The sequence below is a fragment of the Equus przewalskii genome, chromosome 1 (assembly GCF_037783145.1).
Source record: "Equus przewalskii isolate Varuska chromosome 1, EquPr2, whole genome shotgun sequence".
NCBI lineage: Eukaryota > Metazoa > Chordata > Mammalia > Perissodactyla > Equidae > Equus > Equus przewalskii.
The window spans coordinates 75,594,789-75,738,967 of NC_091831.1; the positions used below are offsets into that span (position 1 = coordinate 75,594,789).

Here is a 144,179-nt window from a genome sequence, read left to right on the forward strand (position 1 = left end):
GTAGGAGGAAAACTAGAGGTGTGGATTTCTGGAAATCAAGTGAACAAAGTGTTTCAAGGAGAGAGTGATCAGCGGTGCCAAATCAGGCTTTAAGTCAAGTAAATGAGAACTGAGAATCGGCCTTTGGACACAGCAATATAGGGATCAGTGGTGAGCTTTGCTATGAGCCGTCCTGGTGGAGTAGTGAGAGCAAAAACTTAATTGAAGTGCGTTAATGAGAAAACAGGAGGAACAGAGCCGGATACAGCAAATATAGATAACTATTTCAAGGAGTGTTCTATAAAAAGAAAGGGAGGGCAGAAATAGGGTCAAGAAAGCGTTTTTAAAAGATGGATTAATTACATGTTTTTATATATTGATAGAGTAAGCCTGTAGAGTGGGAAATGGATCACGCGGGAAAGAGATGAGAGAATTGTTAGAGCGATGGCCTTAAGTTGGCAAAGGGAATAGGGCTAGTGTGTGAGGGGAGGGGTTGGCAATAAGAGGAGAGGCAGAGCTTGAGGCATCTGATCTGCATGTCGGTGGGTAGATGCGGTAGTGGGAGACACATGGCTATACTTGGTTTCCACGTGCTTTTTGCAAATGAAATAAAATTTTTGGTTAATATACTTTATTTAAAATATGATAGTGAGGGGTGAGATACTTTGGGATGAAAAGATTATCTTTAAAATCTGAAAAGTCCCAGTGTCACTAGTGCTGCTGCTGTGAACATTGAGAGAAATGATGTACTAATATTCCAAGACAGTCTGGTGACTTTTCTCCCAAGCAGTTCTTTCTGACACTGCTGTCTGGATGTTTTAAAGTGTTTCCTTAATAATCAACTCTATTAAACTAACCCCACAATAATTAGTTCCCTTCCTCTAGACATCAGCTCTTTGTTAGTTTGGATCTTTGAATCATAAAGTTTTTCTTGCTATTTTTTTCTCAAAGTGTACCACATTCCTGTTTCCTGGGCGTTTTATATGCAGTCTAGTTTATTTCAAAAATTGGTAAAATATTTTTTACCAATTGCTGCTGATTGCTCCATTCACTCAATTTGCAATTTATAGCTACTTTCCAGTTCAAATTATTAAATGTGGGAACACGGGATAATGGACCATTTATTGAGTTGCTGGCATTGATGCTCAGACTGAAAATGAGAAGGGATAATTCTAAAATGTTTAAAATATATTAGAAAAACAGCTTTTTGTTTGTTGGTTGGTTGAAAAAAGGCTTGGTACAGCTCTCTGTTTTTGGGGTGTAATCACTGAAAGTCAGGATTGAAAAACTCTTAAAAACCATCTGACCCAATCATTCATTTGATGCTTAAACGCCCCTATAACATCCCTGGTAAGCGTTTGTCCACTTTTACTCAGCTGTAGCGTAAGAAAAGTACTTTACTCCTCCACGTCATAGAAATTAACAAACAAGAACACATTAGAAGGCTTCTACTTAAAATTATTATGAATTGTGTGTAACTTTTCAGGACAGTCAAGATATTTTTCAGTTGTTACTCAAAATATACAAATCAGAATTATGCTTTTTACATAGATACAAAATGGGAAACGCAGGTTACATAAAAACCTTGTGCAGCAGGCTGAGGTGCAAAGAATTCCAAGCTAATTCTGGTCCGAAGCACTAGTCACTTTATAGGTGAAGACACAGAATGATCTGGAAAATCTGAGCTGTATGGTGCTGTCCCAAAGCCACCCAAGGAAGGTCCTGTATATTAATTTTCTTCCATAACCTTGACAGTGCTACAGACACTTTTCTTGTCTCTGATTTAGCTCAAGGTAACCGGATTGCTGCAAGATTTAAAATCCCACCTTCCTGGTTCATAATTTTGGTCAGAAGATTGAGTTGATAATCATTAATGTTTAATAAGATAACTGGACACAACCATTCATCAATTTTTTTCTCTTGAAAGCATATTATGCAGAGTGGAGAGAAGCCATTTCAGGTTAATGAATTTGTTGTTTCATTTTGTTTTCATCTACATGGTTAGAATTAATTCCAGCTGATATGGACTTTTTCCATTTGTGACATAAGCCTCAGGGTAGGAAGTTTACTAAAAAATAATTTCACTGGGGAGAGAGGAATAATTAGGTGGGTCACAGGGGATTTTCAGGGCAGTGAAATTATTCTGTATGATACTATAATGGTGGATACGTATCATTATGCCTTTGTCAAAACTCACAGAATGTATAACATGAAGAATGACCCTTAAAATAAACTGTGGATTCCGGGTGATAATGATGTGTTGACATTGGTTCATTGATTGTAACAAATGTACCACACTGGTGGAGGACATTGGCATATGGGAGGCTGTGTGTGTTGGGGGTAGGTGTATATGGGAACTGTATTTTCTGCTTAATTTTACATGAACCTAAAAATGCTCTAAAAAATAAAGTCTATTAAAACATGATTTCACAAAGGTTTCATATATAAACACAAATTTTTGAATAAGCATAACTACTAATTTCCAAAATCTTCTTTTGTCGTTAAAAAATTTAGAGCCATTTTTGATAAATTTTTACACATGGTGATTAAAAAACTACATAGAAGGCGTTTGATAAGGGATCTTTGCTAACTTATGTTGTACAGTGAAGAATCACTCTAATTTAGTTGTATGATAAATCCACGGATGCCTGATAAAAGCACCACAGACTAGAAGCATCAGATTTTAAGACATTTTTAGAACAGAACCTGATAATGAGGGGGAAGATTCTCTCAAGTAATCATAAAGTAATTTCTAAAATAACTGGATATTTTCTCTGGGTTTTCTGATTGCTTTATAACCTAGTGGCAATTGCAGACTGGTGAAAATAGGCAGTATTTTCTAAGAAATAGCTACTTGGTTTTATTGTGTAGCAGAATAGAAAGTGAATTCCTGGAATCATGGAAGAAAGGAGAGGTTTAAACAACCTGTTCGTCCTTGGGGTACTAGAAGAGTTCCAAGAACGTAGTTTAGTATGGTGCCTCATCCTGCTTCTGTGGGTGATTGTGGACAGTCACAAACAAGGAGAATTCCACTGGGATTCCAACCCTAAGAAGTATTAGGTAGAGGTGTGTGCCTTGCAGAGTATGTCTTATGCTTGTCTTTTTTCCAGAAAAGAGCACAGGGTTTTTATGTAACATTCTAACTGCAAGATGGTCATCCTTCTCAAGTAGAAAGAGAAGATTCTTGAAGAATGTGTATCTAGGAGGGATAATCAAAAGTCACTAAATAGAGCAAAGGAAATAATACAAAATGGAAACTAGCAAGTATGTGATTCTGTTGAGGCCAAATGGAATCCAAATCTGAGTCAAGATGTTGGCAAGTGAGAGAGAATGATGCACAGGAGGTTGATGCCCAACTGAGACCACACAATAAAAACCAGACTCTACTGGGGGTGGGGGGTGAGTGAAAGGGACAGTAGGGCAGTAGAGGGAGGAAGTGTGAAAGTGAGCCTTGGACATGAAGCAGTAGCACAAAGCAAGGATGCAGCAAATGACTGGACTAAATACACGTACTCGATTGAACTCAGAAAAACGCAACTGAATTTGGAGAAACTAAACTTCTTGAGGTTTCCATGACTTGGGGTACAGATTGAGAGGAGGGAAGAACTCAGTCAGTGACAACACAAAAACCCCTCCAGCAGCTGCTTTTGACCATATATGACCTTCTCTGCCTTTCCCCATCTGCAGTCACCATCTCCATGACCTTGTCACTCTCTACTTGCCGTGATGTTTGTTTTTACGTTGTGGAAACATTCTCAGTGTTAGCCCTCACTGTGATGTGTCCTGGGCCCTACGTGGAATGGAGTAGGACAGTAGATAGAAGTCAGATAATCCCAAAGTGTAGGTAGTTACATATAACTGTGTGATTATGTGAAGTCTCTTGCATTATAGAAATTAGGTGGGAGAATGAAATTGGCAGAATTATGATTCTGTTCTCCCAATTATTTGTATTTATAGATTTTCTCCTGATCACATTATATATTAACTTCTGGTATAATACCATAATATGCTTGTTATATAAAAGAAGGTGTTATCCAAACTGCACGTATCACCATGTAAACTCCTTTAGAAATGGAAATAATTCTAACTTACTTGTTTATCAGCTTTAATGCTGTTAAGTGAAAATACTTGAGAGTGTCACAGCTGAGTAAATATTAAAGAAAAACCAGGAATGCTTTAAGTAGGGAACTAATAACAAGTCACGGGTCAGCCAAGTTCTTTCATTTTGATTACTTTTAATCCCTATTACTTGTCAAAAGAAAAGGGGAAGAAAGTCCCTTAGTAAAATCAGAAATCCTATCATCAAGCAAAAATTCCCTTTATAACTAAGGTACAGGTGGAAATCCAGTTTTAAAAAAATTGCTGTGGCCAGTTGTTAACACACCAGTACTATCTACAAATACAGTTGTTTAAACACAGCAGATTGCCATTACTCAGCAGCTTCATTAATCACAATTCAGCTTGCTATCAGGAGTGAAAATTACCGGTGTTATTAAATTTCCACCCCATTACCTTGACTTTTATTTAGAACCATTCATCAATGATTTCCTCCTTCATTAGAAGTCACAAGTTAACCAAGCCAAAAAATCATCAAAGAAACACAATACATTTGATGATATCTTGAAAATGTAAATACTTAGTGCAATTTTGTCGATTCACAAAGTCTCTTAACCATTCCCGTAATCTACTCAAGACAATTCTCAAGCCTTTGCTTCAACAACCATTAGCTATAGATATATCAATAGTGCTTGAGAAAAAAAGTAATGGATTTCCAGTAATTGGTCTCAACCAGTCCTCTGACAAGTCTTTTGGATAGTCCCCAAATGCACCTCTGTTTAAGGAACTGTAATCCCTTGCCTTAATAAAAGGCCACCAGTTTCATCTTATTGTCTTTTCCAGCCACGTTCCTGGCCAACGAAGTCAGTTCCCAGCTGTCCACAGGAAACATTCAGGGGCACCACATCCAGAACTGGTTCTGAGACAGATGTCTTCTAAGATGAATTGAGATCCCAAATAGTATTAATCAGTCAATCAACAAATACTTATAGACTACTGTTCCCAGGACCTGAGATAGCCACTAAGAGAATGCAGTATAAGAAGATAGGGTCCTCTAAACTTTACACTCCAGATGTCTATAATACACGTATACACAGGAAAAGCTAACTCCTATACAGAGCAGCAGAGTGGTAGTGCTGAATGAAGGTCTTGGGTGAGAAGTGCCCTTGGACTCTGGATGACTCACTCCAGACTATGAGGATGAGGTAATTAGGCCATGCTCTCAGAGAAGAGGGACATATAGAGTGGAAAGGAGGGGAAGGGAAACAAAGAGATGAGAGGAATGGGGGAATCACTTGTATCTGAGAACAAAATGGAGTGAAACTGCAGTAAACATATATCTGTTTTTGTGCATGATGACAGTGTAACTACATTTCAAACATGAATAAGATTAATCTTGACTTAAGCATATTTTGACACTCTTCATTTGAAAAAGTGAAGTACACTGAGGTCATCCATTGCTGATTCTGTTTGGCTCCATTAAGAAACACGGGAAATATAGTCATGGCTGGCCCTAGTGGAATTACCCCTATGCTAAGATTGTTGCTCCACATTAATCCCCTCCCATAATCTGTCCCGACCAAATCAGTTACAAATTGTCATTGCTTGCAAGGAGGGAGTGGTACTGATTGACTTCACAGCTGGCCCTGACCTTTTTCAGGTTAACAGATCTGGGAGGCCCAAAAATTCTTCCATTCGAAAAATGTGGTCACTTATTCTATACCTTAGTTCCAGAGAATTAGGTTCCTCTATTCCAGGTGGTGTTAGTAAATTACAAATTATATTAGCTACAATAGGCATATTGTTGCTATTTCTGGGCTGCTAGTGTCCTGATGGGTCCTTTTTGGTGTTCCACACTCAGGACATCCATGACGATTTAATGAATGTGTAAATTACAAGCCGAAGAAAAAAAAAGTAAGTGCAAGTGGAGAACCTGAATAAAAACACGATCCCCCAAAGAGGACATCTGTTGCTTTTGTCTGATCAGCAGCCCTTCCGCTTCAATAAATAATTGAAAGGAGTAGCACTCACTGTTCACACACTCACTGGGTAATTACCTCGTGCTCATTCCCTGTAGTCTTGCAGGGTCATCGATCAAGATGTTTGCTCCCTCCCTGCAAGCTAAATTCTAGAAGGAATTTGAATTTTAATAGGAGGGACGAAGGACTAAAAGTGATTAGAATTCATCAGTCCAATGGTAATGCCCTGGAATTAGAGCCCCTGAATGCTGTCCTGATGGACTTACCTTTCCAGAGGCAGGAGAGGTGAAGCCTTCCTGGTATGTAAACTAATCCACATTTTTCTCATTTGCTATTTAAAAAAAAATTGCCTAGAGCCGATTTTTGTGGGTTGCAAACAAAGGGGATTAGTGTGTGCACTTTCCTTCGACTGTTACCGCTTCCAACTATAGTGTTAGGGATGGCAAGATTCCAACTGCACATCCCCGTGGAACTCTGCAGGAAGCAGGGGTGACATCATAGATCCATCTCACAGCGCTGGTTTCAGTGTGGTTGATTTTAGGGAAAGCAAAGGTAAACCAGGAGCCAGGGTGAGAGAACAAAGAGGAGAGCAGTCTGCTCAGGAAGGAACAGTCCTCTCATAACACATTAACAGTGAAACAGATCCCGACAGCCATCACTCTAAATGAACTCGGGTACATCGTATCTCATGGCAAACACCTGCGATTTCCAATTTCGTTCACCAAGGGAAAAAACACAGTCATCCCCAGAAATTGTATGTCGGGCTTCTGAGCTAGAAACAAATAGGGGGTGTTGTTGCTGTTACTTTCTGGGGTAGGTAACAAAGAGAACAAAAGCTATCTGACCCCTGCATTGGAGTCCTGCTTTCCTCTTTCCATCAACTGATCACTCAAATTGTTTTTTCAGCAACAAACCTAGAAGGGCTCTAACTAGAGGCCGTGGATTCTGCACTTGATGTTACAAGCACTGGAGGGACTGAGATTAAAAGTGCATCCAAGGACCTGAAATTTTATAATAAGAAAATTTAAAATCCACTCTATTTTTAACAACAATAAAAAATTCCCAGGAGTTTTTATAACATAATCCCAGGAAGTATGTGTTACCAATAACATCAAATGCAGTACGGAAACAAGGAATCTTGAGAAAAGTCCACTGGATTTGATAAGTGAAAAAGCTTTAGTAGAATGATGGGGACAGAGCACATTTACATGAGGGGAAGAAGGGAATGAGAGGACAGAAAATAGAGGTTTGGCAAAGAAGAGGAGAGATGGAAAAGTAGTTGGAAGAATCAAGCAAAAATTCTCTTTGTTTTTAAGCTGGGGAAAAGCTGGACCCTTTTGGAGGCGGAAGAGGAAGAGTTGCTGAAGAGGAAAAGGACTGACAGGGCTGGCTTCTGGGCAGTCACACAGCGCTCTGTGCTTAGAAGGGCCCTGCACTTGGTTTAATGCTGTGTTATCACTGTCTTGAAATTCTTAATATTTTTCGAACCAAGAACTTGCATTTTCATTTTACACTAGACCCCACAAACTATGAATGTGCTCCAAAAGGTGTAAAGCACTATGTGTAGGTTGATTAGTGCCCCCCCCCCAAAGATGTCCATGCCCTAAACCCCAGAACCTGCATGTTACCCTATATGGCAAAAAGGACTTCACAGACATAATTAAGTTAATGGCCTCTAGAATCTGGAAAAGGCAAGGAAGCATATTGTCCCCGAAAGCCTCTAGAAGGAACACAGCCCTGCTGATGCAATTTGGATTTCTGATCTCCAGAACTGTAAGGTAATAAATTTGTTTTGTTTTAAGCCAATAAATTTGTGGTAACTTGTTATAGAAGCAATAGGAACCTGATACACACTACATATGTAAGGTGATGTATTACCAGTTTTCTAGAAATCAAGGATATTACTAAAACCAATAGCAGCTATCATTCATTGAACACTTCCTTTATGCCAGGCCCTTTACATGTAATCTTAGGCAGTCCCAGAACAATGTTTGAGGAGGATATTACTGTATTTACTTTATAGATGGACAAACTGAGCCTTATAGAGGTTAAGTGTCTAAGGCCACATAAACTACAGTGTTTTAGAAGTGGCAGCTGAACCCAGTCTATCACTCCATGCTTTTCTGTTCGTTTATCCCCATTCCCATATTTTATTATAAACTTTTGTGTTCGTTGCCATTCTTCAGGGTGCATTGTTTGTATGTGTCAATACAGGAGTGGGAGGGGCACGAGGCAGAGGAGGACATCCACGTCTGGGGCATACAAACGGAAAGAGTAGCCAAAGCCACCTTCACAAGTCGCAGGTGGCTTATCTACGTGCAGTAGATGTGAGGCTACAGAAAAGTCCAAAGAAAACGCTTCACGCGGAAAGTGGACGATCCCGCGCCCTTCGTTTCTAATTCGCGTAGGTCCTGGGCGAATCCTGGAGCCTAGCGGAGTGCGGGACCAAGAAACGACGACAGCGGGACGTCCCCCGCCGCCTCGTTTCCAGGAGCAACTGCCTGGGTAGGGGATGCCGCGATCGCGGCCGGCCGGAGGGGAGGGCGCACTGCCCCACCCGCCCGCACCTCCTCTTGTTTTGGAGGCCCGCGTGGTCCCACCTCATTGGCCACCGAGGAGCCCGAGGCCCCGGGGAGGCGGAGCGGTCTCTGCAGTTGTAGTTCCCGGGTTCGCTCGGCCGCAAACCCCGCCTTCCGACCGGAGGCGCCCTCACACTCGTGCGGGACCACAGCTCCCACAAGGCCCCGCGCTCGGAGGGGGCGTGGCCAGGGCGAAGGGGAAGCCGGGGGCGGGGCCGCCTAGGGGATGAAGTGGGGGCGCTCGGCGCTCCGGCCTCACTTGCCGCTGCCGGGCGCCTGGCAGAGCGAACCCCGCCTCTGTACGGGCGTGCAGACCTCTGACCCTGGAGTCTCTCAGCCGCCGGGAGCAGTCCCCTTGGGTCGTCGCCCGGACCGCCCGCCGTTCCCCGGCCCCGAGGGGACCGGCCGGCCGCGGTGGGGGGAGAGGTCAGCATGAGCCGGGGGGTCCGGCGGGCCGGCGCAGGGCAGGGGGCGGCGGCCGCAGTGCAGCTGCTGGTTACCCTGAGCTTCCTCCCGAGCGTCGTCGAGGCCCAGGTAAGCCCGAGTGATGGCGGCCGGGGACCCCCGGCGAACGGGTCGCGGCTGTGGCGTGAGGAGGGCCGGGGCCGGACCCTGAGGTGGCTTGTGGCGAGCGGAAAGGACTGGGGGCTAAAAACCTGACAATCAAGTCCAGGAAACGCCTGCGAACCGCTTACGGTGTGCGGGCATGGCGACACTCATGGGGTAATGGCAGTCAAAAGAGGAAGATGGTGACGGTCCCCGAGATGTTTTCGTTTGTATCTTTCTGATTTTTGAAGCGGCTGGGAGTGTGGCGGGAGATGGGACGGCAATGAAAGCATCCTCGGCTGTTTTGCGAAGAGAGCACGCAGAGAGATGGTGAAGCTCGCCCCTTCAGGGCTTGGCGGGGCGGCGGGCGGTTGATGGAGAGTAGGTGACAGACCCTGCAGCCCTCAAAAGCGGACTGATGGGAGGGAGACAAGACTTAACTTCCTTGAACTTCTGGACTCGAGAGCCCCTGGGCTTTTACCCTTGCTCAAGTATCTTCCCTTGCTCAGGACTGCTATATGTTTATCCAACTTGTACCTTGTCTGCTAAGTGGCATCACCAGGTGAGCCCAAGTAGGAGACTGGGGGTCTGTGTCTGGCCTCGTGGCTCTCTCAGTAGTGAGATGATGGCTGGAGGGTAAATTAGGGTTTGAGGGTTGTCTTCGTGAAGCTTATGTTTCAGAAGTGTTCTCAATATGCTGGAAGTCGGAGGGTTAGGTGACCAGAGCCTTTAGCCTTCGGAGAGGTGTTTACTTCTTTTTTCTACAGTAGAATTTGAATAGACTGCTGCCAGGTGCTGCTGTGTCTTGTCTGCACCTGCTGCAAAGTGGCAAAACTACTAAGAGGGAAGAGAAAAAAAAAAACGTGTCTCAGGTGGCCCGATAACGAGGGGAGATGTCATTTGAAGCAATTAAATGCTAATTGCTAAGAAAAATTAAAGGTAACTGAATGTCACTGTGTAAACATGTTTTTCTGACTTTGTTCAAACACTTTTTCACGGTGTTATGGTGTTCTAAATCCAAGAATGTCTGAATATTCAATTTGTGTCCATGTTTGAGTATTTTAAAAATGAATGGTTTGATGAAAATGGGCAAACTTTCGGTTTTGGTATTGGGGAAAGTGTTAAAAATGGAGATTCTCTGGCCCCACTTGCCAGATGTTCTGATTTAGTGGATCTGGATGTAACCCAGAAATCAGCATTTTAAACAGTTCTTGCAAGTAACTGTCATGTGTTTATGTTTTGAACTATCTTTTAACCCCACTTGGAAAACACTGAAATAGTGGAAATCTGGGCGCATCTACCAGACTTATGAATAGTACATTTTTCATATTGTCTTTGGCAAAATTATTTTTGAGTTACTTGTTTGGTGTTTTTGAGTGGAAATTGCATATAGGTATTTTTCTAAAATGAGATTTTTCTCATTGTCTCTTTTTCCTTTTATATAGCGTACATTAATTGTGTACTTTGTCACCAATCTAGAAGCCTCATTTTAAGTTTCTTCACCTACCACTAATTATGTGTACTTTAAATTTTATTATGTGCAAATAATATACGTAACTTTAACTTCATTATGTCCAAATGAATATATGGAGTTCAACAGTTAAAGGTTTGTGCATAGCATTGAGCCAAACAGTCCTCAAAAGTGAATACTCTGGTTTTTGTTACCAGTGGTACTTTCTAATATAGTATTTGATCATATTTTAGATAGTGTTTGAATCTGTAACATGTTTCAATATACATTATCCCATTCTATTTGATATATCTCTCAGAAGTGGGGCTATTGAGGTAACAAGTTCAGAGAGCTTACATGACTAATATCGCACTTTTAAGTAAGTGAACGAGATTAAAGTGGAGCCTAGTATGCTCCTTTCTGGTCTCTACAGTTGATCTCAGTCTGCTTGCTTCTTGGTGGTATAGAAATAAAGCAGGAGACCCAGGAAAATAAAAAAGTGGAATTTGGCCAGTTCTTTCACTTCTCTTCCATATACTAAATTGCAAGATGAACAGTAAAGCATAAAGGGAAGGCTTAGATTTTTTTTTTTTAAACATTGGCACTTGAGCTAACATCTGTTGCTGATCTTTTTTTTTCTTTTCTTCTTCTCCTCCCCAAAGCCCCTCAGTACACAGTTGTACATACTAGTTGCAGGTCCCTCTAGTTGTGGCATGTGGGACGTCACCTCAGCCTGGCCTGATGCGTGGTGCCATGTCCGCGCCCAGAACTCGAACCATCGAAACACTCATCAGGCCAGGCTGAGGTGTTGTCCCACATGCCACAACTAGAGGGACCTGAAACTTGCTAGGGGAAGGAAAAAAACTCCCTTGGGAATTTGTAACCATGAACCAGCTCTTATGGAGAGTTGCAGCCCATATTCATGCCACCTGTGCTGGGAAAAGCTTCACGTGGAAAATTTATAGCAGTCCCAGGTTGGTATGCCCCAAGTTACTAGTAAAAGCGAATATCCATCCCCTCTGGAGGAATTGATTTTCAATGCAGGCCCTAAAGAATTCTTGAAGATAAAGTGCCAAGCGGAATAACCTTCTAACAGTCAAAAAATCACAGAACACACAAGGCATCCTGAATGAGGTATGAGAATATAGACTATAGAAATAAACCTGTAATGACTTCAGATTCTAAAAATATCAGGCAATTTAAATCACTATATTTAATGTGTTTAAATAAAAAAAAGAGACACAGAGAGACTTGGAAGCATGAAAAGGGAACAAGAAATTTTAAAGAATGACCAAAAAGATTAAAACATATTGAAATAGAATTTCTGGAAGTAAAATTAAAAACTCAGTGGGTGGATTAAATAGCTAATTATACTCAGCAGAAGAAATGATTATTAGACAAACATTTTATGTCTTTTTCTTTCTACTTAATCTTCCAACACCTTCTTTTCCATCCTCACTTGACTAGCAAAATTGAAGTAATCAGAGAAATCCACATTATCCACTTACTACTGTGTGTACCCACATGTTTTGACTTCCTGTCAGTTACCGTAGATGAACTGTACTCTTACAAAGGCCAGTCCCTCCACTCGTACATTAGTCCCCATGCCTGCTTTCCCATTTGAGGCCGTGGTTGAGCAAATCTTCCCTTTCTCTCCTGGATCGTTAATCTTTCCTTCTCTAATAGACTGTTACCTCTCATCATAAAACATGCTGTTTAATTCTGCTATTTTAAAGTTCTCTCTTGACCCACACATCTCCTCCAGCTCTGCTCCATTTTCCTGTTCCCCTCTAGAAAAACTCCTCAAAAGAATTATCTTTATCCCTCCTACTCTGGTCCTTTCTTCAGCCCATTCCACTCAGACTTTTGCCCCTACCATTCCTCCAAAACTGGTCATGTCATGGTCATTGATGTCTTTCTTTTTGCTAAAGCCAGTAGTTAGTTTTTAAACTTTGGCTTTACCTATGGGCAGGCAGCATTTTTCACAATCAGCACCCACTCTCGTTGAAATAGTTTTCTTTGGGCTTCCAGGATACTACTTTTCTGATTTTCCTCCTATCTTGCAGGCCAGTCTTTCTTATTATCCTCTGCTTCTTCTTCCTCTGCCGCTCTCTCTTGCTTATCTTATTTAGTCTCTTGGCTTTAAATATCACCTGTTTGACCGACTCAAAATCTTCACACTAGGCTTCTTAGCTCTAGATCTGTGTAGCCAACTACCTTTTCAATGTCTCCACTTGGATGTCTAATAGGTATCTCAAACTTGATGTATCAGGAACCAGATTCCTCATCTTTTCCCTCAAATCTGTTCTTCCCACAGTCTTCTGCCCCTTAAACATATGCTGTAGCCAAACCTACCTCCCTGTTGTTCCTTAAATGTGGCAAATATGCTCTTGCCTTGAGGACATTGGACTAGCAGTTTCCTTTGCCAGCACACTCTTCTCATGTATTCATATGGTTTACTTGCTCACTTAGGTTTCTGCTAAAGTGTCACCTTATCTCACATGTCCACTTGTCTAAATTGTCACCTTCTCTGATCATACACTATAAAAGAGGAACCTTCCATTCTCACCTTGTGTTCCATATTCCTTCTGCTTAAAGCTCTCCAGTGGCTTCCTATCTTACTCAGTGTGCTATAATACAAAAATATATTTGATCTTTGTCCCCTGTTCCTGTCACAGAACTCCTAAAACCCTTGGAATTTCCTGAGAAAAGAGTGCCTTTTGTTATTCATAATGAGCCGCTTTCAATCACACCTCAGTTTATACTAATGCAGTGACTTAGGTGGGAACCCCTACATAGCCTCAGGAGGGGCTGGTCGCTGGAAAGAGCAAGTGATCAGAGGACTGGAACTTTCAGCCCCACCCACTGATCTCCAGGATGGGTAGAGGGGTGCTGGAGACTGAGCTCTGTAAAAGCTCTTAAGACAATGAGAACTGATGGGCTTCCAGGTTGGTGAACACCTGGACTTGCTGGGAGCATGGCTCAGAGTCACGGAAGCTCTGCACTTGCACCTTCCAATACCTTGTCCTATGCATCTCTTCTATTTGGCTACTCGTGAGTTGTATCCTTTACAATAAACTAGTCAACATAAGTAAAGTGTTTTCCTGAGTTCTATAAGCCGTGCTAGCTAATTATCAAACCTGAGAAGGGGGTCAATGGGAACCCCTGATTTATAGCCAGTGACAAGTACAGGTGGCCTGAGGCTTGGGACTGGTGTCTAACGTGGAGGCAGAGCCATGTGACTGAGCCCTTAATCTATGGGGTCTGCCCTAACTCCAGATGGTGTCAGAATTGCATTGAGTACCCAATTGCTGTTGGAGAATTAGAGAGTTGGTTGGTGTGAGAAAACACCAGACTAAGTAAAAGCCAAAATCTTACAATGGTCTCTTAATTCTCCTTTTTATCTACCACATAGTCCTCCTTATTGTTCCTCAAACACCTTGGGCAAGCTTATTGCCTCAGGGCCTTTACATTTAGTATTCCCAATTCCTGGAACGCTCCCCCACATCCCTCCCCCCAAAATGTTAGCTTGCTCCTTTCCCTCCTTCAAGTTTTGCTAAAATTTCAGCAAGACCTTCCATAACTCTCCCTTTTTAAATAGTAGCAGACCCAATTCTGCAAACCTGTCTCCATTTTCTAGTTTTCCTCCATGTCACTTTATTACCATCTGACAGAGTATGCCTCGCTCATTCATTTTTTTTTTTCCTTTGCTCTTATGAGAATGTAGGCTCCTGGAGGGCAGAGATTTTTGTCTGGGTTTTTTTTCCTTCCTTGCTTTCTTCTAATTCTGTCTTCCTAGCATTTCGAACAGTGCAAGGCTTATGTTAGGCCTTCAATAAATATGTTGAATGAGTGAATAAATGAATGGAAAATAAATGCAAATTAATTATTCAGAATGAAGCCCAGAGAGATAATGGGATAGTAGACATTAAAGAGAGCTTAGGAGACATGGAGAATAGAGTAAGAAGGTCTAAAATGTCTGATTGGAGTCCCAGAGGAATATAATAGATTCCATTGATATTAAAGTTCAAAATTAGAAAAAACCCAGCCCTCTAAGTATATTGTTTAGGGATACATCATATGTTATGAAATTACAAAGAAAAGTAAAGAAATTAACAAATAAAATTTTTTTACCTACGGGGGAGGGAGATGGGTGTAATTAAGGAGAGACTTAAAAGATACTGGCAGTAGTCCATGTCTGTTTTTTTAAAGTTTGGTGACACACTTTTTGTCTTAGTAGTAGTCTTTAAGACTTAGAAGTATGTACATGCTAATTTTGTATACTTTACCCTAGCCCCTACCACAATTAAACATTTTAAAAATATAAAACAAAATATGGTGGTCTACTAACTAAAAGTCAACAATTTAAGAAAAATTCGTAAGAAAGAGCAATCACTGGATAAAATATTTTTAAAACCTAGAAAGTTTTTTGGTTTGTATTGGTTTTTGGTTTTTTCCCCCTATTATTGAGGGGGCTAGAATTTGTAGTTTTGTAAGTAGTAAGCTAGAGCCATGGAATGAAATTCGGCAGAGTTAGTGACAGGATCTTAGTAAGTGGGATAGCAAAGCATATAGAATTCCAGAGCCAAAATTCTCCATAATGATCCCTTGTTCTTTATCTCAAGGTAATATAGCTCTAACTCTTTATGTGCTAGGGAGTTTGGCGACGCATTTGCACTCCTAGGGAGACAGCATGAGAAAGAACCCACTGGGAAGGACTGATTTCCATTTTCTGATCATTCTTTGCATACGTTCCTTTTATGGATCACATGAATAACCTTTAACAGGTTGAGTCCCATTTTTGTTTTTAAATTTTAATTAGCAAATACTAGTCAATTTGAGTGAATAAATTATCTTTTTATATAATACAGGTTTGTTAAGGCTGAAACATCAGTAATTTACATATTTTAAGTTATATATGTGTATTTTTTCCTAGGTCACCGGAGTCCTGGATGATTGCTTGTGTGATATTGATAGCATCGATAACTTCAACACCTTCAAAATCTTCCCCAAAATAAAAAAATTGCAAGAGCGAGACTATTTCCGTTATTACAAGGTATATAATATAATTTTTTATTCCATTGGTACCAAAGATTTTTATATAGCTGTCTACAAATGTGACTTTTAGCACCCATTTGAAAACCCATTTTGACTCTTCTAGGCGTCCTCTGCATATCTTTTATCATTGGAATGCATGAAGTATTGTAGTGAAAACTTGTTAGTCTTTTTGAACACTGAGAAGCTGGACCCTCTTCCTATGTTTGGGGAGTTCTTCATCTTTCAGTTTTGGTTTTGAGGCAGACACTGCTGCCTCTCCAGAAACTGACAATGCCAGGGACTTATTACGTCAGCCTCCCTTGTAACTTAGGTTCTGCCATCGAGACACACCTGTCCAGGTTTTGAGTTGTGCTGATGGCAGGGTCGCGTGCTAGCATGGTTAGCCGTGCAAAGTCCCACAGCTGCAGACATTCACTGGGTAACTCACATGGAGGGCTTGCAAACCAGCCTGAGGATACAAGGAGAATACCATCCGTGGTCATACTGCAGAACTAGTTCTTAAATCTAACAGTAGTCTACTCTAGACCTCTACAAACTAACCGATGGTAGTTGAAAGGCAGCAACAATAAGGCAATATTCAAAAGAACAGTATTTTAAATTTAAGAACAGTATTTTAATAGCTGCTGTTGTACCTTGCCCGTGCTCTTGCTTTCAGTATTCAATTGGGTTTATAATTTCTTTGATTTTCATTTTTAGTTTATTATAAAAATTGAGCGTGACTTTTTTTTTTAATCCTGATTCTGTATAGGTTATCATAGTCCTTTAAATATTTTTCAGGGTAAACAAATCCAGTATTTTGGTAGATTTAAGTTGTGCAGAAAGATAAAGTATAAAATTAAAGATTTCAGAATCCATCCCCTTTTCCTGTCAGCACCAAGAAGATCCCCAAAAAGTGAATGTTTCCCCTGTACACAAAATCCTTTAGGAATGCAGATTCCATAAACTTATTTCAAGAACTAGTCTATGCCTAAATAAACTATTGAGTGTCTGTTATTCTAGGCATTTTACATACAAATAAGACAAATTAGAGTAGCTTCTTCTAATTCCCACCCCTAAATCTACAAATCTATCTGCGTTTGTAGCTGCTTTCTCCTGCTTCCTTTCTTCTACTAGGTTTAACCATATGAAATTGTTGCTTTTATAGGTCAAAATGGTTGAATATTGCCGATTTCATATGGTTCAGGCTAATATAGTTGAGTAAGTGTTCCTTCTATCAAAGATCATCCCTTCACGGAACACCCAGATCACATTTCCATCAATGTGTCATGGCCCTCACTTTTCACTCCTCCCTTTTCAAACTGTATCTTCTATTTCTGTATCCCCACATGCCTGGTTAATATAATATTAGGCACTCAAATATTTGAATAAATGAGTGAATATCTTGTTTAGTCTTTACACTGAAATGCTGTCAGGTCAGTATTATCCACATTTTACAAATGAAGAAACCATGGTTTAGGTATACTAGGTAGGGTACTTTTGTTGGCTGACAAACAAAACAGAAGTTTTATTAAGAAAAGATGTGGAGTAGCTCCGAAACTTGAAAGATAAGCTGAAGAAACATATTTCAGAAAAGAGATATTAGAGCAGGAACTAATGGCCATTCTCTTTATGGTGCCACCAAAATTTTGGATCCAATACACCATTTTCCCATATTTTTATAACGCTTTATACAAGAGTCAGATTTCTGGGAGAAGGGGGTCTCATTGGCCTAGGTAGAGTCATATGACCCCCTTGACAGAAAGAGGGATAGACACTTCGGTTAACAGTCCTGTTTGCATAAATATAAGGGAAGTCATTGTTTCTCAAAAGGAGATTAGGGGATGTGACAGAAGAAGGAAAAATTAAAATTGGATAGACAAACATACAATTCATCCTTCTTGTACATGCAGTTTAAAAAATGTTCTAACCAACATAATGAAATTACTCTGTCTGTGTGTAACCAGAACATACTCATATTCCCTCCCAGAGGAGGGTAATGCAATGATCTAGTTAACGCATTTAGCTCCAAGTCTAGGATATTTGGGTGATATATACTCGCCTCTAGTTCTGTCAACCTATGAATTAAACCAAATGGAAATTTAACCACCACCAGTATACTCTACATACAGTAGTGGCAGAAAAGGAAAGCTAAGAGAAGAGGTTAATTTTAAACACACACATACGTAGTTATGTTTCAGCAAGCAAGTAAATTTAGGTAGAAGCAACAGTCTACCTCCTCAACTGGTCAGTTGGCTGCTAAAGCTGGTATTTATAATTTCTCTCTTGTGCCATCCATTCCATGTCTTTGTTTACCAAATATTTATTGAATGATTACTTTGCAGCAGGCTGTAGTCTAAGTGCTGTGGATATAGTAGTGAATAAGACAAAGATTTTGACCTCATAAAGCTTTTATTCTTATTAGAGAGACAAATAGTAAACAAGTAAATGATAAAATATAATTTCATATGGTTATAAGATAAAAGATATGGAGAAAAATAAAGCAGAGTAGGAGATGGTAATCTGGGTGGGGAAGGTAGGTAACCCTATTTTAAGGAAGTTGGTCAGGAAAGGAGGGTACTCATGCTGTGCCATTGGAGCAAAGACCCATCTAATGTGAAAACGTAAGCCGTGAGGAGAGCTGGGGAAAGAACATTCCAGGGAAGCGGGGTAGAACTGCAGGTACAGAGGTCTTGACTGCAGGTATAAAGGTTTAGTGTGTTTGAGGAATAATAAGATCAGTATAGCTGGAGGGAAGTGAATGAGAGGGAGAGTTGGAGAGATAGATAAAAAAAATCCTAACCACATAAGAATGTTGGATTTTATTCTAGATTTGATCAGAAGCTGTTGGAGAGATGTGTACAAAATAGACTGTAAAGGGGTGAGACAGGAAGTAGCGAAAGCATTTAGGAGGCTATTGCAGTGGTCCAGGTGAAAGAGGATATTGATTTGGAATAGGGTAGTAGAGTTGGAAGAGGAAAAGAATGATCAAATGGGTAACAACAGCAAGCTTTTCTGTTCAGGTGAATGTAAGGTGTGAGGGTAGAAGTGAAATCAAAGATGATGCCTAAGTTTTCAGCATATTACAAAAAATATATCATGACCAGGTAGATTTTATTCCGAGAATGCAAAGATGAGGCTTTTAGGTCCTCAACAAAATTCAACACACTTTCCTGATTCTGAAAAAATTCAGTAAAGTAAGAATGATGGATACTTCCTTAACGTAATCTCAATCCTAATGTTAGCATTGCCAGCAACCTTCTTATGGGGAAACACTAGAGGAATTCTCATTTAGGTCAGGAACTCAGATGAAGGTACCCACTATCTCCTTCAGTGTTGGAGGTATTAGTACAGTCAAACAAGAAAAAACAACTAAAGGCATAAAAATTTTCAAAGAATAAGTAAAACTATATTTATAAATGACAAAAGTATACGTGGAAAACTCAAATAATAAAATGAACATAATAAAAATTGCATTAGGATAGCAGGCTATAAACTTAAAAATCAATATTTTCATAATTATAAACAACACCTTAGGAGATGTAAAAGAAATCCCCATTTACATTAGCAATGGAAAAAGATAAAATATATAAGAATAAATGTATCAACAAATGTACATAACCTAAAGGAAGACACCTTTAAAACACTCCAAAAGGACATGAAAGTAGGCTTGAACAAACAGACGAACGTCTGTTGTAGCATAAAGATGTTAATCCTCCCTGAGTTAGTATATATATTTAATATGATCCTAATAAAAATAATGATACTTTTTTTTTTAAGATTTTATCTTTTCCTTTTTCTCCCCAAAGCCCCCTGGTACATAGTTGTATATTCTTAGTTGTGGGTCCTTCTAGTTGTGGCGTGTGGGATGCTGCCTCCACATGGCTTGATGAGCGGTGCCATGTCTGCACCCAGGATTCGAACCAGTGAAACACTGGGCCACCGCAGTGGAGCGAGCAACTTAACCATTTGGCCATGGAGCCAGCCCCACCCATAGTTTTTTTTTTTCCTGGAGCTGGACAAGTTGTCACAACTCAAGTTCCCTGGGAAGCCGACTCTGAGACAGTCATTAGTGTGTAAGAGGTTAATTGGGGACTGTTCTTGGAACCAACAACTTAGGAAAGGAAAAGGAAGGGAGGAAATCAGGACTGGGCAAAGGGAGAAGTAAAGCTGTGATGCAGCCTCAGGGGCAACCTCAGGTGACCCTTTGGAGAGTTAAGATGGGATGACCCTCCAGAACTGTTCCCACTGAAGGGAGAGGTCTAGGCCTTTATATCCCTATACCAGTCATTGGATGGCGGCCATCATAGGAGGGCATGGTATGACCTTGGGCAAAGTGGCTCTCTGCAGCTGAGGTTCGCTGCCTGCAACATTTCAAGAAGCTTGGGTAATGAACCCTTTATTCCTGAAGGGTGATCTGAGCAGCCTGTTACAGTGTCTACCACAGTCGACTCCTTGCACTGTGTATTCGTTATATATTGCAGCATAACAGATTAGCCTAGAATTTAGCAACTTAAAACAACAAACTGAGAATGTGGCATTTGATGAAGACCTAAAGGGATTGAGAAAGCAAGCCATGTGGCTATCTGGAGAAAGAGCATTCTAGGCAGCGGGAACAGCAAGAGCAAAGGCCCTGAGACCACAGGGTACCTCATGTATTTGAGGAACAAGGAGGCCAGGGAACAAGGGGCAGAGAGCAGGGGAACCAGACCATATAAGGCATTCTTGGCCATTTTAGGGACTTGGATTTTGAACTGGTCTGATTTTCAGAGGAATTGTACATGGGGTGAGGAAGAGAAGAGTCAAGGATGATATCCAGATTTTGGCCTGAAGAACTAGAATAATGGAGTTGCTGTTTATGGAGATGGCAAGAATTACTAGAGGGAAGAGCAGAGTTTTGGATGTGTTAACAAGTTTGAGGTGCCCATGAATGTCCCGTGGAGATGTTGGGGAGGCCATTGGATATACAAGCCAGGAGCTCAAGGGAACCTGCAGTTCCCAAACGTGCCATGCTTTTTGATGCTTGTCTTTAGACATCCTAATCCCACTACCTAGAAATCTCTGTCTCTAGGAAACTTCTTGTCATACCTATTTTGCATGTTACTAAAGGGGGCCTTCCCTGACCACTCCACAGTCAGAGTTGACCACTCTCTCCTCGTGTTCCCAGTCGCTACCTATTTTTGCCTCTTCCTCTCTAATGTAGATATTGTTTACTTCTAACATGTCATTATTGAGGTGTCTATTATGTGTTCTAGGCACTGTTCATAGATAAAATGATGAACAAGGCAAATCCTGGTCTTTACCGCAGGAGGTGCAGACAGTAAATAAATAATCAAGTTATGATAAGTGCTGTGAAAGAATACGAAACAGGGTGTGGGGGCTGCATATCGAAGAGCACTGCTTTAGAGATTCTGCTCAGGGAAGCTCTCTCTGCTGAGGTGATACTGGAGAGTCCTGAAGGAGGTGAAGGGGAGTGAGCCATAAAAAGAGCTGAGGAGCAACAGTACAGGCAAAGAGAACAGCCGCTGTAAAGGCCCTGAGACGGAAAGGAGCTTGTGTCCCAGCGAGAAGGCCGGTGTGGCTGCAGGAGTGTGGTAGGAGATGAGGTCAGAGAGGTGGGCGAGAGCTAGATGACAGAGGGCCTTGCCGAGCTTGCTGCAGAGTTTGGGTTTACTCTAAAGGTGGTGGGAAGTCACAGGAAGGTTTTGGGCAGGGATTAACATGATCCTAACTATGTTTCAAAGAGAGAATTATGGCTGCCATGTGGAGAGTAGATGGCGGTGGAAGCGGGGACACTTGGAATAGTCTAGGCAAGAAATAAGTGCTGACAGTGGAGGCGATGAGAAGTCAATAATGAGTTATTTGAAAGGGATAGAAAGGGGAAGAAACAAGAACACTGATTTTTGGCTTGGGCAATCCATGTGGAAGTCCTATTGAATTACTGTGTTCCCATTATGTTTATAATATGAAAATCCAGAGTTTTTACAACGGTTAAAACGTCCTGCATGATCCGTCCCTTGCCTATCTCTACCCTCAGTCCCTGCCACCCTCGCCCTTCCCCCCAAAAAGTCAGCTAAACCAGTGTGAAAACAGTTCCCAGAACCTTCCAAGCTCTGTCACCTTATCCAAATCATGCTTCCTCCAGCTTTCACCCCTCCTAAAATGTTACCTCCTCAGAGGCCTCCATCCTCCAGCCCCATTATTTTCCATCACAGAACTCTGGGTTTTACTTTGTAGCATGTACCACAATTTGTAGTTAAATAAACATGTAAATATGTAATGTCCGTTCTCTCCGGTATGTTCCAGGGGAAAGAGCCTTTTCTGCTATTTCTCCCTAGAGCTTGTGTGCGCCTGATAGATAGTGCTTGGTACACGTTTGTTAAGTGAATGTGCATGACAGAACCCTGGTCAGGGAGGTGGCAGTAAGGGGCTGAAAGACACTGAAGTAGTCCTAAAATGCTTTCCAGGCTCTTTTGATGAGCTGTGTACTTGGACTTTATTCCTTTTTTGAAGTGTCAGAGAACTAATAGCAGTCATTTATTTTTAAAAATTCATGTTACATCAGGGTTCTGAGAAACTGCAGTCATTTTAGATTCTGAGCTATGGAGGTCCCACAGGGTGGGAAGCTTTTCTTTCTAATGCACCATCATGTCACTGGGCCCAGCACAGTGACATTTCGAGAGCGCTGCAGAACTGTGATACACACTTACTAATGTTAATTCATTTTTTCTCTCAAGGTTAATCTGAAGCGACCATGTCCTTTCTGGGCAGAAGATGGCCATTGTTCAATAAAAGACTGTCATGTTGAGCCCTGTCCAGAGGTAAAATAAATTTTAAAAAAATAGGGAAAAAATTGCTTTGTCTTAGACTTTTAGATAAGCATGTACTCTGTATTTTAGCCTAATGTCGATGGATTTGGACTTTCCATCAAATTTATGTGCTCTCAAGCTCTCTCCTTTTTAACTGGATTATTGAAGATTTCTTCTATACTTGCCACCAAAACGGATTTGAAGACACTCTTGTATCCAGTGGTGTTGGTGATTGGATGTGGAAGTATAGTTTGATTGTGAAATGGATGGAAAATCAGAGGCCTGTTCTAGTATTGGACCTATAATTGACTACATGTTATTTCATGCTTTATTGAATCTGCATCTTGCTTCCTAGGCAAAGAAGATGCTACTGGACCTTATATTTCAAATTTAGAGTGGGAATTAGTGCATTAAGTGGGGAAATTTCAGGTTTGGAATTAGGTCTTTACTTGGTCTTGTTACAATAAAAAAAAAAAGGCTATACTTATTGGTAAGGGAGTGCTACATTTTAGACTTTGCTTTTTGACATCTAGCATGATTAATTATATTCTTCTTCAATAGTAATTAATTGTAAGTTATATTTCAATTTTACTTTTTTATATTTTTAATATATTTATATATATTATATATAATTTATATAAAATATAAATATATATTTATAAATAAATATATATTTATTAGTAGTATTATTTCCTGAACCATTTAGGTATAAGTTACCAACATGATGATCCTTTATCCCTAAATACTTTAGTATGCATTTTTTAAAAACAAGATTATTCTCTTATCTAACCACAGCAGAATTAATACAATCAGGAAATTAACATTAATTATAATACTAATGTCTGATGTCTAGACCTTAATCACATATTGCCAGCTGACTTAATAGTGTGCTTTCTATAGCAACAAAAAAAAGTTCCTGATCCAGAGTCATGCATTGCATTTGGATGTCATGTCTCTTTAGACCTTTTTTAATCTGGAGTAGTCCCTCTGTATTTCTTTGTCTTTCGTTGTCTTGACATTTTTTCTTTTTTCTTCCTCCCTTCCTTCCTTCCCACCAGTTATTTTGTAGAATATCCCTCATTTGGCATTTTTCTGATGTTTCCTAATTATTAGATTCAGATTATGCACTTTTGGCAGGTGTACCATAGAAATTGTGTCCTCAACGTGTCATAATAGGAGGCACATGATGTCATCTTGATCTCTTGGTTGAGGTAGTGTTTGTCAGATTTCTTTTTTAAAAAGAAAATTACAGATTTCACTGTGAAGTAGGAAAAATCTTTGAGACTATGAAAATATCCCATTTTTCATCATACTTTTACCATTTAGCTTTAGCGTGCATTGATGATTTTTGCCTGAATTAATTATTTACATGATATTTGCCAAATAGTTATTTTCTGATTCCATTTCTTCTACATTTATTGGTTGACGTTCTATTGTAAGAAAGAGATTTTTCTTTCCTTTTTTAATTGTATGTTTAAGTATGAACTTGAATTATTATTTTATTTAATATTTTATTGTTTCTATCATTATGTTTTTGTTTTGTTTTTTTTGCTGAGGAAGATTGGCCCTGAGCTAACATCTGTGCCCATCTTCCTCTGTTTTGTATGTGGGATGCTGCCACAGCATGGCTTGATGAGCAGTGTGTGTGTAGGTCCACGCTGGGATCCAAACCTGCGAACCCTGGGCCGCCAAAGTGCAGCATGCAAACTTAACCACTACACCACTGGGCCATCCCCATTATGTTTTTTTATAACAGCTTTATTGAGACATAATTCACATACCATAAAATTGGCTCTTTCTAAAGTGTACAATTCAGTGTTTTTTAGTATATTCACAGAATTGTGCACCCATCACTACTATCTAGTTGTAAAACGTTTTCATCACCCTAAAAAGAAACCCCTGCCCATTTTCAGTCACTCCCTGTTTCCAGCCCCTCCTCCTGCCAGAAACTACTAATCCACTTTCTGTCTCTATGGATTTGACTATGATGGACATTTCATGTAAATAAAATCATACAAGATGTCATCTTTTGTGACTGGCTTATTTTGCTTAGCATAATGTTGTCAAGGTTCATCCATATTGTAGCATATGTAGTTTATGGAAAAAGTACTCTAGTCAGGTTTTTTCTTTTAACCTAAAAATTATATAAACTATTAAATACTGCATTGAGAGTTTAAATTAGAGCTGATTTTGATGCTCTGATTTTGTATATGGCATTAAGTTATCTGTACTATGATTTACAAGTCTGTAAATTGGTAAAACTCTTTACCTTTTACCTCAAAGGGTAGTATGAAAACAGAATTTGAATGAATGTATATTTTCTCCTCATAGAATAAAACAGTCTTTGTACCACAGCAATAGCATTACTGATTTGTGAAGAAATCTCAAAACAAAACAAAATATGAAGATCACTTTTAACATTTTTGTTGTTCTTTTAAGAGTAAAATTCCAGTTGGAATTAAAGCTGGGAGTTCTAATAAGGTGAGTCACTCTTCTTTGAATATTTCTGCTTTACCTAGTGAATCTTACCATTTACCGCTTGACAGTGGTTGCAGAAGAGACCCATAATGTGGTTTGTTAGAAATAGATGTGTTTTGCCTCAGAATACCAAATCCTTAATTCTTGCAGCGAGTGGAGAGGGTGTATATTCTTACAGTTAGGTTATATATTCTCTTATGAAATATTTCAGTTCTGTTTTTGGAACCTCTAGAAGAACTATAAAGTGTAACTACAGTGTCAGATGGCCTACACAACAGGTGTTTTATCATGCGTGTATTTTTAGTCTTCTATTTTAACTAGTCAACTTGTCATATCCAGGATTATATTGTATAGAGTAAACAATTATCAAGGTATTTTCAGCGTAGTACTTGTAAATGGCATTAAAATATGCCTTTATTAAAGATTACTCCTTTCCTTTTATGAGCATGCCATCGTTTACTTTGCCATTCATATGTTTTTAGATAACAGTTTACTTCTAGTTTTTTACTGTTGTACATACATAATAAAGATCATTATACCCTCTCTCTCTGCTTCCATATGCATCCTCGCTCCATTTTCTTTTTGTGCTCTCTCCCCTGTGTGGTCTTTTGTTTGTACTCACTCTCTTTTATTTATTTTTCTTTCAGATATAAAGTAAATAAATAAACACTGTAAAGACTGTCAAAGTCTTTCTGGACTCCTTCCCAATCCCCTTCTATTTCCTCTCTTCCCAGAGCTGGCCACTTCTCTTAAGTTGATGTGTGTCCTTCTGTGACACATTTATTTTATACTTTTATTCTGCAAGTAATATACAAATCTTTTAATATGAAATTGTAAAACATTTAAAATAGTATTATATTTTTGTATTTCTTCGAGTTAAAGACTTTTTTCAGTTTTAGTTTTTACTCAGTATTATACTTTTGAAATTTTGTCTCTGTTGATATATGGTAGATTTTATTAATTTTAACTGCTGCATAGTATTCAGTTGTATGACTATATCATGGGTTAGCCATTCCTCTATTGATGAACATCTCAGTTGTTTTCAGTTTTTTGCTATTACAAACAGTGATGCAATAGCATCTTTGTCCTTTGTCTCGTTGTGCACACATGTAAGAGTTTTCCCAGGTCTGTATTTAGAAGTAACATTGCTGGGCCATAGGGAATGCCCATCTCAACATTACAAGATAGTGCCAAATAAGTTTCGAAAGTGGTTGTACCTCTTTTGTTGTCTTTGTTTTTCAATGTGGTTCTGGATGTGGTTTCAGTTGTGGGAGTGCTGGTTCAAGAGTTGGTGCATTTTTATGGCTCCAGATCAATATTGTCAAATTATTTCCTAAGAAGATTTTCTCAGTTTACATCATCACCAACATTCCAATGCTTATTGTTATATTTTTAAGGTCTTAACTTTTTCAGTTGGTGGAAATTTGTGACTCATTTTCATTTGTATTTCCTACCTCTGTTAGAGATTTGATAATAGAATGCATCTGTGTTTAGTGTGTATCATCATTGACAGATTGGCTATTTTGCCAGTGGAACCTGGAATAAAGAGAAAGATAATAATTACTAAACTTACTTATTATAAACTTCCTTTCAGTACTTGAAAGTGGCAAACAATACCAAAGAATTAGAAGATTGCGAGCAAGCTAATAAACTGGGAGCAATTAACAGCACCTTAAGGCAAGTTTTATTTTAGTAGTATTAAGAAAATATGCTCTTACTTAGCTTATTTATATCAGAAATCTTCTGTTTTTTGTGATTTTGATAAAAAATAAAGTTTCAACTAATTTTAAAAGGAAGAAGTAGTTATTCTTTATTCTAAGTTCCATAATAGCTTTGCTTCCTCTTCTTGGCTGATTTGTTCTATTTCTAGAATGTATCATCAACAGTGACTCTATTAAAAAGTCAAAATTGAGAAGATTGCTCAGCTAGCAGGGCTTATGGATCCATTCTTCCTGATTATTATGGGAAAAGGAATTTGAACTTCTAAGTCTTTTATAAATAGTAATTCAATCTATATGTTACATTTTGAATGATGAAAGTTACTGTTAACGTAACTGTTAAGTATCATAGTTTTTTTTTCTGTTGACTTTCCCTTATTTGCTCTAAGTATAAACCTACTTTTGAAGGCCAACATAATTTGTAAGTGGTCTCAGATTGTGCAGTATAAAATGACTGAACATATCTATAGTTGGGAGTGGGGAATGGAATATTACTGAAATTTTAAAAATTTCCCTGTTTGTTTAGATTTGTATTTATGTACTATACTTGTTAAAGACTTAGTAAAGATAGAGTCTTATTTATTATCTATTGAAGAAAAATTTTAATATAGAAAAGTAGAAAAGATAATAAACACTCATTAATGAATAAATGTTAACATTTTCTACCATGTTTTTAAGAAAAGAGAAATATCAAAGATAAATTTAAAATCCCCTGTATTCTATTCCCCAATCCTGTTTTCCTCTCTTCTTTCTTAGAGGTATCTTCTATCATGAATTTGGTGTAGGTTCCGTCCATGTTTTTTGTTTTTATTTTCTATATGTAGTCTTGTGTATATGATTTTATTTGTCCTTTGTGTAAAGGTAATCCAGATAAGATCTGATGGTGGTTTAGTTCTGACCATGGTGATAGCAGTAGACATGATGAGAAGTGATCAGAAACCAAGTAGATTTTGAAGGTAGAGCTGACAGGATTTGCTGAAGAATTGGATGTAGGGAATGAAAAAAGACAGGAGCTATGAATGACTACAAGATTTGGAACTAGAAAAATGTAGTTGCTGTTTACTGAACTGGGGACACCTGCAGGAGGAGCAAGTTTGATGGAAAATTATAGTTCAACCTTGGATGGGTTAAGTTTGAGCTGCCTATGAGATATCCAATTGGAGAGGTGAGCAGGCAATTGGATATACAACTCTCAATTTCATGGGAGAAATGTGGGAGGCATTCAACAAATATATGGTATTTAGAAACGATAAACCTGAATGAGATTACCAAGGAGAAAATATAAATAGAGAAGTGATTCAGGAACTGGGCCTTAAGTCATTACTTTTGATGTAAATTGCCTGTTCATATTCTTTGCTATTGTTTCTCCATTGAGGGGTTGCATTTTAAAATTACTATTAATTTGTAGCATTCTTCGTAGAATCTGATAATTCTTTTTTGGCTATATGAGTTGTTAGGGCTTGTCTTAATTTTGCTTATAGTTTTTTTGTTGAACAGAAGTTATTTTTTTAACCTTTTAAATTAAACTATAACACACATATAATAAAGTATACAAACCTTAAGTGCAAAGGTCCGTTTAATTTTAAAAAGTGAGCCCAACTCTATAACCTCCATCCAGAACAATATATTTACTACCAGGAAGATTACTATGTGTTCTTCGCATGTCATTACCACCCTCCAAAGTTAATCATGATTTTGGGTTATATTAGCAGAGATTTAGTTTTGCCTGTTTATATAAATAGAATATACAGAATGTATTCAATTGTATCTGACTTCTTTTATTCAATATTATGTCTGTAAGATTCATTCATGTTCTTGAGCATAGTAGAATTTAATTCTTTTTCATTGGTATATAGTATTCCCTAGTAAGAATGCACCATAATGTTTCTATCCTACTGTTGATAGCTGGGTGTTTTACACATTGAGGCCATTTCAAAAACTATTTTGGTGGTGCATTTGGTATGCATTTCTATGAAGAATATACCTACAAATAGAATTAAATACTGCCAAATGGTTTTCTAAAATGACTGTATTGCATTGCCATTAGTAGTGTACTAGAGTTCTTCATTCCACAACTTCTCCAAAAATTAGTAATTTTTAAACAGCTTTACTGAGATATAATTGACATACAATACACCCCATATATTCAAAATGTATAATTTGGAATGCATACTCATGAAAGTCAGCACATTCAAGATAGTTACCATATCTGTCATCCTCCAAAGTGTTCTCATGCCCCTTTGTAACCCCTACATCCCGTCCCTTCCTGTGCCTGTGTTTCCCGCTTTGAACGCTGCTACTTAACTCACAGCACCAACTTGACATCCTGAGTTAAGCCCAAGAAATTCTTACGTTAAGTAGCTTGGCATTCATCTTCACACTGACTTTTGGAAAGTCTGGACTAGACAGCCTCGAAGGTTCCTTCCAACTTATTTATCAGCTAAATGGGGCTGGCCCTATTAGCATTAGATTAGCATTCCCTGTCTTTTCTGGTGCCATGGCCTTAGATGAAATAATCAGCAAAGCCTCATCAAGTAAGGATGCTCGATGCCAAAAGTTCCTCTAAGTTAGTCATATTGCTAACAAGAAAATAGGAATTTATGTCACAATTGCTTTGTTCTTTCCTATTTTCAACAGAAGACATACCTGATTAAACATAACTGTAGTTATCATTTTAGCTGCAACTAGAACTTAGGCATTCTTGTTTTATGGTATCGTATATTTCAACTGAGTCACCTATGATACAGATTTTCCTGTTAACTCTTATTAGTAAGCTAATTATATGTTCCTATAGGAGAAAAAAATCCCACAGTAAATTGCATTGGAAAAATTTATTGATAAAGTTGATGTAGTGCAACCAGCCTTATACGCTTCTTGTAGTGGTTGTGTTATGCAGCAATTTCTCAAATACAAAATAAATTTTTGGTTGTGACAGTATTGCATTTGGAAATTACCCGATTTATACTTAGTACGCAATTTTTTTACCTTTTTTTCCCTTTTGTGTAGTGAATAAAGAAGAGTAATAATACTTCTCTTATAGATGCTGCTATCATGTGTTCAAGACAGATCAAGAAGGTCTGAATATAGGTTAAAGAGAATGCAGGTCAAAGTTTGAGTGAACGTTGTTGTTTCTTTATCAGTCCTCCAAACCAGAAATCTTGATCAGAGATTTTGTTAAATAGGAGGTAGTATGTAAAATGAATGAGATATCATGATAAAAGTGACATTGCTATTACATAACAGTGACATGCAGTTTTTAGTATTTTGGATCCTATAAGTACAGAAGCAATTTAAATTAAAAGAATTATGAAAGTAAATTTAATAACTGCTGTAGGAAAAAATAATAAATATTTACTACAGTTTCTAAGTCAGTTGAAAAGGCCAGCTTGAATTTTGTATATAACTACATCTTATATGTATTTGTAAGTTAATTTTCTAGTCAAAGTAATTATTATTGAACTGGGGCTAATAATAATTTTAATATAGTTAAGAAATGTGAATCACTCATGGACGTTAATATCTATGTTTTTCATATAACTTGTTTTCTGCACTTCTTCATAGATTCACTAATAACTGAATTTGTGACACCATCTCATTAATAATGAAGTGACCTCGGATTATCTATTTTTAATTACACTAGAATACATTGTTAACATTTTCAATTTCGAGGTTAATCATCTTTCTTTTTTATTCCTCCTTCCCATAGTAACCAAAGCAAAGAAGCTTTCATTGACTGGGCAAGATATGATGATTCACAGGATCACTTTTGTGAACTTGATGGTAATAAAACAAACTATTGTAATTAAATTGTCTTAACTGTAACCCTTTTATAAGATGTGGAAATCAATGAAAACATAATCAGAGTTAAACTTTAATACACTGGATTTTGCTATGTGGATCTTATTATTCATAACAGCATCTATTGAGAACCTGTGTTCCAGGCCCTGTGCTAAGTGCCTTAGTACATTATTTCTAATCTTTACAGCTACTTTAATAGGTGTGTATTATTTCATATCTCAGGAAACTGAGTCTCAAAAAGACTAAAGAATTTGCCTAAGATCACACAGTAGCAAGAAGCTGGACAGGATTCAGGCCCAGGTCTGACTGAATCTAAAACCTGTGTTCTTTCCTTTATGACACATCATCTCCTACGGACCTTCAGTTCAAGCCACTTAGTGATAGGTCTGTAAACATGTTATAAAAATGTTTACATTAGAATTTGCAGGAGACCTCAACAAACTAACATAAAGACACCTTCCAATATTGGGGAAGACTGTAATTTGACTTCTCCTCAGCCCTCTTTTCAAGAGTCTCCTGGAATGGTACAAAGATAGGGCACTGTTCAACAGTAATTACCTCTTCTCTTCACAGAAGATAATTGAAGTGAATCAAAATTTTTTATCTATAGGAGGATATTCCCAAGAGTTGTGCATTTGGTCCCTCTTCGCTTTTTACCTTGTTATTGTTACATTTTTTGGTGGTGGAAAAGAATTTGAGGTTCAAGCATGCATAGTTGGAGACAGGCATCTAGAGTGGGCATACTGGTTTCTAAAGGTTTTAAAAGGATTCATATATAGAATTGTGCTGTTAATCCAGTCTATAATGGAATAAGTTACAGTGAGCTTCTACGCTAGTATGGTAAATTGAGAAGAATGCTGAGAGATGGAATGTTATTACCATGGTTTATATGGTTTCAACAAGGAAAGTTTTAAGAAATCTGAGCAAAGATTTTTTTGGTATCTGATTATAATAATGGGCAATTAATAAAATAGCCCTATTACGATACTTAGAATGGGCAAAGGTCTTATCAAAGCAAGCCGTGGTACCCAGGTTAAGTGGTCACATCACTGCTTATGCTTACATTTGGGCTCTGGTTGTCATTCGAATTATATCTGAGTGTTTAACACTCATAGACTTTCCAGCTTCTCATTTTACCTATTCTTTGATTAAAATCAACAATTTTTAGTAGGGCTTGTTTAACAGGTTTTCAGATTTAAAAATCATTTCTGTGAATATATATTTCTCTTACAGTAAATAGGTATTTAATTAAAAAAATACTATTCAATTGTAGTGCTATGATTAAATTGATAGGCTCAATTATCTGTCATCAATATAAATAGTATTAACTACTTTTTTTAACATTAGCTTCTTAAATTGTAAAAGTGGAAGAGGTCTCACCATTCAGCAAAATAAACTCAAAAGGGATCAAAGACCTAAAGGTGAGACCTGAAACCATAAGGCTTCTAGAAGAAAACGTAGGCAGTACACTCTGACATCAGTATTAAAAGGATCTTTTCGGACACCATGTCTTCTCAGAGAAGGGAAACAATAGAAAAATAAACAAATGGGACTTCATCAGACTAAAGGGCTTCTTCAAAGCAAATGAAAACAGGATTGAAACAAAAAAAAAAAACCCACTAACTGGGAAAAAATATTTGCAAGTCATATATCTGACAAAGGCTTAATATCCATTATATATAAAGAACTCACACAACTCAACAACAAAAAAATCAAGCAACCTGATCAAAAAATGGGCTGGAGACATGAACAGACATTTCTCCAAAGAAGGTATACGGATGGCCAACAGACACATGAAAAGATGTTCATCATTACTGATCATCAGGGAAATGCAAATCAAAACTACACTAAGATATCACCTTACACCCATTAGAATGACAAAAATATCTAAAACTAATAGTAACAAATGTTGGAGAGGTTGTGGAGAGAAAGGAACCCTCATACACTGCTGGTGGGAATGCAAACTGGTGCAGCCACTATGGAAAATAGTATGGAGATTCCTCAAAAAATTAAAAATAGAACTACCATACGACCCAGCTATTCCACTACTGGGTATCTATCCAAAGAGCTTAAAGTCAGCAATTCCAAAAGTCCTGTGCATCCCAATGTTTATTGCAGCAGCATTTACAATAGCCAAGACATGGAAGCAACCTAAGTGCCCATCAACAGATGAATGGATAAAGAAGATGTGGTATATATATACAATGGAGTACAACTCAGCTGTAAAACAGAACAAAATCATTCTATTTGCAATAACATGGATGGACCTTGAGGGAATTATGTTAAGTGAAATAAGCCAGTTAGAGAAGGACAATCTCTGTATGACTCTACTCATATGAGGAATTTAAAAATGTAGACAAAGAGAACAGATTAGTGGCTACCAGGGGAAAGGTGGGATGGGGGGTGGGCACAAAGGGTGAAGTGGTGCACCTACAACACGACTGACAAACATTAATGTACAACTGAAATGTCACAAGATTGTAACCTATCATTAACTCAATAAAAAAAAAGATAAAACATACTTGGCAAAAATTAAAAAAAAAAGTGGAAGAGGTGTCCTATAAGAATTTACATAAAATCATCCTTTAAGATTTTTAGGATTACATAATTGAAATAATTAGTAATTTTTATATTTTATGTAATTTATAAACCATGCATAAAACCATGCTACTAGTTGGGTTACAGCTACTCTTCTGGGTAGTAATGTTCATGTGTATCCCTGTGATTTATATCTACAGTTTTTTTAATACTGTCAGAGTAGCTTTAGAGTGATTTACTTATTTCAGTTATCTAAAATTATTGGATTAAAACAAAAATCTAAAGAGTATTCACCCCAGCTTATTGGAATATATCCATGCATCCCTGCTCTCTGCTGTTTTGTTCTTGGTACTGTCTTGTTTGGAAGGAAGATGATCCCTATAGATCAAATAGTAGGTTTTTAAATAATTTAGCAGTTTAAGGCAAGCTGCTCCCACTATCCCTCTCTTTTTGTTATTGTCTTTATGCTTGGCTTGCTTCTTCCTTTGCTTCAGGTTTCTGCTCAGATGTCAGCTCATCAGAGAAGCCTGCTGTCGCCTCCCTGTATAAAATAGTACCCACTATTGCTGTCTGTCTTGCACTGCTGCCTGCTCCCAGAGCACTAAGAACTCCATGAGAGTGCATCACATGTTATTTAGTTTATCTGTTTGTCGTCTGTCTTCTCCAACTAGATTGTGAGCTACTCGAGGGCAGGGGCCTGTCTTTTGGATTCACTACTGTATTCCTAGTGCCTAGAACAGTGCCTGGACATGGTACATGCTCAATAAATATTTGCTGAATGAAGTAGTTCGTTCATAAATGATCTAAATAGTATGATAGAGTTTTACTTTTATCTTTTCCTGTAAAACATGTTCATTAATAAGTTAAAAATATTGTTTAAATCAGTTCTATCTAAATCTAGCTGTATATGAAAATTACTTGGGAGCTATATAAACTATCGATTCTACTTAACTGAGTAAATCATGTTTTAACAGTGAGTTAGTAGCACTTTGGGGTAGAGTTGGTGATGGAGTGTTGTAGGCTTAATCCTGAGTCCATAACTTAATATTTTTGATCTGTGTGCATAAGCAAAAAGCCTGCACAGTAAGTTGGCTTATGCTACCATTATGTTTCAAGAGCTATTTGGGTGTTAGGAGGTGGGAAGGAGTGTTTAGCATCCTAGAAAATGCACTGTGGCCTCATAACACTAATATTAGTGCAGGGAAAAGAAAATTCAGTTGGGAAAAAAGGTATACTTGAGGGGAAGGAAAAAACATTAATTCAAGTTGATGAATTCCAAGAATTAGGTATTTTGATTCAGTGGAACTTCTTTGACTCTTTAGGTAATAGTTAGCATGATCAACTAGAAAGAACAGCTTTGGAGCAGCTTTGTAGACAGAGGAAGAAGAGAAAACTTTTTTGGGAGAGGACATAGTAGGGATCCAAAGAGAATTATCTGAACGAATGATACAGCTGTAAAAATGAAAAGTTATAGTTTAGGAACAAATTAATTAAAGTCATGTCACAGCTTGCCCTTGGGGGTAAGGATGGCACCAGTACCGGTGTGTTTATAGGGAGATCTCAACCTGTGTATGCTTCTCCCGCATACATTGCTCACTCTGGATGTCATGAAATTCTTGTCAGTATGGGTCAAGGGTTGACCAACTTTTCCCTCTGTAAATGGACAGATAGTAACTATTTTAGGCTTTATGGACCATATGGTCTCTGTTGCAACTACTCAGCTCCGTCATAGTAGTGTAAAAGCAACACATAAGCAAATGAACATGACTTGTGTTCCCATAAAACTTTCTCTACAAAAATACACAGCAGACCAGATTTGGGCCATGTGGGTTAACAAAACCCACCTTTTTCATGATTCGAAAAAGTATTAGACATTTTTAAACAACTTTTGATTGAATTAAGGGTCTATGCCTTAAGAACATTGAGAATGTTAGTTTTACTTAAGAAAGTAATTAAAAGAACTGATATAATTGGTTTTGCTCTTATGATTTTCTACTCCCTTAAAACATTTAATGATACTTTAATATCTGAATCTAGTGGCTTTTTTCTTCATTGATTATGTAGTTGGTTTTATTGGGAGACGAGGTTGATAGTAGTCCAGTCCTCACATTCATAGATGACCCTACGAATGTGTAGGCTTACGTGCACACGCGCACTCTTGTATACAAATATATATATATGTCAGTGAAGATATATTTATGTTTAATAATATTTGTAAATCTTACGTACATAATTAAATCAGTTTTACAAATGAATTTAATCAAGAACAGCTCAAAGCAATTAAAAATATATAACAAATTAGTGAATTGTAAAACTTCTGTTTGAGTTTTACTATAAAAGCAATACTTTTATTAATTTCATAATTTGAATGTTTATTTTTGAAATTAAATTATTGTTTTTAAGTCTTGAATCAGTCTGTGTCCTGGGACAATTTCTGTACATCCCTCTGTAAATTACCTATTTTCTGTGCCTTAACTTCTATAGTGGAATATTTATATAATGTTAGGGCTAGAAATAGAGCCAATATTCTTCAAAATTATATTTCCATTGTCTATAAGTTAGGTACAACTCATTTAGTAGTAAGTTGTAATTATCTTTGTACATCTCAAAAGTCCCAGGTATTTCTTGGAAGGCATGGATCAGGATGCCATTTTTCTCTTGTTATTATGGATAATCTCAGTCTGTGATCATTGAATGGCCAATGAATATTGTTGACTGGCAGGAAAATATACTATCAGGTAATGAAACAAGAGGGACTATATTTTAATGACCATATTTGACCCCTGTTTTAGGTCAGGTGCCTATATTCTATTGATTTAATCTCAGGACACTAACAGGTACGAAGCATATAAATAAAGGAACAATTCTGTGCCAACATATGTAGCACTTCCGCTTATCTGTATTATGATCATACATTTGTGAAGCATAGTCATCATAGTTTTTCTGTGGGTATGAACGCTTGTGTTACCCTTTTCTACCTAGAATGTGAGCCTTAACAATTAAGACCATTTTCTTTATGTTTTGTATCCCTCAGAGATTTCTGTGAAAATATTGTCCCAAAGTGGAGATGTAGTAAATACTCGTTTGGGTTTCAACATGGAAAATGGTTATTTTAACAAGTTTTAACAAATTCTTGAAGTACTTACTATATATTGGTTTGAGAGGAGGGAAAAGCACTTCAATATGTTAACATTGGTAAAAATAAATTAGTAATATGTATTTTTTTAGCTAGAGCATTGTGTGACTCTGAATGATCAGATTTGATCACAAAGTTATTGAGCTATTTACTTCATAAGCCCAAGTAGAGAGTAGCGAGGAAATCTCTATTTTTAATACAATATGCACCAACAAAATTAATGTTTCTAAGCGTGTGTTTAGGTATATACATAGGGAAGAAATCACGTAAACTTTTGAAACAGGTTATGATTTTGTTAGGTCTTTTCAGCCCTGGGTGGTTAAAACTTAAGAAATTTTTTAATGCTTCTACTAAAGTGAGGGATGTTACGTTCCTTGGGAGAGCGCTGAGTATCCACAGGAAAGGGAGGCGCTGTTATTCCTCTCTCTTAAGTCCAAGTTGTTATAAATCCTGGGTCGACTACAGTCACGAGTTTGCTGACCACTCTACCATTGAAGTTGGAGATTACTTGAAAAGTGTAGCATTTCTCTAAGCTTTGGGTAGTCCTGTTTGCTTTGTGATGCTGAATTTTGGGTAAATGATGAAATACGGGTGGTTTTTCTGACTTGTTTCTTGTTTAGATGAGAGATCTCCAGCTGCTCAGTACGTAGACCTGTTGCTGAACCCAGAGCGCTACACCGGCTATAAAGGGCCCTCGGCATGGAGAGTCTGGAACAGCATCTACGAAGAAAACTGTTTCAAGTAACTGGAGGGGGTAGGGGAAGGAGGAGGGATGACTATAGGGAGGGTGGAGGAAGGGGATCATTTGCTTCTGTTGGAAAAAAATAATAGAAACAGGTCAAACCATTTTGAGTTTTGTGCTTTCTTTTTCAGGCCTCGATCTGTTTATCGTCCTTTAAATCCTCTGGCACCCAGCAGAGGTGTGTTTTTCATACATCTTCGTGCTTTTAGAGATTGTTTACAAAATGTCTTTGTAACTGAACTTGAGAAAATTTTCATCTATTTTATATTTTGCTTAATTTGAATGAGCAAAAGTATAATATCAGTTCATAGTTAATTCTCAAGATTTTTACATTTTATATAATTACTGTCATTTATTGAGTGCTTGATATGTGCCAGGCCCTAAACTAAGAGCTTTGTGTAAAATAAATTACAACATATGAGTAATATATATCAGAGGTTTCCTGGGGAACTCTTAAAAATCTGATGTTCAGGCCCTATCCTGTACCAATTAAGTCAGAATCTTTGGGATTAGACCCAGGCGTTGGTATTTTTAAACTCTTTGGGTGACTCCAGTGTGCAGCCAAGTTTGAGAACCAGTGGCTCCTAGAGTGCTTCTCAGACTTCAGTGTGTGTACACAGCACCTAGGAGCCTTGTTAAAACACAGGTTCTGATTCCGTGGGTCTGAAGTGAGACCTGAGTTTCTAACAAGCCCCCAGGTGATGGCCGGGGTGCTGATCCCTGTAACCACACCTAGAGTCATGAGGATGTCGAGGAGTTTTGGAAGGTTAGGTTGCCTGCAGCACTGCTCTAAACCTGCACTGCCTGAGAAAGGAGTCGCTTGCCACATTGGTCTGTTGAGCACATGAAATGTGGCTAGTGGCAAACTAAATTTTACATTTTATTTAATTTTAGTTCATTTAAATTTAAAAACTGAAGCAGTGTAAAATATATTTGCCGTTAAACAGGACCTTATTGTTTTGGTAGGACTACTTTAACTCTTGTATCACAGTACATATTATTGTAGTATATGTATACCTTTTACTTGTTAAAATGTAGATATTAGAAAAAACTTATTAGAAAAAAATTTTAAGTTACATATGTGACTGACCTAATATCTCTATGGGATAGCATTGCTGTAGACAGTTGGAGGTTATTCAGTATAAAATGACTGGGCACATCCTCAGTCTGTTCTCAACGAGGAGCCAGACCCTGGGAGCAGCCCTGTAATTGATTTGCCATTCTGATGTTGTCTTTAGACCAGGATTGACTTAAGAACTTGAGTTTCCTGGTCAGATTTGTATCTTTAGGCATTTCTGAGAGCCAGAGAGACTTAGAAAGGTTGAATGAATGGACTGCTCTTAGATGCTCACTTTATCTCAATGTGGCAGATATTCTTCCCCAAATTCATTCTGACACTGCCTGGAGAAGGAATTGGAGTATGAAAAAGCATGCATGGCTTCTTATCCTCAGTCTCTTTTACTACTTTTATGTTATAACTTTTCTATTGTCAACTTAAATATTTTTATTACACAAGACTTTATAAAAATTGAAGCAGTACGAAATTTATCTAAAGTAAGAAAGGAAAGCTCCTTCTGCCTCTACACACTTTCTGTTCCATAGTACAGAGTTTGGAAGATATTCTTCCAGGCTTTTCAATGAGCACTTTTGTGTGTGTGTGTGTGTGTGTGTGTGTGTGAGTAAGATTGGTCCTGAGCTAATATTTGGTGCCAATCTTCCTCTCTTTTGCTTGAGGAAGATTGTTACTGAGCTAACGTCTGTGCCAGTCTTCCTGTATTTTGTATGTAGGACACTGTCACAGTATGGCTTGATGAGCGGTGTGTAGGTCTATGCCCAGGATCTGAAACCACAAACCCCAGGCTGCTGAAGTGGAGTGTGTGATCTTAACCATTACGCCAGCAGGCCGGGCCCTATGATCACTTTTTAAAGCAGAAAATATAATTGTTCATTTAATAAAACCATCAAGTCCTAAGAAATACTTCACTTCCATGTTATGGTAAATTAGAGACATGAGACTGCTGGAGAGATGAGGAGAGGAGGGAGAGCACTATACAGAAAAAGAGAGGGAGGAGAGGGAGAAAAGAAGAAAAAATATGAAAGCGGGAGTCAGAAGATGAGGTAAGGGGAGAGAATGGGTCCCCGCTGACAGGTGGGTGCTCTGTGAAGTAATTAAATAGCTGTTCCTGATGCTGGCTGTCTGCCATCTCCGTGGAAACTGCTAGTTGTTGACTAACAGCTCTTTATTGTTCTTTACTTAATGTTCCTTCCACACTGTCCTGAGCCATAACAGTTAGGCTTTTACTCCTAGCTTTCCAGCAGCATTTGAGCAACAGAACCTTTTTTCCAAAAATGAAATCATATCAGAATTCCACATATAAAGCTAATAAAGGCAGAGCAGCTGTGGAGCCCTAGAACCCAACCTTCTGGCCTCGTCCCCACGTCCAGGCAGTCCTGTAGCCCCTGCAGGGAGGCCTTCGCTAGTTACAGTTTGGGACGTACTTTTAGTAAAGTGTGTATGTGCTGAGGAGCAGTGATTTAAAAGAGAAAAGTGTTCCAGCATGGAAACAATAATATTCAGGGAGGGTTGGACATAATGATTGAAGAAGTGACTGTATATTTGTTAGTTAATTATTGAGACTTGTGGCCTTTATGAAGTATTTTTAGTTGCTTTCTGATCATTTATTGTGTAAAACAATCTGAAAGTCTTGTATTCTTTGGCCAATGTTCTTTTTAAGAAGTCTCATTTGCAGGGTGATTACACACTGACCAAGGTTCATGGTATAATTATTAGTTTAACACATAGTAAATTTTAATCCTATATTAAAATAAATAAAATTGGAATCTGAACTCTAAGACATTTTCTAAAATCCTGTCTATTATTCTCTCTTTCAGGAGAAGATGATGGTGAGTTAAAACTCTTGTGTTTGTATTTGCTTCAAGTATAGAGAAAATGTTTTTAACTATCAAAATTTGATTTCACCTCTATTTAATTCAAAAGAAAGCATTTATCCTACTTTTTCAGAAAATAGCTACCAATGAATAGTGACAAAAAGAATAAGAGTATATTTTATAATATGAAGTTATCGTAAGTGGAAAAAGAAAATATAAGGACATTTTACCTAAGTGGTTAGTTTAGAAACCAGGATCACATTCCAAGTTCCCCATTTTCGGGTTATCATAATCTACTTGAATATGTTCTGAAGAAACAGAAGTTAAGATTTACCAGATTCTTCTTCTTAAGAAGTTACGTTTTACCAGATAATTTGTCTTGTGATGTCTTTATTTCCGTCTTGACTTTGATATTTATAACCTCAGTTATCATTGTAACACTTAATCTGATGAATAGTAATTTATGAACAATTGGTTACTCCAGGTTACTGAATGAATATCAGTCATAAGGTGCCCCAATACAGCCAAAATAATTATTTCACATGGATATTTACTTATCTGTGTTCAGGGGCACTGTGATAGGCATTGTGCAGGATAGAAAGATAGATAAGACATGATACCTTCCCTCTAGGAGCTAAGAACATAGCAGGCATGATAAGCACCATACAGAAACAATGATAAAGAAGTATCACATACATAGTACAGACAGGTGATATAGGTCTTTAGAGGTGGAACAAAGCGTAACTCACTGGACTGACGTTAGGAAAGCTTACTGGAAGAGGTGGCATTTGAGATGAATTTTAAATAATGGGGCAGATTTAGGCCAGTAGAATTGGATAGTATGTGCTATTTGGAGAAAATAGCATGGACTAAGGAGTTAAGGAAAAATCAAGCATGTTTGGGGATACCCTGTTAGCAGTAGGAAAGACTTTATATAGGGGTGGTTTAAATTAGAAAGATAAGTAGAGGCCAGGTTATTGGGGACCTTGAGAACTAGACTTTTCCTGTTAGCATTCGGGTTTTTTGAATAAACAAGTGAGATGATGATGAATGATCCTTAGTAAGAGTATGTTGAATGAATGACTCTGTAGGAAGATGTTTGTGTTGTTTTGCAAAGCGTGAAGACCCTCAAGAGGCAAAGTACTTCCCCACCATCTAACTTATCACCTAGACTCCTTGCTCAGCTCATCTGTTAAGTTTCTGTTATCATGCTTTGCTTTTCTCAGTTGAAATAAGGATAGGTAACTTAAGAAGTGCATTAACTATTTTGATCTTTATTGATTGCCACTTTCCCCCCCACTCAGAAGAACAGTATTGGGCTAGAAATAATTCTTTTAGCCTTACTATACACAGATAAATCAGGCCTCCCCAAATTCTAGTCATTAACTTTTCTGAAGAATTGTCTTAAAAATTAAAGGATTTTTTATTATCCCTTGAAACTTAGCAGTCTTAGACAATTGAAGCAATATACCAAGCTTTACTGGCTCAGGAAAAATGGAATAGTTAATAATTTGATTTTTTGAATTCACTGTTGTTCCTGGGGTTTTTTAACAGGGCTATGGTTATCATCAAAAGCAAATTTAAGATTATTAAACTCTTTCTGCCCATACTTATGGATGTTTAAGCCTTCTGGTGAATAAGATTTACATAATATTTTGACTGAAATGTTTTCCCAGAAATTTTACTAGTCAAAATATCATTTATAAGAACATTCTCCCAAAGTTAAATTACTTTTGGGCTGTATTTTCTGGAACCATTTGCCTGTTTCTCCATTTCACATGAAGCAGTGGACATTTTTAGAGCTATTCCTTAATCTGCCATAAGAAATATTTGATATGCTTCATTTATTCTAATTTATAAATGACTGTTTAAAATATTTTAACCTAATTCTATGTGTGTGTGTTTTTTTAAGGAGAATCATTCTACACATGGCTGGAAGGTAAACTTCTATGTCTGCTTTTTAAATTTATTGGCTTCTTATAAAAAACATATTGATTTATTTAATAAATTTTTGTAAGTTTTAGGGTTCATTACCCAGACAACTAATTTTGACAGTGTTTGAAAGAAAATAACATTTTAGGTTATTATAGTTTGGGATAAAATTATTTGAAAAATTTGAGGCTATTGGTCAGCCGAAACCCAGCACTATGGAAATATACAGGGCAGATACTGTCAAGGTTTTCATAACTGGTTCCCCAGTCTTGTTTCCATTCTATATGTAAGGTTCATCCAAACTAGTAACCGTTATGCAAATCTGTTTTTTTAAGTAGAGACGTTCCTTTTGGAAGAAAGTACTTGTTTATTTGTGAAATTGAGGCAAGGTAAATTTGAATTCAGAAGGATTTTTAAAAGCATATTTACATATACTAAGATCGTCTAAATTTGATTAAAGGATAAAGCAATATAGATCCCAAAATATTCGATATTCTTGCAATCATATATTTTCTAGTGTTGAAAATATAAAATATTATTAATGGAAAGCTGAAACATTCTAGGATTTTAACAACCTTGGTTAATAACTGGATATTTGATGCTTTTAAAAATTTTACCAAGTTGCCATTAACTTATGGGACCAAAAGTTAAAATATATTAATGAAAGATAAGCAAGTTGAATGATATAGGAAAATTGATATTTCATAGCCATAACCTTATAGGAACTCTAGAGAGTTAAACTAAGTAGTTAATTCTATTTTATGTTTGTTAATTGGTCATGTTATCTTGAGAACATGATTTTTTTTGTTTTTAATGAACTATGTGCATATATTGGCCATTACCAAGGTGAACATTAATGATGTGCAAATACTACTGGGAATTATATTGATGAGTGGCCTATGTGGTGGAAGATGCTTAGATTTGTTTAATTAGCTTTATCCTAAAGATAGCAATTGTGAAAAGTAGTATGTAGGTTAAAAGAGGTGGTCAGGGGGAGCTGGCCCTGTGGCCGAGTGGTTAAGTTCGTGCGCTCCGCTGCAGGCGGCCCAGTGTTTCGTTAGTTCGAATCCTGGGCGTGGACATGGCACTGCTCATCAGACCACGCTGAGGCAGCGTCCCACATGCCACAACTAGAAGAACCCACAATGAAGAATACACAACTATGTACCGGGGGGCTTTGGGGAGAAAAAGGAAAAAAATAAAATCTTTAAAAAAAAAAAAAAAGAGGTGGTTAGGGACTCTCAAAATTGATAACAGAAGATAAGATGCGAATGAAACTGATGGGCAATATTGGATTCTAGGATATACTGTATCAACCACTCTTCTAGTAGCCTACTGATAGGAGTCCCTCAGTATTGACACATGGTTCCAGAGAGCACTCCTATTGATAGGCAACTGACTGAACTTTTCTGAGATTCAGTTTCCTCATCTGGGGCTTGAGAGTGGCAGTAGCCATCCAGCTTACCTACACCGTGAGTGTAGATGAAGCCTGTAAAAATTCCTTTGAAAATCACTCAACAACATCCAAATGCCAAATCATACTGTTACAGTAAATCTACAGCTCTTTTGTAAGAGAAAACATATATATCGACCTCCCATAATTCAGTTGCTGAAAATGCATGTGAATGAAATTAAATCCAAAAGAGAAAGAGGGGAACCATTTTCTGAATTGGGTAGTTGAATTTGCTCTGTATTGTTAGAAATAGGAGTTGGTGGATTTTGCCTTTGTAGATCAGCTTTTGCAGATGTTACTTTTGAGTGTGACTGAAAGGTTTTGCTCGGACCTCAGTAATCAGAGACAGCATCGGGCTTGGCATCAGACTGTAGGTGGGGAGAAGCTCTCCTGCTTTTTCTGCTAAGTGTGTTGTGGGTCTTGTTGGTGCCCTCAGTTGGCACGTCTCATTACCATTTTGCTTGAAGTTACCTAATTTTCACAGTTTATGGAGGTACATTTCCACTCCTTCCTCCACACTTATCACACATCCCCGTTTCAGGTAAGGGGCTTTTTGGGCTTTGTAAATTGGAATTGCTTCTTAGTTTTTCATGTTTGCATTCTTAGGCGTATGAATTTTACAAGCTTTGCTTTACTTTGCCTATTTACCCTTCTCTAGTCTTTAGACATTCTACTGGGTGTAAGAGCTCGATTGGAAGGAAAAGAAAGTAAACTTCAAATCTGGTCATTTTGCTACTTGGTAACAGGTTTCATTAAGTTTTACTAGAGACGAAGTTAGTACCTAATGTTTTATCAAATTTATTCATATTGTTTGTATCCCTTGTTACCATAAACATTCAAAATTGACCATATCCTTTGATGAGGAAGCTACAAGATAGAATTTAATTTCTACCTTTTGCTCTCTGTCCATGACAATGAGCATATTCTAGCAAGAATTCCAAATCATGGGATGAGATCTTAGAATAATTATTTGTTCTTATTAGAAGGTAAGTGCTTCAGAGCTATCTGTGGTACAACACAGAGAGGAAATTAAAGATCTAAAAGATCTTGAAAAGATGCAAAGTAAACCACATGTGTACTTTTGCATTTTAAAAATCCCTCAGCATATAAATGAGGTTATTTCTTAGTTTCCACTATTGAAGCCCATTTTTCCCCATGGAGAGAGTGTAAAAAAAAAAAAAACCCACAAACCCCCTTGGGTGGTAAGAGAGGGAAAAAGCTAATTGTTTTGCATCCAGTGGGTTTTTAAAACTAACCTTTTTGTGTATTTATTTATTTTTAAATTTTCTATAAAGATTATTTTAAAATTTTGTTTTATTTTGGTAAAATATGCATAACATAAAATTTACTATCCTAACCATTTTTAAACTTAGTATTTAGTGGCATTAGGTACATTCTCAGTGCATATTACTCTTATAGTAAGACAAAATCTTTTAAAATGGAGCCAGGGGTAGGATAGGATGGTGGAATTATCTTGACCTTTATTTTGAGCAAAAGCCTATGTGGCTTAAGATGGCTACATAAGACAATTTTCCCCATATTCCTAAACTCCTTCTGATGTGATTGTATTCACATAGTAAATGGTCATACATTTTTTTATTGGTGAAATTCCCGCATGTCTGTTTTCCAAGTATGGGCTCCTTACTGGTACATAGCAGAACATATAGTTAAGTAGAATTAGAGAATTCCAGGGTGGAGAATTAAAAAAGACAACTAAAGGATCTGGGGAAGGAGAGAAACGGATTTCAGTCTCTTCTCTCACTATCACGTAGGTTCAAAGAAAGAACATCTATAGGGAAGGGAAAAGGAGAAACAGCTATTGTTAAACCAAAGTGGCGACTTTTTATAATTGTTTGCTTTAATAAATTATTAGCCTAAACCATGGAAAATCTGTGCTGTTGCCTCTGGGTAACATGGGAACTTGCCAAGTGTTTGCCCTCCAGTAGCCCAAACCTTTTCTGTCATATTCTCCATCAGGTTATATTCAGTTAACTCCCTTCTGAAGTTAGAATCTTATTTTACCTTCTGCTGAGAGAATCTTGATCTAATTATTTTATATTATCCCTTAATTCATTATAGTGTCCTTGAATCTCAACTTTAAAAATAAGCCCGTGTACTCAGTCTTCTTGATTCAGTATTTCTGTCATCAAAATGTGTGTGATTTCTTTTTCAATATTTTTCTGAATAGGTTTGTGTCTGGAGAAAAGAGTCTTCTATAAGCTTATATCGGGACTTCATGCTAGTATCAATTTACATCTATGTGCAAATTATCTCTTGGAAGGTAATCAGATTTTTACATAGAAGTTTTGCCTTCTATTAGTGTAAAAATTGTTGGGGGGAAATGCATATTCCCTATAGAGAAAAAAATCCTATTTATTAAAAGTCTATAACGTATTTCTCTCTCTCTTTAGAAACCTGGGGTAAACCTAGCTGGGGACCTAATATGAAAGAATTTAAACGCCGTTTTGACCCTGTGGAAACCAAAGGAGAAGGTCCAAGAAGGCTAAAGAATCTATACTTTTTATACTTAATTGAGCTCCGAGCTTTATCAAAGGTGGCCCCATATTTTGAGCGCTCAATTGTTGATCTTTACACTGGAAATGTAGAAGAGGATGCTGACACAAAAACCCTTCTACTGAATATCTTTCAAGACACAAAGTAAGAATTGAGTATCAGTGACCTGAGAAAATGAGGTAGTGCTTGAAGTACAACAAAAAATGACTCCTAAAGTTAGTTAGGAAAAGGGAGAATTAGAACTGAGAAGGACAAAGCTCAATAAGAATAGCGGCAAAATTTAAAAATTTTTCTAAAAATGTTGACCAAGAAGCTTTGTTGCAGAAACTTTCACACATGAAAGTAGGCTGTTTTTAAATATAACTTGAAATTTTAGGTAGTATCAAAATGTAATGCTACAGTCATGCACCACATAACACTGTTTCAGTCAACAATGGACTGCGTGTACCACGGTGGTCCCCTAAGGCTAGTACCATATCGCCCAGGTGTGTGGCAGGCTGTCCCATCTAGGTTTGTGTGAGTACATGCTATCATGTTCGCATGACAATGAAATTGCCTAATGATGCATTTCTCAGAACATATCCCCATCATTAAGAGACGCCTAAGTGTTCTTTGATGCTCTTTCTGCCAATTTTGTATTCTTCCAGTTACTATTTAAATTCAGATGGTTTTGTGTTAGCATAAAGATAGCTACCTAAGGGAACATTAGCCTTACCTTCTAGAATATAACCTTTTAAAATTCTTGGTCTATAAAACCCGAGTGTACTGTTTGTTAAGATGAGCATGGAAGAAAGTTGGATTAAGAAGTGTTTAAAGTACAAATTATGCATTACATTTATAAAGATGTTTTAAAATGTTGAGAGTGTTGCATATTTTTCACATAAATTGTTTTTAATTTTTTAATTATGTAATTTCTTTAAAACATTACAATCTCATAAATTACAAAGCCATCTGTATCTAGCTTTAGTCTTTCATTGAATAGTTTATATGTGAACTGTTGCTACCTTCGTACATTACTAAACCTTACACGTGAGTAAATAATGAATTTTAAATATTTGTAGGGATGGACAGTTGTACCAGAGCTCTAATACACAGTACTTGAAGTTTTCGTGTGTAACTTATTGTAACATTGTCATTTTGTCAGGTCCTTTCCCATGCACTTTGATGAGAAATCCATGTTTGCGGGTGACAAAAAGGGGGCCAAGTCATTAAAGGTAAAGAGTTCTTGATTAGGGGGCAGAGTGGGGAGCAATATACTGGTTGTGTTTCAATCCTATTCATCCAAGCTCTTCTTTCCCAGTTCTCCAACTTGTTGAAGTTAGTCTGATGGGATTTTACCATAAGTGATACGAAAAGCCCTTTCTCCAGACTTCCTTCTCATTGACTTTCTCCTTTCTAGTGTGATCAACTGCTTAGGGTTGTCGTCAGTCATTACTATGACCAATGAGTATGGCACCTTTATAAATGTCTTTCTAAAAGGTCTTATTTTGAGAGAAAGTTTTCTTACTTTAAAATCACAGTGTGTATTGTTTGATATGTCTTTCAAAAAATCATGAACTGTTAGTCACTTTGAAGGCAATAGTATATTTTTCTAAAGTTTCTTTTATGGAATATTACAGTTTTTGCACCTATGTCTTTTTCTTATAGACTAACATAAAAGGCAAAAATTACTTGTTAACCTGTGATATCAGAAAGAGAATATATTTTAGGAACATTAGGAAACTTCGTGTTAGGAGCTCTTTGTTTTCCTCTGTTGACAGTACATTAAGGAAGACACCGTACCTTCAAATCTTCATAAAAGTATTTGAAATTGACTGGCAAATAATTTTCTAGGACACCTCCACAATCTTCTGTGCAGTTGCAAAATGCAAAAAGTTCCAAAAACTGAAACATTTTTCTTACCTTTGGTGCAAATTAATTTGTTAGCAAAACCTGACCTGAACTGATGAAAGAACGTTTATAGTATTTTTTGTAAATTCTGGTTTTTATGAATATTCTTACATTTTGTTGCAAAAACATGAATGTATTTGATTACAGCAGTTGCCACACACACTGGTGGGGTGTTTCATAATAGTATATGTTCTGTATTTCTAAAATCTGAAACATTCTGAGTTCTGAAACACATCTGGCCCCAAGATATTTAAATGTGGATATATTACAAGAACTAATAAATTAGTACTGAGTGATTCTCCATTGGTAAGACTTTCTTGGTATTTCTGAAATGAAGTAAGTAATTTAGCCACAACTATATTTTAGTTTTGGAAGGTGGTTTTGTTATATGGTTGTTTTAGAGTTATATTGTTATTATGGTATTTAAGATAATGTTAATTCATTTTTGCAATGCTTGCTATTTTCTAAATATTTATACAAATATTATACTTTTGATCTTAAGAATGCATAATAGATAGGACAACTATAATTATGTATCTTTTTGTAGATGAGGAAGGTAAGACTGAGAAAGGCCTAAGGTTTTACAACTAGCTTTCACCTACAAAATGCTGGAAATTTTGTTTGCTGTTTTTCAAAGGTGTATAAAGGAGAACCTAAGTCTATTTTTCATCTGCTCCAAAGAACATGAATTACGTGAGAATAAAGAGGAAAGAAGTTTTTGTGTTCTATTTATGTTGTCTTTCTTATGGCCGAGTTACTGATTCCTCGCAACTCTCTGGGCAGTTGGGCAGGGCTTGTGGTGGCCAGAGTTTTCAGACTTCTTGCCTCTAGCTTCATGCAGTAAAATGTCTACCTTAGTACAATAAAATGATTTTCATGTTTTGTGTTTGCCATGTAAAGTTGAGGAAACTTTCTCTCAACTAGCGTTAACCTCAGATAAGGTCAGACTGACCTGAGAGTCATGGAAACCATGTACAGGTGCTCACAGGCAGAAGTCTCCCCTCTATAAGAAACTATTACAGCAAAATACAAGGATCCATTGAGCAAGTATCCCGAGAGAAGCTGCATTAGCAAAAGTGGGGTCTGTGAGACCAGACACCTTGTCTGGCCCCATGCTCAGCGATGCTGATGGAGCACCTGTTACAAACTGAGTATGGCACTTAGGAGAGCGATGAAAATTGATCACTGTTCCAGGACTAGCTTTCTGATTTAGACTCACACAAAACAAAGCAATACATCGAAAATAAATAAAACAGGCCAGCTTAGTGGCGCAACAGTTAAGTTTGCATGTTCTGCTTCAGCGGCCCGGGGTTTGCTGGTTCGGATCCCAGGTGTGGACCTACGCACTGCTGTCAAGCCATGCTGTGGCAGGCGTCCCACATATAAAGTAGAGGAAGATGGGCACGATGTTAGCTCAGGGCCTGTCTTCCTCAGCAAAAAGAGGAGGCTTGGCGGTGGATGTTAGCTCAGGGCTAATCTTCCTCAATAAATAAAGAGAGGAAGGACGAAAGAAAGAAAACATAAAATAGATCTGTTTACCACTGGTTGTATGCAGATATCAAATGGAAGCAGCAGTTAAATTTCTTAAAAGTAAAAACCACATATTATTTACTTTTATGGCCCCCATAGTGCATATCTTGGTGCTTTGCATAGAGTAGCCCCTCAATAAAAAGTTTGTTGAATTAATGTGTGGAATGAATTTTATAAATTTCCATTAATATTAGTTGGTTTATGTGCCATGTGATGCTATACAAATTCAAATATTTTTCTTCTTCTGTTGAAAAACACAACTCATTTATTAATAAACTTCAAAACTTTATTTCTTATAATTCAGACAAATGCAGTTTAATTTTAAAAGTCTAATTAGAATTAAAATATTTTCTGCATGTTAGGAGGAATTCCGGTTACATTTCAAGAATATCTCCCGTATAATGGACTGTGTTGGATGTGACAAATGCAGATTATGGGGGAAATTACAGGTTCGTGTGTTGTCTTCCGTTTTGAAACTATTACCTTTAATTTTTCCACTGAGGAGTTGAAAGTTTTTATTAAAATGTCCTCAGTGTTCATTGAATTAGAGCTTAGAAATAGACAAATCCAAAGTGTGGTTTTTCAGTTTTATTGATGAAAAAAAATTAATATTAAAGTCTCTGTGTTACATGTGTATGTGTAGGGATGTTTTTCCTATTCTATGTTAATGGTTTTGGTTTTATTTGTTTCTATTGGTACAATCTCAGATTCATTTGTGAAGTTCTTGGTTATAAATAGAGTATGTTAGTATTTTATATACCTATATAAAAGGTAAAATATAATTATATAAAAAGACTTAATTATCAAATTTTGGTCACTGAATTTGTTTCAGTGATTAAAATAAGGCCACATAATCATAAAATAGGAAATTTCTGCCAAGCAGGCCCATTTCCCTATGTATTCAGTATAAAAAGGACTGTTTGATATTTTATGTCTTATTCATCATAGAAAATCAAGAGAGAATTATTTTAAGGAAGGCTACACTGAAATCAGATTTTTCATTTTCTCTAGTGCTAATAATTGAGAAATTAAGTGTAGCTATCATTAATAATCTCTGAGTTTTGAATTGCTAGGGGCTATAAAGAACACTTTCAAGGTTACAAATTGAACATTGTAATCCTAATATAATATTTTCTGGGTTAAAAAAGGCATTTTAGTAATTTGCAATAGCAAAGGAGGAAGACCAAACATAAGATGGATTGGCTCCTTAGAGGAAGCCGTTGGCGTGAGTCTGTAGGCGTTGAGCAGGGCTGTGGAGGACAGGAGGTTGTGGACGTTGCTCACTCACAGGGTCGCCAGGAGTCAGAGCCGACTCGACAGCACATAACAACAACAGATACATGTCCAACAAATGTTAAACTGTTCAGATTTCCTTAACAGCTTAAATTTATCATATACATAATCTGTGAGGAAATAGAAACTATTTTGCATAGTTTAACATTTTGGTGAAAAGTCACAGTTCATAAGAATTTCCTGACTCTCATCCCAGTGACTGAGTATTTCTGTAAACCTGATAATATTTATAATTATTATTAATAATTAATAATAATAGAATTATTATTTAAAAAATTTTAATTGTAAGTTTACCACTATTTTCTTTAGACTCAGGGTTTAGGAACTGCCCTGAAGATATTATTCTCTGAGAAAGAAATCCAAAAACTTCCAGAGAACAGCCCATCTAAAGGCTTCCAACTCACTCGACAGGAAATAGTTGCTCTCTTAAATGCTTTTGGAAGGTAAGAACCGTTTTCACAGTGAAAACTTTTGATTCCCAGGCTGGTTTCAGCAAACTGCGAAGATCATCTTCTCTACTAAAGTAGTTTGTTTTGTTTTGCTGACAGATAGAATTATCATCATATATTATCATACCTCTCCTCACTTAAAGTGTCCTTAATGCAGACAAGTCAGTTTCTCTACAGGTCATAGGAAAATGAATGGTTTTAGATGGTCAGTATTTCTCACTTTGCCTTCTTAATTTTGTGGGTAAAATATTCTCCTAATAATAATCTCTTTAGCTGGCTATAACTTGTTCAAGTGCAGTAGCAGGAGTAAGGAAAGCTGGGTTGAGAAGATGATGAAAGAAAAAGATTAAACCTTTCAACTGCTCTTTATTTCTAAAGCTGAGGAGGCATTTTTCTTTCACTCATTATTACCCCTTTTTTTTCTGTATATGGACATAGAGTTTGCTTTTTGTTTATACCACGAATAGTTTCAGAAATAATTTGAATTTTCCTACAGTGATACATGAGATACCAACTCCCTGAGGAATACAGAACAGAAGGAAAAGAATCATAGAAAATAATACTATGCTGCCCTGGAAAAAAAGGCAAAAAGTCAAGTCAAGGAAGAATATTTTTTAAAACAAATTAGGGAACCAAGTGATACAGAGATTATTTCTTATGTTTTCTTAACGTGCATTTTTTAAAAAATTTGGGGGGCACTAATATAAATTATATGGTTTTTTTAAAATTTCAGATTCTACTTGTTCATTGCTGATATACAGGAAAGTGATTGATTTTTTAATATTAGCCATGTATCCTACAAACTTACTATAACTGATTATTAGTGCCAGGAGTTTTCTTGTCAGTTATTTAGAGTTTTGTACAATCATGTTATTTGTAAACAAGGACAGCTTTATTTCTTCTCAACCTGTTCTTATTTTTTCTTCCACTCTTTTTTCTAACTTTTATGTTCTTTATTGATCAATTTATCTTATTCCATTTCCTCTCTTTTCTTCCCCTATCAATTATACATTTTTTAAAACATTTTTAGTAGTTGCCCAAAAGTTTGCAATATACATTTCCAGCTAATTCAAGTCCACTTTCAAATAAGACCGAATTGCTTCATGAGTACTCTAATTACCTAATAATAACCAAGCATTCCCTGTTCCTCTCTCAGCCCTTGTATCGTTGCTATCATTCACTTCACTTATTCATAAACAATAATCATCAAATACATTCTTACTGTTAATATTTTGAACAAACTATTATCTTTTATAACAAGAAAAATAAAACTTTTTATGTTTGTTCATTCTCTGATGCTCTTCCTTTCTTTATGTAGATCTGAGATTCTGACCTATATAATTTTCCTTCTCTCTAAAGAACTTTTAACATTTCTTGTAAGGCAGGTCCACTGACAAAAAATTCCCTCAATTTTTATGTTTGAGAAAGTCTTTATTTGTCCTTCAATTTTTTCTTTTTTTCCAAATTCTATTTTTCCCCCTTTTTTAATTGAGGTATAATTGACATACATTATATTAGTTTCAGATGTACAAGATAGTGATTCAATATTTGTGTGCATCGTGAAATAATCACCACAATAAGTCTATTTACATCCATCACCATACATAGTTACAAACGTTTTTTTCTTGCAATGAGGACTTCTAAGATTTATTCTCTTTGCAACTTTCAAATATGCAATACAGTATTATTAACTGTAGTCACCATGCTGTACATTACATCCCCAAGACTTATTTATAACTGAAAGTTTGTACCTTTTGACCTCCTTCACCCATTTCACCCATCCCCCATCCCTCCTCCTGTCTGGCAGCCACCAGTCTAATCTCTGTATCTGTGAGCTTGTGTTTTTTTTGTTATATTTGTTTTGTTTTTTAGATTCCACATCTAAATGAGATCATACTGTATTTGTCTTTATCTGACTTATTTCACTTAACATAATGCCTTCAAGGTATATCCATGTTGTTGCAAATGGCAAGATTCCATTCTTTTTTATGGCTGAATAGTATTCCTGTGTGTGTGTGTGTGTGTGTGTGTGTGTGTGTGAGTGTGAGTGAGTGTATACCACATCTTCTTTATCCATTCATCCATTGATGGACAGTTAGGTTGCTTCCATATCTTGGCTATTGTAAATACTGTTGCAGTGAACAGGGGGTGCATGTATCTTTGAATTAGTGTTTTCTTCCAATAAATTCCCAGAAGTGGAATTGCTGGGTCATATGGTAGTTCTATTTTTAATTTTCTTTTTTTTGTGTGTGAGGAAGATTAGCCCTGAGCTAACATCTGCCGCCACTCCTCCTCTTTTTTTGCTGAGGAAGACTGGCCCTGAGCTAACATCTGTGCCCGTCTTCCTCTATTTTATATGTTGGACGCCTACCACACCATGGCTTGACAAGCAATGCATAGGTCCGCACCTGGGATCTGACCCAGTGAATCCTGGGCCACCAAAGCGGAACGTGCAAACTTAACCACTGTGCCACTAGGCCAGCCCCTATTTTTAATTTTCTGAGGAAGCTCCATACTGTTTTCCATACTGGCTGCACCAGTTTACATTCCCACCAACAGTGCACAAGGGTTTCTTTTTCTCCACATCCTTGCTAACACTTGTTATTTCTAGTCTTTTTGATAATAACCATTCTAACAGGTATGAGGTGATATCTCATTGTGGTTTTCATTTGCACGTCCCTGTATTAGTGATGTTGGCCATCATCCTTTCCTCATTGTAAATTCTTGGCTCCTTTGTTGTAAATTAATTGACCATATATGCGTGAATTTATTGTGGGGTCTTTAATCTGTTCTGTTGATCTATGTGTCTGTTTTTATGCCAGTACTATGCTGTTTTGATTACTATAGTTTTGTAAAATAGTTTGAAATCAGTGAGCATATGTCTCCAACTTTGCTCTTATTTCTCAAGATTGTTTTGGCTATTTTGGGTCTTTTGTGGTTCCATACAAGTTTTAGGATTGTTTGTTCTGTTTCTGTGGAAAATGTCATTGGAATTTTGATAGGGATTGCATTCAGTCAGTAGATGGCTTTGGGTATTATGGACATTTTGAGAATATTAGTTGTTCCAATCCATGAGCACAGACTATCTTTCCATTTATTTGTGTCTTATTCAATTTCTTTCATCAATGTCTTAAGAGTTTTCAGTGTACAGGTGTTTCACCTCCTTGGTTAAATGTATTCCTGAGTATTTTATTCTTTTTAATGCAATTGTAAATAGGATCGTTTTCTTAATTTCTCTTTCTGATAGTTCATTGTTAGTGTATAGAAATACAACAGATTTTTGTATTTTGATTTTGTATCCTGCAATTTTACTGTTAATTAATGTTTAAAGTATGCTTTTTGGTGAGGAAGACTGGCCCTGAGCTAACATCTGCCGCCAATCTTCCTCTCTTGTTTTCTTTTTCTTTCTCCCCCAAGCCCCTAGTCATAGTTGTTTATCCTAATCATAGGTCATTCTAGTTCTTCTGTGTGGGATGCTGCCACAGCATGGCTTGATGAGCAGTGTGTAGGTCCACACCCAGGGGCCAAACCGGTGAGCCTCGGGCTGCTGAAATAGAGCACATGGACTAACCATTGGCCACGAGGCAGACCCCCTCACCACTTTTATTCAACATAGTATTGGAAATCCTAGCCAGAGCAATTAGGCAAGAAAAAGAAAACAAAAAAGGCATCCAAATTAGAAAGGAAGAAGTAACACTGTCACTATCTACAGATGACATGATTATATATATAGAAAATCCTAAAGACTCCTCACCAAAAAGCATACTTTAAACATTAATTAATTAATTAATTAAAGTGGTGAGAGTGGGCATTCTTATCTTATTCCTGGTTGTAGAGGAAAAGCTTCAGCTTTTCATCATTGAGTAGGATGTTAGCTGTGGGCTTGTCATATATGGCATTTATGTTGAGGTACATTCCATTTATACCCACTTTCTTGAGAGTTTTTATCATAAATGGATGTTGACTTTTGTCAAATGCTTTTTTGCATCGATTGAGATGATCATATAATTTTTATCCATCATTTTGTTAATGTGTATCGTGTTGATTGATTTGCAGATGTTGATCCATCCTTGCATCCCTGGAACATATCCCACTTGATCATGTTGTATGATCTTTTTAATGTATTGTTGAATTCAGCTTGCAGATATTTTATTAAGGAGTTTTGCATCTATGTTCCTCAGGGACATTGGCCTGTAATTTTCTTTTCTTGTGGTGTCTTTGTCTGGTTTTGGTATCAGGATAATGCTGGCCTCGTAAAATGAGTTTGGAAGCATTCCTTCCTCTTCAGTTTTTTGGCAGCCTTTGAGAAGGATTGGTATTAATTCATTGAATGTTTGGTGGAATTCACTAGTGAATTCTGGTTCTGGACTTTGTTGGGAGGTTTTTGATTACTGATTCAATCTCCTTGCTAGTAATTGGCCAATTCAGATTTTATGTTTTTTCATGATTCAGTCTTGGAAGGTTGTATGTTTCTAGGAATTTATCCATTTCTTTTAGGTTGTTCAATTCATGGGCGTATAATTGTTCATAGTAGTCTACCCTTTGTATTTCTATGGTTTCTGTTGTAATGTCTCCTCTTTCATTTCTGATTTTATTTAATTGAGCCTGCTCTTTTTTTTTCTTGGTGAGTCTAGGTAAAGGTTTGTTATTTTGTTTATCTTTTCAAAGAACCAGCTCTTAGTTTTGTTGTCTTTTCTGTTATCTTTTAGTCTCTATTTATTTCTACTGTGATCTTTGTTATTTCCATCCTTCTGATAACTTTGGGCTTCCTTTGTTCTTTTTCTGGTTCCTTGAGATGTAAAATTAGTGTGTTTGAGATTTTTCTTGTTTCTTGAGGTAGGCATGTATCACTATGAACATCCTTCTTAGAACTGCTTCTGCTGCATCCCATAAATTTGGGTATGTTGTATTTCTATTTTCATTTGTCTCAAGGTATTTTTTTATTTCTCCTTTGATTTCTTTCTTGACCCAGTTGTTGTTCAGTAGTATGTTGTTTAGTCTCCACATATTTGTGATTTTTCCAGCATTCTTCTTGTAATTAATTTCTTGTTTCATCCCATTGTGGTTGGAAAAGATGCTCATATGGTTTCAATCCTCTTAAATTTATTAAGACTTTTTTTGTGGTAACATACATTTCTAAGTTAAAAAGAGGCAGTTAACTTACAAATAAATTAATATCCCCTTCCCCATCATAATAGCAAAGATTTCACCTGTTGCTCCCCTGTATTTAAAGATAATCATGTATGTTCAGATTCCAAACACAAGATAGACACAGAATACCCATTGGTAATTGGTATTTCATGAAAAATTTAGTCCACCCACTTATGAGGCCTGTAGTAAGATGAAACAAGATAAACTGAATTAAATTTAAATTACTTAAAATGAAATTTAAATGAAAAATATTTTGAACTATTTAAACATTTAAAATCCAAGTAAAATTAAGTTGAGGAAGAAGCAGATGTTACCTTCTTCAGAATTTCTTGTGTGTCTCATAAAGAATATTCATAAATGCGACCTTCTAGCTTTAGTTCTGTATCTAGAGCCTGGTGTTACTTTTCATTGTTCCCTAGAGAGTACTGGACTCAGAATCCAGGATCCTAGAGTTCTGAAATCCTGGCCCTGCCACTTGCTGGTAGTGTGAGCAAAGGAAAACCACTTTTCTTCCCCAGCTTGTTTCCTTTCTCTGTAAAATGAGGATGATAAAACCTTCCTCACAAGTTAACATGAAGATAAAATGAGATTATATATGACAGCACTTTTTAAACTACAAGATGCTACCTGAATTCCATGGCAGTGGAGGTGGTTGTGATGGTGATTTATAGACATCACTGGATGTTTAGTGCTCTTTTTGTCAGTACTTAAAAAATTGTCCTTTTTTCTGACTAACCTAGATGTGAGAAACCTTTCTTCTCTTAAGGGTAATGACACTTGGGGTGGGATGGTTACACCAGTAAGGTACAGCCTAATGTAATCTCCTTTTTCCTCCTCAGGAAAAAGCAAATAGCAGTTTATCCATCTGCTTTTTAAGCTCTTGAAAAGCTTCATCCTTTTGACCCCCTAATTATAAAAGTAATTCATGGTCATTATAGAAAACTTGGAAAAACATATGAAAGTATAATTTAAAAAATAAATTTAAAAATCACTCATATCCCTATCACCCAGGACTGTTTCAACATTTGATGGATTTTCCCACTACTTATAATGTGTATTTTTCCACTACTTATAAGTAAAAAAACATATATATGTATGTGCATGTATATACATGTGTGTATGTATGTATATATGTGTTTACAGAACCAAAAGCATACTTTTTGTATATTTTCTTATTCTGTTTTAGTTGGCATTATATTGTAATCATTTCCCAATGTTATTAACATTTTTTCCTAGGCATTACTTTTAATATAAGCCAATATTTTATGACATGATCATACCACAATTTACTTAGCCACTCTCCTTTTATATCTGAGTTTTATTGTTTCCTTCATGTGGATTCCACAGATTTCCTACATTTTCCTTAAGAATATTATAGTTTTTCTGACTAATTTTTAGTGGGATCTTTTAACTTCATTATCTGCCCCTTGATTATCAGTCCATTTAAATAGTAAATGATTTAGCTAAAATTTAGCAGCTAGCACTAACACACAAAATTAATTGCGTTATTCTTTGGGGAGTTTGTACATTAGCCTTCCCTAGGTGAACTGGCAGTCTTCTCTGTCTCACAACCTATTTAACACAGTTCTACCTCACTCAGGGTACCCAGCACAGCATTGCTTTGTTGTGTGATAGTAGTGGGCAGAGACACAGTGAGCATTGTCTTTGGTTTTGGCCACTGAATCCTAGAAAATGTGGTTTATCTTGAATACTCTGCAAGTGCCTTTCCTACACTAACAGCCATTTTTTGATAGTTTCAAGTTATACCAAATGGTTTATTTTCCAGGGAACAAACAGATATGGCATTAATATACCTGTTGGATATTACAGTATATTTTAATGCCCCTCTCAAGGGTAAGGCAGCAGGCAGATGCAGGTACACTCCGTGTTCTCCTGTGTCTGACTTAGAATAATAATAGAGAATGTGGAAAATCTCCCTCTCAGGTAATAAGTTGTGAGGTCTGGAGTGCATCTCCACAGAGACTGTGCTTAACGGTTCCATATAGTGCTGGTCAGTTTATGCTCCTGGGGTAAAGGGGACACACCTGTAGTTAATTTGTCTGATAACCTTTGAGTTCTCTGATCTCTCCATTTTGTTCAGACTTTTTGCTTGTTTCATTCTGAACACATCTGCTGCTATTTACTAAGCTCTCTTTTCTTTAGTTATGGGCCTTGGTCTCTTTACTGTATCTTTTATATTTTGGTAGATTTTTTTTTAAAACAGGTACTTTGAGATATAGCATATGGTTTTACACATTTATTTTGTTTAATCATCATATTCTGTTTTTTTCCTAATAATTAAAAACTGCTTCAATCCTTTAATATTCTGAGGATTAGAGTAAGAATTCATTTTCTATTAATCCCACAATTTATGAGAGTATAAAGAAAATGTTTTTGAGACCTTAACATAGATTTTTTGAGAAGCTATATGATCTCAGGATCTGATGAACTGGCTAGAACTCACACTACCTGGGTGACCTTGAGAAAATTACTTGATTTGTTTGAGCCTCAGTTTTCCTAAAATGTAAAATCAAGGTTAATTTTGTCTACCTTGTAGGATTTTTTAAAATAATTAATGAGATTATGTATGTGATGTGCTCAAAACATTGCCTAGCATATCCTAAGTTCTCAATATAAGAAAAGTTATTAAATACTTAAAGAAAGGAGCTTAGGGGCCGGCCCGGTGATGCAGTGGTTAAGTTCGCACGTTCTGCTTCTCGGCGGCCCGGGGTTCGCCTGTTCGGATCCTGGGTGCAGACATGGCACCACTTGGCACGCCATGCTGTAGTAGACGTCCCACATATAGAGTAGAGGAAGATGGCACGGATGTTAGCTCAGGGCCAGGCTTCCTCAGCAAAAAGAGGAGGATAGGCAGTAGTTAGCTCAGGGCTAATCTTCCTCAAAAAAAAAAAAAAAGAAAGAAAGAAAGGAGCTTAAATCTACATACTCCATCATGCTAAGATACAGAAAGACAGACATTAAATTTTATCAACCCTGAATTGTACATAAGGATAATTGAGCTTATAGAATTATGTTTTTTGTGATTCTAATTCCAGAGTTTTACGCCTGGGCCTGGAAGCATTTCATTCATTCATTCAATAATTATTTATTGAAAACCATAAATATTGATGAATGGGGGGCACAGAGATTCCACAGTAGACAAAATAAACAGAATCTTTACCCTTGTGGAGCTAACGGCATAAAACAAATTAGTGTGTTTGGGGAACAAGAAGAAAGGAGTGCACATTTAGAGAGGAATGTGCAAAATGAATTTATGAGACCAAATGTAAATAATTTGAGATTCTTTATTGCAATGAATTATTCATACCACTGTTCCCATCATCTAGACTCTGTTAATAATAAGTAACTGGCTTCCTTTGCCCCTTCTTACCAAGACTGAAGAACCATGGCTCAGTGTTTTGTCCATCTTTAATAAGTAATTACAGCATACTCATTTAAAAATGGAAGCTTCAATGTTCAGTGTTGTTTACATTCTTTTATTTTGGATTTTGCTTTCAAATTATAGCCTTTCTAACAATGTCAGTAATTTGAAATTTGTACACATATTAGCTGTAGTAATATGCTTTTTTTTTTCCTCCTATAGGCTTTCTACAAGTATAAGAGAGTTACAGAATTTTAAAGTCTTATTACAACACAGTAGGTAATAAAGGCTTTTGTATGTGTAATTAGAGACATAAAGTGACTTTGTGAAGCCTTTTAATCTTGGAAATTCAGCAGAAAGAGACTAACCTTCAAAGACTGCAAGAATTCTGAACTCTTTAAGAGAAAATTCAAATGTTCACTTGAATATTTAAGATTCTTAATAGATTATCAATTAGAGATATTTATAAATGAAGTATATACTTTTAAAACATGTAAATTATACTAATTCTGTGTTTAATTTTATATGTTTCAATCTGTTAAATATTATGGTATTCAGTTTGTGTAGAATTGGTTTTGTTCTATTCTGGTGTCCTTCATTTCCAGTTGTCAAACTTAAATGACCATGTCTGCATCCTGATAACACTCTTAACATTCTGTTATGGAAAAGGAGAGCTAGGGAGCAAATGTTGCTTAGGGCTGGTATCAGTGATAAAAATTTATCAGTGATTTTAAAATGTGTTTTTAGCCTTGCCTAACTCTGTGTGTCACCTTCACTATGGAAGTGTCACCGTGATGAATAGCTCTTCCAATGTATAGTTACGGAAGTTTCTTAAGAATCCCCAGGACTTCAGTTTCATTGGTTTTTATTTAAGATTTTAAATTCCTGTTGTTGTTGTTACTGTTTTGTTTTGGTCTAAAGGACCTGCTTTGGTAAAGGTGATTAAGTACTGTCCCCTATGCCACCCAGCCAGATTTGATGTGTGTGTAGTGGGCTGGCTCTAGAGGATTCTTTACTTAGAACCTGTAAATCGGTTTCTTTTGATTTTGTTTTCTCTGTCCCTACTCCAATTTTAGAAATTTTTGTTTAAGCGAACAAAAAAAATTGCATAAATACTTGACAGTTTCCATCTTGATAAAATTTGAATGGGGTTATATGGATTTATAATGTCAATTTAAAACATTATATACTCTAAATTCACTGTTTTAAAGTACACATTTTTAAAGGATTTTATTTTATAATACAATCTATGCAATCCTCTCGCAATCTGATTTTCTTTGGTAAGATATCTAAGCAGGTAGGTTAGTTCAAGACTTAAGCTTCCCCTCCCCCCACTTTTTCTTTTTCTTTTCATTCATTGTATATAAATGGTACTTCATGTGACTTGTACCAACAGAGGACTCGTAAGTCCTAAACTCATTTTTCTAAACCTGGAATTTAAATATCCTTCATATTTAAAATATTGGTTCTTTTTAAAGGTGTTAGTAAATATGTGATTAATTTGCAAGGTTGCATCTGTGTAGAAGTAATGCGGGTACAAAATACAGTTTCTCCTTAGACTCTTCAGTCTTTTGTGAAGCAAATAAGTGCTCTTAATTCCATATCTTATCCTGCCAAAGTCTGAAATGTGTTTATTGATGATTTAGTGGCATATTTTCCATTGTATTTAGTTGGCTCACCTCTCTTTTAAAAATATTTAGCTGTCCCTTGGAGGGATATGGTTGGAGGGAGTAAGGTCTCACTAGTTGATTATTTTCTTATCCAGTTTCTAACCTTCATGGACCCTGGCTTTTCTGTTGGTGGTGGTGGTGCTTTTTGTTAAGTCAAATAAAACAGGCTGGCTGGATTGGAGCCTCCTGCACTTTTTGTTTTCATTTTTAGGGATGCAAGTATTGTATGGTGGGGAAGGGGGACCTTAAGGAAACTTGTCTAAAATGTGCATATCTGAGTAATCTTGCTGAGGAATTAATAAGAATTATTCTTAGTGTTCTTTCAGAGTTTAAGGAAATGTGAACGTTTTGCACTTTGTGTCCATTATTACTGTACGTTTAAAATCTTTTTGGTAGCATTACTTCGTTCCCTCATTTATAGATAAAAAATCTCTTATTTAAACTATTTACTGGAGAAAATCCTTGGTCATTTCCATTTACTGTTTTTTTTCTTTACTGTGATTTGTTTCAAGCTTGGGAAAAATTGTATACTAGAGTGAGTTCAAGGAAATTAAAAGGCCTGGTTAGGGTAAAAAGTTCAAGGTGTTAACACATTTTTTCACTACCAAGAAAATAAACAAATGAAGTATTCTTAAGCTGAAATTTATTTAAGTTTATTACCATAAATTAGATTTTGTGGGGCAGCCTACATTTTTGTGTATGTGTGTATTTCTTAAATGATTGTATAAGCTGTAGGAATCTTTGTTTGTGAGCCTGGTCCTTGTGATATAAACTTTTTGCAGTCCACATACCTTTTGTTGTGAAGTGATCCTAGAGTACTGATTCCATTGTGAAAATGCTTGGCTGGTAATTTCTTTGCATTTGTCTCTATCTCATCACCTGATTTAAAAATCCAGCACTTGATAATATAACTGACAGAAATGATTGTACCAGCTGATGAAGTAATGAAAATGAAGAAAAGGAAAATATTCCTTTCTTCAATGGAATGAGTTTATTTTTTTCTTAAGTGGCATCTATGTAAGTTAGAAATACTATATATTAAAGTTGGTAAAATTTCAATGTTTCTCCTGTGTTGATTTTTAGATTATGAGGATCAGACAGAATAGTAATGGTTTTCAAATTTGATACGTCAAACGTATTTTGACATTTTAACGTGAATTACTCAATACTTGTAATCTCTGTATTTATATGAAACACTGTGCCATATTTTCCAACTTTACCTAGGTGCCATTGTATATAAGAAAGGACAGCTATTTTGATCTTCATCAGCATTGCCTTCACTGGAAATTTGGGAACAGGTCACAGTAAACCTCTCAGCAGTTTGCAGACTGAAGTACCTGCAGAAACCATAGCTACTCACCAAAATACAGAGACTGGGTGCATGGTATCATGGAAATTATTTGGTAAAACAAAATAACACACACACACACATACACAAATTTATGTGTACTCTATTTTAAGTAACATCTACAGGTGCAGGTTGGATTTTGAACAGAATTCCAAATAATTTGCTGTTACACCCACCAGATTGTAGAAAATGTGAATTAAAGTAAATGTTTCTGCAATTTTTCTTTCTTGTTTTTTTTCCCCCTTTTTAAATGTTTCCTTTTATGAGATGAGGATTTAATTATAATTTGTGGAGAAGGGAGAATATACATAAGTAGTCTAGGTGGTTTCTTACAACAGCAAGCATCGGCAGCCATCCCAGCAAAGGCTTTGCATGGATTATTTCATCTTCACAACACCTCTACTTGGGAGGTAGTTACTTCTCTGTTTTACAGGTAAGAAAACTGAGGATTAGAGAGGCGAAGTAAGTTGTCCACAGTCACAAATTCTAGGTTGTGGGACTAGAATTTGAAACTAGAAAGTCTGACTCCAGAGCCTCTGCTCAGAATGTGGTATATTTGTGTCATTTCCTAAGTTGGCTTATTACCATTCAACTAAAAATTGGGGACTTATTTTTTTGATGTGTATTAAGTCATAAGGCTTTTTAAATATACTTATTTTATTTAATTTTTTGAATAGGTAATACATTCACATGGTTCAAAAACCAAAAAATATAAAAAGCTATACAGTGGAATGTCTTCATTCTCTCCTTGGCCCAACTTCCCATAAAGTACCTCCTCCTCCTGCCCCACCATAAACAACCTCTGTTCTTGGTTTCTTATGTTTCCATCCATACTTTTTTAGGCATATACAAACAAAACAAATACAAATGTAAAGTCTTATCTTTTCTCTCATTTTTACCCAAAGAGAGGCATCATATACATAGCTTTTCACTTAATTTCTCTTGGCAGTCTTCCCATATCACTAGGTAGCTTACTTTTTTTTTTTTTTTTTTTTTTTTTTAGTAACTCTTGGTAGTCCATTATAGGAATTCGCAATCATTTAACCAGTTCCCTATTAGTGGGCATTTGGATTGATGCCAGACCTTGTATTTATGTCATTTCAGATGTATGTACTTGTAGAATAAATACCCCAAAGTGGAATTTTGGGGTTAAAGACCATGTGCATTTCTAATTTTGAAAGACGTTAGAATATTGCCCTCCATAAGGGGTGGTTACCAGTTCACTTACACATCTGCAATTTAAGACAATTCCTGCTTACCCACATCCTTACCAGTAGTTGTTATTAAAAAGTTGGATTTTTGCCATTCTGATAGATACAAAATTATATATCAATGTGATTTAGTTTGTATTTTTCTTATTACGAGTAAGGCTGACTACCCTTAATATGTTTAAGAGCCATTTGTATTTCCTTTTCTGTTCATATCTTTTGCCCATTTTTCTACTGCACTGTTGATCTTTTATCAATTTCGAGGAGTGCTTTGTTAGGGATATTAACCCTTGGAGTGTAATGAGCTGTACATTTTTTTTTTAAGATTTTATTTATTTTTTATTTTTCCTTCTCCCCAAAGCCCCTCAGTACATAGTTGTATATTTTAGTTTGGGTCCTTCTAGTTGTGGCATGTGGGACGCTGCCTCAGCATGGCTTGATCAGCAGTGCCATGTCCGTGCCCAGGATCTGAACCAGCGAAACCCTGGGCCACGGAAGCGGAGCACCCGAACTCGGCCATGGGCCCGGCCCTGTACATTTTTTGTTTAATTTGTCGTCTGTCTTTTGAATTTGCTTATGGTGGTTTTTCCATGCAAATGTCTAATTTTTATGTAGTCTAATTTAGTGGTTTCTGGACTTTTGAGTCATAGTTAGAATGCCTTCATCAGTCCACAGCAATAATTCACCTATATTTTCTTCTAGGACTTGTATGGTTTTTTTTTTATGATCTAAATTTTGATTCATTTGAAGTGTATCCTGGTATGAGGTGTAAGTTATGAATCCAATCTTGTTTTTTCCCAGATGATTACCTAGTTATTCCAATACCATTTATTGAACAGTTCATCTTTTCCTCACTAGTTTAAGATGCTACGTTGATCATATCTACAATCCCATATGGACTTGGCTGTATATCTGGCTTCTCTTGCTGTTTTGCTGGTCTGTTTACTCATGCTCCAGTACCACATTGTTTTAATTACTCAGGGTCTGTGTTTTAATATCTGGTGTGTGGTACCCCCTTCTCCTTCTCCCTCCCCAACCTTTATTTATTTTGTACAGTTTTCTTTAGCTATTCTTGTTTATTCTACATGAGCTTTAAAAAATCCGTTAACACATGGATCATTGCTAAAACTCTGCCCAACTCAAGTGTTTTTTTCTGGAGGGTTGCATTTTTAACCACTTAATGTATCACTGTTCTTTTAATTTGATACTGTACGTGATAAAGATCTACTTTTTAAGACCTCTTGTATTAATTATTTCAGTATTCTATTTGCCAGTGCCCAAACAGGTGAGGGCAAAGAGACAGGACCTGTGGTGCCTGTGTAGACAGAATTTTATCTCAGTGCTTTTACGTTAGACTTAGTATCTAAGAATGATTGGAGAACTATCTTTATAAAAATCCTTATTTCTTCTTTTATTCCATTATGAATTCTTTGTCCAAAAGTTGGATGTCTGTCAAAGATTCATAAGAAAACAGGGAGGGGCTCTTAAATGAGTCATTTAATTGTAAAATGAATATGCAGTGGATAAAAGTGTGAGTGCAAGAAATTACCTTATTAAAAAAAAAAGATGATATCTACCAAAAGAACAGGATTTGACTTCATTCACTGTTCTAGGCATTGGGAATGTAGCAGTGAAGAAAAAAAATATCCCTGCCATCATGTAATGTCTGAAGTCTATTACCTAACTAGGTTCCATCTAGTTTATAGTGAGAATGACCCCAGAGAAAGAATGTATCATTTGAAGAGGAAGAGCTAACATAGAAACGTGTCTAGTGGAGAAGGTGCCCTCAATGTGAGTGAATCTTGATCTGCTTGACAAGGCCATTAAGTTGTCACAGATTCCTTAAAATTATCCACCTAACAGCCCTTGGTCAGAGCAGAGTCAGCATTCACCATGCAACATTCTGATATAATTTAACTTTCCATGTGATTTTCCTCCACAGAATATACTTCCAAATGAGGAAGTGTTCTGCACCCTTTGAGAGGTTTTAAGTGTGCAAACCCAAAGCCCAAACTCTGGGCTAGTGAATTCACCAAGGGGATAGCACACCAAGGCTACTCTAACACAAATTGAATGGCCCTGGTGAAGCATTATTTGTTTATCCTGAATGTGCCCTTTTTATAACTCAATGAATGCCTTCAAGGAGCACCATGACTCGGGACTGCAAAGAGCCTGGAGAGACTGTTGTAGGTTAGCAAGGTTCATGGGAAATTGAGGTGCAGAGTCAAGAAATTTCACAACGACAGGGATCAGGAGAGAAAGGAAGGGACTTTGTGGCTCATATAGGCTAAAGAAAAACAGATCACAGATCTAGCTGAAGACAGCAGGCATCTGATCGCCAGTTCTGACTAGGCTAAAGTTCAGAGGCAGGAAATCCATTCTGGAGATAGAGTCTAATATTCTGTGTGGTAGGGCAGCCAAGGTCCAAAAGGGCAGACCAGGATTGGAGGCTGAAGAATTAATGTTGGCAAGGTAGAATCAATTTCTGGGAAAATGGAGGATAGGTCCTAGCCACAAGTCAAAGAATAGAGGGAACAAAGCCAGCTTTGGAGGAACCAGGTAGATACCGTTAGGAGCTGCTGAGTCACTGGATTTGGATCTGAGGACTTTGAACCACCCCCACTTGATGACCTGGGCAGCCAATCTCAGAACCCTGAATGAACCCACCATCAGGGCCCAGGCCAGAGGAGCTAGGTAACAGGTATGGGGAATCAACACCGAAATCTAGGTTGGGGGCATGGGGACATCATGTGCAGACTTAAAAGAATTCTGACCCTTTGGTGCAAGGGCTCTTCATATATCCCTGCTAAAGGCCAAGAGCAGGGTTAATGTAAGGGTGTGGCTGTGTTTACAGACTGGACCCACAGACACGTGACTAGTATCTAGCCCCATATCTAGCACATAGTAGGCACTCAATAGATGTTGACTGAATTCCATTCCCTTATCTTCATTGTCCCTTTTTAAGTAAATGCTTCCTCACTTTAAACAGTTTATTTATAGTCTTTGTGAGAATTCCACTATTTTAGCCTGATCCTTTCTAATAGCTCCTCCATCTGGACCACGAGAAGTCTTAAGTGCCTTATGCACAGTTAGAAATGTTTTTAATTAATAAAATTCTCACTTGCATGGGATAAAAAGTGGAAACAAATATTAGATGTGTCTCTGACCAGACCTATACTAATCTATAGTTTATCATGCAGTAACCTAAAGTGAAAGCATTTTTTTAACGAAGTTTTTTAGTTAGAAATCCTGATAAAGTTTCAAATATTAAGACCCATTTAGTTCTAATGTAAGTTCACCCTTATTGTTAAAAAAAATAAAAGCAATATTCTAATAATATCCAGTATGTAAATATAAATGAGAAGCTTTCTCTTAAAGTACTTCTCACGCTCTAGGGTTTACTAATGCTTGTTCCTTTCCTCTTAATAGGGGTTAATGTTCGAGCCCAGCAAAGAGCAGTTCTCTTGGATTTTTGGTAAAAGAGGAAATTTGGGGATGCACAAGCAAGTGTGCCTGCTCTAAGCAGCTAAACATGGTAACCCGCATAGTTATTAACAACGTGCCTGATACATTCAAGAAAGAATTGGCATAACTAAATGTGCTTGAGGTGTACATTGTAAGAATCAAAACTTCTTAGAGTCCACAGCTCTGTGTAACACACACTGGATGTTTAATCATCAGCTCAATTAAACAGGTTAATTGTAAAAAAGAGCCAATGAAAGATATCTACACACATCAGTTGGAATTCTTAGACAAATGACTGCACAAGTGGACATCTATTTTGCATATTTCCAACAGATGCACAGAAGCATTCACACTCACCCTTTTAGTCTTGAATCGGCCTTAGATAAATGATGGTACAAAATGTTCAGTGACTCTTGTCCATCCCTTTTTAACTTTCAAATTATCAGGGTGTTAATTTCATCATGTTGGCTTAACACAAGAGGACTTTGGGATATTTTAGAACCAGTAATCACCATTCCTTGCCTTCTCTCAGCCTTTAATATTTCACATAACGAGTAGTTTTGTTAGTGTACTTAGCAGCACAAGTCAAGTCAGGAGCTAAAGGGAGTTTTAACTTTCCTTTCCATACCACACCTGCAACATTTCACAGGGTGTACACGATCATTTACTATGAGAGAAAGACAGTTTGATACAATCGTAGTTTTTTATATTCTAGATGTGTCATGACACTTGTGCTTTAGCATTACTTTTAAAAAAGGGGAAGAAGAGAAAAACAGGCACTTAGAATATTTTTATTCTTTTCAATTAAAAATAATAGTTCAAATAAATACTAGCAACTTCATCATAAAAATAGATTATGGCTTTTATCAGTTAAGGCTGGGTATTTCAGTTTTCCTGCCAGTACTAACAGAATAATAAAGTGTTTATACATCATAGGATGAGTATAATTACATGATTTTGGTGCTATTTTTATCACTGTGTTTTAAAATATATCTACCCTTGAATGACCAAATACTGAAGAACTGTGGTGCTGTCTGAAAGCGTGATTCAGGGCGGCGCTAAACACATGCTGAGCCTGCCTTTAAGTTTCCCTAAGTATTAGTAACACAGACAGTGTGAGAAGAGGGTATTCTGAGACCTATTTAGAATAACAACTTATAATATTTTAAGGCAATGTGAATGATCAGTGCAAATTTTGCTTCAGTGTTGAATTTTCCCTGATGGTAACTATTTTAAATATGTGACCCAAATTCTTCCATATACTGAAAGGCAAGAACGTTGTTATGTGGGATTAAGCAGGGTAAAGATGTCCTATACAAAGGAAAAACGCAATCGTGACCCATTTAAAACTTGAGAGCCCAGTTTTAAATACCATCAAGGTGAGAGCAGTAGACTTCATCTCTGTGAAGTCAATGCCCAGAGATAAATTATTCCTGAAGACACAAATGGGAAGAAAGAGACATGTGAAATGGCTTTCATCATGTAGGCAGAGCTTATTAATCTAAGTTCCTTTTCATCCGCTCCTCCCTCTGTCCCGGGATGTGAGATTTCCTAGGCGGAGCAGAATCCTTTCTCCTAACAGTACTTCCTCTAGTACCTATCTATTGTATAGAAAATCAGAGCATTTAAGCTCCCTGACAGAGCCATGTACCAGTCTCCTATTAGAGACAGTTTTACAACTGCAGAATATATATATCTTGGAAGTTTCAGAATGGCACTTATGGTTGGGGAACTAGTATATTTCTTGACGTGAGTTTCATCTAACTGAAAGACGACTTATCAACAGTTGTCTGGAGCGCGCCGTTTTACACAGCTGGGAGACAGGAATCGTGCTATGGAATACTGCAGTGCTCCTCCCATTTTAAACAAGCAGCTTCCAGTAGGCTGCTTTCTGAGCTATTTAAAAATAAAGGGCATTATTTTAAATATGGTTGGAAATAACAGGAAAACTGTTAGGATTCCACATAGTCTTTTGGCTCAAGGGCCAGGGCTATTTATTATTAATCCCCTTTTGAAAACCTCTTCTTTGTTCCTTGAATGTAACAAATGTTCAGCAAGTTGGGCAAGGTGCAGGCTTGCTGAAGTCCTGAGGTGATGGATGTTGGATTTCACTGGGCTGGAAACTATGCAAAATCTCTAAATATAGCAGAGGAGATTTAATAGCGTAAGTCAACTCTATCAACATTTTTTCATTGAAGTGTATTGAACTTGCGGCAAAATTTAGGAGATTCTTGGAGAAACCAACCATCTGGGCCTTAAAGAGCTCTAAGGAGCCAATTACCTGTATGCAGTCTGTTGAGATTCTGCTACATTATAACTTTCAACACTGGAGTTGCAATTGGCTCTCGGGATGTCAACTGTATTTAGAGTCTACCAGCGAGGAGCTCAGAATCTGAGGGACCTGAAGAGGTAAGGATTTGAGGAATACTTTAGTCCAAAAGCCTTAAAAACCATCAGACCATATACTGTATACTTCTAAAGTGAATTATGCATAAGTCTGTGCAAACTACAACATATATTGCAATAACATTCTCAAAAAACCCTAGTATATTTTAGCATTATTATTAAGTTATATAAAATACATCTTTATAAAAGTACAGATTTTTTTAAAAGTTTAAATTATACCCACTGAAATAGATAGCCAGGCTCACTTTTTAGTACTAAAATAAGGTTTTATCAATCTAAATTATTGCTTAGTCCTATGGAGCCATTAGAAACCTGTGACAAATAAAAATGAAGTCCTATTTCTTAAGGAAAAGTCCTAAAAATTCAGCTGTCATTAAGTCTGTCAGCTTTTCAACTGACGAATCTTCCATAAAACTGAAGGATGCTACCCATGGCTTGGTTTGTCAGGATCCAAAGTTGAGTCTGGTTGTAAAGTTCCTACTTGTGCCAGGAAGCTGTTGGTTTGTTGTCCCCAATCGTAGCAGTCTGGAGCAAAACTTAAAAAGAAAAAGATATTTCAGTCCCTTGAAACATTATACTTACTGTTGATGACATCTATTTTAGGTAGATAGAACCGGGATTTTCTATAAACTAGAGACAGTCTCAAAGTTTCGTAAGTAGCTTCTTGAAGCCCATTTTCCCACAAAGCAGTGTTATGCACAGTGGCTAGAAGTCTGCCCACAAAAGTCTACTGAACTCTGTAGAGCCCAGAAGTGTAGTATTACTAGAACCATAAAGCGATCACCATGTATAACAAAGTTTTAGCAACAAATTGTATCTGAATCCTAATGCAGAATACAGCTCACCACCTGTGTGTCTTTGGACAAACAATTTATGGCACATCTGTGGAATGGGAGTATTACTAGTAACTACCTCACTGGGCTTTTGTAGGTTAACACCTGTAAGCACCTAGAACAGTATCTTAATATAGAGTTAGCACGCTGTAATGTAAGTTTCTATTATTATTCTCATCTATGTAGTATTCCACACAGGTAGTGAGGTCTCCCCTGGCTCTGTGTCCCCTTCAGGCGAGGGGTCAGGGCTGCTCCAGCAGGGTACGGAGGGACGGGCGTTGCTAGTAGAAAATGCAAAGGGGTAAGTGGGTGCGAGACCAGTTTTAGGGAAGAGGGTTTGGACAACTTTCGACCGCAGACGCTCACTTCCAGAGTAGCTCTGTTCTTTACATCTGCTGGCCTGGTGGACTGGTCTGCTTTTCTCTTTTTTCCCAAATGCCATCTTTTATTCTATCTGACCAGAATTTCTCTGCTCTCTGAACCACTGAGAAAGCAACGTATTCTCCCAGCTTTTGCTCAGTTCTCCTATCCCTAAAACAAGGGCACTTTTCAGAGTTCTTTTAAGGTTTTGTAAGGACTTTTACATAAGGATAAGGAGTAGAAAAGCAAGAATGTCTTCTTTTATCACTTTGTCCCAGAGGAAAAACATAAAGTTTACATTAAAATGTTAACGATAGGTCTTTAAATTCACAATGATTGCATAAGATAGCCTTTACTTCTAAGAAACATTCAGCTGGAGCTTCCCTTTCACAGGAACAGTACAGGGTCCTGGGGGACAAGCAGAGAGAAGAGGGGCTCGCAAGCACCAGGTCAGCCCTTTTGGCCCCTCTTGCCGTTGCTGGCCTTGAAGTCCCAGATCCACAGATGGCAAGAGGGGCCAGGATGGTCGCTGGGCAGCGGAGTGCGGCTGAAGCCTCAGCAGGCTGAGGGAGGGCAGCAGCTTGGCACTCCTCCTGCCCGTGGCAGTGGGGAGTCACGTAATCCTGGGACAGGGTCTCTGCTCTGGGTGCAGTCACTTTCACTTACTCAGGTGCTTCCCTCCTCTTTCTGTCTGCCTCACTCTACCTCCAGCTCTGGAGTTTCTATGTAGGAATTTTCTTTCCGTTTGAATCCATTTCTTCGGTGCAGCCCTCCCCCTCCTAACCGTGCCTCTCTAACATGAACTAGGGTCTTACCTTCCCTGAAGTCCCTGAGGGGCAATGTTCCAGGCGAGGTCATCGTCACTGTCGTATCTTCGAGGGTTGTCAAAGAAATAAGATCTGGGACTGAATCCATGGCTGGGGACCATTCCAGGGTTGGTCTAAAAAGACAGTTGATTGTTCAGCCTCCTTTCAGACAGTGTGCCTCGCGCTAGACAAAGATAAATCAGATCTCTTTCTTGCAGGAGACTAAGGATCTTCTACTCCTCTGGATGGAGGATGGACCTGTTCAGCTGGGCCGTTCATTTCAGTTGCTTTTATATTTAAGAGAGATTAACTTTTTCTTTTATCAGTAGGGACAAAATCTTCTTTCAGAGTCCTGCTTACAACAATGAATTATCATTGTTTTAATCCCTTATCAAAAAAAGCCAGACATTACCAAATTAGCCAAACTAGAGTAGACAGTACCAGATTAGATATAAATCCATATAATGATGTAAGCATTCACAAAAAATTAGACTAATGAAATCATGATGAATTCATTTTGAGAGGGTTTCTTGTCCTGCTTCTATAATCATTTCATCCTGTTTCTGTCCCCAAGCTGAGTTCACCTCTCAAAAAACTTCAGAGGGCTGGTGTCATGCAAGCAGAAGATCAGGACTATATCACATTGCAACCTAAATCTGGCGTAAAATCCAGCATTTGTCTGACATCCTTCTACATAGTATTAGTGGTGTATTTAAAAGTTAACCAACAGAGTATGAAACAAGCTCATTATATGACGGGTACCTATATGTGAATTCCTGCTTTTCTAAAACAAATCTAGCCAAATATAGGAAGCAAAGTGGAACTTATACAAGGTATTAAAATTTACTATTGTAGGGGCTGGCCTGGTGGTGTAGTGGTTGTTTGTGCACTCAGCTTCAGTGATGCAGGGTTCACGGGTTTGGATCCTGGGCGTGGACCTGCATACCACTCATCAAGCTGTGCTGTGGTGGCGTCCCACATACAAAATAGAGGAAGACCAGCAACAGATGTTAGCTCAGGGCCAATCTTCCTCCCCTCCCCGCCAAAACTTAGTATTTGTAGCAAGAATGTCTAGGCAAAAGAATGAAGTTGGACTCAGCTCACACCATACACAAAAAGTAACTCAAAATGGATTAAAGACTCCTAAATGTAAGAGTAAAAGCTATGCTATAAAACTCTTAGAAGAAAATATAAGGGCAAATCTTCATAACCTAGGATTTGACAAAGAATTCTTAGACGTGACACCAAAAGCATAAGCAACAAAAGAAAAAAACAGATAAATTGGACTTTGTCAAAATTTAAAACTTTTGTGTTTCAAAGGATAACAACAAGAAAGTGAAAAGAGAGCCACAGAATGTGAGAAAATATTTGCAAATCAAATATTTGACAAGGGACTTACATCTAAAATATATAAAGAACTCTCAACTCAATAATAAAAAGACAATCCAATTTTAAAATGGGCAAAGGATCTTGAATATACCTTTCTCCAAAGAAGATATAGAAATGGCCAAAAACACATGAAAAGATGCTGACCATCATTAAGCATCAGGGAAATGCAACTCTAAAGCCACAATGAATCAGGATATCTACAATCAAAAAGTCAGATAACAAGTTCCGGGGAAGATCTGGAGGAACCAGAATCTTCATATACTACTGCTGGGAATGTAAAATGGTGCACCCTTTCTGGAAAACAGCCTGGCGGCAAAAGGTTAAACAGAGTTAGCATGTGACCCAGCAATTGCACTCCCAGCTATAGACCCAAGAGAAATAGACATATATTTACAGGGAAATTTGTACATGACTGTTTATGGCAGCATTATTCATAACAGCCAAAAGATGGTAACAACTCAAATGTCCATCAATGGACAAATGGATAAACAACATGTGGCATATCCATACAATGAATTTGGCCATAAAAAGGAATGAAGTACAAGGGCTGGCCCTGTGGCCGAGTGGTTAAGTTCGCGTGCTCCACTGCAGGCGACCCAGTGTTTCATCGGTTCGAATCCTGGGCACGGACGTGGCACTGCTCATCAAACCACGCTGAGGCAGCATCCTACATGCCACAACTAGAAGGACCCACAATGAAGAATATACAACTATGTACCGGGGGGCTTTGGGGAGAAAAAGGAAAAAAATAAAACCTTTAAAAAAAAAAATCTGAGTTTGAAAAACAAAAAAGGAATGAAGTACTAATACATCCTAAAACATGGATGAACCTTGAAAACATTAGGCCAAGTGAAAGAAGTCAGTCACAGAGAATTGCATACTATATGATCTCATAGATATGAAAGTCCAGAATAGGGAAATCTCTAGATACAGGAAGTAGATCAGTAGTTGCTTGGGGGCCGGGGAGGGGGGTAGGATGTGGGGTGATAAAGGGTGTGGAGTTTATTTTTGAGGTGATGAAAATGTTCTAAAAACTGTGGTGATTGGTTGCACGTATCAGAATATACCAAAAACCATTAAACTGTAGACACGGAATGGGTGAATTGTATGGTATGGGAATTATATCTCAATAAAACTGTTTAAACAAAAAAATATATATGATATGGAGAGATTCTTTACAGTGCATTCAATCACTTGGGATGCTTATTAAGTTATTTAAAATGTAGATTCCCAGAACCTACCGCAGAGATTCTGATCTGGGTCCAAACACGGCCTAAGAATTGGTACTTACACCCTGCACCTTGAGGATTCTGATGTGGATGGCAAAGCGCTACACCGTTACAGCTCTAATGATGCCAAGTGTAGAGGCTTGTTTGTACCAACTAAATTATGGATATTAACGGTAGATAGCATTTTAAAGAAAGGACCCGCCTGCAGTGTGCTCTTTTAAAGTCAATGAGTGAGTGACATCAGCATCATACTGGTGTGAGTCATTCCTTTTTTCTCTCCTGTTTGATTTACAACTAATCTGACATCCAGAACTGAACAGAAGCACCTCCACCCAGCACACCAGGACACCCAGAGATACATCCATCTGTACACCCAGAAGTGGGTTTACTGGACTTCAGAGGTTGCAGAGCCAGGGGAGTGGTGGTGGAGGCAGACGGGCGGCACCGGGCCAGAAGGACCTTTCTGTCAGAGGAGAGGAGGGTGATGGTGATGAGTAGGGGTCTGCCCAGCGGCGTGTACTGCAGCTGGAAGGACCTGTTGCTCTGAGAAGAGACTGCTGTGATCCACCCATGGACCTCTGGGACCCCTCCCATTCAAGGATTCCCCTACCAGGACATAGGCACAAAGCCCCAGGTACTAAACACACACCTCCCCCTACTCTGCTGCCACCCCCGTTTTTGTTTGTTTCTCCTCCAGCTTTTCTTTCTTTCTTTTTTTTTTTTTTAATGCACATGCTCCCAACCTTAGTGAGGAGTCAGCGCTGGTAAGAGAAACCAAAAACTTGTGCTGTAGTGCCACCTGCTGGAAAACAAAAGGAAGGCTCCTAATTACCAATCGAATTGTTAAAATCAAAGTAAACAAAGCCTTACCTGATAAGAGAAATGCAGCTACTTCAAATGCGGTGAAAAACCCCGGTAATACGCTATCACACACAAGAACAATTTCCAGCAATCAAACTCAAAGACATGGAATATTGTGATCTAACTGATCAAGAATTCAAAAGAGCTGTTATGAAGAAATTCAGTCAGGTAGAAGAAAATTCAAGAAAGGCAATACAATGATCTCAGGCATAAAATTAATGAACAGAAGGAGTACTTTACCAAACAGATTGAAATTCTAAAAATGAACCAAACAAATTCTCTAGCTGAAGAACTCAATAAATGAGATGAAGAATGCATTAGAAAGCATTAGAAATAGAGCCAATCAGATGGAAAAGAGAATAAACGAGTTCGAAGATAGGAATACAGAAATGATTCAGGTGGAAGAGGAGAGAGAACTATGATTTTTAACAAGTGAAGAAACCCTACGAGAACTCTGAGTCCATCAGAAGAGCCAACGTAAGATAAATGGGTATACTACAAGGAGAAGAGCGGGACAAGGGAGGAGAGAACTTATTTAAAGAAATAATAGCTGAGAAGTTCCCAAGCCTAGGGAAGAAACTGGATATACAAGTCTATGAAGCCGACAAAACACCTTACTACCTCAATGCAGAAAGACCTTCTCCAAGACACATTACAGTCATGCATTGCTTAATGATGGGGATACCTTCTGAGAAATGCATCATTAGGCAATGTGTCATTATATGCACATCATAGAGCATACTTACACAAACCTAGATGGTATATAGCCTTCTACATACCCAGGCTACATGGGACTAAGCTTAGGGGACCACCATTGGATATGCAATCCATTGTTGGCCTTCGAAACATGTTTATGCGGCTCATGACTGTATATTAAAACTGTCAAAAGTCAATGATAAAGAAAGAATTTTAAAGGCAGCCAGGTGGGAAAAAATGTAGCCTACAAAGGGACCCCCATTAGGCTATCAGCAGATTTCTCAGCAGACACACCACAGGCCAGAAGAGAGTGGAATGACATAGTCCAAGTATTGAAAGATTAAAACTGCCAGCCGAGAATACTCTACCCTGCAAAGTTACCCTTCAGACATGAAGGGGAAATAAAGGCTTTCCCAGATAAACAAAAGCTGAGGGAGTTCACCACTATGAGACCTGCCTTATAAAAATGTTGAAAGGACCTCTTCAAACTGAAATGAAAAGACGAAAGCACACAAAACTCTGATAAAAGTGACAATTAGAAAACTGCAACTCTTTTTTAGAATAGCATATTAAACAATAATAACATAAAAGTTAAAGGAAAAGAGCACTTAATATAACTGTAGCTCCTACAACTTGGTAACAAAATCACAGCATAAAAAGAGAATGTGTGACATCAAAAATACAAAAGGGGGGGCCAGCCCTGTGGCCAAGTGATTAAGTTTGCACGCTCCGCTTCGGCGGCCCAGGGTTCCGCTGGTTTGGATCCTGGGCGCGGACATGGCACCACTCATCAGGCCATGCTGAGGCGGCATCCCATGTAGCACAGCCAGAGGCACTCACAAGTAGAATATACAACTATGTACTGGAGGGCTTTGGGGAGAAGAATAAAAAAAGAAAAAAAATAAGATTGGCAACAGTTGTTAGCTCAGGTGCCAATCTTTAAAAAAAAATATATATATAAAAGAGAAGGAGTAAAAGGGTGAAATCTTTATGGGTGAATGAAGATAAACTGCTATCAGCAGAAAAAGGACTACTTTGTCTATGAGATGTTTTATGTAAACCTTAAAGCAAAAATCTAGAGCAGACACACCAAACATAAAAAAAAGGGGAGAGTGAGCAAATCATCATGGAAAACCACCAACTTACAAAGGTAGACAGAAATCAAAGAAAAAAGAAGTAATAGACAAAATAACCAAAAGGCAAAAGATGAAATGGCAGTAGCAAATCCTTACATATTAATAATCACGCTAAATGTAAACAGATTGAACTCACCAGTCAAAAGGCACAGAGTGGCTGGATGGATAAAAAACAAGACCCAACGATGTGTTGCCTACAGGAGACTCATTTCAGCTCTAAAGACACATACAGGCTCAAAGTAAAACAATGGAAGATGATATTTCCAAGCAAACAGAAACCAAAAGAAGCCAGGTATAGCTTACACTTATATCAGACAAAACAGACTTCAAGCCAAAAAGGATAAGAAGATACAAAAGAGGTCATTATATAAGGATAAAGAGGTCAATACATCAAGAAGATATAACAATTGTAAATATATACACTCCCAACACCCAAGCACCAAAATACATTAAGCAAATACTGACAGATCTTAAAGGAGAAACAGAAAACAATGCAATAATTGTAGGGGACTTCAATACCTCACTATGAGCAATGGATAGATCATTCAGACAGAAAATTCAACGAGGAACCACTGGAATTGAACCACACTTTAGAACAAATGGACTTAAAAGACATACAGAACATTTCATCCAACAGTAGCAGAGTAGTCATTCTTCTCCAGTACACATGGAACATTCTCCAGGATAGATCATATAACAGGCTACAAAACAAATCTCAGCAAATTTAAGAAGAATAAAATCATACCAACTATCTTTTCTGACCACAATGGTATAAACTAGAACAAGAGGAAAGTGAGAAGATCTACAAATATGTGGAAACTAAACAACAAACTTCTAAACAACTAATGGCTCAAAGAAGAAATCAAAAAGGAAATAAAAAATTAAACATGAAAATGGAAATATATCAAATCTTGGGGGATGCAACAAAAGCAGTTCTGAGAGGAAAGTTTATAGCAATAAATGCATATGTTAAGAAATCAGATCTCAAATAAACAACCTAACTTTACACTTCAACAAACTAGAAAAAGAAGAACAAATTAAGCCCAAAGTTAGCAGAAGGAAGGAAATAGTATAGATCAGAGCAGAAATAAATGAAATAGAAACCAGAAAAACAATAGAAAAGATCAATGAAACTAAGAGCTGGTTTTTCAAAAAGATAAAATTGACAAACCTTTGGCTAGACTAAGAAAACAGAAGACTCAAAATTAGAAATGGAAGAGGACACATTACAACTGATATTAACAGAGATACACAGAATCAGAAGAGACTACTATGAACAATTATATGCCAACAAATTACATAACCTAGAAGAAATGGATACATTTCTAGAAACACACAACCTATCAAGACTGAATCAGGAAGAAACAGAAAAATCTGAACAGACCAATAATGAGTACAGATTGAATCAGTAATCAAAAAACTTCCAACACAGACAACCCCAGGACCAGATGGCCTCACTGGAGAATTCTACCAAGCCTTTAAAGGATAATTAATACCAATTCTCCTCAAACTCTTCCAGAATATGAAGGAGGAGGGAACGCTTCCAAACTCATTCTATGAAGCCAGCATTACCTTGATACCAAAACCGGATATGGATACCACAAGAAAACTATCGGCCAATATCCCTGATGAATACAGATACAAAATTTCTCAACAAAATATCAACAAACCGAATTCAACAATACATTAAAAGGATTATATACCATGACCAAGTGGGATTTATCCCTGGAATGCAAGGATGGTTTAACATATGCAAATCAATACATGTAATGTAATACATCACATCAACAAAAGGAAAGATAAAAATCACATGACCATCTCAATAGATGTAGAAAAAGCATTTGACAAAATACAATATCCTTTCATGATAAAAACTATTAACAGATTGAGTATAGAAGAACATACCTCAACATAATAAAGGTTACATACAACAAACCCAGAGCTAACGTTATACTCAATGGAGAAAAACAAAGCATTTCCTCTAAGATCAGGAACAAGACAAGGATGCCCACTCTCACCACTCCTATTCAATACAGTCATGTGCCACATAACGTTATTTCGGTCAACAGTGGACTGCACATATGACCGTGTCCCATAAGATTAGTACCTTACAGCCTAGGTGTGTAGTAGGCTATACCATCTACGTTGGTGTAAGTACATTCTGTGATGTTCTCACGATGATGAAATTGTCTAACACATTTCTCAGGTGTCCCCCTCGTTAGGCAACACCTGACTGTACAGTACCAGAAGACCTAGCTAGAACAATTAGGCAAGACAAAGAAAGAAAGGCATCTAAACGAAAAAGGAAGAAGTACAACTGTCACTGTTTGCTGATGATATGATTTTATATAGAGAAAATCCCAAAGAGTCAATCAAAAAACTGTTGGAATTAATCAATGACTTCAGTAAAGTGACAGGATACAAAATCAACATACAGAAATCACTTGCATTCCGTTACACTAATGACAAAGCATCTGAAAAAGAAATAAAACAATTCCATTCACAATAGCACTAAATAAAATACTTAGGAATAAATTTATCCAAGGAAGTGAAAGATCTGTACAATGAAAACTACAAGACTTCGCTGAAAGAAATCAAAAACACAAACAAATGGAAGGACACCCCATGTTCATGGATAAGAATTAATATTGTTAAAATGGCCATACCCAAAGCCATCTACAGATTCAATGCAATTCCCATTAAATTACCAGAGGTGTTCTTCACAGAAATAGAAGAACCAATCCTAAAATATGTGTGGAACCACGAAAGACCCCGAATAGCCAGAGAAATCCTAAGAAAAAAGAACAGAACTGGAGGTATCATGCTTCCTGATTTCAAACAATACTACAGACCCATAGTAATAAAAACAGTATGGTACTGGCACAAAAATAGACACACAGATGAACTGAACAGAATAGAGAGCCCAGAATTAAATTCTGGCAAATATAGTCAACTAATATTCAAAAAGAGAGCCAAGAACACCCAATGGGGAAAGGACAGTCTCTTCAACAAATAGTGCCCGGAAAACTGTAGAAACAATGCAGAACAATGAAACTGAACCCATATCTCACACCACTTACAGAAATTAACTCGAAATGGATCAAAGACTTAAACATGAGACCTGATACCATAAAACTTTTACAAGAAAACGTATGAAGAAGCTCATTGATATTGCTCTTGGCAACAACTTTTTGGACATGATGCCAAAAGCACAAACAACAAAAGCAAAAATCAACAAATGAGACTACATCAAACTCAAAAGCTTTTACACAGCAAAAGAAACAATTAACAAAATGAAAAGACAACCTACAGAAAGGGAGAAAATTTTTGCAAACCATGTATCAGATAACAGATTAATATCTGAAATATATAAAGAACGCATACAACTTAGAAAAATAAACAACCCTATTAAAAAATAGGCAGAAGAACTAAATAGATACTTTTCCAAAGAGGACATCCAAATGGCCAATAGGCACATGAAAAGATGCTCAACATCACTAATCATCAGGGAAACGCAAAGCAAAACCACAATGAGCTATCACCTCACACCTGTTAGAGTGGTTATCATCAAGAAGACAAGACACAACAAGTGCTGGTGAGGATGTGGTGAAAAGTGAATCCTTACACATTGTTGGTGGGAATGTAAATTGATCCAACCACCATGGAAAACAATATGGAGCTTCCTCAAAAACTTAAAAATAGATTTACCATATGATCCAGCAATTCACTTCTAGATATATACCCAAAAGAAAGGAAAGCAGGATTTCAACAAGATATATGCACTCCCATGTTTACTTCAGCATTATTCACAATAGCCAAAATCTGGAAACAATGCAAATGCCCATCAACAGATGAATGGATAAAAAAAGATGTGGTACATATACAGAATGGAATATTATTCAGCCATGAGAAAGGAGGATATCCTGCCATTTACAACATGAATGGACCTTGTGCACATTATGCTAAATGAGCTAAGTCAGACAGAGAAAGACAAGTATTATATCACTTACATGTGGAATCTAAAAAAAGAATCAAACTTGTAAAAAACGGAGTAAAATGATGGTTACCAGAGGATGATGGGAGGGAGGATAAGATTGAGTTTTAAGGATACAAACTTGTAGCAAGTAGTAAATAAGCCATAGAGATCTAGTGCACAGTATAATGAATACAGACAATATTGTACTATAATTATGTAATGTGATAAATATCACTACAATGGCAATCATAGTACAATACATAAATGTATCAAAGTAACACACTGTACACATTAAATTTATACAATGTTACTTGTCAAAGTTATTCATTAAAAAAATAAAGCCAATGAATATCAGTTAAATTATAAATTTCTCCCCAAAAGAATATTAGACTGTTTTTTCTCCAATTACAGAAGTTATAGATAGTAATAAGATTATTATTAAGTCATACATAACAGACATTTAGTTTCTTCTCCAAACCTTAGTATGCTAAGGAAAGCCACAGGGTAGCAGAGTAATGAACATCATGGACTCAGGAGCCGACTGCCTTGGTGTGAATCCTGGCGCTGTCTCCTACTAGCCATGTGGCCTTCAGCCTCAGTTTCCTCATCTAAGCATGAGTATAATCGTTTTGCCTCACAGGGTTATTGTGAGAATTAAAGAATTTAATATATTTAAAGTGCTTAGATCAAAGCCTAGTATATACAAATAGTTACAAGTGTTAGCTGTTTTTACCAAACCCTGTATGTAATAATGGCAGTAACTCTGGTAGTCTTGCCCAAGGATATTTATGAACAACACTGGTGCTCCACCAAGCCAAACTGGACAGTCAAGTTACCTGCTAATGAGAGTTACTTCATAGGTAGAATATAACAAAGGAAAAATGTTTTTCTATTTGTGATTATGCATCCTTCATACTGAGTCCACTCCCTCACGCTAAATTAGGAGATAATGTCGTTTAGGGCATAAAGAATCATTTGAATTCACACATGTGCTACTGTGGGGCAGTGTGGTCCATGGACTGCTGGAGGTCCCTGAGATCCCTTCAGGGATCCACAAGGTCAGAGCTATTTTCAAAATTAGCATATTAAGATGGTATTTGCCTTTTCCATCGTGTCGGCATTTGCACTGATGGCGCAAAAGCAGTGGTGAGCAAAAGTGCGGCCGCGTTACCACTGATCAAAGCAGCAGCACCCACCGCACGAGCAGCGGCCGTGTTCACCACCACCCAATCACAGTTACAAAACCAGTTTCGCTTAATGTCCTGACGGAGCAGTAAAAGTTATTAATTAAATCTCAGCCCTTAAGCCTGTCTTTTTAACATTCTGTGTGAGAAAATGGAAAGTATGCATAAGGCACTTCTGTCCCAAGATGACTGTTTTGAGGAAAAGCACTTGTACAGCTGTTTGAGCTGTAGCTACGGTTTCACGCAGCCTGAGAGAACTCAGACAGACCACGCTTCTTCAGACGTGGAGATTCGGCAGACACTGTCTCAAAGTGAGGGAAGTGAGCTGTCACATCAAGGAGAACAAGTGACAGTACTTGTTACCACTGATCAAATCCGAGCTTTTAAGCAAAAATTAAAGCTTTGGAAAATGTGTATTCCCTACCACAAGGTTGGCTTGACAGCTTCCCAATACTTAAAGATTTTTCTGAGGAGATCAGATTTTTTTTTTTTGGTATTGTATAATGAAAACTTAACATGTGGAAGATCAGCATAACTTGGTAAACCAACATTTTCCAAATGACCAATGCATCATATTACAAAACCACGCATGGAAAAAAGTTCCATCAAAGTGCAAGATAAACCAACGGATGTTGATGTATAACACAATCTGAGAAGTTCACTGATAAGGTTTTAGATCCTATATTGCAACTAACTTGTAAGAAATTACAACTTCTTGAGTTTGGGTGTAGTAGCAAAGAAGAATATTCACAATTACATTAAAAGGCTATTAAAATCCTCCTGTTTTTTGCCACCACCTATCTCTGTGTCTATGTACTCCAAAAAACAACATATCACAACACACTGAATGCAGAAGCAGATACGAGAATCTTGTCTGTCTCTGAAGCCTGACATTAAAAAGAGCCACAAAATTTTAAAGCAATACTACTCTTCTCACTAATTTATTTTCTTTTGAAAAACATAGTTCTTTTTCATAAAAATGTTTTATGGTAACATGATGAGTTTATTATTTTTAATGAATAAATAAGCATTTAAAAAAATTTCGCACACGCACAAACACACCTCCAAACAAAAGGTTTTTGGGATTCTCTATAATTTATCAGTGTAAAGTGTCCTGAGACCAAAAAGTTTGAGAACGACCCCAGAAAATACCCGAAACGGTAGATATATTCCAATACAATAGCCAAGTACCTCTATATACAGAGTGCGCTAAAGATGACGTTTCCCTAGACAATGAGATCTGAGAGGACAGATTAGACTATCAAAATTATTCTGTACTCATTTAATAAAATGGTACTTTGAACAATATCACATTAGCTCTGACTCCCTAGGATTCAGGTGTGTACTCTCTCATCAGACTGCCTTGGGTGTAGGGAGTACAGTAGCTAAGCCTCTGAAACACTAGAGATGAAAACCAGGTGATGAAAAGGCACGTGGGGGGCCCAGGGGAGCACTCGGTGAGCACTAGGATTTTTCCCGAAGAGACTCCTCTCTTCTCCCTTAGTCAAAGGTTCCCAGAAAACTTCAGCTGTCTGTCTGCAGAGAAGGAAGGGAAACAAGGCGCTGGACTCAGCCTAGAATCGGCAGCCTTTCACACGTTCCTTTCCCAGCGATGAGGCAGTGTTTGGGATCTGACTTTACAGGTTTTCCCAAAGCAAGTAAAGCTCAGATAAAGTGCAGAACCACTGCTCTGCAGCTAAAAATAGTGAAAAGGGAGGAAACCGATCCTGAGAACTAGAAAACTTTGCCCACGGCCATTCTCTCTTCAAGGGGCCTCACTCAGGCTGTGCTTCTCCACCACCCACCCGACTCCTGTCTCACTTCTTTTTCTTCTATTCCTGGCTCACGAGTGACTACTAGAGATGAATAAGAAAAAACAAGATAAAACACAACAGGTTGGTATTGTATCTATGCTTTCTGTACCACCCACACTTTGCTCACATTGGCCAAAAACCATTCATTCTACTTTTCTGTGGGTTTCATAACGCAGTGATTCAAAGTTCCACCACTAGTTAGTGCCACTGGAATAATTTATGGAGCAGGGTGCCCAGGAGCTCCCTCAGTCTACCAGGTTTTTTGTTTTCTGACTTGCCCTCATGAAGACACTTATATAAAGTTGGCTGAGCAGAAATACGACCATACTGGGGAGTGGCTCTAGTATTCTTCACAACAATTTGTGTGTGTGTGTGTGTGTGTGTGGTGAAGCAGATTGGCCCTGAGCTAACATCTGTGCCAGTCTTCCTCTATTTTGTATGTGGGAAACCACCTCAGCATGGCTTAATGAGAGTGTGTGGGATCCGAACCCACGAACCCTGGACCACCAAAGTGGAGCGCATGAACTTAACCACTACACCTCCAGGCTGGCCCCCACAATAATGTTTTTATTTCCCTATTACGCCAATCCCTAATCCCCAGCCAGCAGAACACAGGGGTGAAGACCTGAATTACTGTTCTCTATTTTCCTTTGCTAAAAGTAAAACTTATATTTGGTTCATGGCAAGTGACAGCTCAAATACTAGTGAGGATGTTGTTGCATTGGGAGAGTTAATCACGAGCTCCAGGGCTTGAGATGTAATTTCATTTCTTTTGTGAAATAAAGCTAAACTGAAGAACATACTTCCCTCAAAAGAGAATCAAGAGAAAAGAAAGTCTCAATTAAATAGACAAGGGAACTTTTTATATCACAATAGGATGGAAGAGGCTCTCGATTGAAAATCTAAGAAAAAATCCTGACTGTATATGTTTTATGATTAGAATTAGGAGATATTTTCTGCAAATAGAAAATGGTTTACTTACAAGGTCCTTTGTAGGATTCCTAACTCGGAAGAAGTAAACTACTAAGGTGGTAGGTAAGAGCTCCCACACAAAAAGGACCACTCCAAATACTACATAGCCGGCATCTCCCAGCTGATTCTTCAGATCTGCCTGTTGAAAGAGAGGGAGAAAAAGGAGAGTCACTAGACTGAGGGCAGAGGAAACAAGTTTGATTTGAGTCTTTCCAACGTGAACAGAGACTAATTCTAATACGACCTCATTCCTTTCCCCTAAGATGTGCATGTTGAAATCAAGTAATAGTAATGGTCCAGACCTCCGGTTGGGGGTTAAACCATACAGGATGGATAATTATCCTCTTCAAAATATTCAAAGACAGAATCTGCCAATCTCTGGTGTTTTATTACTTCACTCTCCAAAATCTTCTTTATGTCCACATTAAGTCTCTCAAGTTGAAGCTGATTTTATTTTTTTCAACAAGTCAATAATAAGAATGTTACTTTGCCTCCTCTCAAATCCTTGGGAGCAGCACATGACTGTGACCCTTGGTCTCACTCCTAGGATGAACATGTCAATTTTTAAACTTCTCTTCACATTAACTATGTCCTATTTAACCTTTAAAGCTTATTGCAGGTTAGATTGTCTAGAAAAAAATTCCCAGAGTCCAGGATGTCTGGCTTCTGGTCCAGTGAGATGGCCAAATTGACTTGGTGTCACGGTGTCTCCCTCGCACCACAGGGCAGATGGAAGGTGTGTGAGGAACGTGCTCAGCTGGGTTTGGGCAACACCATCAGTAAGGCCATCATTTCAAAGAACGATAATGTGCCAAAATTAAGCCAAAAAGGGCCGATTGCCTTTTTCCTCCTGTGTTACATCATATTTAAAGTACAGTAAACGAAACTAATCATGCTATTCCTCAGAAAGATTACTCTCCAACTTTGCTCTCATATTCCATCTCTAATATGTCTCAGTAGTCTGTTGTTCTTTTTCCATCCTACACGAATAACGTGTGCAAGGCGAGGCCATTTGTTCTGCTTGCTCCAAGATTATTTTGGTCGTAACACACAGGTTTAGATATCTATAAATAAGTATCCCCTAAAAACCACAAAATTTAAAAAGTTGTGATATTTTAAATTTGTTATAATTACAAGATTATAACTTACTATAATTATAATTGAAAGAAAAATTTAAATATTTATTTTGTTAAAACCAAATCTCTTGTTGTTTAATGGGTACAGAGTTTCAGTTTGAGAAGATGATAAAATTCCAGAGATGGATGGTGCTGATGATTGCACAGTAATGTGAATGTACTCAATGCCACTGAATTGTACACTTACAAATGGTTAAAAGAGTAGATCTTATGTATATTTTACTACAATAAAAAATCCTTTGTGTATTATGAATGTCTCTAATTTATCATTATTTAAAGTTTAGATTTTTATATATTTGATTTTCTCAAAAAAGGGCACACCTTTAGCAGTGCCTTGCCCAACTTCTTCCCATCCTATATTTATGGTTTGGGTTTGGGTTGGGGGGGTGGTGGTGGTTATTGTTGTTTTAATCCTTCCTAATTATAATACCTTGCATGTCCCTCTTCTGAAGTTTACCTTATCCTTCAGGTTAAACTTATCATGGTCATTTTACTCTTTCTTCCAGAGTCTTAATTCAGTCTGGTTTTTTTTGCTTTCCTTGGTGAGGAAGATTGGCCCTGAGCTAACATCTATTGCCAATCTTCCTCTTTTTTTCCCTTCCCAAAGCCCCAGTACATAGTTGTATATCCTAGTGTGAGTCCTTCCAGTTCTTCTATGTGGGATGCTGCCACAGCATGGCTTGATGAGCAGTGTGTAGGTCCACGCCCAGGATGCAAACCAGTGAACCCCAGGCCGCCAAAGCAGAGCACACAATCTTATCCACTACACCACCAGGCTGGCCCCCTCAGGCCAGGTTTTGAGCACTGTTGGGATTTTAGAAGTGGACTTGTATATAGCTGGGTATTCAGCATTTTTCCAGGAAAAGCTAAGGTGCTTTTGCAATTCAATCCAGTAGACTCCTACTACAGAAGTTCTATTTCTTTATCGTAATGGCTTATCTGTGTGTCTCTTTTCCTCAGTGGATATAAACTCCTACAGCAAGAAGTGAATCTGTTCATGTTCATATCCCCAGCCCTTTGTCCAGGGCCAGAGACAAAGAATCAGTATTCCTCAAATGAGAGAATGCTAACTCATGCTCATTCTTTTTTATTTTGAACTATTGTGAACATGGATGCCAAATGATATTTCACTACCTTGGTTCATTTGCTTTATAATTTATGAATTTCTGGAATAGATTTTTTTAAAAAGTATCATATTGAGATCACTGATAAAATTAGCTTTTAATAATACCTGAGTATCCTCAGTTACTGTTGTCTAGATTTCCTCAAATGTTGTGAGTGTACATGCTCCATTAAAAAAATTCTCTTAACTTCACAGTTTTATGTATTTTCTGAAACCTGAATACAATTTGTTTTACCTCTGCAAATTTCACCCTTTAAAAAGACCATCTTACATTTACATGCAAGTGCTTTAAAAAAAAATTAAGTACTTCTCGACAGGAGCCCTAGAAAGTAGAAAGGAGAAGTGTGTGTGTGTGTCTTGGTGTGTGTATACATATATATCTCTCCCAGTTTTCTCAGAAGACCAGAGCTGGAACAAGGCAGGTACTATGATCCCATTTAACAGATGAGGATGCAGATACCACACAGGTAAGTGACTCTCAAGGTCGCCCAGCTATTTAGCAGCAGAAGCAAGGAACTCATCCCCCTCTGCCACATGGGATGCTGCAAAGCAAAGCATTCAGGTGACGCCCTAGGGGCCCCCACTGACCTGGTCTGACACATTATACCAGTCGTAATCAAAGGAGTGGACGTTGTTGCTCTGAGAAAATGACAAGATGAACAGGTTGTAGCAAGCTCGGGAGGCATAAAGCAGGATGACGGTCACACCGATGGCAGTCACTTGACACACGGAGGAGCCCTGGAAAAGTGGGAGCCATGAGAGGTGCGCCCATTCCAGGTCCAGGACACCAGCCTCCCCCCAGAACAGGGCCTGTGTTTGGACCTGGTACACCCTTCGGATCTCAGAGGCACTCAGTCTCCTCCAACCCTCTGTCAGACCCTCCACCCTCAGAACTCAATCCTCACCGCAAACCTCAACTCATTCCACACCCCTTCCTACAATTTCAAATTCATGTCCACATAGATGCTTCAAAACCTGCAACTTGATTTGGAGATGCCTTTAACAGTACTAAAATACTGGCCATTTGCCTACGGCCTAGGTTTCTAAGAACAAGAAAGTCAGATGGCTCATTTTGTTAAGTCTCTGAGAGCCTCTGCTCAGCTCCGAGAGGACCCACTCATCTTAGGAGCCCAGTACCGGGCCTCTGGCTTGGGGACAACCAAGCAACCTCAGACGGATGGTGGCTGGAGAGAGCAGTGCTGCTGGCAGTGGCTCTGGGCAGTGAGCGCATCCTCAAAACCCAGAATCTGCTACGCCGGGAGCAGTGGAGTCCCCATGTGACTCAGGGCTTGGAATTATGTGGAAATCAGTGATTTGTGCCCCAATTTATGAAGCCAGCAATTTCCAAAATCAGTTGAAGGACCTCTAGCTAGAAACAGATAGTTCACATAACCAAAACACTGAAATTGATTTTTGAGTTTTGCATTTGGAAGTCATTAACTAAATCCAAGATATTATTTTATTTTGCCAGCAACACATTGTGAGCTTGTTTGCCACAGGGGTGACCTAAGTGGTATTCTGACAATCTAAAATTTAACCCCTCCCGTGAAAACCACAATTCTGTTTTTAAAAGCCTTAGATAGCCCCTATATGGGACACAACATAAACAACAGAGAAAGTTACGGCAAAATCAAGTTTAAAATTCCTCAAAATTTATAAATGAAAAAACTCTTCTGCCACACTAACTTTTGGGATTTTGCAAAGGGTTCAGCCAAATCACAGGACGCCCTGATTAAAGGCTTGGTATTTTTGAAGTTAGAGGCACAGATTTTAATCTACTGACCACTCCTGAAGACACAGTATGTGGGAGACACAGCTGCCTCCCAACCTTCAGACCAAGATCTATCACCACCAGATGGGCCATGTGGCCAAGAAGGCAGACACAGGGGATGCCACAGAACACAGAGTCACTGAACAGAAGCAGAGGAGCTACAGAGATCACTCAGCCATTGCACAAGTGAGAAATCCAAGGCCCCGAGAGATGAAGTGACTGGTGGGGCCGTGGTCCCCCAGCCAGTGAGAGCCCCAGGCACCCCGTCCCCGGCCTCCACACTCCACTAGGCTTCTCATTGAAGGCAGAGCTGGGGCTCAGGCTGCTCAGAGGCACTTTGGCCACAGCTCCAGGCAGCATATCTGCCCTTTATAACCCCGGGGAAAGGGGAGGAGAAAACAGACATTCCAGAGGGGGGAGGCACAGCAGCGAAATAAGAGCTCCTCTCACATCATGTCTGGCCCCATTTCTGAGCAATCAGCGTGAGACGAATGTTGTCCCCAACTCCAGGAGCAGTTTCCAGGGTTAAGGAGAACCCTCTTGAGGACACAGCCAATCCAGGGGTGAGCCTGATTCTGAGTCTCCACAGCAGAACGACGGGCAGTGAAGAGGACAGACGCTGGAGCCACCGCCTGGTCTGAATCTCAGCTCTGCCCCTGCCAGCTGCGTAACCTGGGGCAAGCAACTGCCCTCTGTGTGCCTCAGTTTCCTGATCTATAAAGTGGGGATAATAGCTACTCCCATAGAGATGTGAGGATTACCTTAGTCTGTACGCGTGGAGCGCTTATAAAAGTGCCGGGAACACAGGCTAACACAAGAAGTGTGCTTCTATTAATATTATTAGCACAATCAATCCCACTAGGCCTTTAAACTGTTGGTTAAAACACTGTATCTATAAACCAGAGACTGAATTCTCTGCCAGCAATTCTGCACACTCCACTCCACTTGGAGCCACCAGGAATGGAACTCTCCTTGCATCCAAAGTTCAGTGAGCTACACGCCTGCGTGTTTGTCAATCGCACCATGGCTAATCATTTGCAGGAGGTCAGTGAGAGAGGGCTATGTTGAGTTCTGTTTGCAAACCAGGAAACTATTTTTACAACAAGTTTAATGGAGGGATCTCACCACGTTTCTACCTTACCTTAGACTCCAAGTAAATGTTGGCTAAGGACATCTTAGAAATTTTGTAGAGACAGATGGAGAGAGAAACGGCACACAGCACGAAGAGCGTGTCATTAATGGCCACGCGCACGGAGACAATCACCTTCCTCTCCCAATGTCCAGTCTTCACCAACACGGCGCAGGTTAAATTCACCAACAGGAAAACGAGACTGATGAAGAGCGAGGCCAGGTAGAGGGGTAACCTGGAAGGGACCAGAGAGAAACTGAAGGCACCATTCCCTGCACGCTGGCTGTATGCTCTGGATCATTCCAGAAGGAAACTGTGATATTGTTTGGTTAACTGCTAGAAGCAGAACACACCCCAAAGTTAACAAACACTTAAGAGTTTGGACCTTGGAGACAGCCATTCCCGGATTCAACCAACTGTGCCTCCAGGAAGGCACTTTACCTCTCTGAGCCCACTTCCCCTGTCTCTGGGAGGGGGTGAGGATTGGACGAGATGAGGACATATCAGCTGACGCGCCCCCCAAACACTCATTGCTCACAGGATACACAGAGAGAAAGAGCAGGGCACAGAGTCAGAGCTTGTTCCCACGAGCGCTGACAACTCTGCACTCTGTGAACTTGGGCAAAATCAACCTGTGTGAGCCTGAGCATCGTAATCTGAAAAGAGTCTCAACGATACCTACCTTGCTGGTTGTTTGTGAGGATTAAATGAGAAAATGTTTATAAAGGGTTTTACCTCCAAAATGTCACTGGGTCTAGGTAACACTCACTCTTTTTTTTTTTTGCTGAGGAAGATTGGCCCTGAGCTAACATCTGTGCTAACCTTCCTCTATTTTGTATGTGGGACGCCATCACAGCACGGTTTGATGAGTGGTGCTAGGTCCACGCCTGGGATCCAAACCCGCGAACCCTGGCCACTGAAGCGGAGTGTGTGAACCTAACCACTACACCACCAGGCCAGCCCCTGGGTAGCACTCACTTTTACCTGGGAACACTCACTCTTGGATGCAGTGGTCTGCTCTGGTTAAAAATCTGCCACAGCACCTCACCTGAGGCTGGACAGGCACAAGCTGTCCACGTGATTGGCCATTTTTAACTTGCGGTTTCTCAGACCTAGACGCTTCCTAAGGGACCTGTGGGAGGTCTGGAATAAAGACTTCTCAGATTTACTAAGAGCAAAATCAGCAGCCTCAAGTTTCTCTTTAGGACTGTCCGTATCACGTTTACTTCAGGTAGACATCATTCAGTAGGCATGCAAATAAAGAACAGACTTGTTTGGCTCAAAAATAGACTGGTTTGAGCTGAATATGTGTGCGAGTCCAAAAGCAGAAATCCATCCATCAGAAACGGTTTTGAAGCGAGAGAGTGAGGTTGGTGTCTTCAAAGGCATCAGAGACTGGGACACAGAAACCTGGACTCTAGTCCCAGCTCCAGACATCATGCCACTGACAGGAGACAGGTGAGGGAGGGAGGGAAGGAGGGAGAGGAGGGAGAGGAGGAGAAGGATGGGGAGGGGGAGGGGGAGGGGGGAGAGAGAGGGACGGGGTGGGGGGGGGGAGGGCAAAGCTGGAGCTGCAGCTGAACCTCCTGCCTTCAGATGTCAAGGTGATGCAATAAACCCCTAACCCAGGCTAATCTGAATTAGATTTTATGTCTTGCAATTAATAATTTACTATCCATGGGCAAAGTCTCTCACACAATTTCCAGAACTCAAATTCTACCAAAGAAACTCTGCCTACCTCACTCCTTCTCATCCTTCAGATCTTAGCTCAAATATCACTTCTTCAAAGAAGCCTTTCCTGACTCTCTCCTGCACCCCCCTTACTGACACAGACACACACACACACACAGACACACACACGCCCCATCAGGTCTCTGATATCTGCTTTTCTATCCCCTGGATTCGAGCCTCACAGAATTGTCACAGCTTACAATAAAGCATACGGACAACGGTCTGACGGAGGCCGGCCTCCACCTAGGCAGCAAGCTCCATGAAGATGGAGATTCTGGCTCTTTCCTTACCCCACTCGATCCACACTGTATACAGCAGGAGCTCAATAAATACGTTTAAGAGGGAGGGAAGGAAGAAGGAAAGTGTCAGTCCAGGTGGAGATGTGCATTGTGAACCTAAAAGCATTTCATTCACTATCTGGGCAAGGGCCGCGCCTTTCTTTCCTCTAAACACTCCATCGCAGCTGTCATTAGGTCTTCTCCTTCCTCGGGAGAACAACCTAAAATTGAAGAATCGCACCTTCCAAGGTAGAGAGAAAGGACTGGGGGCTGTTACTCCATGGGCGGATGCTGAGATGAGGAGATGAGAAGGCATGGCTGGGGCGTGGGCGGCAGCGTGGCAGGAAGATGCTGGGGGGATGGACAGAGCACAGGGCAGGGACAGAGCAGACAGTCTGCTGGGTACCCAGAGGGAAGGCAAGAGAGAGCACGCTCCGCCTGGGCTGGCCAGGGTCTGCTGGGCCTGAGTGCAGGCCCACAGGGGAGGTGGACGGGGTGGAGAGAAACCCGGGTCAGGAGACACCGGGGAACACACAAGGCTGATAAGCAAAGGAGTGACAGACGTGGCCACGTCTGGGTCTGAGAAAGATGATCTGGGCACAGTGTGGAGCCTGGACGGATGAAGGGGCTGCAGGCAGGGGAGCTGGTGGCCCCAAGGAGCCGAGGAGGGCGGCAGGCCTGAGGCATGATGATGGGGAACGGCGGGAGCTGGACACAGTGTGGGGCCATGAAAGGAGACAAGAGATAGACAAGAGGGGCATGGGGTGGTCAGAGCCGCCACCCACTGTCCTGCGGCAGCATCTCGTGTGAAGGGGGGCCCTGGAGTTGCACCCCTTGAGGGTGGAGTGGGCCATGCTTCGAAGTCTCGGAGATTCAACTTCAGGTGTAGTTATGCACTCAAAGCTTTTCAAACACACAAATTTTTTTGTTAAAGTACACATGAATTAGTTGCCAAGGACAGGCTCTTTCACAGGACGTGATCACTGGTCAAGGCCCTCCCAACCCACCTCAATCTCTCACGGAGTGTCACGGTCCCTGCTGCTCCCTCCCCACGGACTGCTCACCCCCAGCTCCTTCAGGCCAGCTGCTTCTCAACCAACAAGTCTCTCCTTAAACCAGGAGCCAGCGGCGCTCCCTACTGCCCACTGTCCTTCCCTGTCACACCTGCTGGTAGTTACCTCCACAGTACGCAGGGCAGACTGAGCTCAGGAGCGGCAGCCCCCAACGTGTCCCCAGCGCCCAAAGGCCATGCTGGGCTCAGGGGAACTGCCCAGCAGGCTGCCCTATCCTTCAAGCCTAGGACGCTCTGCTCACATTTCCCCATTGCTGAGATCAGGAGCATCTTGCAACATGGACAGCCTTCATTTGATGCAGGACTGTTGCTTCTCTTCCTGTAATCTGTGGTGTGCCTTAATCAGGAAATTGTGCAACGTGCGTGTGAGCCTGGGCCAGGTACCAAACCAGGCCCGGCTCCAGCTTCCTCCTCCACACCACACAAGGCAGGAGTTCTGTGCCTGTCTCGCAGGGCTGTTGAGGGGGCCGGGCAAAGGATGCGTTGGGGGCAGTCAGCACAGTGCCCGGCTCACAGTGAATTATTATGATTTTTACCTTTTCCCCTCCCTGTTCTCACAGTGGTGGGGAAAATCAAAAGGCATGGAGAGAGAGACAAAGGCAGCATCATTTGGGAGTCACCAAAAATCTGCGTTTTTATTTTTTATTGTTTTATCATTATCTGCTGTGCTTTTGTGAAGAACACAAAAGGATGGAATCATGCAGCTTCTGGAATCAGCCCTATTGTTTCTGGAGCCTTGCTAGTGTGCACCACACTTTCTATTCATATGACAGCAATGAGCCTCCGGACAAGGCACAATCTGGATATTTAGCTTTTCCAGATGACTCCTCGTGGCTGTTGTTTTCAACACTAGTGTGGATATAAATTCTTATTCCTCTTTATTGTAAAAGTAATACACGACCACTAGAGGATGTTGGGAAAGTACCGAAAGGCTAAAGGGGAGGAAGCCAGGCACAGCTCGCCATACAGAGGGTGCGGCACCCATGAACGCTCATGTGGTGTGGCTCCCTGCCGCCCTTTCCATCCTGGATTGTCACACAATGGCCACCAAGCCTCGCCTTCACCCTCCTTTCTTCCCCTCCCCCTGCCCTCATCTGCCTGGCGTGACAGAGAGAACGGTGTGGAGATAGAACTGTGACATCACGACAGGCTCTCAGCACATGTCCTCATCTGTGAGGCAGAGGGGACGCCTCCCGTCCTGCATCAAGGAGCTGCTCTGAGGATCCAAGGAGCCTGCAGCTGGTGTCAACTTTCTCCTCTGACCTCCCCCACTGAGCCCCAAGGTCTCACCCTTCTTAACAGCAACTTTCAGAAAAAGGCTTCACTTCCTCCCATCATCACTTCCTCCACAGACACTGAGATCAGGATCAGCCCCTGGTAACTGGGCTCTGCCGGGCCCCTGCTGACCCCGCAGTCTCTGAGCCCACAAGACCTGCACCCTCCCCACCTGCCAGAGCCGCCTTCCCTTCGCTCCACAGTCCCCCAAGCTCTGCATCCTCCCCACCACCAGGCCACGGAGGCCCGCTTCCCTTTCCTCCCCTCCCGCTTCCCCTTCCTCTCCTCTCGACTCTCCTCTATGCCCTCGTCCAGGGGACACACGCTCCCTCCTGCACCCTCACTCGCAGCTTTTGTCCAACCAGGTTCAGAAAGCTCTTGTCTCGGCCGCTGCCTCTGTGCTAAGGCCAGCCTCCTGTCCCAGTGAGCCTGCCCTGCAGGCCCCGTCACCCAGGCCACGTCCAAAGTTCAGTGCCTAATCTTCCTCCTCCAGCACTGCCCTGAGCCTTCCTAATGACCAGAATGCCACCATAATTTTTTGCAGACTCCTAAACGCTAAAGATCTTTGATTCCACCCCCACGCTCCCGTTTGATCAGGCGTCAAGTTCAACACATTCTTTATTCCCAATCCCCTAGCTGCGCCCCTTCCCACCCTCACCACCGCACTGCCTCACGCCTTCTGGCCAGAACCAGTGTCACAGTTTCCTAACCCACCTCCGCCCTACACCCCACCCTTGCACCCCCAATCCCATGCACCCCAGGGCCACATGTGCTAATTAAGCCAGTCTACTGCTGTCCCCACCCGTCCAGGCGTCCCCACTTCCCTGTCTTTACACAAGCTGACCTTTCTGTCTAAAACCGTCCTGCCCCCGACTTCCGTCTACCAAATCCTACTCTGGGCCTACAGGACCACCTGCTAGACGGAAGCCTGTTATTGTCAGCAAAGCCCGGCTCGTTATAGTCTTTATTTATTAAAAGAATAAAAAATGGAGGGAAAACAGTTGAAAATGTTTCAACACTTGAGCACTCCCACACCCAATGTTCACATTTCTTAAGCCAAAGATTAAAAAATATAGACCAAGAAAGAGGAAAACCGAGTCAAATGGGCACCGGCTCCAGCAAAAAGAGCTGGCAGACGTGTTAGTGAAAGGGAGACTGTACGTGAAAAATAAAAGGGCTCTTGGCTGGGTTGAACATAAATTATCTTCAAAAACACAGAACCGCCATAGGAGTAGCTTGGGGTGAGAAGTCTCAGCTAGTTCTAGACAAATGGCTTGTGACTCACTTCAAATGTGTCGTGATTAAATTAGGGAAGCCAGTCTACTTTGAAGCCGAAGTATCAAACCATCTCGAGGGATAAATCGTAGCCTGAAATATCCACAGTGGCATCTGGCTTAAGAGAAACCGGGAACTAAACAGAGGAGACTAAAGATGTGCCGAAATACAAAGAACGCCTAGGATTTCTGTACACTTGGCAACTAAGTTACTAGATCTGCGTTAACAGCTTCTCCCACTGAAACCTCACCTCCTGGCTTCAAGAAATTCTTAGCTTCTCGGGCCCACAAATCCCACCTTTAACATCAGGATCCAACTGCATTGCTCCCCTTCTTGTCCCTGCATCTCTTCAGACCTCTCCCAATGAGGCAGTCACACACTCGCACAGCCTCTCTTGCTGTCAGTTCAGGGATCAAGTACTGTCCCATGCACACATCCTCTCACATGTCTTCTCAGCCGAAAGCCCCCATCCCCCAAGTGTTCAGGGCTTGAGAACTTTGAAAACACTTGTCCTTTCCCACCAGTGCTTTCACATTTCCCTTCTAGAAGACACCATTACTGCAGCCTCAATCAACCATTTCCAAGATAAGACTGGCTCCGTGCTCCAACCAGGGCATTCTCCCCTCACCCCAATCTTCATTCATTCTCTGCTCCCCAGGCCCCCCAGCAGATCTACATTTCCGGTCGAGGGGTTGGAGCGCCAGACTGCAGACGCAGAAGACGGGTTAGCTCTTTTGTTATGAGAGAAGGGAGGGAGTCGTCTGCTTGGACTTGGGACTGTCAACTGTGCTCCTTAGGACCAATGTCATCCCACGGTGGACTCAGAAGTCCCAGTTGACAGTCCCAGACTTTGTTTTCTGTGCCACGAGTCTCGTCACTCGTCTCTCGGCCTGAGGACTGCTGTGTAACTTCCTGAACTTCAGTTTCCTTGGACATAAAATGGAGATTAAAACATACACCTCCAGAATTTTAAAGAAATAGTCTCTTTAAGATGAGGTACATTTAAATAAAATATAATATGTATACTTTTTTGTTTTTTGAGGAAGATTAGCCCTGAACTAACATCTGCTGCCAATCCTCCTCTTTTTTGCTTAGGAAGACTGGCCCTGAGCTAACATCCGTGCCCATGTTCCTCTACTTTATATGTGGGACGCCTGCCACAGCATGGCTTGATAAGCAGTGCATAGGTCCACACCCAGGATCCAAACTGGAGAACCCCGGGCCACTGAAGCAGAATGTGTGAACTTAACTGCTGTGCTACTGGGCCGGCCCCTACATTTTTACATATTTTCAAAGTAACAAAATACTTAAATTTTCATTTTGACTCAAGCAGGTAATGGTCAAAGCCACCTTTGCAGACATGTTTGCCCACAGCAGTGGAGCTCTCCTGGGCGGGACATCAGCACACCCTGACTCACGCCACACCGGCCTCACGCCTTCTGGACGCCCTGTCCCCCTCCCCCTCTGGCCAGTCTGACCATTCTTTAAGTCCCTGGTTCTTGGCTGTTGGAGAGTCACAGACCTCTCTGAAAATCTGGGGAAAGCTAGGGACCCTGTCCACAGAGAAACAGGTATATCCACGTCTTCACGTGAATTTGGCCTGCGATTTAAGGCACTCCCTTCCAGATCACAAGCCTCTCCTGTTCAGCCACACACAGGCCTCACTTCGTCCACACAATTGCTGTGACTCCCACAGTTCACAGCAGCCTGTGGCTGAGACTGCCACGCTCTCGACACGTCACGTGTGCTGCTTTGCCTGATTCCAGGAGTTTGAGTGTTGTTTAGGACATCTTCACAGAGTGCGCACTTCTCAAGGACACAGACCACACCTCTGCCTCAGGTGCCTGAGTACCAGTCAACCGTACATCTGCCGGATGTGGATGGAGACCCAAACGGGCGGCAATGCGGCCAGTCATGGTAACCGTACAACGCACTGCGGAGTTCCAGAAACCAGTGCCTGCCAGCAGTCAGCAGCAGAGCCGAGGTGGGTCAGGCCACCAGGCGGAGGGCAGGGCTGCAGGGACAAGGCTCTGCCACAGCTGCCCCTGCACTCAGAGCAGGGAGGGACACCCGGCCAGCAGTTGGCACCTTCAAGGAACCTTCTTACCTCTGTGGGGCCCTTTACCTCACAAGGGCCTCCGGAAGGTTCAGATGAAAGGCACCACCAGGCTCTTGTTTCTAAACAGAGAAATGGGCTGCAAGCCCTAGGAGGTCACGATTCAATGAGCCGACCCTTAGGGGCAATGGACACGACGCTGGCAGTCCAACCCTCAGCAAGCGGGACTGCTTCCGGCAGCTCCCAGGGAAGTGACGTGTGCAAACCCCAGCAGGGGAAAACGGTCGCCATGTGAGTCTTTCACCCGCCATGACAGAGAGAAGTGCCCCGGGGTACTTACCGGTATTTGAGTAATTCTGGAGAATATTTTGACTTGGCTTTGAAAATCACCTGCAACGATAGAAAAATATGGCAAGTTGGGGACACAATACGATGACACCAACATGCTGATCTCATCGCTTGGAAACCCCCTTTCCCTTCGTGCCCAGGCGCGGGGGTGCAGTTTCTGAAATTGAGATGTCTGCTTTGAGAGAAAGTTTGTTAAGGGGCACATTTTTTAGGCTGTGCATACAATTTTAAAATAAAGGTATTTAAAAATGGTTAAAAAAAAAAAAGTAAAGCCATTACTCGTCTACTACTGCCAAGTACTTCTCTTATTTTCAGATTCACATTTGAACCTATACTTCTCCTAGAGATAAACAGTCCATCCTCATACTTTACGAGAATTTTCACTGGCATCAAATTAATGTTGTTGGAGTACTGTGTCCATTTACCACGCCTCACGCTTTGCAGCACACTTAAAAGGTCCCTGGACTATGGAAGTCTGAAACTCGATCATTTTCTACAGGAGAAAGGTTGTGTGCTGGAATTTCTTCAGATCCTCAGCAGCCTGCACAACTGCTAAGGCGTCTGTGAGGGCACAGCGGCCGGCCTGGTGGAGGCTCCGAGAAGGTGAAGAGGAGAGAGAAGTGTGAGCTCAAGCTCCAGCCCAGTGCTATGGCTGTGTGTGCGCACAGTGTGTGCACAAAGCTTCAGAGGGAGGCCCAGGCGGGTCACGGTCACTCGGGTGTCAGGGGCAAGCCGGGGGCTGGAGGAGGAAGGTGGAGAAGCAGAACATACGCTCATCATTTGCCATCCTGGATCCCCAGTGTTTAGTGGGGGGGAGCAGCACTGGGAGAAGGAAAGGGAGGGTGTGGAAGAGTAGAAAGAGAGCACACTTTCTCAGAGGTGATCTGGGGGGCACCAGAAGACCTGCATTCCTGCCTCCAAGCACGCCCCCTGCGCCTCGGCCTCAGCCTTCCCTGCGCTGGCCCTGCAGGCTGCAGTGTCCCTGGCCCCACCTCTCCTCACTAACTCCCCAGTCACACTCTTCTCAGCTCTCTTTGCACTTGGTCCTTCTCTCAGGATTTGCTCAGTCCCTGCAAAGATGTGTCTAAGGGGGGAACCACTGCCTGAGGTGTAAGTAGTGAAGGACAAGGAAAGAGGATGGGGAGCAGGAGCATGGTAAGTGGGAGGGGAGGAAGGGCAGGCAGCTTGGGGACCCGGGGCACACAGGGGTTACATCCCCTTGTCTGAGGAGGAAGCAGCGAGAAACTGGTTTGCTGCAGGGAGGGTTGAAAGAAAGCCCAGGAAAACCCTTGGGGGATCCCAAGTGCCTGGCCCAGTCTGCTGGTGCAGATGTCACAAGGGGTGGGGACCCTCCAAGGTGACTCCGGCCCAATTCCCAGAATACCTAGGCAAGAGGAGAAGGCACTTCCATTTGGGAGCCTTTAGAAGACCTTCTGCCGTGGGCCTTCAGTTGTGGCTCTCAGACTTAGGAGTGCACAAGAGTCACCTGGGGACCGTGTTAAAGATGCAAGTCCCACGGCCCCACCTTCAGAGATGCCATTGGTGAGGTGGGGCAGGCCCAGGAATCTGCATTTTAATTAAGCTCCCCACCCAGTGTGATTCCGACTAGGCTAGCCCAAGGACCACCTCCAGAGAAATGCTGATCTAAAGAGAATGAAACAGCCTGACCTCATACTCTTGAATAGCTCTGTAATCTCTAATTTAAAACAAATTGAAATAGGTGATCACAATAGTCAGACGACACCAAGAGGTCAGGTATGGTGCTAGGAGCAGAGACAGGGCAGCTCCAAGTCCCGGGCCAACCCCACGGAGACGCACTGACACTGCATGTCCCACTCCAGCACTGAGCTGCCAACCGAGGCCTCCAACCCACAGAATCCACATCTGGGGGAGAGAAAGGAACCCCAGGAATTCCTACAGGTTTTACAATAAGCAAAGCCACCCCCCACCCCTTTTTAAAAACACGTTTTCAGAGCTTCACATCTAAGCCTTCCAAACTTATGGCAGAATTATCTGCTTTCTGACATGAGTTTTGTCTCCGTCCTAAATTTTCTCTGGAAGAAGGGAGGAGGTAAGGGTTTACATCATAAATAAACTAAAGTATCTGGTAATAACACAAATAGATGGCCTGAGTACATTGCTCTTACTTTAAAAGGGTCCTGAGCTCAGCTTTAGCTGACAACCTCCCTTGGGATTTTCGGCAAGTCACTCACCTTTGGCATTTCTCTGCAGGCCACAGAAGAAAGGTTACAAAACAACCTCTCTTAGGAACAAGGAATAGATTTATACACCATCCAAAGTTCTGTTACAACATGTAACACTGATTCACCCAACATATAGCAACACCCGCTCTCAGAAGCACGCTCCTGGTTACACAGCACTTGGTGAACCTACTTTCAATAAGTGAGAGACTTCACAGATATCAATCAAAGCGAGGGGAAGAAACTGCAGTGTCTTAAGAAAGTGCCTGACCTTGTCAAGGAACTATGCAGATACTGTTTTAGTATCCTGCCACACTCGGGGCTTACTCAGTGGCAGGTCACTCAGTTCAAGTCACTCCATTTACGCTTACACACAGTGGCCTCTAGCAGTGCTCCCGGGCACTGCCACAGGGCAGTCCATGGGATGGCATCCCCTCTGCTGTGGTCCAACTAGGGGACCTGCCCTATGACTCCACTCTGTGCAAAGTGCCACCAGGCATGAAAGAAAAATATGACCAGTCCTGCCTTCAACAGGCTTCTAGTCTCCTGGAGAGCTAAGACTTGGACCGAGGAGATGAAAAGAGGAGATGCAAAGCCGAAAGGCTCCAGCCTCTGACGGTCAGAGCTCAGGTCACTATTTTGTGAGACGTGGGCTCAGCCCCGTGGCGGGGCACGTCAGCTCTTCTCTGCTCGTTGGCCACACGCTGCCTCATCTTCCACACGCAGCTCCTGGTCCCACAGGATGGCATGAGAGAGCAGGGGCAGATCAGGGTCAACTCATGGCTAACTTGGCTCCCACCTCTCAGCCAACGCCAGGTCCCCAGGGCCTGGGACCCACAGAATGACACACCCAGCCAACAGCTGCAGAGGCAGGTGCACTCTCTTAACTGGAAGTACAGCCTACCTCCCCACCATCCTCCTTTATGAATAAGACAGGACACATTTCTTTACTTCCCTCAGTTCCTGGCCCCTGCAGCTCCATCTGCACGTTTGGTGGCGGGTGGACTGAACAGGTCAGGGGTGGCAGGATGGCCTCTAAGGCCAGCCTGGACCCCAGAACACCCTTCCCGGAACACAATGAAGGACAGCGTTCCCAGCCACAACTGTGAAATATTTGGTCCAGGATTCAAGCCTCATGAACAATCATATGCTTTGCCCTAACAATTCCACTTACGAGAATTTATTCGGAGGCAGGACTTCTCAAGGTGTTCCCACAGAATCAGGAATTAATAAAGGTTACTGGAAATAAGTGTCAAGTGACCAAATTTAGAAACTGCTAGACTAAACAGCTTTTCCCTGCAGGAATTCCGAAAGCCTTTAAGAGGCTAATCTATGCCGTGAATCTTCACACGAAACACGTGGTCTGCAGCAGGGTTACAAACTTACTTGTCCATTTGAGGTCTTCTGGATGAGTGTTCCAGGGAACAGAGTTTGGGAAACACTGCCGTGTGGCGCTAAGCACGGGTGATGTTCACTGTAGCTTTAATAATAGTAACAGTGACAATAACAGTAATAATAACCACAACAAATGAGAAGCAATGATAACTTTAAAGTGATACTCAGCCTGTGAACGCAAACACCAACCAAGCACAACATGGACACCTCACTGAGCACAAGGGTCCATTGGGTTAAGCGCTCTGCCCCAACGGGGACCCACAGGCCCACCCTGGACAAGGACTTGAGCAACGAAAGATGGGGAGACCCCATAAAACTCAAACTCATACCATCATTAACTCCACATCTCTGCCTGGAGGGAAAAAAAGAGCCCCAGGTACGGCACAATCTGATATTCAGGAAACCAGATGATTCTCTCTAAGCAAAGGTCAAGCGACAACATCAAGATAAAGCTCTGCCCACTGCTTATAATTTGTGACAAGTATATCTCTTGGATTCAGCTGGGCCCATTCAAGCTGTGCCTGGAAACTCCTCCTTTATCCTTCAAGTTAATCCTTAAACTTAAGTTCCTTAGCGTTGTATTTGAACTCTTGGCACTTTAAACTGACATATATAAATAAATAAATAAACAAATAAATAAATACACACACACACACACACATCGGAAACATTTCTTTACTTTCCACAGCTCCTGACCCCTGCAGCTCCATCCACACGTTTAATGGCAGGTGGACACACGTGCAAATATATGTATATACATATATATGTAATTACAGTATAATTTTTGCCCTCATTAAACTGCATAAATGTCTGGACCAAGTTTTCAAAAAAATAAATCCAAACTCTCCTTCCCGCCCCACCCCCACCCTGTCTGTGCTCCAGGAGGCTTCACTGAAGATTGATTACCACCCAGAACCGGAGCTAACCCTCCTGGGCTACCTCCCGCTCTCTGGCTGCTGGGATCTCTTATCGGGCTGCCCATCTCCTACAGTCTGTGCTGGCTCCCACTGACCTCAGCAGGAACTCAGCTGGCAGGAGGAGACGGCTCCCCCTGGGGAGGCGGACAAAGATTAATTACTCCCTCATAGTTCACAGAGCTACTGGGAGTGCGGCTCTGCCTGCTCAGGGCAAAACCACACCCGCAAAATCGGAGAGAGGAGACTGCGATTGTGTGAGTGGCTAAGAACAAGCGAGGCCAGATAAAAATTTGAATTGTCCCCACATTCAGATTGGTGGTGTTCACAATGGGTCAACTGACACTGAGCACTGAATGTGGACCCAAGAATTGTGAAAGTAAAGAAAAGCGGGTCCCTGACTTCGAGAAACTCACAACCAGATACAGACATGCCAGTGTTGTGAGGAGGTGTGAGGAGATACAGAGAAGTGTGAGGTCACGTGGAGAGGTGTGAGGTGATATGGGGAGACGTGAGGTGGTGTGAGGAGCTGTGAGGTAGTGTGAGGTGGCATAAGGTGGTGTGAGGAGCTGTGAGGTAGTGTGAGGTGCCGTGGGAGGTGTGAAGTGCTGTGGGAGGTGGTGTGGGAGGTGGGAGGTGGTGTGGGAGGTGTGTGGGAGGTGGTATGGGAGGTGTGAGGTGGTGTGGGAGGTGGTGTGAGGTGGTGTGGGAGGTGGTGTGAGGTGGTGTGGGAGGTGTGAGGTGGTGTGGGGAGGTGTGTGGATGGTGTGGGGAGGTGTGGGGACGTGTGGGTGGTGTGAGGTGGTGTGGGAGGTTTGTGGGTGGTGTGAGGTGGTGTGGGAGGTATAAGGTGCTGTGGGAGGTGTGGGAGGTGTGGGTGGTGTAAGGTGATGTGGGGAGGTGTGAGGTGGTGTGAGTGGTGTGGGAGGTATGAGGTGCTGTGGGAGGTGTGAGGAGCTGTGGGAGGTGTGAGGTGATGTGGGGAGGTGTGAGGTAGTGTGAGGAGGTGTGAGTGGTGTGGGAGGTCTGGGAGGTATGAGGTGGTGTGGGAGATGTGGGAGGTGTCAGGTGATGTGGGGAGGTGTGAGGTCGTGTGGGAGGTGTGTGGGAGGTGGTATGGGAGGTGTGAGGTGGTGTGAGAGGTGTGAGGTGGTGTGGGAGGTGTGAGAGGGTGTGGGGAGGTGTGTGGGTGGTGTGAGGTGGTGTGGGAGGTGTGAGGTGGTGTGAGGAGGTATGTGGGTGGTGTGAGGTGGTGTGGGAGGTGTGAGGAGGTATGTGGGCTGACAGAGACGCTGAAAACAAGGCGCAGGTTTAAAGGCCCATCCGAGAGAGCGCGCAAACCAGCGGCTCCCAGGTCTGGGGGTTGGGAAGAAATGGGCAGTGACAGCTAAAGGCCACAGGGTTTCTTTGATAAAAATGTTCTAAAATTGGCGGTGGTGATGGTTGCACGACTGTGGATACAGTGCCCTTAAATGGGGGTTGTAAAGAGGGTGAATTCCGTCTCAAGCAACACAAAGGAGCAGAAAGAACAGGAGGCCCAGAAGCAGTGGGCACCCGGGGGGTCAGGCCTGAGAGGCGCTGGGAGGGAGAGGCCAGGGTCTCCATCAGGGCATCGGACGCTGCGGAGGGAGGATCCAAGGGAACAAGGGTGGCAGGCCCTGGCCTGGCCCAGCCGGCGCCTGCAGGAGGAGGAAGTGGGAGTGAGAGTTAGCTCGAGAGCAGCAGCTTCTCCTTCCACACGCGCTCGTGAAATGAGAGAGATCATCCAAGGGTGCAGGACCCATTTGTAAGAGTGGGAGACCCAACCATAACGTGGCAGCCTGTGGGCCCCAGAACGGTAGAGCAGAGGGAGGCAGAGGCTGGAGGGCAGGGGGCGGAGGAGGGCGCCCTGGGGAGGGAGGCACATGGCTGGGAAACTGAGGCAGGAAGGAAGGGGCTGAGGGTGTGTCAGGGGACCGCAGCAGGAGGCAGCCGCCTGCCCCTGGACAGGGGCCCAGGGGGCGGGGAGGTCAGGATGGACCCTGGAAGTGAAGGGAGAGCCCCAGCTGCTTCTTGGGGAAAGGAAGACGAGTTGTGAGAGGGCAAGTAAAGGAGGGCCGGCCTCCTTCCCCACCCCGCCCCTCCCCTGGGATAACACCAGGCCCGCGGGTGGGGAAGATGCGAGGACAGGAGGCCAGCAGGGCTGAAGACCACAGCTGGCAGCAGCAGCAGCTTCCATCAGAAGCTCGGTCGTCCCGCGGAAAAAAAGCCCTTTCCACCAGTCGCAACTTCCTTTTGGTCTCAGCATCATTTCTGCTCTTTAAAAAGTCCACCTGGAACTAATACCAACTAGAGGGAGGCTAGGTGACTTCCCGAAGACCTGCTTCAGGTCTGGGGACGCCACTGATGGACCCTGGCTCCTCTGATCCTTGTTTAAGACTGACCCAGGTGGTCATGACATGACGCGCAGTGGAGGATGCCCCGGGGGAGGGAGCGCCCGCCCGGGACCAGCTCTGCACCCCCCCCTTCCCCCGCCCTGGGCAGCTCAGGGCCCCCTCCGTGACCCCAGGCCCTCCGCCTCTCCAATGATGATGACGCAGGAGACTGGCATATGACGTACTTGCTTCGACAGCCGCAGACAGGCTCTCGGAGCAGCCGCAGGACCTGCCTCGGTGCCCCCATAAATCGCAACCCATGGCGGTCTCTCGAGTCTGTCCCCACCCTGGGAGCCCCGCCTGCCCGTTGCTCTCCCTCTAACCCAAAGGGGCATTCGCTGTCTTAATCATTTCCCCAACGTCATGTTGGCTGCTCCTGGCAGAAACAGCCCATGCGATTCTTTGTGGGTATGACAGTGTCCCTTGTGCGTTCGGCAAAACTAACAAAAGTCACCTCTTGTGTCCCCAGAGGCAGCGTCTGTGGCGACTGAATGCAGCACTATGCTTGCAGACTCGCGCTTCATTCACACCGCTCTGTGCAGCCATTTTGCTTTTACGAATCCCCCAGAGCACGACCCGCGTCTCCGTCTCCACCTCGGGGCGCCGCCCCCTTAGGAACCGACAGGCTGAGGGGATGCCCCACAGTGCTCCCGCCCTCAACAGGGGCCAGCCCCCAAAGCCCGGGCGGCTCCTGGCGCTGCGAGCCGCGGCTCCGCGGACGGGCGGGCTGCGGCCCCGGGGAGCCTCGCAGACACCGCGCGGTCGGAACTCCGTGCACCAGGCACGGACTGGAGTCTGCAGGAGCCAGCATGGCCCTCTCCCTCTCTCTCCCTCTATCTGACTGACACACATACACATACATACATACACACACACACACACACACACACGATTTTTAAAAGTATGTCTGCAAATTCCTTTGAAAATGCTACAAATTTATGGTGGGTTGAAACTTTACTAGAAAATACATCACATACACACAAAGAAATAACGTAGCCAATACTCATGTACCCACCATGGAGCCCAGTCAACCTTTAACACTGCCACGACGCTCCAATTGTTAGTCTTTTTCTTTTTTTTTTAGAGGGAGACCAGCCCTGAGCTAACATCTGCTGCCAATCCTCCTCTTTTTGCTGAGGAAGACCAGCCCTGAGCTAACATCCGTGCCCATGTTCCTCTACTTTACATGTGGGATGCCTACCATAGCATGGCTTGCCAAGGGGTGCCATGTCCACATCCGGGATCCATCCGAACTGGCAAACCCCAGGCCACAGAGAAGCAGAATGTGTGCACTTAACTGCTGCACCACCAGGTCAGCCCATGTCTCATTTTTAATAAATAAAAATAACACCACTGAAGGCCCCAGCATCTCTCCCTGGTTCTGATCCTCCCTGGTCTGCAAAGCACCCGCTCTCTGAATTCGGTGGTGTTACGCCCAGGCAGGCTTACACTTTGTATGTGTGCATGTATTCACAAACACTACGTGGTTTTTCACTTCATCTGAAGGTATTAACATCTTCCATACCCTTCTCCAACTTGCTCGTTCACCCATCATGACGTGTCTGTAATGTACAGATATTGAAACACACAGCTCTAGTTCATGCCTTCTCACTAAGGCACAGTATTCCACTACATACTGGCCACAACTATGTGTCCATCTCTAGCACAGAGACATCTAAAGATGGTTAAGGGTGTGGACTCTGGAGCTGGCTCACCTGGGCTTGAATCCAGGCTCGAGCAATTATCAGCTGTGTGACTCTGGAAAAGTGACTTAACCTCTCTGTGCCTCAAGCATCTCTTCAGTAAAATGAGACTAACAATAGAGCCCACCCCAGAAGATTTTGTGAGGATGAGGTGAATGAATACACATAGAGCACTTAGACAAACGCCTGCCACCTAAGAGACTCTACATAAGTGTTTATGGAAGTGTGGCTGGCCCTGCTGTTCTTATTATTAGTCCCTGTGTATGTTCTCAAACCATGATTCTAAACACACAACTACTAAACTGTGACCCTAGATGCTTTCTTGACCATAAAAGGAACTTTCATACTCACAAAGGTTAGGAACCACTGACACATTTGCTATTTGCTCTTGTGGTCCCCCTGTGCTGCCCACTTCCTGATATATTGGGGAAATTATGCAAACTCTGGCCCTGGTCTTCCCGGGTGACAGTCATGAGTCAGCTGCCTCATTCTGTTTCCACACGAGCATCCTCATTTGCCAGAGCAAGGTGACACAACCGTCGGAGTCCCTGAAACCCAGACGTAGGGTTTCTCCCCTTCTGCAGCGGTCCCTGAAGCAGAGCAAGGGACAGCTCTAGGGGACTAGCATTTCAGGCCACCTCTCTGAGACGGCGAGGGCGACGTCTCTATGTCTGCAGACACTGTCCATCCTTTTAAAGCCATGGAACCCCATGAAAGAAAAAGGAGCATGCTGTTGATGCCACATAATTCTGCCAGCGGCAGCCTGAAGCCAAGGTGTGTGCTCTGTGTCCCGGGCTGCCTAGGTGCAGATGCCCCCAGGGAGGCGACTGGGTCCGGGGTCAAATCTTCACTGTGTCACCTCCTGCCTTTGAACTTGGCAAGCACAGAGCTCCAGGAGTGAGGGGGGCTTGCTTCCTGGCCCCATGCAGACCCCGGAACACGGACCCAGCACTCAGGCGAGCATCTTCACACGTGACCCCAGGACCAAGAGCGACACTGCCTTTCCTCGGAATGTCTGCAAAGCCCAGCACCGTGGGAGTATTCTCGGCCTTCTGCAGCCCTCCTGAGAGCTCCACTGTCCTGTCCTGCTGACCGGGGACCTAAGACCCCTCCTCACGCATGTGTGTGTGTGCACCTGTGTGTCTTATCCCCACAGTCACACTGGGAAGCCCACGAGACAGGAGCTGGCCTCACACCTAGCTGACCCGACCCCAGCCCATCCAGTAAATGATAAAGGGGCAGAGGTCCCGCAAAAGAAGCCTCCACTTGCTGCCTCTCCCGTTCCCAGTCCCCCGTCTAGCTGAGCCCCTCTCTCTCCTCCACCCCTCCATCGGCTCATGAGCCTCCCTGGCCTCATGACCTGAACTGTGACTCCATCCACCAGGCCTACACCAGCCAGGCCGCCCCGAAGCAGCCTGGGACTGATTAAGCCAGGCCAGGCAGGCAGCCCACGCAGGGCAGTGGGGCCAGGGAGGCCCTCAATGTCAGCCTAAAGACACACCAAACACAGGCCTTCAGTTTCCCTGCTTTTCTGTGTCACCTCTTGTCCCCTGAGAGTCTGGATTCAGGGGCGTGGCTGAAAGACTGCCATGAACCTGCTCTGCTCAGCCCTGATGGACTCTCCACATTTCTGGGCCTCCGTGTCTATCTGTAAGATAAAGGGGTCGGTACAGACATTCATTAGGGGGCCTTCTCCTTTTAAAGCTCGATGACATGAAGACCCTTCCCAGACGGCAGCCTGTGTCCCCGCCCTGGGCGGCCCCACAGGGTTGCTGTAGCCTTGCTTCTAAGTGGACATGGGCCCCACCTGAAAGGGAGGAAGGGAGGCGGCCCCGCAGTCCCCAGCAGCAGCCCGGTCCTGGCCACCCGCTGGAAACCCGCCCTCCCACAGGCGCAGGTGGAGACTAACAACTCGGTCCAGCCTCCCTGGCAGGATTCTCTCTCCAGCCTCATGCATGGAAAGGGCTGTGGCCTCACAAGGTACCATTATGGTTATTATGTTTCCGAACCGCTCCGGCCACAACTGCAGTTCATATTTACCAGCCAGGGCCCTGCCCATACTTGTTCCAAATGTGCTTAAATAAGCTCGCCCATTATAGCACGGAGGACACTGTTCTCAGCCTAGGAAGCTCAGCTGGGGCTGCAGCCAGCCAGGCCTGAAGGTTCCGTGAAGGAAGGCCTCCGTGCCACTGCAGCAGTGTGTCCTGTCCCGCACTGTACCCTGATCCTTGGGGCAAACTATGCACAAATGACAAAATAAGTTAGCAGTGAAAATACCTGTTGTTTTTTTTCCCTCTGCCACAAAATAACTTTCTGCTTCAGAAGTGAGGAGGATTCTAAGGTTTCCTGGAACTCTTGTCCTGGCTGGGAGCAGTTTGGTCCTTGTTATGCACCGAATGTCTGTGTCCCCCCAAAACTCACGCATTAAATTCTTACACCCCAATGTGATGGTATGAGGAGGTGGGGCCTTGGGGAGAGGATTGGATCCTGAGGGAGGAGCCCTCATGAATGGGATTAGTGCTCTTATAAAAGGGACCCCCAAGCGCTCCCTCTCTGCCTTCCACTCGGTGAGAACACAGGAGAAGTCGGCAATCTGCAAGCAGGAAGAGGGCCTCACCAGATCCCAGCCGGGCTGGCACCCTGATCTCGGACCTCCAGCCTCCAGACTGTGAGAAATAACCTGCTGCTGTTTAAGCCCCTAGTCTATAATACTCTGTTGGAGCAGCCCGAACAGACTAAGACAGTGTTACATGATGCTCCATGTATCCTGACCTGAGAGAAAGGCCGGAGGTACCTCCTTGAGAGGAAGCAACACAGTGACAGGAACTGCTTGCTGGAACCGAGACCTCAGTCTGCCCCTGGAGCTGCCAAGCAGGGCCTGTGGGACAGTGACCAGGATGGTGAGAGACAAACTCACAGCCCATCAGAAACAATGAAAGGAACGGGGTGTCCCACCCTGAGCAGAGAGGGCTCGGGGAAGATATAACACACGCCATCAGATCTGTGCACTGGCGTGTGTCAGGGGAGGAGGGCTGACATTGGCTCTGTGTGGCCCTGGGGTAGGAACGGGAGCTAACTAGCCTTCCCCCCAAGCACTGCCTTTCCAGCCTGATGTCGGTCTGCACCGCAGGAAGCTGCTGGAACAAACCAGGGCAATGAATTTGACTTATACTTAAACAGTAGCAAAAGCCACTGGTTCTTTTCAAAGCCTGTATCGTAGAGGAAGAATCACAGAGATGAAGGAGTGAATTAAGCCCCCAACCTTCTATTGGAAACACTGCACACTTCACGTCACCACTGTAAAGACGGTCACTAAGTAACATCGGCCAATGGCACAAAGGAGACATTCTTTACCCAGTCTGTCTTCCCTGCTCAACGCTAAGTCCCATGAAGGCAGAACCACGTTTGACCTTAAGCCGGTTTGCACAGCATCTAGAGAATAACAGGCACACACAAACCCGTGATGAAGCAAGCTAAATGTCCATCAGTGGAGGAGCGGGTCAACAACTGTGGTCCACGCTGACAATGGAGGAGTCCCCAGGCCTAAAAAGGAACGAAGCACTGACATACGCTACAGCACGGATGAACTTCAAAAACATTACGCCAAGTGAGAGAAGCCAGACACGAAGGGCCACTGGTTGTATGATTCCTTTGATGTGACATATCCAGAATAGCTAAATCCACAGGGACAGAAAGCAGACGGGTGGCTGCCAGGGGCTGGAGTGAGGGAGATGAGGAGTGACTGCTTAATGGGTATGGAGTGTCTTTTTGGAGGGATGAAAATATTCTGGAACCAAACAGAGGTGATAGTTGCATAATAATGTGAATGCACTAAATGCCACTAAGTTGTACATATTAAAATGGTTAATTTTATGTTATATGAATTTCACCCAGCTTAAAAAACACACTTGCTGAATGAATGAAATGAGTCTTCTTGTTCCAGTCCAAACCTGTGTTACCACGTGAAAGCTGGGAGGACGAGGACCTCCGCGTGGACAGAAGTGCGCCATCTCATCAGGACAGGAGTGCGGTCCTGACCGGGGCCTGGGCCGTGGGGAGTCAGTGTTGCTCACACTCATTGCTCTGTCTGCCACTGGCCAGGCACAAGAACTGACCATCACATCACCTGATGGGCAATGTGACCTCTGACAGCTCTTAGGTGTGGGAAGCGGGCAGAGCGGCATATGAGGTAGGGTGTAGCCCAGGGAGCTGACTCCATTGTGTGTAGACGTTTACCCTGTGTATTACAGACTGCGTAGCTTAGCAAGCATGTCTGCCCTTAAAAGGGGAGGGAGGCGCCAATGACGTCATAAGACGTCCAGCCTATCAAGGCCCCAGGTCTGTGTACTCAGCCCTCAGCAGGCAGGGGAGAGGTTGCCTTTTGTGCGCTGCGGTGGCAAGTGGCTCATGGCACTCTCTTTTCTGTTTATGTCTGTCCTTTCCAAGAGTCAGTGGACCTTCCAGGCAGAAATCCCAACTTACTGTCTCTGACCCCAGACACCTGAGTGCAGGTGATCGATAAGATTTGTTCAGAAAGGACACTAACCACGAGATGAGAAGCTAAAAGCCCATTTCCAACTTGCCCCAGCAAGAACAGAATAAAGGTGGGGTGGGAGCTCGGGGACAAACACTGGGTTTGTCCTAATCTTGTCCCAAGGACCAAGTGCAGCCCACAGCCTGTTTTTGTATGGCCTGTGAGAATAGTTTTTATCTTTTAAAAGAGATGTTTAAAGAGAAGAAGATGCAACAGAGGTCCTGTGTGGCTCACAGGCCTGAAACACTGCCGCGGGCCTGTCTCCACGTCGTTTCTTGCGGCCTCCGCACGTGAGTCTGAGGACGTGAACCCACTTGTCTGGCCTTCACCTGTCCTCCTAGGTTAACAGACTCCAAACTGTAGCCACAGGACAAACAGAAAGCAAAATATTGACAAGCCTTTGCAGACCTCCGTGAATGCCCACGTGCCAGGTATTGTCCGAACTGTTTGCTGAGGCTATTTCTGTCCTGAGAAAATGGACCTGCCAGAAAGTCAGGGCGGAGGCAGCGCCACAAACCAGGAAGAGGTCCTCTGCTCTCATGGAACCGCAGGGCGAGCAGGAGCCACTGAGGAAAGCAGCTCTCGGGATCATGACTGGCTGCAAAAACCTAAGACTCTCTCAGTGATGTTCTTTTGTTTTGTCCATGTTCTTCTCTGTCAGCCCGTTCCACACTGCCCCACCCATCACCTCCAAGGTGGTCGGCTTCTGGGTAATTAGACGAGGGACACATCACAGCCCTCTGTGGGAGACTGCTGGACACAGCCCTGGGCGACCCACCTGAGGAAGGAACCGAGCCTCTGGACAGTGCATTCTCCTGCCTCCCTGCTGGGCCCCGCTTGTGGGACCCAGGAAAGGCAGGGAGAAAAACCCTGTAGGCACGAGTGCATGTGGGACCCAGACGGAGGCTCCCAAGCCACGGCTCTGTGCTCGTTGCACAAGGACAAAGCTGGCAGCGCAGGTCGGCCTCACTGTTGGGAAATCAAGACTTCCTGGTCAACGGGGGTGGATGTCTTATGAGAGTCTAATTGTTCCCACAAGCACGGAGGGCATTAATGAGATGAGGTTCACCTGAAGTTGGCAGGTGACCCCCCCCCCCCCGCCCCATGGCACTGAGGCAGCAACAAGGGGGCAGAGAGAATAAAAGGCTAGTGTGCTGAGGGGAGATCCTGGGCAACTGGGCTGTTAAAACGAGAAGGCTCCTTCCTGGGGGAAATTTTTAGAAGTAAAATTAGGAAGCTACTTCCTAGGGTGCTGGTAATGGGTGCAGACTGAAAGCAATAAGGAAACTTCTCTTGGTCGTGCATGTGCAAGCACTCACACACATACAGGCACACACAGGCACACGGGCATGCCCTCACACAGACACAGGCGTGCACACACGCTCACATAGGCAAACGTACACGGGCATGCATACACACAGGCACTCACACACACACAGGTATGCACACACACTCACACAGGCACATGTACACAGGAATGAACACACGCGCACACACATACACACAAGTCTGGCATCTGTGAGCCCACTGAGTGACCACAAGGAGCCAGTGCCAGGGGCCGGGAGGCCAAGGTGTGGTGCACAGAGCTGAGGCCAAGCATATTCCCTGCCCGTGTGACTGTGTGGTCTTGGTTTTGAAGTAACTGAGGCACTTGGGGACTGGCAAAGGCTTGCCTTGTGTGTTCCTAAGCTTCTTACTTCTTTGTAATCACCAGGAGGCCCAGAAGCTTCCCTCTTCACGACTCCTCGATTAGGGCGGGCACACAATAGGTATCCGGTAAACACTTCTTGATTAAACTGACTGCCAAGAGCCACAGTGAGTCTTATCCTCAGGTCCCCCCTCCCTTTTCCGGGGGTGGAGAGAGGGTCCCTGGGTTGGATCTTCTGCTGCCTCCAGTTCTCCAACAGCAAGGAGAAGGCCTGTGGCGCAGTTGAGCTGGGGGTGGTATGCACAGCACGCACAGGCTCAGAGACACCGGGCCTCGTCCTGGCTCTGCGGGACCCCAGACAAGTCTCTGGAATTCTCTAGGCCTCAGCTGCCTTATCGGGAAGATGAAGGGCGGAGCCACCGGACCTCCGATCCCTTCAGCCCTCGGTCTCAGGAGCCGCAGCTGTGAGGAGCTGCTGACTTCCATTCTCTCCCTGAGGCTGGGCCATGCATCACTGCCAATTTACAAACATAAAAGTTGCAACCTGGTGGCAAAAGTCATGTTGATGACATGGTGGGTTGATAAAGGGCAGAGGCAGAGCTGGGGCCTGACCTTCAGGACTGTGGTTTGCTGTCTGAGCAAGAACCTAGGTGCCGCTGTCAGGACACGTCGAAGGAGCGTCTCAGCGGAGGGGGAAGAAGAGCGCAGCGATGTGGCGCTGACCGCACCTCCTTCACCGGCTCCAGCCCGGGGCGGGGGCACTACGGTTTCTGTTTTCCTGGTAAAGAAGGTCAGTAACTGGCCTGGCAGCCACACGAGGGGCAAAGCCAGGATGTGAACCCAGCTCTGCCCACAGGGTCCCTTCCACTCCCAGAGTAGCCTCCTCATTCACAGGCCTCTGCTGGCCCACCTTGAGCCGCAGGCCCCTACCATGAGCCACAGGCCCCCACCATGGGCCTCAGGCCCCTACCATGAGCCACAGACCCCCACCACGGGCCTCAGGCCCCCACCATGGGCCGCAGGCCCCCACCAGGGCCCCCTTGCAGCTTCCTGGCTGCCCTCTAAGGCGTGATACAGTGCCGGCTCCTGCGTCAGCATCCATTAAGCACACTACCTCTTCCCCCACCAAGAGGGTTCACTTCTCCTTTCCCTTCCTCAAACTACCCTACTGAAATGGCAGGAATTGGTCACAGGGTTTGAGACAAGGCTGAATGGGGAGAAGCTAAGCCTGCTGCATCAGACCAAACTCAGGAACCCCAAGAGTCTGCGGTGCAGAAGCGTAATTCCGAGGGAGAACAGCTGGGTGACAGAGCCGCTCAGGTGTTACCAAGCCCACTCCCACACCACCACCCTCCGCCCCCTCAGGACCCTCCACCCCAGCTCTGCAGACAGACCTGCCTTGCCCAGGGCCGCCCTGGCACAGAAGCTGGCACCTTTGCTTCTGAGCCTCTACTCTAGAGCCTGGTGATAGGGGCACCACAATACCTCATGCAGGGACCCCCACATGCCTCAGGTCTCGGGGCCCTGCCCCACTCTAAGCCCCACTAAAAAGGCAAATTAACATGGTGCTAGAAGAACGGGCTCTGGAGGAAAGGCCGCGGTTCAAGCCTTGGCCCCACGACTCCTGGGGCAGCAGGTCCTGAGCGGGAGCCCGGCTGACGCCCAGAGTTCACACCAGGGCCGGAGCTGGAAACAACAGGTACTCAATACTCCGTGTTCCAGGGACAACCCGAAACATTTGGGATCAGGTGGACACACACCACACACAAGGCCTGCTAAGAGTCGGCAGAATCAGTCCTTCCAGCACCCACCTCCCTGCCTTCACAGCCTGTGTGAGAAGGTGGAGAGTGGAGAAAGAGAGTCAGCAGCCTAGTGGCGGGAGAGCAGTGTCACATGGGAGATGATGGCCCTCACCCCAGGTCAGTGAGGAGAAAGCTCCACGGGAACTGCTCAGGCGGATTAGGAAGAAAGGGGACCCGGTCCCCACCCCCGGGATAGATGCTTGCTGAGCTGGGAATACACAGGCCCAACAGGTGTAGACATCAGAGCAAAGTGGGTTGTGGAGAGTGAGTCGTGGCAGAGGCCAACCTATGCCACATAGGTCTGAGGGCACCTGGAACTCAGAGGGTGCTATCTGCTTCCACCAGGGCTTTCTGCAGGTGGCAGTGCCCCTAGGCAGATAGAGAACGAAAAGGGGCAGATGGGGGCCTGGAATGAGACACTGGGTTGGCACCAGCCCATAATCTAGGTGGCCCCATTGGAAGAAGGGCCTGGAATGGAAGGAAGATGGGCAGAGGGAGCCAGGATAAAGTTGATCTCAGGATGCAGACACGGCCACATGGCAGAACCACCCAGAGAAGCAGAGAGAGACCTAGAGGTGGACAGGCAGAGTTGCCCAGAGGTGGAAAGGCAGGGAATCACCTGAGACAGCCCTGCCCGCTCCCTGAGCCAGCCCCAGGAAAGCCAGGTTCTGAAGGGGGAGGGGAGAGGCTAAGAGCACAGGACACATCCTGCCTCTCCAAGCCCTGGAGCTCTAAGCCCGGCCCACGCTGGATAGACGCGGACAGATTTACGCCGGATGGAAAGCTTTAATAAGTGAATATGACCGGAAAGCTATAGGATCTGCCTGAGAGATCACTAGGGGGTGGAAAGAGACTTCACCTAGCAGAATTTTAAAATAGTGATTTGTGAAAAAAGTCAATCAAATTGAGCACGCTCAATTATCGGGTTACCCTAAGATGTGTGTCATTGGCAGGCAGGGGCTGCTTACAGCTGCGCAGGGTGTGCACTGCACGAAGGCATCCACCAAGGTGGGTGGTGGAGGGAGAGGAAGGCCTGGACCACGGCACTCCAATGTCCAGGACACGTGTACTCAGAGCGGTGCCACACAGGGCACTGCAGGCAAGTTTCTGCATCTCTCTGAACCTCAGAGAAGAGAGTAATGACACCCTTTTTACAGGGTTATCAGTAAGGCTTAAGTGACAGGAGTAAAGACACCCCCGGCACACGGCCAGGAATAAGGGATGTGATAACAGAGAAAAGCTTCCTCCCCTCTTGGAACCCCCTTCCAGTTCATTCCCAGTTCCAAACTTCTGCCACGCTGCTCCCTTCCCTCTGCCCTTCCCCCCTTCCCACCCAGCCTCCTGGCCACCAGAGCTGGTGCAAACCCACCTCTTCCTCGAGGACTCAGGTCCCACCAAGTCTCCTAAACCTTAAATATATGCGCCCTTAAACTCCTTGAGTCGTTACTTAACTGGGTCATATACATACTTTGCATCTCCCCAAGCTGAGGTTCAGCTCCTGGAGAACAAGGTGTTACCTGTAGAGTAGAGCATGTTTCCCACTGTAAGAGGTTTCAAACGCTGTACCACCAAGGATAAGCCTTACACTCAGATGTCACACGTGTGGGTGTGACTCTGGGCTCCACCGTGCACTGGCAGTGTGACCTTGAGTGAGTCATTTAACCTCTCTGATCCTCCTATCAGGACTTTCTTCAGAGGGTTGTTGTGGGGAATTCATAGGACAACCCGCTTAGAACTGTGCCTGGCACATGGGACATGCTTAATTGTGAGCCGCTAACCCTCTTCCCTGCAAAATCTGATTTACTTGCTCTGAGCCGGGGCCCAGGCAGCGATAATTCTTCAAGCTTCCCTGGTGATTCCCCTGGTTGAGAACCCTGACTGAGAGAGGCGTGTGGGAGGCGAGAGGAAAGCGGTTTATAACTCCCCAGGAGTCTCAAGAGGATTTGTCAGGAAGCCAAGGAATGGCTTTGCTCTGCCAGGGTCTGAGATGCCAGCGCTGAGGGACCACCTTCTCCCGCCGGCCACCCTGGAGACATGTAGAAAAAAAGAGCTGAGAGTTGTTCAGAAGCCTGGGCCGTGGCTTGGACCTCTCAGCTTGAGTGGCTGCCGGCCTGGTCACTCTTTCCCTCACTCAGCATTTACTCGCCAACCAGCAGATGGTGCAGAAAGCATGCAGGCCTGCCCCTCACGCAACTCCCTGGGCAGAATTTGCATGTGATGACCAGAGATCCACAGCAGTACCCCATGTTTCCCTTTTTTTCCCCCTCAAAAAGGGGCAAGAATAAAGGCCTCAGTATGCAATATGACCATTCCCACAGTTCTTGAAGTAACACCAACCCACGTGCCTTTCGTAGTTTGCTGGAACCACCCCTTTCGATCCAATTAAAGAGCTGGAGTGTCTGCAATGTGGCTGACTGCCTGAACTGGTTTTCGGCTTAAAAGTAGTATTTGGACAGATCATACACATTACTCGTGGGCTGGAAAATATGCTGATACATTGGACTTACAGAAGGCACTGCAGCAGCTTCATTTTGCTAAGAGTATAACAGCTACTAAGTAGTACATATGCCATTTTTTAGCCAAAAGTATTTCCTCCAAATTTTCAGTCAGGGGCTCCCACCACACCAGGGCAATCCATTCTCTACCTTTTCTTTTCTTTCCTTTCTAAATCAATGACATTTTCTTTTGGGAAACAGGGACACGGTTAAAAGGAATGGAATACCTGCTTGCACAAACCCTCGGGCCATGAGACAGCTCCTAAACCACGCTCACCAGGTGACACGTTTGGAGCCTTCTCCTTGGGCAGAGGCCTAGTGCAAATGGACATTTTAGTACTTGGAAAGCCAAGGGGAATCAGAGATGATGAGGGTGGTGGCCTTGTGTTATTAAACCTTTATGCAATATTTTACATAATATTTGCAAAGTACTTTACAATTACCGCACTTTCATTAAGTCAATGGCCACAGAAGCCAAGTTAATTCGCACGTTCCCCCATCAGCTTATTAACAACATGCCTCATAAAATGCCTCCTGCGTGCCTGTGAAAGAGCCCCAGTCAACTTTCACGGCTTCTCCCCGTGGGATCTCAGATGAGCTCCGACGGCACCCTGACTCCCGCGGCAGCAGCTCGGCAGCTTGGTGGTAAGCCTGGCTGTTTTGTTTAGCAATTCTGTGGAATGAGTTAGTAAGCCGGAGTTCAGCAGGATCCTAGGCTGGAGGTTCAAAACATCTCATCCAAACCACGGCAGTCCCGCCCTGCCGTTACTCAAAACTGCCAGCGTCTGGCCCAAATCTGGAGGCCAGCGCGCAGAGGACCCTTCCCAGTTGGGAGCTAGGTGCTTTGGGATGAGGGCATGGAGGAGAAATTGTGGAGCTGAAATCTCTCTGGTGGGCACACCTCCCATTGGTACCAATTGGGACGTGCGCACAAAGACGCGGCCGCGCCCTGCGCAGTGAGGACCCCAAACCCACTGGCTGTGGCCTCCAGCCCCGAGTTTCCTTCTCCGCTGCCTTTTTCGGGAACAGGAGGGCGTTACCTGGGAGAAAGACCTGCAGGTAGGACAGGGCTCAGGCGACCCCACGACCAGTGCCTCTTCCCCGCCCCATCAGCCCTGTGGCTCTGGGACCAGCCCGGGCGGCTGCCGTCGCCCCCGTATCCGGCGCCGCGCGGGGGCCACCCTGCCAGGTGAGCGCCCAGCAGGTGCCTCCCGCCCGTCGGGGCTGCTTCCCGCGACTCACCTGCGTGAAATACAAGTTCATGAGCGTGAGGGTGAAGAACTGGAGGCACACGGGGAAGCAGTAGAGCAGCCAGAAGACGAAGGGGCTGAGCGCATTGGCCGCCACGAAGTCTTTGAAGTAGAAGGAGAAGAGGACGGTCCGCAGAGAGGCCCAGAAGAGGCAGAGGAAAAGGAAGACGCTCTGGTAGCTGAGCCGTTTGTGGCGGTAGCGCAGCACCAGCCAGAGCTGCACGTAGATGAACACGAAGAGCAGCGAGTAGAACACGGTGTAGACGATGGTGAGGCCGAGCTTCACGTAGGGGGGCACGGCCGGGGTCAGCGTGGGCGGCAGCGAGTCGTTGCGCAGGGGGTCCCACGGCGGGGCCTCCATCGGGCCGGGGGCGCTGCGGCGCGGCCGGGAGCGCTCGGGCCTCATCGGGGCTCGCGGCCGCCCCCGCCGCCGCCCCCGCGGGGGTCTCCGCGCATCGCGCTCCGCCCGCAGCCCGGCGACTGGAGGAAAGAAAACAAGCCGCACTTCCTCCCCCGGCACCACATGATTCACTGGGCGGCCTTTGTCTGCGATTGGCAGCCGCGCACCCGCCGCCCCCGCGCGCCCCCGGGCGCCCCACCCGCGGCAGCGCCGCGCGCCCCCAGCCCCGCACCGCGCGCCCCCCAGGCCCGCCCCCGCTCCGCGCGCCCGCGTCCCGCCCCCTGGCCCGCCCCCGCGCCGCGCGCCCGCGCCCCGCCCCGCGCCCCCCCGTCCCGCACTGCGCGCCGCAGCTCCGAGCCGCCCACCTCCCCACCCCCCACGCAGAAGCCCCCGAGCCCGCGCTGGTCCCGCTCCGCCCGCTGCTGTGGGGACAGAGCTCTGCGCCTCGCGCTTTCTGCTGAGGATTACTTCTTGTTTTGCAGAAGTTAATTCTTTACTCTCAAAAACAACAACTTTGCAAGTCCTTTTTTTCATGAAAAAGAAAACTTTGCCAGTCTGGTGCTGTGAACTGGCCGGCGTTTTTCCTTGGACGTCTCATGCTGGGGTGATGTTTATTTCTAAATGCAGAAATGCCAAAGACAGGGTTTGTGTTTTTGAGATCAAGCGTGCACACTCAGAGTGAGGGAAAGAATGGTCCCTGCGAATGCTGCCTTGTCCCGGTGGTAAGGAGGGCTGTTTTTCCCCGGGAATCCGCACAGTGCGCCCCATCCTCCCACCCCCGCAGTGCGCCGGGCCGGGGAGCTGCTCCCTTCACCGCCCCGCAGGGCAGCCGGACCGAGCCCGCGGGTCTCCAGGGTGCAGTGTGGCCGCTCGCGGCGTACCGCCTCCCGATCGGGCCAGCAGGACAGTCTGTCCGCCGGACCAGCAAGCCCCCTCCTTTGCTGAGTCTGAGCGGGTCGCTCCTCCGAGGCGGTGAAGCTGACTTAGTTTACACCCCAGGGCGCCTCTCTAGCATTACCTGCCAATGCCAGGAGTTGTAGAGTGCTCTGAGCAGAGAGGGGCCGCCGAGCCTCCTTCTGGAAGCATTGCTAGGTAAGTAATTCAGGTAAACAAAAGAAAGGAGACCAGAATCTCCAAGGCTCCAGTAATTTCTTGTGGTTTATTTTCTCATCTTAAGTTAATAGTCAACTTTGTGCTAATTGCATGTTCTTTTTCCTAAAAAGCGTCCCGCGGAGCCTGGATGCAGCCCTGCTTTTCCTCCAAATTATTTAATGTTTGCACCTTCCCGGTATATTTCTGGTGCTTCCTCAGGGCCAAGCGCGCCTTTGATGTCAAGCTCCTTTCCTAGTTCCTCTGTCCTTTCCCTCTCTCCCTATCACTTTTGAGAGAGAAAATATGCAATTGGTCTCCCCACCTCTGCTCTTGTTCCCCTCAATCAATTCTGCACAGAATGATTGAGCTGGAATGATCTTTCTAAAGAATAAATGTGACCGGGTCAATTCCATGCTCACGTTCCTTTCACTTGCCCCTGGTTGTTCTGAGGATAAAAGTCCAAACTCCTACCCTGGCTTACCTCCCTGACTTGTCTCTTAAGAAGTGTTAAGGAGTGTTGACACCTCTTAACTCTCCTGAGCCAAGACAACTCTTTCCATCCCTTGCTGCAACAATTGGACAAATCCTATTCATCTCTAAGGGGCTTACTTCCTCCAGAAGGTCTTCCCAGACCACACCACCCACCATCCACTAAGGATTAAGTTAGGTGTATCGCCTGTGTGCTTACAGAGCCTCCTCTCATAATTGTGGATCACTCCACTTGTTTATAAGTTTCCTTAGGACAGAAACTATGCCTTGTTTGCCAGTGTCTTCCCTGTGCTTCCCTGGACGTTCAGAAAAATATCTATTTATATTTTATTATACTGAAAGAATATAGTTTATCAGCAGAGGCCCAGCTCTGATGTTTCTCCTCCGCCATGTAAGACCTCTTATGATCCAAGATAGCTACTGGCTCTCCAACCTCTTCATCCACCTCCCATTAGGAGGAACAGGGGAGGACTAAACGCTATTTCTCTCCTGTTTGTGGAGCCTTCCCAGAAAGACGCAGTGTGTCTACTTTCACTTCATTGGTAGAACTTAGTTACCTTAATAAGATAGTTACAAGATTGGGAAATGTAGTTTTTAATCCATATGGCAATATGCTCAGCTGAAAGTCGAGGTCCTGTTATTATGGATGAAGGGGAGGTGGATTTGGGGGGAACTAGCAGTCTCTCCCATACTTCCAAAGCAGCCCAGAAGAAGGTCAACAGTAGTCTGTCCCTTTGACTGCCCAGCATCAGATGTTTCTCACTATTCTCACAATTCTGAAAATAAAAACAATATAAAAGTGCTCCCGCTTAATATAATGCAACATCCCTGTACAGTTGAAAATACCTTCACTTTCTCCCCAAAAGGGGTCACACTAAAGGATCATTTTCTGTGTCCAGCTCAAAGTCCAGGATCTCTGGATGATAGTCATTCCTCCTTTAACTCTGTCACTGTCCCATCTCAATATTCTCATCTCACAGATTAAATTGTTAAGATATCTATCACTAATTTATCCTATATAAAATAGAAGAAAATTAAAAGTAAGTGGCAATTAGTTAAAACAGGTATACATAAACAAATGACACAGCAAGGAAGAAAATATAAGTAGAAGTTAGAGTTCCTATTTTTGCAGCTGGTCACAAGGCTGTAACTGGTGTATAATTATACCAATTTATGACTCCTCTCTTCAATGTACGTTACCAAATCCCCCTTTCCCTTTATCAAGCGTCTCAGCTAATCAGGGGGTAAGCTTCATGTCTGAGGGACCTGAGTAATTTTTTCCCTCCCCAAAGCCCCAGTAAATAGTTGTATATTCTAGTTGTAAGTCCTTCTAGTTCTTCTTTGTGCGCTGCTGCCACAGCATGGCTACTGACACACAAGTAGTGTGGTTCTGCACCCAGGAACTGAACCCAGGCTTCCAAAGCAGAGTGCACCGAACTTTAACCACTAGGCCATCAGGGCTGGCTCCGCTAATTTTCTTAATAAAAATTCTTTTCCACCGAGTAGGCCAGTAACAAGAGGCACCACCATGGATGGATTCCATCTATTGGCCTCCTTTTGCCCATGATATAACAGCAACCTTATGTCCCCTTGATTGTCACTATCATCACAGTCAACTCTATAATACGCCTTTTTGCAGTTGCACCCACTGGCATGAGGAGTCTGACATAGTCACCGTCTTAATTTCAGTCTCAAGGGTACTGTGCTTGAGTGCCCTGGTGGAAGAATTCCTTGTTGGTTGCCAAGTAAGACCTTCAAACTAGCAGAGTGCAGAGGTGAAGGGAACACAAATAAAAAACTTGCAAGTGAGTCATTGGGTGTATTAGTGAGAGACGCCATCCTCTTGGATCCTGTAGCCATGTATCCTGGCTGCGGGAGAAACAACACCCTATACTGGCCTTGAGTTCAGAAGATATTCTCCATACTGTAGGGCAGTCATACTATCTTTACAGGCGTGTCTGCCAGCAGGCACTATAAGTCTACAACTGGGCAATCCCCCATTCTGTAAGGCCAGCCGCTACTGAGGAACAGAAATTAGCCCACCACATTTCTTCTTTTGAGGTAAAGTGAGGTCCTTGGTCAGAAGTGACGTTGTGTGGGATACCATGATGATGAACAAGGTGTTCAAAAAGCCCAAGGATGAAAGTGTAGGCACAGTGGGCAAAGAAAGTAAATCCAGGTTTGGAAGCATTGACTGTTCCAGTGAGGAGAAAGCGCTGATTCCCTCCATGGTTAAAGAAGTCCAGCCTATCTCATCTGCTTCCAGGTGGCTGTCTAGGACGTCCCCTGAATTTGGTACCTTTCAGAAGACTCGTAGTTGTTTAGGGATGCTGGTAAGAAGCCAGGTCAGCCTTGGGAGGAGAAGTCTAGATTGTTAAAAACTATCGTCTCAGTCTCTGGCTGCGGTCACTGTGTCCATGAACCCATTAAATAAGTAGTGGCCTAGCTGGGGAGAGAAGTTGACTTGCATCCACGGGGCAGGTTAACCTGTCCTCCTGAATATTGAGTCTCACTGTAGCTGGGTCTTTTGGTGAACCTGACTTGGTGGCTTGCTGAATCAAAATAACATCCAGCTCAAGATGAGCAGCTCAGACTGCATAGTATTCTGACTTCCTTGATCAGGCTTTCAGTCTCTTCCATGGCCCAAGAGCAAGCCAAGTCTCTCTCGAAAGGAAATAGTTATTTGACAAAGAAGGCATATATTTGCTCCACACTAATAGTTGACACTGTGATTCTTCTAACAGGGCTTGTCACAGGCACCATACACCTCTCTAATCTGCCATTGACACTTGGAACACCATTGGATCTACTGAGTCATAGGTGGCAGAACGAAATTACACTGTAGCCTGAGCCAGATGGAGAGTCTCTTCTCTCTCTGGGCCCTTCCTCAAAATTGGCACCTCTTTAAGCCACCCAGTAAGTGGGTCAGAGAAGCACACCCGAATGGGACCAATGTTGCTTCCATAGAGAACACCTCCAAGAATTGTGTCTCCCTCTCCTGTAGGAGGTGGTGTAAGGTGCAACAGCTCATCCTTCCCCGTGGGGGAGACAGCTCAACCTAGATCACTAACCCTCCTAAGAAGCTGCCCGAAAGCCACAAGCCCCTTTTGATTCTTGAGATTTATTTCCCACACTACAATTTGCATGTTTCTCACTAACATATCTAGAACAACTACTATTCCTGCTCTTGAGGTCCTCATAGCATGATATCATCAATGTAGAAGTCACTGTGATGTCCTAAAGAACGTTGAGGTGACTGAGATGTCTACAAATCATATTATGGCATGGAGTTGGAGTTGACATAACTCTGAAGCAAGATGGGAAGCCATCCTTGCCAGAACGAGACAAAGCAGCTTTTGGAGTTCTTTGTTTATTGGGAATGAGAAAAAAGCATTTTCCTCCAGAGGCTGTGTGGGTTTGCTGTATTGAAGTCACCACCTTATTAAATTTATGATAAACCATTTCCACTTTCCAAGTCCGGTCCATCTTCTGCATTAACTGGACAGTTAAATGGGGATGTTGTAGGAATTTGCCACTTCTATAGCATTCAAGTTCAGGTCTAAGAAACGGATATGGTCACAAGATTGTCTGTTGATGACTTTAAGTCAGACCTAGAGAGTTTTTGGTTTGCTTCTGTCATGTGGATTATGTAGGGCCGTAGAAGGCTGCCCATCTATTTCGGTCTAAGGGGCTCATGACCAACTAGTTTCTACCAAGATATCTGATGTACAGACAATTCTGATTCCCAGACTGGCCCTGGGAATGGTCATGGCGTGACTTCTACTGAGAAGATCTTGCCTCCTCTAGTGCTTGTGCCACCACGGGCCTCTGGTACCAGGGATCCTCATGAAGGAGCCTGACTTCAGTAGCTCTCAACCGCATCCCTGATGTGCATAAAGTAGCTGTGACAATGCTTTTGAGAGGCGGTGGCACTTTCTCACCAATGTATTTCTCAATGCCTTGATGAAGGGAGCGTCTTCTGGTTCCTCTCGGGGGACAGTAAGGGATGGGTGAGTGGGTCATACACAATATATTCACACCAACATGCCTATTTCCTTGGATTCTTGCTTCAGAATTATGCCAAAGAAATTCAGGTATCTCACCTTCTCTCAGTATGGGCCACTAGGTTTCATTCAACAAACCAAATGAGCAAATAGTTAGAACCAGGGAGCACATTGAGCTGGAGTCTCTTGGGAAGGAAACACCCTGTTCTTACCTCCCTGGTTTAGCACCCTCAGAATTGATTCCCACATGTATTCCCAAGACTTTTACCAAGAGAAAGAGCAAAATCTTGCAATTACTGTGGTTTACGTCTCCTCCATCCAGGTTTGGCTTTGAAACACGAGGGACATGTTGGTATCGAGCTCTGGTTTTGGTCTGAAGACAATGAGAAGAGGAGAGGTAAGAAGGGATTCCCCTTGCAAAGTGACTTCCTCAGGCAAGAACATTATAGGTCTTCAAGCATGTGAGTAACGGCGTCTTTACACAGGGAGAAGGGGTTACCTCCTGTGACAGGAGAAGCTTTGTGTTCCCTGAGTCCTCAATCCAGTCTGACTCCATTCAGAATCTCCCAATTCTCACTCTTTCTAGTCAGTCTTCTAACCGTCCATGAGAGACAAGAGGAGGCTGTGAATTTAACAATGTTGTAAATCAGGAGCCCACAGGATCTCCCTTTTGGTTTAGTTGTGGTTGCAAAAGATAAGATGTTCCTTTAGGATAGTCAGTGAAAGTCCCGGGTTTTCAGACTGCCTTGAACTAGAATTTAAGACCCTGCCATTCGCTTCTTAGGCTTTCCAGCCATTAGCATCAACCACTCCACCCCACAGTTCCTGAATTCTTTGTGCCCTTCCTACAGTTGTGCTGGCAACAACCGCTTGGTTTCCCAGTGCCTTAACTTCATGGGACCTTCATTATACTGCATGACCTTCACTGCAAGTGACCACGAGTGATCATTTGTGCCACAAACTGTCTTAACACCACTTGAATTTTTGTTGTCCTTAGATCCAACCAGACCAGATAATTAATTGCAAAGTCTCTCCCATTCCCTGAGGGTATGTTGCTGCCACCACTCCTGGTGTCGATTTCTGTATTTCTCAGGGTTCTTGATTGCAAGCAACAGAAATAAACTTTGGTTAATTTTTTTTTTTTTTTACCTTGATCTCTGCCTTCATCTTCACATGGCATTCTGTGTGTGTGTGTCCCTGTGTCCAAGGTTCCTCTTTTTGGAAGGACACCAGTTGGATTAGGACCCACCATAATAACCTCATCTTTTTTTTTTCAGTAAGGAAGATTGGCCCTGAGCTAACATCTGTTGCCGATCTTTCTCTTTTTGCTTGAGGAAGATTGTCACTGAGCTAACATCTGTGCCAATCTTCCTCTGTTTTGTATGTGGGACACCACCACAGCATGGCTTGATGAGCAGTATAGAGGTCCACACCCAGGATCTAAAGTGGTGAACCCCGGGCCACTGAAGCAGAGCACGCAAACTTAACCACTATGCCACCAGGCCAGCCCCAGATCATCTTCTTTTTTTATTAAGCCTTGGTAAATTTAAGCAGAAAAATAATGTATTAAAAGGCACAATACATAGTTCACAAAAACTTCAGGACTTCTAGAGGAGTTTGAAGGCTAATAAAGAGGAGTGACACCCAAAATAATGCTGCAGAACTGGTCCTATTACAACACTACTGCTGCCGCCACTGGCTCTCAAGTGGTAGTTTGCACCACAGACCACACCAATGCTGGACACTGGAAACTGCCCATATCGGTTAGGAATGAAGACAGTTGCAAATGACAGAAAATCTGGCTAATAATATGTTAAAAATAAATGCTTATTTTTTTCACATATCTAGATGTCAGTTGTTGCAAGGGTGGATTCAACTATCCAAAAAAATCTGCCAGGGACCCTGGCTCTTTTGATCTGCTTTACCACCCTTAGCATATTGGCTTTCGAGTTGTTCCCTCATGGTTACAAGATGGCTGCTGCAGCCCTAGATATTACATTTGCATTCAAGACAGAAATTGGGAGAAGACAGAAGGGGTGACCCCCGTATCAGGAAGGCAAGAGTTTTCCAAGAAATCTCAAGACAGGCCTCTGCCTGAATCTCCCTGGCCAGAAGTGTGCTACACAGCCATCTAGAGATTTACAGGAAGCTAGGAACTCACGTATTTGGGAGAACCAACCTCTATAGTAGGGGCAGGCAAGGGAAAGCAGTTGTAAGGGTGTTGGGTGAGTGAATCCCTCTCTAGAACAGATTATGCAGTCCATGCTTCTTTGGGTCTGGGGCAAGGCCATCTGATTGGCAGAGCCTGGACCATGTGCCCACATCCTAGCAGCAACAGTGGCTGGGAACCTGAGAATCTCTCATCTTCCGCTTCTGGGGTGGAAGCTTCTACTTCCTAGAATAGGAAATTCCCCAATGTATGGAGTTCAGATGCTGAGGGGGCCAAGATGATGACAAATACCTTCCCATGTTGTTAGAGATCTTCCCAGATGATTATATGCATGTGGTTAAACATTTAGAACTAACTTTTAGGATATAACATTTGCATGGAGTTATCTTTTTTATTAACTGTCAGCTGTCCTCAGAAATTCTTTCAAATGTTTATGGGCTGAGGAGAAGGCAGGCCAAAGGAGGAATTTCTGTTTTGCCCCTAGGCTGGTTGTTGAGATCCAGCTGCCACCAAGCATCCCTCCCAGCTCTGAACTTCGTGTCTTGACCGAGCACCCAGGTGCCCAGGAGCCCTCAGCTGTGCCGCTGCCCCAGGGCTACTGTGCACAGCATTCCTATCCTCCAGACCTTTGCTGTGCCCCGACTGTGCTCCACACCAAGTTAAACGTGTCTGTCCATGTTCCACTTCAGAGGACTAGAACTTCCAAGGTGGTGAGTAGCTCATTCCAATAAACAAATCCTTGCTGGTATTTTCCAGGGAAAGAGCCCTCTGGACTATCCGGTACTGCTGATTCCAGCTAGAGAAATGTTTGAGAGTTAGAGACAACATAACTAGTCACAGCCTGCTCGGTCTGGAATAGTAATAAAGACACCTGCAAGGGACCCACTGACCAGGAGTATCAGTCAACTAAAAAGGGCAGGCCCCCTGGACAAAGGAAACTATACTTATTCATATAAGTGGATCTAAATTGTTAGATGACACTCCTCAGCAGTTACAGTAGCCTACAGTGTTATCGCTTTTTTACATTTTTTTAAATTCAGCCTCTGAAGACTTCATGTCATGTGGCCTTCAGTCTCCAGAAGCCATTCCTAAAGACTTATGTTTTGCTGTAAGCAATGACATATCCTGCTTCACAAGCCTAAAGCGATAGAAAAACGTGGTGGTCTCTTCATTTCCATGATCAGCACATCTCAAGTGTTTGATTCATTGTTGAGTGAGCAGCCGATTTACTGGCTGTAGTTTTTGTTCTTAGCCATTTAGGACAAAGTCAACTTTCCTTGTGGCTTTTGGGTCTAAACTGCAATCTTAAACTTTAAATGCTAAGGGTTTCAAAAGTTTCAGGACTGCTGAGAGATACAAGGGGGAGGAGGAGAGATAGCATAAGTGATAAGAGTTTTGCAAGCTTACGATTATTCTTGTGTAAAGGATTTTGCAAACTATGATTATTCTTGTCTTCAAGTTCCTATTTCAACAAATAAATCTTACTTTTTTGAACTCTGAATGATTTATATACCTTTCTTTTTTTGTTTCATGCTTGTAATTCCTAAATTTAAAGACCATAAAGCATATCAGGTTTTTTGAGGAAGATTAGCCCTGAGCTAACATCTGCTGCGAATCCTCCTCTTTTTGCTGAGGAAGACTGGCCCTGAGCTAACATCTGTACCCATCTTCCTCTACTTTATATGTGGGACGCCTGCCACAGCATGGCTTGACAAGTGGTGCCATGTCTGCACCCGGGATCCAAACTGGTGAACACTGGGTCACCAAAGCAGAATGTGTGCACAACTGCTGGGCCACCGGGCCGGCCCCAAAGCATATCAAGTTTTAAAACAACTTTATTGGATTGTAAAATTCACCCATTTCAAGTGTCCAATTCAGTGATTTTTAGTAGCTTCACCTAGTGGTGCAACTATCACCGTAAATGTGTGTTAGGATGTTTCATCCCCCCAGTCACAAGCATATTAGATTTTGATTCCGTCACGTGGCCTTAGTGGAATCATTTATGACAAACTCCAAATCTAGGACGATGCTTAACCACTATCTAAGCAAACAGGGGGATGCGGCAGCCCTCCGAGGGTTGCTCAGACGTGATGATTCAAGACGGGCATGCATCGCTTCATGTCGGGAACAGCTCCGAGAAATGCGTCTTTAGGTGCTTTCGTCGTTGTGGGAACATCCCAGAGCGCAGCTACACCCACCTGCGTGGTATAGCCCACCTCACACCTAGGCTGTGTGGTTCAGCCTGTTGCTCCTGGGCTGCACACCTGTACAGCATCTTACTGCTGAATACTGTAGGCAATTGTAACACAGTGGTAAGTATTTGTGTATCTAAACACATCTAAACATAGAAAAGGGACAGTAAAATATGATATAAAAGGAAAAAAATGGTGCACCTGTACAGGGCACTTACCATGAATGGAACCTGCAGGCTGGCAGTTGCTCTCGGTGTGTCAGTGAGTGAGTGGTGAGGGGGTGTGAAGGTCCAGGACGTTACCGTACACCACTGTGGACTTTATAAACACTGGACACTGAGACCACACTAAATTGATAATAAAATATTTTTCTTTCTTCAATAATAAATTAACCTTGGCTTATTGTAACTTTTTACTTTATAAACTTTAAAATTTTTTTTAACTTTTTGGCTCTTTTATAATAGCTTAAAACACAAACACATTGTACAGCTGTACACAAATATTTTCTTTATATCCTTATTCTATAAGCTTTTTTCTGTTAAATTTTTTTTTAACTTTTCAGACTTTTTTGTTAAAAACTAAGACACAAACACACACATTAGCCTAGACCTATGCAGGGTTAGGACCATCAATATCACTGTCTTCCACCTCCACATCTTGTCCCACTGGAATGTCTTCAGGGCAGTAACTTGCATGGAGCTGTCATCCATAACAGTAACTTCTTCTGGAACACCTCCTGAAGGACCTGCCTGAGGCTCTTCTTGAGGAGTTGTCACTCTTTTCAGAAATAAGTCCATGGTGGTTCGCTTGGTTCGTTTCTTTTTTCCATCACAGATTTGCTTGTGAGCAGATAATGCACCATGAACATTCCACTCTATTAATGAAAACCTTTCAGTGTTCGGGTCGATGTTTTCAAACTTTCTAAGGAGCTTGTTGAGGTCTGCAAACACTTCTGCTAAATCCTTCACCGTGAATTTTCTTCAGGGTTCTTCTTCTTTTTCTTCTCCTGCCATTTCCTTTTCTCTTGCCATGATGTTACAATGGCTACGATATCACTAGGCAATAGGAATTTTTCAGCTCCATTATAATCTCATGGGACCACCCACCGTCATATATGTGGTCCATCGTTGACTAAGACTTTGTTATGCGGAGCATGACTGTAATCTCATGAAAACTTTGGTATTAAGTGGATCTTGGGTAAAAAAGGAACTTATTATAAATTGGGAGCCAGAGTGGTCAAGACCATGGAATATTGCTTACTTACCTGAAAACAGAATGAAGTGTTTCCCACCAATGAATCCCCAAAAGGGTGTTAACATCATCCTCTGCTCCCTGGAAGTCATTGTAAGTGGTTTGCTCAAGTTTCAGGGAGGGAAATCTAGATCCGGTTCTTTCTAGGAGTTCTTGGAAAGGCGTTTAAGCTGCCTGCTACTGCTCTAAGTCCTTCTTAATAGGTTCCCATTTTCATCTCCAGAAAAAGTAGTGCTTCAAGTAGCACCTTCAAAAGAGGAAGCCCATTCTACCCACGGAACTTCATTATGTCTCAGGGCCTGAGAATGACCACGTCTTATTTTCAGGAGTGGAAGGTTCCTGCACAGCAGAGAAAATGAGCTGTTATGATCACACCAGGTGTCTCCCTGGCTCACACATTTTAGCCACCGAGAGTGGTTGGAATCTGCAGGTCCCGAAAACTGTGCACTGATAGCCACAGGGCAGAGCAAAAGGGGTGAAAGAGAGGGGTGTGTTGACAGCTGTTTTGAGAAAGCAGTTCATGAGGCCGGGCCAGATCCAGGTTTCGTGGATCCTGAAACTTATTCGATGTCGAAGACCCTCTTTAAGGATGAAAAACAAAACTGCAAATACAAAATTAGGTACTACCGTGAATATTAATTTAGAACAACAAATTACAAATCTTAAGAGGCTACCCAGTGCTGTAAACGTCACAAAATCTGGAAGAATATTGCAATATTTTTACTCATTAATTGTCTGAGGCATCTCTAAATACCCTTTTCCCTATACTTTTTGGCTGCATATATCTCTTCTTATAAGAATGATACTGCAGTATAATTTCCTGTAGAGAGAAGACAAAGCGAATTCTTTTCTCTGGCACAATTGATCAAATACTGTTTTTATGATTGAAGTTCAGAACAGTTTCAGCTTCCCATCTCGTTATGGTTAGGCATGCAGAGTTTAGGATTGGTATCAGTCTGGGAAAACCTGAATGAGCTTTTCTTTCACTTATGATCTGTAGCTTTCCGGGCATCTCGAGTTTTCTTGTGTGTGATTAATCTTCAGGTGTCTTTGAATCAATGACCCTCGTTACATGGTTTTTGGTGATGTTCATGCCGTCGTGTATTGAGAGTTTTGAGTTAGCTGCATATCTGAGGCCCAGAATGCTGAAAGGGAAAACAAAGGCAGCAGTAAGAAAAAATGCAGGCCAGCACTTGGGGCCGGGACGGCCACACCCAGAGCCTCATCTGCATTTTTCCTCTGGGAGGCGGTGCACACTGACTGCTTTGTGTCTAGAAAGGGAAGAATGAGCTCCCTGCCCGTGGTGCCAGGGAGCCGCCTCCTGCATCCTCTCCTCTGGAGACGAGGGAAAGAGGGAGAGAAAGCGGAGGCAAGAAAGGCAGACCGAGGGGCCCTGCAAGTGGGAGGGCTGGGCTCCTGGGAGTCTAGGGGTGCTGGGTGGGTGCCATTTGACCAGCAGAGGCCAAGATTCGGACAGATGCCCTGAGAACGGACCGACCCTTCTAGAGTAGATAGAGAATTTAAACTTGGTCCAAGAGCATCTAGAAGCAGACCTAAACAAAGTGCTTGCTAACTGTCCTCTCAAACTGTGAAAACAGCACCAAGGATAATATTCCAACACTAGTCATGTCTCATGTCTCATATTGGACTGAGAATAAGGAAACTCATTGTCTTAGTTTGCTAGGGCTGGCATAACAAGGTACCACAGCCTGGGGGATTAAGCAACAGAAATTTATTTTCTCAGAGTTCTGGGGGCTGGAAGTTCAAGATTAAGATGCCAGCATGGTGGGGTTCTGGTGGGGGCTCTTTTCCTGGTTTGTAGACCTGGACACACCTCTCTGTGTCCTCACATGGCAGAGAGACAGTGAGCTCTCTGGTCTCTTTTCCTACAAGGGTGCTAATCCCATGATGATGGCCCCACCCTCATGTCCTCATCTCCACCCAATTCTCTCCCAAAGGCCCCAACTCCAAACACCATCATATTAGGGGTTAGGGAGACATGATTCAGTTCATAGCACCAACCAAGCAGAGGGAAGGGGAAAGCCCAGGAAATCAGATGAGTTTGGGGAGCCAGTGGGTGGGTAAGCAGCTGCTCCCTTCTGCCCACAGTCAGAGCACAGAGCCACACCGTGGCTGCCGCAGCCGTGGCCTAACCACCATGTGCTGCCTCAGCACATCTGAGTCGTGGGAGCACTGCCAGCATTCTGCTCCTACGACCTCAACAACCAAGCTTCAAAGCAGCCTCCCACGAGAGTGCAGCGAGGGCCCCGTCAGCTCAGGGCACACAGCCTGAGCCGGGTCCCAGCAGCGAGCTGAGGAGCTGGCGGAGCTGGAGCGCGTGGGGGCCCCCGCGGAGGAGGCGGGCCACGGGCATGCCTGGTGCTAAGCCACTGCGGCAAGAAGTGGGTCGCTCTGGGCTTTGTCTGGAAGAATAAGTGCTGTGCCTCACTGATGAAAACACAGCCTTGCTGATAACCAAGGCTCTTCTTGTCCACAGCAGGTGATCCATCTCATAGGGCTGCTGTGAAAATGAATTAAAACCACACACCTGAGCGCTTAGCCCCGTTTCTGGAGGAGCCCACCAACTGGGAGCAGGGAATGGTCACCAATGGTGATGGTAGACCGTGAGTCATCTCCACACTGGTCGTGATGGGTGTACACTGGTTGTCTGTCTCCTCCTATCTCATCTTCCACTGTCACAGAAGTGACTCAGCTGCACATGGTCCTGAAATGAGCAGTCACTTAGTTGATGCGCAGTTCCCCCGCTCCAGGACTGAGTCAGGAGATTCAGACGGAAAGAGAAGGAAGTGTAGAGTGAGGGCTCACGGGACAAGTAGGAACTAGCAGTGTGAACGGAAAAAGAAAGGTTTGGTAAATGGAAAAGTAAAGGGGTCAAGGGGTCAAATGTCCCAGGTTGCGTGGGCTGTGAGGTGGGACAGCAAGCAGATTCGGGATTATCCTGAGGAGACTGGGGTGCCGTGGGCCAGGGTCTGGAATCAGATAGGCTTGAGGGAAACCAAACAAGCAGACAAACCAACAACAATCAGCTTTAAGGTGTTAGAAGAAAACATTTGCAAGTGTAGTATTTCATTGATTCCTACGTATATCCCCATTAATTTATAATACTGTTCTCTATTGGGTGATGAAAGGCTCAGAGAGGTCAGGGGCCTTCCCTATAGGCGCACAGCTTTCTGAGAGCAGATTTGGCCCAGGAAGCCCTGTGTCTGGCTCAGAGCCACTGCACAATGCTGCCCAGAGAGCACAGTGATGACCTACCCCCGCCAACCCAAATCAGACCACAGCCGATTCCATGGACCACTGGAGCTGATGACCTTATGAACTGCAACTTCCCCGTCCAGACTGCTGCCCTTTTTTTGATTTTTGGTGAGGAAGATTGGCCCTGAGCTAACATCTGTTGCCAATCCTCCCCTTTTTGCTTGAGGAAGATTGTCACTGAGCTAACGTTTGTGCCCATCTTCCTCTATTTTGTATGTGGGACACCAACAGAGCATGGCTTGATGAGCGGTGCGTAGGTGCGTGCCCAGGATCTGAGCGAACCTGGGAATCCTGGGCTGCCGAAGCAGAGCAGGTGAACTTAACCGCTATGCCACCGGGCCAGCCCTCAGACTGCTGTCCTTTGATGTGCAGCCAGGCGCTGGTTTCTGGTCAGCCCAGCGAGGGCAGCGAGCCCTGGGGCCAGCAGGCGGTTGGTTCTGCTCCGCTCCAGCAAGAGCTGCTTGAGTGACTGCTCCGCATGGCTGGCTAACCATGTTCTTCTCTATACGTTTGGTCTCCGTCTGGATCCCACTTGACTGTGCAGTAGCAAGTTGTAAGACCCTCGATGCTGGCCTGCGGCTGCCTCCTCCACAAGCACTGCTGGGCTCTCGGGAGCTGAGGGCCAGACGGCTGGACTGAGAGGCCGAGAGTCGCACAGACTTCCCAGCCAATTAAGTGCATCGCACATGCCAGCACCCGGGCAGGTTCTGAGAATGCAGAGGGGTTATGACACAGGCCTTGGCTTGAGGAGCCCAAGATAGACACGCACCCACACCTGTGACGGGGGGAAGCCCGGGGAGGGGTGCTCTGCTCTGGGTGAGGAATCTGAGCCGCAACGCTGGGAGAGGAGGTTTGGTGGGGTGTCAGCAGGCACTGCCTGGCCCAGGGTGGCCGTCCCTGTCGGAGGCCCGGGAATGAGGGAGGACCCCCGGGCCCTGGAGCATTGCTGTACTACTAGGGCAGCCGTGAGGGGGCGTGAGCCTGGCCAGCAGCCACTGACCAGGAGCTGCTGAGTTAGGACCTTACTCTGTAGAGACTGTATTCATCAAGACCTCTGAGCTGCAAACATGGTCGCAAACTACCTCTAATTTACTTAAGCACAAAAGGGGACGCGTTAGCCAAGGATTCAAAGCTCAGGGAGGGCAGAGGTGGGGCTGGCCTGAGACGTCGGGAGGAAGGCAGGACCCAGGCGGGCTCTGCTGTCTCCCCTCCTTGAGGGTGGGCTTCTCCCCGTGGTGGGCTGTGGCTGCCGCAGCTCTGCACACGCACCTTCAAGGAGTTGGTGGGGAAGGTGGCTTCCAAACCCGGGCACAGCTGGGGGTCCTGGGGTAGACGCTGAGTGGCCCACCCTGGGGTGCAAACTCCTTCTGCCTCCCTTCTGGACGGAAACTCCTTCACAGGTGGCTGGTGCTCCTCTGTTGGCCTGGCTCTAAAAGCCAAAAACAAGGAAACTTCTCGAGTTTAATATGTTTGGGAAGTAAGGGATTAAGCAAGGTGTCTCAGTTTGCTGAGGCTGCCACGGCAAGTCCCACAGACTGGGGGTTAAACGATAGAAGTCATCGTCTCAGGGTTCTGGAGGCCAGAAGGCCCAGGTCAAAGCGTCGGCAGGGTTCATTTCTTCTGAGGTCTCTCTCCTTGGCGTCTGGACGGCCATCTTCTCCCTGTGTCCTCACACGGTCTTCCCTCTGTGTGTGACTGTGTCCTCATTGCCTCCTCTTATAAGGACACAGTCATAGTGGATAAGGGCCCCCCCTAAAGTCCTCATTTTATCTTAATCACCTTTTTAAAGACCCCTGTCTCCAAATACAGTGGCATTCTGAGGCGCTGGAGGTCTGAATATCAGGGGGACAGAATTCAGCCTATGACACAGGATGAACATGTCGTCTGATGTGAACTGTGGCGAGGAGGCAGGAATGTGCGTGACAATATTCCAAGTGCTCATCCGGGTCTGTCTTTGTGCCAGACGCTGCTCTAAGCCCTTTTCATGAAGTAACTAATTTTGTCCTTGTAACAATGAATGAGTGGAGATTCCCCAATAAACTGCTTACATCCATTAAAAAACAAAAACGAAACAGAGGCCCGGGTGCAGGGGTTGGTCTTGGCTGGAGCGGGAAAGATGCAGGCAGACTGCTCACTGGACAGTCCACGCTCACATAGGCGTCCGGCCATTTTTCACCACATTGCAAAGTCATGTTCCTTCCTGTCCAATTTTTTTGTTACAATACCTGCTAGTTAATCAAATTCATCAACATATATCTGCTGAAGATTCGCTTAGTGTGGGGCACAGAGCAAGGTAGCTGGAACACTTGCAGGTGTAAGACGTGACCCTGTGGGGGAAATATTTTCATGTTTGCTTGTACGCGGACGAAGAAACTCTGGAAGGCTCCAAAAGAAACCAATTGTAATGGTAAGCTGTGGGTGGGCAGTGGGCAGATGGGGACAGATGAGTGCGGGAGGGTGGTCTCTGTATACCTTTTTGTATATTTTGATATTTTTTGAACCCTGTATCTGGATGGCCCATACACAAAAATTAAGTTTAAAAAAAAGGGAGAGAGAGAGAGTTAGACAGGAGCCCGGTCCCTCAAGAGACTTATAATTAGTCATATTTGTATCAGGCTCTAACTGTAACAACCCCTAAGTCTAAATTATCCGACCTTCACCTAACGGCCTCTGAGAATGTGTGGGACTGGCCTCATTATTCCTGCTTTGCAAGGAAAGAACTGAGGCTGAGGGAGTGTGTGCACATGACCACTAAGTGAGGGGGTTGCCGAGCCTAAACAGGGGCCCAGTTCTCCGATTCCTAATTTGGGCCCTTCACGACACACATGGCTGGTCCTTAGACAATGATGATAATAGAAGCTACTAGTATCATTCATTCAACAGATATGTTTTGAGTCTCTGTTGAACCAAATGCACATTTCCCTGACCATTGGGGCTTATATTCTAGGAGGGAAGACAAGCAGATACTTAGATGAGCATATAATTACATGTCATACTAAGTTCTATAAAGGAAAATAAAGAGATGCCATGAGAAAATAGCAAAGTGAATCTATGCACAATGTGGTATTGTGATAAACATTCCTAAATTGCTAATAAGTACAAGATAAACCTTTGACTTTTTTGGCCTGGAAAAAAATTTCCCAATAAATATGTTTAGGCATATTAAGTGTCAATGTCCACTGACACGCTAAAAGTCTCTTCCTAAAAACCAAACTGTCACAGAGCAGGTGCCAGCCCCATTGCTCCCTTGGATGTAGACAGACCCCAGCACCTCTGGGGTTGATCTCTGTCGACACTAGAAAGGGAGGCTGCTGTCCATGGCCGTGGCCACTCAGGACAACCAGGAGCTTATCAGGTAAACACCGAAAGGAAGGACAATCCAGACATACTCTTCTACCCATCACAGATTCTCAGATGACACTGTATAATAAGGGACTAACAAGACAAAGAAACAAGTTTATGAACATGTGTATCTCATGCGTACATGGGGAAGAATAACTCAAAGAGGTGGCTTAGAACTCTGTTGATATGACATCTTCAACAAAGAACAATAAATTATAAAAAAAGGAGAGAGAGAGAAATGCCGTGAGAAGGAATAACCAGGGATGACACCTGACATTGGCTGGTCAGGAGGGTTTCTGGGGGAGCGACATTTCAGTTGAGATCCAAAGAGCTGCAAAAGGGTCTTTAAAACATGAGCATGATAGGGGCCAGCCCCATGGCCGAGTGGTTAAATTTGCGCGCTCCGCTTTGGCAGCCCAGGGTTTCCCAGTTTGGATGCTGAGCGCGGACCCACACACCACTCATCAAGCCATGCTGTGGCGGCGTCCCATATAGAAGAACTAGAACGACTTACAACTAGGATATACAACTATGCACTGGGCTTTGGGGAGAAAAAAAAGAGGACGATTGGCAACAAATGTTAGCTCAGGGCCAATCTTCCTCACCAAAACACACACATACACACACACACACACACACACACACACACACGAGCATGATTGTAAAACAGAAAGAAGTTGAGGCCACAAAGAGAAGAGTCATTCTACCAGCCAAAATCCATGGTCTTGGAACAAAATGTCATTTGTGGGTTCTCTGTTGTCCCATCAACTAGCACACACATAGTAATGTGCCCAGCTTGCTCCCTGGAAATATGGGATGAAAAAAGAAGTAGGAGACATGTTCCCTGACCTCAAGACACTTACCACCTGGTTGGGGCAGTGAAAATAATCCCTGAAACAGTCACAGAGGGTTTTAGAGAGCCGTGGGATTGGGGAGACAGACGCGGGGTGGAACTGGGTGTGGATTGTTTGGTAGATGATGCAGTGGGGAAGGCCTGGCGGGCAGGGAATTGAGGCAGGTGCATCTGGTTACTCAGAGCGGCAGAGCACGGTCCCGGGTCAGGTGCCGCTGTGAATCCCGGCTCTTCCATGTGCCAGCTGGGTGACGCTGGGCAAGTCATTTTTTTCTCTCATCAGTTTGCTAATCTGGAAATTAAATCTTAAGTTTTCTGCCCCTTTTGTGGTTGTGAATGTTAAATGAAGTAAGATCCATGGAGGACTTTGGAGAATGGAAAGCCGAGCCCCATGGCTTTTAGGACGCGGGGGTGGGGCAGCTCCCAGGGGCAGTGCTCGCTGAATTTCCAGCGGCCGCTGCAGCCACCAGCTCAGCCTCCTGCCTAATAACCGGCCTGGGGGCTACAGACAGCCGTCCAAATCTGTGCCCCCTAATTAACAGTCTTCACTAAATGATAGGTGGGTTTTGTGGAAACCCCACACAACCACTAAGGAAACCATCCGGGTTTGTAACAGGAAATCGGTCTTTGGTCTCTGGTCTCTCATCTCTCTCTCCGCCCCCTTTCTCCCTCGCAGGGGCTCAGGGCCAGATCGCGTGCCATATAGACATCTTTCAAAGAACTCTGAGCAGGACCTATCTCACACGCATTCATCAAATATATTATTTACTTCAACGCATAACATATGAAAGTAGTTAAAACCAAGAGTGCAACTGAAGTTCTTTCTTCTGGAGAAGCGCCTCGAATAATTCAGGCACTTAAATATAAGCTACGTCGTCCAGAGGCCGCTCATGGTCACGGGGAGGGCGAAGTCTGCGGCTGCCGCCCTGGGACACGGTTCCGCCACTACTCTGATGCCTCGGAAAACGTGGATCAGTTTAACCTTAAACGTGCTGAACAATCTTGAAAGGCACATGTGTCCTCTTTCTGAATTTTAGAGTTGAAAGAGATCTGAATCTCCCTTTAGGGCTCCTTCGCACTATGAGGTCACATAGCCAGTTAGCGGCAGATCTGGAAAAACTCAGGACTCAAGCATCCTGATGTAGACAAGAGCTGTCTCCCTGCACCGCCCTGCCTCAGTCTCCCGCGGGCTCGCAGGCATTGGCCGGCTCTCGCAGGCTGCGAGACCAGGAGGACCCGGGGAGCACGGAGAGACGCCCCTGCCGCCCGCACGCCGCCTGCTCTTCCAGGACATTCCGCAGGAGGCGGGAGGGCAGCTCCCTCCAGCGGCTGGACTTCACTGTTGCAGCTTGGCTTTATAACGCCATCCATAATTAGTGTCTCCCTTTTGGGGTGTTTGTAAAACGTCTTTCGGTACTAAGTCTCTCTGCTTTAGTCCAGGATTACAGCACTTCCTTTGTTTCCTTATTTTCCTAGGACCATTCGAGGACTGCATCCATTTCCTCTCAGATCTTGCCCTCCCTGGGAGGACCCTCAGTAGTAAGGATGTTTACAAAGCGGGAAGGGACAGGCCTTTTCAAGACCTGGCTTCCGGTCCTCGCTGTACCCTTAATGCTTTTGAGATCTTCGTCAAGACGTTGATATGTTTTCCAGAGCTGCTTGTAGTTATTTATTGTCCAACTATAAAGTACTAAACACTGAGATATGAAAAGGACAAGCAAGATCCCTGCCCCCCAGGAGCTGTCCCTGTAGTGGGAGACAGGCACATAAGCAATTAGAACACAAGCTCTAGAATAGAGCAACCACATGTGTGAAGATGCTGAGGCATAAGACAGCCTGGTTTTCCAACACTCGAACTACAAATGGACTACAGACTATAAAGAGGTGAGGGTGAGGATAGTGTTAAGAGGTCATCAGGGGTCAGATTACAAGGAGCACTCCATATCTAACTAAGGAGGTTAGATTTTATCCTGTCAATTCAGGCCACACTTGTAGACTCAAGGATCCGGTTTCCTTGTTAGAAAGATGGCATGGGTTGAAAGGGCAAGCCCAGAGGCAGGGACACCAGCCAGGCGGTTCTTGCAACAGTCCAGGTGGGTATAAGTTCCTGAGCCAGGAGGAGAAGACAGAAGAAAAGACCCAAGAGATACGAGGAGACCCAGTAGAGAGGGTGTTATAGAAATTGTGGGAGGAGAAAATGTCTAGGAGGATTGGAAAAGAGAATTGTCCAATGCTGCAGCCCAGAGGCAAGATGGGACCAGGAGGCAGCCCATGAGATTTGGCCACCAGAGGGGGCTGAGGGCCTCAAGGGGACCAGTTCCCGTTCCTTCAGCCAGACTGCAGGTGTTGAGGAGAAACAGGAAAGGGAGATGAGGGGAGGGGAAGAAAGCCTTAGTGACCTTACCTGACCAGTAATACAACGTGTTATGCGACTGTTGATTCAAAACCTTTCCGATGGGATGATAAAAACGTCCTGGAGACGGAGGGCGGTGATGGTTTCACAACAATGTGAATGTACTTAATGCCACTGAACTGTGGGCTTACCAATGGTTGATTTTATGTTCTGTATATCTTACTACAGTTTTTAAAAAGATTTTTTAAAAGCTTACAGAAAACGATAGCATTCTGCACAAATTTTGTTCATTTGTTTAGAAGGCTTCGAGGGAGAAGCTTGCACTGGCCTTCAGCTCAGATGTGGCTGGGAAAAGGCTGGACGACCAGGGGTCTGCGGTGTTGAGAAAGCACGACCCCTCCTAGGTCCTGTAGGACGTGAGGTCCGTGCAGTCTAGACGGGGAAGCAGGTCTTACAAGCAGCACACCTGTTCAGAGGGTGGCTTTGAGGGTCAAAGGGGGAGCTACGCATGAGGACCCTGGGTGACATACTGCGTGTGGAACAATCACAGGTCTATCCTTACTAGTGCCCTCTGATCTTACGAGTTCGTATTATAGTAATGAATACAATTTAAAATCATTTTTATTTTCATCGAGAAGAATTTGGAAAATATAGAAAACTATGAAATAAAATAAAAATTCCTCACTGTTTCACAACCTGAACATAGCGTATTATATAATAGGACTTTTAAATAACTTTTCTTATTATGGTTGATATTCACATTTGTTGTTGAGAATCTGGAAAATACAGAAAAGGGTAAAGAAGTACATACAAATCTCCTAAAATCCTACAGTCTAGAAATGTTTTCACATATTTATTGATAGTCTGTTTTCCATGCCCTTTAAATTAAGCTATATTGTTTTGACAACTGTTTCTTCCACTAAATATAAAAAACATGAAATTTTCTCACATTATGGAATATTCTTTTAAAACATTTAAGTGACTGTATAATATCCCATCTTATGTGTGTAATTCCCCTTTTGGACAATTAAGTTGTTTTTAGTTTTCAGAAAAAAATGAACTATTTTTGCTTTTTAAAATTAATTATGATGGTTCTGTGCATCAAACATAGAAAAACACAGAAACAGAGAAAAAGCCACTGGTAATCGCACCACATACATAGCTACTATTAGCATCTTGGCCTATTCAAATTTTTTTCAGTCTTTTCCTATATACACATGAACTTGTGTATATATATATATATTTTTACTTAAAAATCTATTCTGAAGATTTTCTCAAATCAATAAATATTCTACAAGACGATTTTTAAAAGCTGCTGGCAACATGGTATTTCATGTTAAGAATAGACCACAATTCTCTCAATTAATTCTCAATTGTTGGATGTCTCAATTATCTGTCATTTTTGCATATTATAAATTATACACTATATGAGAGGATACCATGCACTCATTAAAATAATTTTCTAAAATAATATTTCATAACTTGACAACATGCTCATGCTACATTATAAAGTGGAGAAAAAATAAATTACAAAATATTATCACCATGATGACAAGCTTATACATATGTCAAAACTCATCAAATTGTGTGCTTTAAATATGTGCCGTTTACATCAACTATAACTCAACACAGCTGTTTTAAAAGTAAGATAAAATGCATTTCTTTAAAAAGTTCATCTTGACATGGTGAGCATCTTAACGAGTCCATCTTCATCTGTCCTTCGAGCAGGTTCTCAGGAGCGGAACTGCGGCCTCGGGTCCTGGACAGCCCCTGACAAACCGCCATCTATTCTGGAAGTTCAATCGGAGATAGGAGGACTGAAAATTTTTTCACTTACCAGACTGTTAAATAGAGAAGAGGATATGATGATTCTTTTCAACAAGTACAAAAATATTTTAAAATATGTCTTCGCTTTGTGTTGGGTCATAGTGAAGAAGAAGAGGGCGAGAAGGCAGAACCACGCGCGAAGGAGACGGGAGAGGATCGCCGGGAGCCCCAGAGACCCCCGCCTGCCCGAGCCTCGGCGCCCTCTCCCGGTGAAGGGGTGCAGGTGCACCATTTGCAGATGCAGCTGCGAGCCAAGGATGCCGAGATTGCGGCCCCCGCTAGAAGCTGGAAGAGGCCAGGGAGGATTCTCCTCGGGAGCCTTCAGAGGGAGCATGGCCCTGTGGACGCCCTGATTTCAGACTGCCAGCCTCCAGAGCCGTGAGAGAATACTGCTCCGTTGTTTCAAACCACCCAGTTTGTGGAACTTTGTTACCAGAGGAAGCTGGTACACCAGCAAGCCTGTCTTCCCCTCTCTGACTAGAACACAGAGTGCTTCCCTGAAACAGGAGGCACACTTGCACTTCGTGTATTGTTTGTGTCACTGAGCTAACCTCAGTCTCCCCACTAGACCATAAGCTCCATGAAGGGAGGAAGACATTTCCCCAGGGCCTAGCATGTAACATTAGAATAGCTGGGAATGAACAAGGGCGTTGTGGAGCAGGTGTCCTGTACCTGCCATGTGCCGAAGTGCAGGTGACACAGGAGGGGACTTGAAGTCTGTGTGCTGCTGTCCACCTGTGGTCCTGAAGCTCCGCCATGGCACTGTTTGGTGATAGTGACACCACTGAGTATGACCGATCCAGCATGCCCAGGGACCAGCTGCTGTGCTGAGCACTCGACCAGCATTGTTTCATTTAATCCTCACACGGGCTCCATCCAGTTGGTCCCTATCCAGTGTGGTTCCTACTTTACAGACGCAGAAACTGAGTCTTTGCCGAGGTGGCACAGCCAGAACACAGCAAAGCCACCACTGGAGTCTGGGTTTGTCTGACTCCACGTCCGGTGACATGAACATCAAGCGCATCCCAGAGCTCTCGCTGGGCTCTCTTGAGCGGGCCAGGTTATGGGAGTGACCACGCGTGGTTAAACTTGAAATTTACATTTACAAAGGAAATGTGCAAGCGGATCCTTCCTGGGCAGGGTCCCTTATTTGTCCTCCATTCTGCATCCAGGATGTGGAGCCATCTAAACAGCAGATCCCTTCACGTCAATCACCTGCCCCCAGGGTAGATCCTTCAGTGCTGCGCCCACCGCCGACTTCTCCTCTGCTCTCAGCCCACATGTCTGGCCCAGCACACCTGGGCTCTGTTCTAGCCACCCGGAGCTGTCTGCTGTCCCCAAAGGGCGGCTGTCGACACCTTCTCACAGCAGCTCTCTGCACTGGCCTCTCCTTCAGCTCTGTCCCCCTTGGCGAGTTCAGAAGTCACCTGCTCCAAGAGTCCCTGACCCAGTCTGAGCTGGGTGCCCTTTCTCTGTGTTCTCACATCGGCCTCAGCAGCCTTAGCATGCTGGACGCGAGAACTCGCTTATCTCTCACCAGACATGCAGGCCATCTGTGTGGTTGGAAAATGGGGCAACTTGAGGGAGTCGGGGAGAAGAAGCCTCTGGACTCAGGTACCAGCAGACCTGGGAGTGCATCCTGCTCCTCCAGCTGCCGGCTGGGGAACCTTTGGGCAGACACCAGACTAGCTGAGTTTCATTTTCCCATTTTAAAATGAGCTTTCTCATACTCATCTCATAGAGTTGTTGGGAGCATTGAATTAAATACAAAAATAATTGTGTATATTAATAACGCCAGGCACATAGTACGCTTTCATTCCCTGCATCCAATTCCATGTAGTGGACATCTTTAACCAATAAGATTACATCTGCCTGGAAGTCCCAGACATGACTTTATACTCTTCTGCATCCCATAGACCTTGGCAAGTCAAAATCCATACACCTACATCTGTGCCTTCCAGTGCGGTAGCTGCCAGCCCTGTGTGCCTGCCGAGCGCTGGAACCGTGGTTCGTCCGAATTGAGATGTGCTCTCACTGTGAAATGCATGTGGGATTTTGAAGACTTGGTGGGAACAAAAGAATGTAAAAATATCTCAATAGAAATTTTTACTATTGATTACATATAAAATGATAGAATTTAGGATATATTGGGTTAAATAAAGTATATTGTTAAAATTATTGTCACATTTCTTTTTACTTTTGTTTAATGAGGCTGCTAAAAAAACTTTAAATTACATATATAGCTCACCTTTGTGGCTTGAATTATATTTGTATGGACAGTGCTACCTTAGACTCTCAGAAAGGAACCTGGAAGCTTATGTCAGTTCACTCACTGTGCGTGTGTCTGTGTGTATGCGTGTGTGTGTAGGGGGTTAAACCTCATGATCCACAATGTTCTAAGGAGCTAATCAGATCGTAGCGATAGGTGCCCTGAGCAGGGTAACCGGCTATGGGCCATCGGTCACAGAAGAGGCATCATAAAAAACAAACAGTCTGATTCACTGGTTCTGACATTTGGCTCTGCTCCTGTGGCCTTTCCCTGTGCACTGTCCAAGGTTCCACATCTTGGGAGGTGGCTCTGAAGCATCGCCACCTCCGGCCCCACATCTATTCGCTCATGTGCAATGTAAAGAGTCAAGTGTCTGCTGAGGTTGGAAGGGCTTCAGATTTTCCAAGATGTTTTCAATAAAAAATAGTCATCA

At 42.6% G+C, this 144,179-nt stretch overlaps 2 protein-coding genes across 7 annotated transcripts; one reads left to right on the forward strand and one right to left on the reverse strand.

The window, feature by feature from the left end:
• The first annotated feature begins 8,794 nt into the window (after positions 1 to 8,794).
• ERO1B (endoplasmic reticulum oxidoreductase 1 beta) lies at positions 8,795 to 72,677 on the forward strand. 3 transcript variants are annotated; one of them, XM_008539928.2, is made up of 17 exons: positions 8,795 to 9,127; positions 15,526 to 15,645; positions 22,361 to 22,444; positions 24,872 to 24,913; positions 26,505 to 26,587; positions 30,335 to 30,408; positions 36,721 to 36,841; positions 36,974 to 37,020; positions 39,735 to 39,746; positions 41,644 to 41,670; positions 45,305 to 45,397; positions 45,528 to 45,774; positions 46,775 to 46,844; positions 49,413 to 49,499; positions 50,653 to 50,786; positions 59,548 to 59,604; positions 62,220 to 62,560. In XM_008539928.2, the coding sequence occupies exons 1-17, from the start codon at positions 9,026 to 9,028 to the stop codon at positions 62,233 to 62,235; spliced, it is 1,416 nt and encodes a 471-aa protein (XP_008538150.1). In that variant the 5' UTR covers positions 8,795 to 9,025; the 3' UTR covers positions 62,236 to 62,560. The 3 variants fall into 3 exon arrangements, with proteins under 3 accessions (XP_008538150.1, XP_070424376.1, XP_008538152.1); XM_070568275.1 differs by lacking the exons at positions 59,548 to 59,604; positions 62,220 to 62,560 and adding an exon at positions 71,640 to 72,677; XM_008539930.2 differs by lacking the exon at positions 59,548 to 59,604.
• On the reverse strand, positions 67,792 to 118,779 carry GPR137B (G protein-coupled receptor 137B). Of its 4 annotated transcripts, none has more exons than XM_070568312.1 (8): positions 118,221 to 118,779; positions 97,865 to 97,914; positions 89,850 to 90,072; positions 87,526 to 87,675; positions 84,689 to 84,817; positions 71,431 to 71,555; positions 69,851 to 69,958; positions 67,792 to 69,417 (listed from the first exon to the last, which is right to left on the reverse strand). In XM_070568312.1, exons 1-8 carry the CDS (start codon positions 118,632 to 118,634, stop codon positions 69,402 to 69,404), a joined length of 1,215 nt encoding a protein of 404 aa, XP_070424413.1. In that variant the 5' UTR covers positions 118,635 to 118,779; the 3' UTR covers positions 67,792 to 69,401. The 4 variants fall into 4 exon arrangements, with proteins under 4 accessions (XP_070424413.1, XP_070424394.1, XP_070424400.1 ...); XM_070568293.1 differs by having other exon boundaries at positions 89,973 to 90,072; positions 118,221 to 118,743; XM_070568299.1 differs by lacking the exon at positions 84,689 to 84,817 and having other exon boundaries at positions 118,221 to 118,744.
• Between the last annotated feature and the right edge of the window lie 25,400 nt (positions 118,780 to 144,179).

Coding starts and splice junctions, on each gene's coding strand:
- ERO1B (XM_070568275.1), top strand. CDS start 9,026: ATGAGCCGGGGGGTCCGGCGGGCCGGCGCAGGGCAGGGGGCGGCGGCC. Junction 15,646..22,360: donor ACTATTTCCGTTATTACAAG/GTATATAATATA, acceptor TTTTCTCTCAAG/GTTAATCTGAAGCGACCATG. Junction 26,588..30,334: donor GCAATTAACAGCACCTTAAG/GCAAGTTTTATT, acceptor TCCTTCCCATAG/TAACCAAAGCAAAGAAGCTT.
- GPR137B (XM_070568312.1), bottom strand. CDS start 118,634: ATGAGGCCCGAGCGCTCCCGGCCGCGCCGCAGCGCCCCCGGCCCGATG. Junction 97,915..118,220: donor TGAACTTGTATTTCACGCAG/GTGAGTCGCGGG, acceptor CTATCGTTGCAG/GTGATTTTCAAAGCCAAGTC. Junction 84,818..87,525: donor GGTATAATGTGTCAGACCAG/GTCAGTGGGGGC, acceptor CTCTTTCAACAG/GCAGATCTGAAGAATCAGCT.